This window comes from Martes martes (assembly GCF_963455335.1).
Source record: "Martes martes genome assembly, chromosome: 14".
Classification (NCBI taxonomy): Eukaryota; Metazoa; Chordata; class Mammalia; order Carnivora; family Mustelidae; genus Martes; species Martes martes.
Genome location: NC_137902.1, coordinates 33,324,780 through 33,465,384, shown reverse-complemented (window position 1 = coordinate 33,465,384; position 140,605 = coordinate 33,324,780). Strand labels below are relative to the sequence as shown.

The window sequence follows — 140,605 nt, the reverse complement described above, 5'->3', positions numbered from 1 at the left end:
AAATAAACTTTCTTAGACTCTTCTGATACCTGAGGGCACATCTTGCTAACCATGCACAAAATAAATTGAGACAAAGCACAGCTGTTCCCAGACACAAAGTTTTGACAGACTGATGCCAAGATGCTGAGTGTAGTTTCTGAGGAAGGAACTTGGGCACTCTCACTGCCCAAGGGGCGCATTACCTCTCTAATGGCTTTCTTTCTGTCATTGAACACATTGGTCTTTTGTGAAAGCAAAGTGGCTGTAACAGGAACTTTCAAAAAGCAGGGGATATTTATAACAAAAGGCTGACACCATTGGGACATTTGTTGTTTGTTTAAGAAGAAGTATGGGGGCGCCTGGGTGGCTCAGTGGATTAAGCTGCTGCCTTCGGCTCAGGTCATGATCTCAGGGTCCTGGGATCGATCCCCGCATCAGGCTCTCTGCTCAGCGGGGAGCCTGCTCCCCCCCACTCCCTGCCTGACTCTGCCTACTTGTGATCTCTCTCTCTGTCAAATAAATAAAATCTTAAAAAAAAAAAAAGAAGAAGAAGAAGAAGTATGGAATCAGACGATCCCAGTTTCACAGTGTTAAGGCTCTGGCCTGTCATCTTGATAATTCCTTTGGTCCCAACCTCACGCTCACAAAATGGCTGCTGCAGTTTCAAGCACCACAATCTAGTGAGTAATTTTTTCAAAAACCAAGAAGCAGACAGCTAGCCTGGGTAATGAATAAGTACTCCTATGCGCCTATCCCCTTTTTCCCATCAAACAAGACGTATTGGAAAGGAACCTATCCATCGAGAAACCTGCCCACCTCGCATTGCCTGGCACGGGATTATGTTGTGTGTTAGAATGGGTCGGGCTAAGCTTTGGTGTTTGTTAAATAAACCCTGAAGAAACCTCAGTGGCTCAACACAACACAGGTTTATTTCTTTTTCTCCTCACGACTTTTGTGAGCTGGTGGCCCTCCTTTATCTTGTAGCTCTACCCCTTGGGACCATGAGACCATTAACGTCACCGCAGCAGGGGAAGAGGGAGAAAGGTGAGAGCCCCGGCTCTTGATCGCATAAAACTGTGGCAGACTCTGTTCGCATCCCTGTTGGTTGCACTCAGTCCAGTGGCCCACCTCCCGCAAGGTGGCTGGGATGGACAATCATCCCCACAAAGGACACCACATGAAGAACATACAACACTGTGTCCCACTGAAGGCCGCCCCAGATGTCAGAGAGGGAGGGACTTGGGAACAGCTGCTGGGTGGGAATCTGCCACCAGGTCTCATGTCCATCTGCTCCCTCCCCAGGCCAGGAGGTCTGATTAAAGACACAACAGGGAATGTCCTCTGGGCTTCCAGGATTCTTATACCTCTCTCTTCCATTGTGTTTTTCTCTCGGTGTTATGTTAACCTTTTACTTGGCCTGTCACTCTCTCCCTCCATCCTCCCCACTCCCAACCAACTGTAAGATTCTGGAGGTCGGAGGTTGGGTCCTCTTCCCTTCCCATCACTTGTGCCCAGACTAGGTCTGGCACATAGTAGGTACTCAGTGGATGTTTTTAGAACAAGTGAATTAAAGGTCTTTTAAGAACAACGATATCAACCATTTGACTATCTTTAAGAAACACCTGGCTTATACCTAAACACCTAAGCTTTAGAATTTCCAGGAAATCACAGAGGAACGAGAAGTATGATTCAGCCCTTAAACAAACATGGGTGCGAAAGAGACTGCACAGCAGACTTCAAGAATGTGGCCATAAATCAAGCAAATATTTGATCAATGACATCAACAAATGTAAAACATTTCTTTAAGGAAACTGACTTTTGGAAACTCACTTGGAATGCCTTCAGTCTGACCTTGGCACTTTAACCCTAACTACATCTCCAAGGTTGAAAGTGTTGAAAATCTCTCAAATGCCCAGAGAAGTTGTCACAGGGATGGTGGTCGAGGTGGGGGCTAAAAATAAAAGGTAGTTTGATACATACAATTTAAGAAACTTAATTAAGGAAGCCAGAGAAGTGAGGTCTCATCGTCCCTTCATCAGCAGGGATTATCACCACCATTATGGTTGAAATGTACCAGGACTGTGTGCCACATACTGGGCTCAGGACTTTACTTGCATTATCTGCTCTGATCATGTCAACAGTGCCATAAGGCAAGTCCTGTTATCATGCCCATTTTACTGATTGGTATAATAAGGCTGAGAGAGTTTAATAATTTACCCGAGCTGATGTAGCTGCAGAGAGAGATTGGTGGCAAAAATTGAGAACCAGGCTGTCTGGTTCCAAAAACAACACCTTTTAATTATTAAGCTTTGGACTTGCTCTAGATTCAAGGTACTGGAAGAAAATTTGGCAGGTGTTTTATTCATCCATTATTGTGTGACAACACAGCCCCAAACCTAGGGGCTTAAAACAAAAATGTATTACTACCTCTCCAGGTTTTGTGGATTGACATGGCCAGCTGGGTGGTTCTCTCTTGGAGTCTCTTTTATGATTTCAGATAATCTTGTGGCCAGCTTCAGAAATCACAGTGTCACATCTAGTCGGTCTACCACTTAGAAATGGGACATAGGACCAACCAAGACTTGAGGGGAAAGACCTACCCACTAGGGAACGAAGGCCAGAAGCATCCTTCACTGGGGCCATCTGGTAGACTGACTACCATGGTGGACAAACACCCAAATGTGAACCATTCTGGGCAGCCGTGCAGGAGCTGAATTCTTAGAAAGGACTTTCAAACCCACTTCTTATTTGATCCTTCCTAGCCTAGGAGGCAAGCAGGCCGGGGGCAGGACTAGATTTCTATCTCATAGACGTGGACACTGTCGCTTAGTGAAAGTAAGTAACTTACCAGAAGTCAAACAGCTTCTAAATGCGGAAGTGAACTTTGATCTTCTGAGGTGTCACCAGCAGAAAGTAATCAAGGGGAAGTAATCATGGATCTAAATTCCAAATGAAAAAGGTTTATCAAAATGGTAAGATTTTTTAAAAAGATATTATTTATTTATTTGAGAGAGAGAGCACAAGCAGGGGAAGAGGCCGAGGGAGAAGCAGACTCCCTGTTAAGAAGGGAACCTCGGGAACCTGGGTGGCTCAGTGAGTTAAAGCCTCTGCTTTCGGCTCAGGTCATGATCCCAGGGTCCTGGGATCGAGCCCTGCATCGGGCTCTCTGCTCAACAGGGAGTCTGCTTCCTCCTCTCTCTCTGCCTGCCTCTCTGCCTACTTGTGATCTCTGTCTGTCAAATAAATAAATAAAATCTTAAAAAAAAAAAAAAAAAGAAGGGAACCTCAACATGGACCTCGATCCCAGGATCCTGGGATCATGACCTGAGCCAAAGGCAGACACTTAACCAACTGAGCCACCAAGCACACCTCTAAGTTGTAAGAGTTTTAAAACATGACAACACCTACTCTCATAGCTGTTGCAGGAGTAGATGTGTGTCTCCTCTTCATGGCAGTATAAATGGGGGTAATGCTTTGGATATGCAATAGATACCAAAGCCTTAGAAGTTTACAAAATATTTGAACCAGAAATTCCACATCTGAAAAAATTTCTTAGGAAATAGTCATGAATATGGACAAGTAGTTATTAGGATGTGTCCCATAGTATTTTTGCTAATAGGGAACAATTAGAAATAATCCAAATGGCTAATAAGAGGGGTTTTGTTAAACAATTAGAAATAATCCAAATGGCTAATAAGAGGCATTTCATTAAACAGTGGAAGACTGTTCTGCCATTAAACTGATGTTGTAGGGAAATATTTAATGCCACATAAAATGTGTGGGGAAATTTATGGGAAAAAGCAGATTTCAAAAGAGTATTATGTCACTCCTATTTTAATAAAACGTAGTATGTCCATACACACAGGGAAAAAAAGATATAATACCAAAATATTCATAGTAGTTGTTTAAGGACGGTGGGATTATAAATTATTTTTCCTTTATTTTATTTTTTTCTTCTCTATATTTTAAAATGCTTATAGTATAGGTTACTTTTGTAATGAGTTTTTAAAAAGGAATATATAAAAGGGAGTTAGGAAAATATGGAGGGTTTTAAGCTCATTTTCAATGAACAAATTGGAAGATATACACAGGAATAATATGATCTCTCATAATTAACTTTTCGAAGGGGTTTTCTTTTTTAAAGATTTTATTTATTTATTTGACAGAGAGAGATAAAGCTAGAGAGGGAACACAAACAGGGGGAGTGGGAGAGGGAGAAGCATGCTTCCCGCCGGGTAGGGAGCCAGATGAGGGGCTCGATCCCAGGACCGTGGGATCATGACCTGAGCTGAAGGCAGAGGCTTCACTGACTGAGGGACACGGGATCCCTTCAAAGAGCTTTTTAATTCAAGGTCTAACTTGATATTTACAACAACTCATCAAGGGAGGTTGGACATGCATTATTACTTTTATTTGCAAATAGAAAAGTGAGGCTCTAAATGCTGAAGTTGAAAGGTAACCCAGCTAGTGACCCAGCTAGTGACAAGTAGAGTCCATTTCATGAACTCCATGATGTTATAGTAGCAGATGCCTGCTCACACTTTGTCCCCTGCTGCGGACCCCTGTTGTCCGCCTGCCCAGCATCCCTTCCCCCATCTCTGGTCTCAGCTCTCTGACTCCACTGAGGACTCTCCCCTCCCTCAGTCTCAGTCCAGATCCCAGGGATGGACATGCGACCCCAAACCAGCCCATGACAGTCATCCTTGGGGGTTCTGACAAAAGTGCAAGAAAAGAGTTTGCGGAGTCGGTAGGAAGTAGGAAGGGCCGCTGGGGCGTCTGTGCTCCTGCTAGGGGACTGACCGGCTGCCTAAAATAAGACCAACCAGAAAAACAGAGTCAGGAGGCACAAACAGACGCCCAAACCCATCTGTTGGGTGCCTGGACCCTGGTGTGCCTCAGGCGAGATCTACCTGCTGGACGTCTGCACATCTGAGCCAGGACATTTCTTTTTCCTCTCTTTCTCCCCCTCCACCTCTTCCTGCTTCTCTCCTCCCCCCACCTCCTCCTTACTCTTCTTCTTATGTTCAAACTGAGTGGAATTCCTCAATTCAAGTTTTAGTCGACTTGAGAAGCTTTAGAAGACTCCTGGTGCTCTCCCATCTCAGTTTCCTCACCTGTAAAGTGAAGACACTAACGGTACCGGTCACCTGCCACACGGGATCGCTGTGAGAGTTCCATCAGCGGGTGCCTGTGAATGCTGGTCACACAGGGAGCATCAGCAGATGCTACCTATTTTTTTTTAAGGAGTTAGAAAAAACTGAATCCAGAAAATCTCATCCCCCGTCCCAAAAAGAAAAAAAGAGACCAAGACTGCCCCATGCACAAACCTATAGAGAAAACAGCTGAGAAAAGAGAGTGCGACGTCCTCGGGGAGATGTTCTTTTCTCACTTCTGGTCAGGCAGAGGCTGGGCCAGCAGTGGGGCTTGTCCCCATCTGTCCCACCCATCTCCCTGGGTGGGAACCAGCGGCCCCACCTTCCTCACACGCTCCCTCATACACTCCCTCACACTCCTTCCCTCCCACAGGTCCTCTCATCCATCAGTGCTGTGTGATACTGGGCCCCCTTCTGCTGGCAATTGCTAGAAATAGCAAGCGTTGCCAGAGAGGAGGAGAACGGGGTGGTGAAGTAGTTGGCAAGACAGAAATGGCTGATTTTGCAACATGGCCTGGGGAGAGAGAAAGTAAACTGGGAGAAAGTTAGCCAGGCCTCCTAGCCTCATTCCTGCATTGGTTGTAGGAAGAAAGGGCACGGTGTCTGCCCTCAGAGAATGCTCGGTTAAGGCTCGGTTAAGGCTGCTTGTTTTCCCAGGCGGTTGGGACTCTGATGAAGTCGGGCAAGAGGGCTCTGGGGCTGAGCAAAGTGTTAGCACAAGAGGAGCAACATTCCCACATGAATCCAGTCTGCTGGATTAATCAGCAAAGTATTACGCAGCTCGAGGGGTCTCTGAGGGGAGGGCCAGAGAACAGGTCTCAGAGAGTTCCAGTCTGGAACAATGTCCTCATGATGGGGGCTACTCCAGAGCATGGGCACCATGAATGGCTCACACTGCTGGTAATGGCCACTGGATGCTAGGAACCCCACAACTATGCCCTAAACCCTTATCCCAAAATGGAGTCTGAGCAGCCTCAAGTTCCTCATGTCCTCTTCTGGAGACCAAGCCTGTCATGGTATCTGAATGGCTAGGCCTTGGGTTTATGCCTTGTTGTGAGCCAGCATTAGGCTTTGACCTTGGGGAGGTGGGACTCATAATGTGGGAAACTTCCCAGTCACGGGTGGGGTTTGAAAGGACAACCGTTAGGGATGTGTCCATCACCTCACAGCATTTCTACAGCTGTGTGGGTGCTCATGAGATCCGTAACTCCACCTCCCCTTTCTAACGTGCTTTCATCCTTAACAAAGCATTCAAGCTCCCACCAGCAACAGGGGCCCAGACTGCTCATTTGGGGTCCTTCAGCACCTCCGAGTTCCAAATGCAGCCCCAAGTACCACCTGGTCACCCCTTCTTTCGTGTGGCTCTGCTCCTTCAAGTCATTATTGCCCGCCAGACATGGACACAGACCTCTTTCTACCCCTACCCTCTGATATGGAGAGCTGAAACGTTTTTCAGAGACATACCAGGCCCTTGGGGAAGACCATTTCCCTAATGCAACAGAGCAGTTAGCTCTGACTTGTCACATCCTCCTCCTAGGACTCACCTCTGGTTTTCCCTCTGCAGAAATAAAGGGCTTTGAAAGTGTCTTCAAAACTGAATTCGGCCACCAAACCTAGAATGCAAGGACAGAGTGATGTTTTTTAGACGCTGGGTTTGGTTGGTCCCAGATGAGACCCCATTTGGGGGAACAGAGTTGGAAAATTGCTCTAATAGTTTTCTCCTTTAGGAAAGCCTAGAAAACAGATTAATGGCAGTGTGCCAGAGTGGCCCCCACCTCCCCCATCCAGGTGACCGTGCCTGTCAGGACCCCCACAGACCTCACAAGAGGAGGCAAAACTGGGTAGAGGATCCTTCCTGGGTCTGCTCTTCACCTTCTGGTGATGTTCACATGCTGCCTGCCTTTGCACTTGCCCTACCCCCACCCTGCCCCCCACCCTGGGCACTTCTGTCTGGCACTCAGTGCTTCTCTGTGGAACGACCAACCAGGTCCTCTGTGAATTCTGCTTGAGACCCCAGGAGAGACATCTACTAACCCCAGCTATGTTACCCTAAGAACCCTGTGAGTTACTCGGTTTTATATTTATTCGTGTTTTCTTTTTAGGACAAAGACAATATATCATTTGTTGTGGGGTCCCCAATAACTGGCAGAGTGTTTTTGAGTGGAAAGGAGGAAAAATGGTTGGATAGATGGACGACACACACGGACTGTCAAACCCACACCTGAGTTTTGAGGAGCAGTGGTTGCTGCAGCGAAACGCCACGAGGGGGCAATGTGGAGCAGCTTTTCAAGGTCTCCCGAGACTCTTCACCAGACCCTGACTGGTGAGGTTTCTAGAGCTTATTTGGTTCAGCATTTCCTTTTTTCTTTAAAGACTTTATTTTTTTACTTATTAGACACAGAGAGAGGGAACACGAACAGGGGGAGTGGGAGAGGGAGAAGCAGGCCTCTCACTGAGCAGGAAGCCGATGCAGGGCTCCATCCCAGGACACTGGGATCAGAGCCTGAGCCAAAGGCAGACCCTGAACCGATTGAGCCACCCACGTGCCCATCAACATTTTCATTTGAGAGAGAAGAAGCTGAGGCCTGAGAGGGTGAAGGCTGTGCCCAGGGACACACAGCTCCTGAGCTGGCCTCATGAGTGGGACCAGCATCTTTCCATTATGAAAGCCTGTGCGCCCCGCTCCCTGGGCTCCAACAGCCCGCAGCGGCCAGGCGGACGGCAGCCAGATCCAGTTTCTCTGCAGCCCTTGCCCGAACTGGCTGGCTGCCGGCCGCTGGTGGTGACCCTGTGCCGCACAGAGGAGACAAACCAATTGAGTATGCCATTCGGGGCGGGCCTACGGTGTCCTCCGGCCCCTCCGTGGGGACCCTACTAAACTCCCTCTTTCCTTGACATGTCTCTTCTGTCCTTTTGGGCCTACATCACCTGGGCTTATATTTCCCAAGAAAGGAAGGTCCCCATGCTCAGAACATGTCCTACACCACGCTTCTTTCAAAATGTACTTCTTTTGTGTACCATGTCCTCTAGCCCCACTGCTTAATTCCCTCTGTCTCTTTGGTGGGGGGGGGGGTACAGATGTTTGGAAGAATGCTAGCATGGTGGTGAAGCTCCCTCCCTCCCTCCCTGGCCATCCACACACTGTCGCAGCGGGCTCCTGAGGTCTGAGTTTTACATGGCAGAGGGAGATATCCAGAGTACACACGAAACCTCAAAATTTCCTTTCCATTCATTTGCTCATTCACCTATTTAATTATTCAATTATTAAAAATGTTTTTAAGCATCCGCTATCTGTTAGGTGCTGAAAAGAAATTCAATCTGACATTTATTACGCCCCTGGGCACTTATGTGCCAGGCACTGTGCTGAAGGCTGGACAGTCACTATCTTTACACAAGCCTGTGAGGGTTAGGGTTATTATTCCTGTTTTACAGATGAGGCTACAGAGCTCTAGGGAAATGATGTCACTTGACCAAGTGAACTATAGAACCAGGAGTCAAGCTGGTTGGAGGCTGTCACCTGAAGGGTCAGGCATTTCTGTTGAAGTTCACTGTTGGGCTTGTGGTTGCTCGTGCCCAGAACTCTCCCAGATTCTGCACCCTCCACAGGCAGGTGTGAAGTGGTTAAGCACAGAGCCCCAAGGGATGAGCGAGAGCTGCAGAGACCCGCCCTGGGCCTGGGTCTCCGTTTAGTTAAGTATATTGTAGCTTTCTGTCTCCTAGAGTGGAATTCCAGAATGTTCCATCAAGTTCAATTCTGCAATTGTATATTAATATTCTGTGTGGGACCCAGGATCCCCTCAGAGATGTGGCTCAGAGAAAGGCCCCTCCAGGGTCACTGGGATGGGAGTCAGAAACCTGGGTCTGCTTGACTGGGGCCTACGAAGCCATGTGAGCTGGACCCTCTCCTGCTTCCTTGTAAACTAGGAGACTGTAGTACCCCATGCAAACTCTACCATGTACCTCAGAGCTGTCCTCAAAACAAGATAAGAGCACATGTGTGGAACAAGGTCTTCTCTTGTATGACCCAAGCGTTCTTATCATCTCCTTGAGCTGGGCTGCGGTGCTTTGATTGGACCCCCAGAAACCTAGAGCAGTAGTTCCCGGCCTTATGGACTGCTCAGGTCAGGATATTTTCTTGTTATAAATCTCCACGAGTCCCATAGGATTGTTTCTTTTTAAAAATGGCTGCCACAAACACTCTGTTCTAAAAGAAAAATAAGTTTAACAAAAAAGTAGGCAGCACATAACCTCCAATAAAAAGTGGATGTATTTAGCTTTGCAAAAGAAACTACACAGTCTCTATTTTTCTCATTTCACTTTAGATCAGTGGAAACTGAAGCAAGGACTGGCCCCCGGGAGCCGTTGCTGGAGAGTGTGTGTGGTTTACGGGGTGTCCTTCGACCTCGCGGCCGAGCCTTCCCCGAGCAGTGAGAGGTACACTAACTGCGTCACGGAGCAGTCATGTGCGTTGGGGACCTGAAGGACAGCATAAAAAAATAATGTTCCAGGAAATGTTTTTAATGGGTATTACAGAATAGTGTGTGTGGCAGGACCCCCAACTTGTGACATACCTGATTGCCTACAAGCAGCTTCCAATGCACAGGAAAAGACCTCCAGAAAGCTATACAGCAAAATCCCATGGGGTTGTCTCTGCATGGAAGAAGGACGGCGGGTTTATTTTCTCCAAGTGGTTTCTTGCATTTTCCAAATCTTACTGTTTTGTAATCAGAAACATAGAATGAATAAAGTAGCCAAAGGGGAAAAAGTGGCGCAAGATGAGTTATGCCACACACTGTGTGAGACGCTGGCCTCCCCGGGACCTGGAGAGCTCTGTGAAGCCACATCCTGGACTGCGCTGGGACCACTTACCTCCCGTCTTTGCTTCTCTCGGGCTGGGCCTGGTGTCGGGCTTGTGGGGAGCGTCCTGTCTGTGCAAGCTGAGCGGACTGCTTTCCTTACCAGGCTGACCAGTGTGGCTCCTGGCCAAGAGGGGCCACAGAGACAAGCTGTCACTTAGGTGGAGATGGGCCATTCCTAACCCGTTGTCCTTTCTGATGCAGACATTTCTGTTTGCAGCCTTTGATGGCCTCTCTCCTCGGGATGCTGGAACAAGGCAACCACCAACAGTCCTTTTAGAAGTTTAAGCTCCTGTCTTAGAGGCAATCTGGCCATTAAATGAAGACAGGGTGTGGGGAGGATCTCTTGCCCTCTTCCCCTTGATTAGGCTTCTTGCTGAATCAAGTGACAGGAGTTACTTCTGGCTAATTTGAGCAAGCAAGAAGTGCATTGGAAAGGCTTCTGGTAACTCCCAGTTTAGGCCGGAAGACGAGAGCCCACTGATAAAATGGGCAGGACCCAGGCCAGGAGGACCACTGCTGAGGGCCCTGAGCCTTGTCTCTTATACTCATGATTCTGAGTCCGGACAGGTTCACGGAGAGGGTTCAGAGCACGGGCCCTGGAGCCAGACTGCCTGATTTCAGATCACATTTACCAGGACCTAAAGCAAATTCCGTGACTTTTCTATGCTTCCGTTTCCACATCTGTAAAATAGAGATAAGAACCAGCTGGCATTCATTATCTCTTGCTGTGAAACAAATTACCCCAAACCTAGTGGCTTATAACAACAATAAACATTTATTGCCTCAGTTTCTGTGGTAGGTATTCAAGAGCAGCTTAGCTGGGTGACTCTGTCGCAGATTCTCACGAGGTTCAGTCGCATGTGGGTTGGGACTGTCGTATCTGAAGGCTCAGCTGGGGCTGGAAGATCTGTTTCCAAGGGGGCTCGCTCCTGCGGCTGGCAGGTTGGTGCTAGCTGTCGGCAGGAGACTTTCCTTCCTCCCGAACCTGACTGCTTAAGGACCCTCACAGCATGGTGGGGGCCTCCCCCCAGAGCAAGTGATACTGGAGAGAGAGCTGGACAGAAGGTATGTCCTCTGTATGACCTTGCCTGTGAAGTCATGTCACATCACTTCTGCTCTAGTCACGCATTAGAAGAAAGTGAGTCCAGCCAGTGTGTGAGGGGAAGAAAAGTAGGCTCCACTTTTTGAAGGGAAATGTGTGAGAAAACTTGTAGCGATATTTTCTAACCACATCACAGTACCTCATAGGATTTTTATAAAGATTAAATGAGTTAATATTAGCAAATGTTTAAAACAGTGCCTGGGGGCACCTGGGTGGCTCAGTGGGTTAAGCCTCTGCCTTCGGCTCCGGTCATGATCTCAGGGTCCTGGGATCGAGTCCTGCATCGGGCTCTCTGCTCAGCAGGGAGCCTGCTTCCCCTCTCTCTGCCTACTTGTGATCTCTCTCTCTCTGTGTCAAATAAATAAATAAAATCTTTAAAAAATATAAAGAAAAAACAGTGCCTGGAATATTGTAATTACCACGTAGGTGTTTGATTGCTACTACTACTACTACTACTACTACTACTAGAAAGTACCAGCCCTTTCCCAGGAGTGGCTTGCTCTCGGATGTCTGCCCTGTGCACGGTGCCTTGTCTTCCTGGGAACTCTTGGGCCTCCTGGAAAAAGGGAAGGAAGAGCCTTTCTCAGAAATGATCACCACTGTAAGTCTCTCCCTCCCGCCCACCCCTCATCTACCCCACAGCCTGGCTGAGGCTATCACTCAGCTGTGAATGTTCAGAGCCATTGGGTCCGGGGTGTGGTGGGAACCCTCCTTGGCAGGATGACAACAGAGGCAGGAGGAAGACTTACAACCTCTACTCAGGGATAAGTGCCCTTTGCATTCTTCTGTAGAATTGATCCCAGTTTTGCAGGAGATACGCTGAGCTCGGCAAGGACTTGTGTCTCACACTGGCCAGGTACAGGCAGGTAAACAAGCAGGTGACAGATGGTGGATAGACTACGCACAGGGAGGTTGGCAGAGGAAGCCATGGGCCAGTAAGAATTTTTAGACAAACTTTATAAAATCTTTCCAAAGGAAAATTTAAAAAACCACATGCAGAAAAAGTCCTTTCCTCCTGTCTGGTTAAAAATATAAAATAAACAGGCACAGAAGTCATCCCTCAATGCGGTCTTCCCTTTAGCTCAAAAACTACACTGTTCATATTCACACTTGGCGGATTCTTGAATCCCCTTCTATCATTTTATCTAGAGTGGGAGAAGCAAAGGAGCATGATAATAATAGTATTTTTTAGCTTAATACTAATTTTATTATTTTTTTATTATAGTAACATTGACTTATAACATGTTATTAGTTTCAGGTGTCCAACATAATGATTTGATATTTGCATACTTGGTAAAAATGATCACCACTGTAAGTCTGTTAACATCCATCACCATACAGTTACAGTCTTTTTCTCTTGTGGTGAGAATTTTCAAGTTCTGCTTTCTTAGCAACTCTCAAATATGCAATACAATACTGGTGACTCTAGTCACCAATGTTGTCCATGATATCCCTATGATTTACTTATTTTATAACTGGAAGTTTGTACCTCTTGATTTTCTTCACTCATTTTACCCACCCCACAAACTCCCTTCCATCTGTTCTCTGAGCGTTTTGTTTTGTTCTGCTCATTTGTCTTGTTTTCTAGCTTCCACACGTAAGTGAACTCAGATGGTATTTGTCTTTCTCTGTCTGACTAATTTCACTTAGCGTAATACCCTCAAGGTCCAGCCATGTCCTTGCAGATGGTAAGATTTCATTCTTTATGGCTGAGAAGTACTCTTGGCTATTGTAAATCATGCTGCAGTGAACATAGGGGCGCATATATTTTTACAAATTAGCATTTTAATTTTCTTCAGATAAATCCCCAAATGTGGAATTGCCAGATTATATGGTAGCTAGACTCACTAAGAAAAAGAGAGAGAGGTCTCAAATAAACAAAATCAGAAATGGAAGAGAAGTTACAACTGATATATAAAAAAACAAAGGATCATGGGGGATGACTATAAACAATTATGTCAATGTATTGGACAGTCTAGAAAAAAACGGATAAATTCCTAGAAATACGATTGTCTAAGACTGAATCATGAAGGAGTAGGAAATCTGGACGGATCAATTACTAGTAAGGAGATTGAATCAGTAATTTAAAACCACCTAACGAACAAAAGTCCAGGAGCAGAAATTTCACCGGTGATTTCTACCAAACATTCAAAGATTTAATAGCAATCCTTCTCAAACTCTTCCCAAAAATTGAAGGTGGGGGGGAAGCTTCCGAACTCATTTTACAAGACCAGCGTCATCTTGATACCAAAACCAGAGGACACCACAAAAAGAGAAAATTGCAGGACATTATTCTGATGAACACATATGCAAAAATCCTCAATAAAATATTACCAAACCAAATTCAACAATACATAAAAAGTGGTATTTGTTCCAGGGATACAAGGATGCATCAATATCCATAAATCAATCAATATGACACACCACATTAACAAAATGAAGGATAAAAATGATATGATCCTCTCAATAGTGCAGAAAAAGCACTTGACACAATCCAACATCCTTATGATAAAAAAGAAAAAACTGTCAACAAAGTGGGTATAGAGGGAATGTCCCTCAACATAATAAAAGCCACATATGACAAGCCCACAGCTAACATCATCCTCAATGGTGAAGAGCTGAAATCTTTTCCTGTAATATCGAGAGCAAGACCTCTTTTCTTCAACATAGTATTGGAAGCCCTGGCCAGAAAAAAGGAAATCAAAGGCATCCAAATAGAAAAGGAAGAAGTAAAACTGTTCCTATTTGCAGAAGACATTATTTTATATAAACACTAAAGACTTCACCAAAAATAACTGAGGGAACTAATAAACAAATTCAGTAAAGTTGTAGGATACAAAATCAATATAAAATAATCTCTTGTGTTTTTATGTATTAACAATGAAATATCAGAGAAATTAAGAAAACAATCCCATTAATAGTTGCATCAAAAGAATAAATTATCTAGGCATAACGTTAACCAAGGAGTGGAAAAACCTATACACACTGAAAACTACAAGACATTCATGATGTAAATTGAAGGAGACAGAAATAAATGGAAAGATATCCCGTGTTTGCCATCAAAAGAAATGAAATCCTGCCCGTTTGCAACGACGTAGATAGAACTAGAGGGTATTATACCGAGTGAAATAAGTCAATCAGAGAAAGACAATTATCATATGATCTCTCTGATAGGAGGAATTTGAGAGGCAGGGTGGGGGGTTGTAGGGGTTAGGGAGGGAAAAATGAAACAAGATGGGATCAGGAGGGAGACAAACCATAAGAGACTCTTCATCTCACAAAATAAACTGAGGGTTGCTGGGGGGAGGGGTGGGTCGGGAGGGTGTGGTTGGGTGATGGACATTGGGGAGGGTATGCACTATGGTGAGTGCTGTGAAATGTGTAAGCCTAAGGATTCACAGACCTGTACCCCTGGGGTACATAATAAAAACAAAGGATATTCTGGATTGGAAGATTCTTGATTGGAAGAATTAATATTGTTAAAATGTCCCTATTACTCAAAGGGATCTATATATTCAATACACTCTCTAATAAAATTCCAATGACGAACTACAGAGAAAAAGAATAAATAATCCTAAAATGTGTATGAAACCACAAAGGATCCCAATAGCTAAAGTAATCTTGAGAAAAAAGCTCAAAACTGGGGTCATCACGATTTCAAACTATCTCACCAAGTCATAGTAATAACAGTAACTAACAACCATGAGCAATAAATACCACTCACAACGAGGGCCCAGCTGCAGGCGCTGGCTGTCTTGATTCCCAGGAACTATTGAGGTCAGTCCACCCTGATGACTTCACATCCTGTCCCGTGGACCAAGGATATTTTATAGCTGTGTGCACCTGGGGCGGGAGCCCCAAGCCAGGTCTCACCTGTGGTTTGGTTCAAGGGATTTCAGAGTTTCCGTGAACCCCCTACCAGGAAAATAATACCAGTTCTGGCTGTTGCCACCAGGTGGGACTTTACAACAGATATCAACAGCAAGAGGTCCCTCCTGGTGAGCCAACACCTCTGCTACAGGGGTCTTTAATCTCAACACTACTGGCATTTGGGGGCTGGACGATTCTTTATTGTGGGGCTGTCTGGTGCTTTGGACAAGGTCCAGCAGCAGCTCTGGCCTCTCCCTGACCCACTGAATGCCAGCGGCAACCCCTGAGTTGTGACAACCAAAAAGGTCTCCTGATGTCTCTGCAGCTGCAGGTGTGTGTGTGTGTGTGTGTGTGTGTGTGTGTGTGTGTGTGTGTGTTGGTGGTTAAGAGCAGGGGCCCTGAGGTCAGACCACTTAAATTTAAATCCCAGCTCCGTGGCGACTTGATGAGCACTCCATGATAAACGTAAATGTAGGATGGCCACAGAATGTATCCTCCAAACCAGGGCAATTTGAGAGGAAAAGAATGTTCTAATAATAATTTCATAACCAGAGACTGTCTCAGCAAACAAGGATGTGTGGTCAGTCCTTAAGTCCATAAACGTTGTTGAGCCCTGGATGACTAGTGTGCTAAGTACTTTACGTGTAGGAACTTCATTTAATCCCCTCAAGACCCTAAGAGATCAGTACTTCTTATTATACTCTTTCTAGATATGGAAGACTGAGACACAAGAAGCTAGTGAGTTATATAGTCGGCATTCTTTAAAAAAAAAAAAGTTTTTATTTAATTATTTATTTGAGAGAGAGAGTGAGAGAGGGAGCATGAGCAGGGGGAGGGGGGAAGGGCAGAGGAGGAGGGAGAAGCCAACTCCCCGCTGAGCAGGGAGCCAGACCCCAGGCCTCTGGGATCAGGACCTGAACTGAAGGCAGACGCTTAACCGACTGACTCACCCACGCGCCCCAGTCAGGATTCTGATCTTGGCAGGCGAGTTTCCAAGCCTGTGCTCTTTGCCACATGCCCACGGATGCTTGGGCGCATGCGGAAACACAGGGCTACCCAACATCCACTGGACGCCGCAAGAACTACCAGCTCTAGGTTGTTCATGGTTTCAGCCTGGAGCCCACTTACAAATCCAGTTTTCAGGGGTTACTGTGATAAAAAGCAGACACACGAAAATCACTGTGGAGCAGGAAATGAGAGCAGTGTCCAGTATGATTCCCAGTTCTGTGGCTCTCAACAGGTGCGCCCATCCCATTAGGAAGTCACTATGTGTATTTAAGAATGAAACAGAAAATTATTTTTTCATTCATGTTTATTGTTTTCCCAGATGGCTACTAAGCTCTTAGGACATAAAGTCTCAGTAAGTCTTTTGGACCCAGCTGCTTAGTAAATGAAACTGTCGGGTATTTCTTTTGGCCTGGGGGTACCATGAAGGCAAGGTAAAAGTAGAAAATTCGGGAAACTTTGCACTCACTATTTTGCCATTGGAAGAACCTGGAGGGTAATGATGGAGAAGGCCTTCTGGCCCAGCCATCCCACCCCGGTCGCCCACTCTGGGGAAACCTGCCCTGTCCCTGTGGCACACGAGCCCGCGCTAATGGAATCCACCGCCTGCCCCCACCAACCCTCTCTGTCCTCCTCCCACGCATCCAGCTCTCTTTTCCCTCACACAAAGAAAGAATAGACCCTGACCCCAGACAGTTGCTAAATCCCCTATCCCCTTTCTTTCAATCTCTTGCCCCGTTTCAACAGCGTTAGGAAGCAAACTGGTTGTTTTACAACTTGAATTTCCTCAAGTTTCCAGTTGAACATCTTCCACTGACGTGAAATCTGCTTTCCGGGTCGGAGGTCACACTGTCAGCACAGGACACAGTGATAAGCAGACTGCATCCCCTCCCCAGGCAGCACCTCAGGCTGGTGTGCCAAGTCCTGAATAAATACACAGACCTAAGGTGCCGCTGGGAGAGGCCTGGGAGTATGGCAAAGGGGAGGGGGGTGGTGGGGGAGGTGGCCGGCCAGGGAAGTCGTCACTGGGTCTAGGGCCACAAGCACATTTTTCTTTCTCATACTGCCTAATTGATTGTAACAGAAAACTAGACACTGTGGGGATGGTGGAAAGATGTGGGGTAGAGGATGGCTCTGCTCTTATCACTAACCAGGGGCCGGCTTGGACAAGCAGCTTCTCCCTATGCCTCAGTTTCCTTATCTATAAGGGGACAGGATTGCCCAGTGGTTCTTAAATTGGGGTGTCTCAGACACATTCACAGCCTGTGTGTCGGCCTGAAAAGCGTGGAATGTCTGTCTTTCTGGGGTGCCAAGCTTCTTCAAGATTTTTGGGACCCCACTCTTTTTACGTGAAAGCATTTTTACATCCTTGCTCGTTGCTCAGAATGCAAAATGTACACACATTTTTATTATAGTAACTAATAATTGATGACATTTCAGGAGCAATTACTATGTACCCAGTGTTCATCTCTTTATATGATCCCCGCAATTACCCAATGAGATATTTTATTCCCATTTTATAGATGGGAAAAAATAACCCCTGGGGAAAGGAGAAATAAAATAATCTAGCCAAGGTCACATGTTACTAAGCAGTGATAAAACAAACCATTCATTCCCTCTCCCCCCAGAAGATCTAGGCCCATTGCAAAGTGCTTTGGAATCTACCCCCAATCCCCTAGGTAGGGCTTCTTTGATAAGCCAGAACAACACTGATCTCCCAAATGATCTCCAAAGTCCAGCTCTGACACTCCTAAATCAATTTTGCTTAAATCAATGCATTAAGGGTTTCACACACAGGGTACCCTTGGAGGACGACAGAAGCTGGGGAGGCCCTGCAGGGGCCCCAGGGGTTTCTCCAGGAGGGGTTTCCAGCGCTCCCCCATGAGTCCAAGGGCGTGAGGCCTCCGCACGGGCCACCGCCTAGCCCGGGTGTTTCCAGCGCGAAGCCTGGCACTTCCTCGTTCCCGCGCGCCCCGGGCTCAGTGCGCAACGCCCAGCGCCGGCGCTCCTGCGGCGGGAGGGGGCCAGAGGGGAGATGTCGCAACCGCCTCCCTCCCTCTTTCCCCGCCTTGGCGCTCAGTCGCCTCCCAGATGAGCGCGCTCGCAGACGGCTGCGGGCCGCCCGGGCGCCGGGCATGTCCCCCGAGTGCGCGCAGGCGGCGGGCACCGGATCCCCGCGCAGCCTAGAGCGGGCCAACCGCACCCGCTTTCCATTCTTCTCCGACGTCAAGGGCGACCACCGGCTGGTGCTGACCGCTGTGGAGACGGTCGTGCTGGCGCTCATCTTTGCGGTGTCGCTGTTGGGCAACGTGTGCTCCTTGGTGCTAGTGGCGCGCCGACGGCGCCGCGGCAACACCGCCTGCCTGGTGCTCAACCTTTTCTGCGCCGACCTGCTGTTCACCAGCGCCATCCCGCCCGTGCTGGCCGTGCGATGGACCGAGGCCTGGCTGCTGGGCCCGGTCGCCTGCCACCTGCTCTTCTATGTGATGAGCTTGAGCGGCAGCGTCACCATCCTTACCCTGGCGGCCGTCAGCCTGGAGCGCATGGTGTGCATCGTTCGCCTGCAGCGCGGCATGCGGGGTCTGGGGCGGCGGGCGAGGGCCGCGCTGCTGGTGCTCATCTGGGGCTACTCGGCGCTCGCCGCGCTACCCCTCTGCGTCTTCTTCCGTGTGGTCCCCCAGCGGCCCTCCGGCCAGGACCAGGTGAGCTGCCGGGCGGTGCGCGCCAGGCCGGTGTCAGGGGCGGGCTGGCGAGCACGGATCCCACGGAAGCGATGACCTGGGGCAATGAGTAACCAAAAACAACAGAACAGAACGAGAATAGGCAATTTGTTGCGTTTAATCGTTGTGTCCCTGTGCCCGGTGCTCTGAAGTTTTAGCTCTTGAATTTCACTGCAGCGACTTAGGTCCCATAAAGGCCCTTCAAAGCCTTGTAAATAGAGTCCCCCAAATGCCTGCAAAGTGCACTCTTTATGTTGAGGTTAGTGCAATAGCGGGGAGTGTAGGAGCCAACCAGATGGAACTTCTAGGATCCGGAATGGCTAATGGCACTCGTGTATATTGAAATCTGCTCTCTTGCAGGGTGGGTGGTAGTGTGCTGGGACTAGCACATCCACTTGATGTATGAGGAAGCTGAGGCCCACAGAATGACTTGCTCGGGGCATCTCATCCTGAGTGCGAGGAGGAGCTGAGAGCCTGCTCAGCACATTCAGCCTTGGTTGGGTGAGGGTCCTGCTTTGAGAACCCGGGAGCAGAGCCAGGGAGAAAGGGCAGCAGAGACCCGGGGGCCCTAGACCCGATGCTGCCACTAGGGGTGTTGTAATACTTTCCCGGGGCCTCAGCTTTTCCAACTGCGAGATAGAAGGATTGGACTAGATCACAGGATCTTGCCTGGAGCCTTGCATGGTGGGTGGCTTCAGAGCATTCTAAGCGCCCAAATGTTCAGCAGATTCCGGAGGCTGGGAGATGAGCTTTCTTCTGAGCTGGGTGTTCAGAGTTGTCATTAGGATCTTTGTGGGGGTCCATAACCTTAAAAAAAAAAAAAGTTATCTGGGCAGTTCATGACATTGGCTCGGGTCCACTCGGGTTGGGCAGTCCAGAATCACGGTCCAAAATTGTGGTCCCCATCTGTTCCTGCTGCTGCCCCACTGCGCTGTTGTGGAGTTTGTGTGCCGAGATTCAGTCTGGGATGCGGCACCTCGGGGCCGGCCGGGTGGGCAGTGGCCGGGTGGACAGTGGCCAGGGTTCTGGTTGTCTTCCCAGTGGGCTAGGTTTTCTGTGCCTCATAGGGAGGGACAGAGAAAGAACATAAGTCTGTGCGCCCTTTATAAAGGGAGGTGTGAGTCCTGCTCTGGGCTCAGCCTCTCCAAGGGTTGCTGCTAAGCGGGTTTTCCCATTCCCTGCCTTTCTCTACAACTCACTGGTTTTCTGGCCTGAGCAAAACTGTCACAAACCACAGTTCCAAAGACAGGCCTGCGCAGTGACCAGAAGGAAGTGAGAAGGTAGGAAGGTAGGAAGGGAGGTGAGATATGACCTGGAGGAAGATTTCTTGCTGGGGAGGTGGATGTAGTCTGAGCACAGGATGCCTTCCTGGGTATGTGCTCTGGGGCACCGATGCAGATGTGGGCTTCTCTGGGGGTCTCCCAGACCCGTCTCTTACATAAGCCTTTTAATGGCATGTGAGGAGAAGTCTGCAACCCATGTAAGCGGTCTCTGTCTGTCTCTCTCTCTCTTTTCTCTCTCTTTTTAACACAAATCAGACCTAAAAGTCTCTTTCCTAATTGTTTACTTTTTGCATGGAATACATTGTGGGGTTTTTGTTTGATTGTTTTGTTCTGTTTTAAGGCCTTGAATGACTAATAGGCAGGAACCATGTCAGGCCTGTGGCACTTGATCAAAGAACATGGACGCCTGTGGCCATGCCCCCTCAAGTGGGGGCCAGGATGGCGGGGTTCAGCTGAGCGTGCCCATTGCCAAGCTTGCCCATCAGGGTGCCATCAGCATAGCAGACCAAGGACCCTAACCTAGTGAGCAATCCTGTCCTCCCCAGCCCAGATGTACTCGAGAATCAAAGTGGGTCACTCAGATGCTTCAGAAATAAATGAAAGACCAGGCCTCACCCCAGACCCATTGGATCAGCTGGAGGCTAGGTTTTGCCATCAGTCTTTTGATTTTTTAAGTTATTCTCTCACTGAATAACAGCGTTTCTGTATTTTTCACAGAACTTGAGGGACTTTTCCCCATTTTTTTCTTTCCTTACAGAAAAAAAATGACACTCAGGAAATTAAAGATCAAATAGAATATATCTTCAGGATATCTTAGGTTCCCAGACAAGTACCTTGCGCCCCTCCCTTTTACAACTGTTTTAGGTACCCTTAGACTTAACTGGCAAATGATGGTAAAAAAGTGAGGCTCTTGCCCCCTCCCAGACTAAAACTGCTTGCCTACATGGACACAGGTGGTGGTTTGAGCGAGAAGGCCTTCGCTCAGATGGGGGAGCTGCCCTGTTTTGTGACTCTGTATTTTACCTCTGGTAGGAGACCCCGACGGCACTCCCCGGATGACCAGAACTGAACTGTGAGGGGCTTCCATGGAGACTTATGTCATGGTTCTCCCTTGGAGCAGGCATGCAGACCCCTCTTGTATTAATGCAGAAACACCTTCTTGGTCATAGAGCCTTTGGGGAGAGATTGGGCAAAGCCACGGGGAGAGCACTTTAGAAGCACCTCAGGAGGCTGAGAGCTAGGCGAGTTGGCCGCAATCCCTTGGCCCTGAAATTAGTAGAGATGGAGCAAGGGCGCTTGTCGTGAAAAAACCAGATGGTCCTTTTGAACTCTCCATCCTCTTTGTCTTTTCCCAACACATGCACCTTCCAATAAGTCAAGAAATGGAAAAACTGCCCAGTTCCTCAAGGGCTGTGACCTGAGCATGGAGGAAACAATTCATCTTATAGGTGAGCAAACTGAGGCTCAGGGATTGAAGAAATAAGTTGAAAAGAATGAGAAACAGGGGAAGAAAAAAAAAGAGTGTGGCCATTAAAAAAAGAGAGAGACAGAAGGATCTAGGCTAGACTGAACAGAGTCTCACATTTAAAATTAGCAAATGCTTGTTTTCTTAATCCTCTATTCCCAGCTTCCTGTCTGTAGATTCTGCCCGCCCCTTCCTACTTGGACACTAAATACGGAGGTTTTTGGATGGGGGACACTTTCCGACTCAAACCACCGGCTGAGGGAACTCTCTAACCTCAAGCACACACTGGACGCCTCCTCTTGAGGAGAGTGGGCTAGGGAAACAGTGCCTCACAGAGCTTTCTGCCAGTTTAGTGCCCCAGCTCCCCAAAACGGGAACATGAGTACCTTCGTCCATTTGGGCAGTGGGTGCCTCCCAGTCCAGGGTGACCAACCTCCCTCAAGCTTCCCTGTAGGGAGGATGAAATGATAGACATGCTAAAAATGCTAGCTAATTTCGTATTGAGTGTGGGCTTTGGAGTCCAGCATTCTGAGTCTAAATCCCATCTCTGGCATTTAGGGGCTGTGCGACAGAGGCAAGTGCTCCTCACCTCTGTACCTTCCTTTCCTCATTTGCAGAATGGGCATGATGACAGTAGAACCCTATAGAATTGCCTTGGGGACCAGCGTTCAGTGAGTGGGCCAACGCCTGGCACATGCAGAGTTAAGCACTCAAGAATTGGTAGCTATTATTAGTTTTCTTATCTTTGGTTATAAATATTTTAAACATTCTTTAAATGGTATAATTCTTCTGACTGCCGTAAAATAATAGACTGCCATTTTACGAGGGTGGGCATATTCTAGCAACAGAGACATCTCAGCCAGCTCAACTCGGCCTGTTCCAACAGGATTCCTGCCTCTGTGTGCTGTGGCTCTGCTAGGGCACTGACCCTCATTGGCAGGTTGGGGGGACTGTCCACACTGGCCAGAATGTGCTGCCTATTCACTGCATAAACATTTACCAAGCACCCCTCCCTGCTGCCCGCACCATGAGTCACGTGACCAAGATGGCATCCTGTTCAAGGAGGTCCACGAATCGACAATGTTGGTGGTCTCAGACCCTGGCCCAATTTGGTTCTCACACACACCCTATGAATAGGTGTTGGTATGTTCATTTTCCGAAGAGGGAAATGCCTGAAGTCACAGAGCAGGCCAGAGATAGAACTAGAATTTAGCCCGGGACTGTCTTTCTCCCCATGACTTTTCCCGCAAGTCACACTTCCTTAGGAGCCCTCTGTGTTACAGCTCTGCCTGCCCCAGTTTAATACCAGGCCGGAACACCGTCGCGTCTCTGCTGAGCGTGAAGTGGTTGAGGAGAGAAACACGGTTTGCTTGCCTTTGGTATTATTAGAGGCTACTTTTACGACACAAGAAAGTTCATCTCTTGCATTGATAAATTCTTCCATTTCTGTTGGGAAGCTGGTGGGCAAGGGGATATTCACTGGGTTTCCCACTTCCTTAAAGTGATCTCGAAGTCCTCCGTTTTGTTGGAAGAGGTGGAACGGGGGGGATGATTTACAAAGGGACCCTCAGGCCTCCTCCGAGAAGCATCATTAGAGGAGCTGACAGGAAGCAGCTGGCACCAGGTGGCATTTCAACTAAGTCAGCCAGGGTGCAGAGGGGTCTGCATTTGAGCAGTGCCTAGAGATAGATGCCACACCCACAGGGGAGTCTTCTTAGAAGAGAATGAGTGATATCTTAGCTGCGGTGAAGATGAAAGGCAGTCGGCTATCCCCACGGATGTCGGGAACTGGAGGGACATTGCAGGCATGAGAACCCACGTGCTGGCAAGACATGGTGCTGGAAGGGTGGTGGGGCCAGATGGAGAAGGCCAGGTATGCCTCTTGAGGGAGTTTAGACTTATGAGGTGAGAGACGGCCTGGCCTGCGAGGGGTGCGCCAGTAAGACTGAGATACAGGGGTCTGTTGGACAGCTAGTAGGACAGAACTTAAAGGTTCCCTCTGAGTGGGGAGGGAGGAAGGAGACAACAGAAAGCCCACACTCAGGTTGCTGGCAGCATAGGGAATGGTGACTCCATGCCCCGAGTCAGTGATGGTGGGAGACGGAGCCTTCTGGGGTGGGACATCAGAGCTTGACATGCCTGTGAGGCATCCTTCAGAGATGTCCTCAGGACACAGGGGCCTGTCTGGGGTTCAGGAGAAGACAGGGTGGGAAAAAGTAGTGGCATCTTGGAAAAGAAGCCATGGAAATGGATGAGATTGCCAGGAGGAGGAGGAGGTTGGGCTGGGGATACAAGTCACCCTTAACCACACTTCACCCTTGTATGTGGCCTCTTGCCTTCCTCCCTCCTGGTCCCAATGCTGAGCTCCAGCCTCCTTGTTCTTCTGACTGAAGCCCCATCCCTCCAGGCACAGTGGACACAACCCCTGCGGATTGCTGCTGTCCTCTGTGACTGTGCTCGCCTGTCCCCGGTAGCTCTGGGCACTAGGGCTCGCTGCCCTATACTGAAGTTTCTTCTTCTTTTTTTTTTTTTTTTTTTAAAGATTTTATGTATTTATTTGACAGAGATAGAGCACAAGTAGGCAGAGAGGCAGGCAGAGAGAGAGGGGGAAGCAGGCTCCCTGCTGAGCAGAGAGCCCGATGCGGGGCTCAATCCCAGAACCCTGAGACCATGACCTGAGCCGAAAGCAGAGGCTCAACCCACTGAGCCACCCAGGCGCCCCTTACGCTTCTCTCTCTCCCTGAGCACATCAGGGCCCCCTTGAGGGCGGGGGCCTCACCTTGCCCATTCTCACTGTGGCCTCACAGTGGTGCAGACACCAGGGCTTGAGTCAGGAGTGGTTAAACAAAGCAATTAAAGTACAGCCATTGAGTTGGCTCTCCCTGCTTCTGTAGCTCAGTGACAAAGCAGGCCTCGCCCTTTAGGTTTTCAAATTTCCTTTTTTAAAATCAGGAAGCATTTCAAATGTGCAGGAAAAGTATAGAGAATATTATAAGATTCACGTCTCCACCTTCCAGAGCTGACTTACTGCCACGCTCCCTCCTAAGTTACAGCCCGGGAGAGAATACCTAGGATATTATAAATATCCTAGGTATTTAAATATATATAGGTATTTAAATAAATATAAAATAACATAAGTCAGATTTTCTCACAAAAACAGAATTATAATACCAGGCCAGCTCTCTGACTGTGGGCCTGGTGCCTGTTGTTAGATTTTTTAATGAAAATAAACACTGCACTTCATACCATATAAAGCTTTCTAAAGAGCCTATAAATCCGTCATTCAAGTCCACTCGGGCCAGCCGCACTGTCTCTTCCGTCACGCACGGGGGTGCTGTGCAAAATTCATATCTTACTTCCTTCTCACACTCTGTGCCTGGAGTGAGTTCCACAAAGGTAAAGGAGCATCTTCATCAGTCATGATACTGGGGGAACTTCCTGGATGAGTTCCTTGTTTTTCTTGAAAGAATAGCTGTTTAGGTTTGCTAAACTAGCATGGTAATCTGTGTTTAACGTTTGATCCTCATTTCTTTTAAAAATGGACTTTTACCGCCATTTTTTTTTCCTCTTATAAGTTAATATGGGCACATTCCAGAAAATTCAGATAAGCCAAAAGAGCAAAAATAACGAGTCCCACCTAGAAATGGACACTTAATTTTCCAGAATGTATCCTTTCAGTCTTTTGTCTACGCATACGTGTGTGGGCGTGGGCGGGGATGTGTGCACAGGTGTCTGTCTGTCCATTCACACCTACGCATTTTCCTCAGCAGCTTGGGGCTAATACAGGCAGAGTGTTTGGGGATCCACTTCTTTGTTCCTGTAGTCGGGAGGACATCTGGTTCTATTGTTACACATTCTACAAAATCCTGTTAAACCTGAAGAGATTTCAGCAGACATTTTGAAGAAGGCTTTTGGAGAGAGGTGGAGGACTTTGAGGGTTTTATGAAATGGTTCTGGGGTTTTTCTGCCCTCCCTGTAATTTTCCTAGCTCAAGTATAGAAATCAGAGACTAAGGCGCATTCAGGGCTGGCATCCGTCTCTTCTGATCGCTGCTTCAGTGTATTTGCTGGTCTGTGTTGCCCACCAGCGTAGTAGACTGAGGGCATGGTGGGCAGAGATCATCTCGAGATAATCACCACACTGCCAGTACTCAGAAGTTCCTTGAGAGACACACATTTCTTTCCAGTCACCACAACGGGGAGAGATCTAATGCACTTTGTCCCCTCAGGCGTGGACAGTGGGGATGAAGGAACAAGTTTTTGGAATTACTAGTACATTTTTGAGCCATCTAAACGAGATAGGAAAAGGAAGCAACATTCTCACCCCCTTTCAAGGTACAAATACGATTAAAGCATTCTTCCCTCCTTGACTTGCCTTAAGAGTTTTCTTGGTAGGTCCCTGGATTTCTTTCATAACCACTTAGCTCTCTGGGGAAGATATCATATGGTTAAAAAGAACTACACCTTTAGTGTCTTAGGCTCTTGGTTTAGGAAGAGGTTTCTAAGCCTTAGTTTTCTCCTCTGTGTAATGGGAAAAATAATAACGTGCATTTCAATATGGTTGTTATGAACCTTCAATGAGATAATGTATGTAAAGTACTTCCTAGCATAGAATAAACGCTCAGTGAATATCAGACTTACCATTTTCTGTTAAAACCGAACAGGAAAAGAAGGGCCTCTTCGTTTGTATTTGAGTTTGAGCACCCAGTTATGATGTATGTGACAAAAGTTCTTTGTCCTTGCTCAGCGCTCAATACATGTTGGCTAAATGAATGAGTAGATCCCACGACTACAATTCATTAAGATGTCTTATCCACCAGACGTCAACAATGTGTTCTTTTTACAGAGGATATGCTCTTGAAACCCTGTTCTATGTGTTAGACATGTTTAGAACAACTTGATTTCTATATCGTTTTATTCCTACAGTCAAGCCGACATGCGAAATTTGTGTTTGGGAGGAGAGACAGACAGATCTCTTTTTGTTGACCTATTTATTCTTTGGAGGAAATTGTTGTAGCGGCTCCCGGTAATTATGTAATAAGGTCCCCACATGTTTTGAGGTTGGTAATTAGTGTCAAACCCTTAAATTCACGACATACTGACAGCAGCAAGATCACCAACCAGGACTTTCAGCCCCATTCTGGTAGTTTTCCATCTTGAATGCCAGAGAACTGTGTGGGGCTGTACTGTGCCGCTCTGTTTGGGAGAGACCCATGAGGATAGAGCTTCCAAGTCTGGGCTTCAGTATTGTCTTGGGATGAGCCGCGGCTTTCTTTGATGCAGCTAGACATGTTTTAGACATTTCCACGTCCCTTAAATGAAACTTCGTGCCTTAAAATCGTTTCTGGTGCCTTCGGCAGTCGCAGTGGACTACATTGCAACCTCGTGCCTGTTTCTCTATACTTGTGCGTAGCATGTCACTTCCAATCTATGTAACCTCTTAGGGCTCAGGTTGTGATTTGTAAAATGAGGGACTTGGCAGAGAAGGCTCAAGGGCTCTTGGCCACTTAGTCCAGGCAAGTGGAAAGAGCACTGGGGCTGGAGTCCTGTCCAGGAACTAACTTGAGCTATTACCAGTGTGTGACGCGGGGATCCAGCTGCATCTCCTGGAGAACAGGCATAATGACTGTGGTTATTTTGAGGGTCGGAGAGAAGTGATTCGTAGCTTGTTTGTGTGTGCAGGGGAGGGGATGCTGAGCTGTGCTGTCATCCTAGCTGCAGCGTGCTAACACCAGTGTAATGGTGTCGGGTATTCTCCTACTGGGACTGAGGTAAAACCAAATAAGTAGCCACCATGGAAATGACATTCTTCTCCTTCTTGTGACAGGAGATTTCGATTTGCACACTGGTTTGGCCCAGCATTGCCGGAGAAATCTCCTGGGATGTGTCCTTTGCAACTTTGAACTTCTTGGTGCCAGGATTGCTCATTGTGATCAGCTACTCCAAAATTTTACAGGTATGTGTGCTTTGAGCACCACAGCTGAACTCCACTGAGGCTGGGATGTTTTAGACAGAACCGGCCTGCCAGGTCGGAAGTTACCTTAGGGTTCACGCCAGTCCAGTCCTGGCTCCCTGCCCTGGTCCGCCCCTCTGCAACACCAAACAAGAGTTTGTTTTTTTTTTGTTTTTGGTTTTTTTTAAAGTGATATCTTTGTGACTGCTATTAAGATTTTTATTATTTTGATGACCACTAGAGTAATACAAAGCTCATTATAAAAAATTAAAGACATATAGAGATGTATAATGCAGAAACTAAACATCTACTCCCATTGTTAACAGTTCAAAGTACATTTTTCAGGTTATTTTTCTTACAAACTTACCTATATATATACTTTGATGCCATGTGTGTATATATGTTACATATATATGATAAACCATATAAAATGATCAAATAGCAACCATATGTCATGGTTCAAAACAATGTTTGTTTGTTTCAGATTTGAGATAACACTATTTGTAATTTCCTTTTCCGGCTTAACACCAGATTGCAATATCTGTCCATATTTGTTTTTATATCTCTGCCTCATTATTTTTAATGACTTCATGGTGTTCCACCGTACAGATGTGACATAATTTATTTTATGGGCTTTGGGTTGAGTCCCTTGATATCCCATTACAAACAGCAGTATAGTGATGGAGAATGTACATGTCTAAAAACTTTTCACTGCAGTATAACATATATCCAGGAAAGCAAACCCAGCATATAGGCACAGCCCACAAACTGACCTCACTCCTAGAAGCAGCTCCCAGAAACAAAATGAGAAACAGAACATTACCAGAAACTCCTTCCCAATTGCTACCCCACACTTTCAGAGAAGGCGCTTTTCCAAAGTGCACTGAACCAGGAAGTGATCTCTACCTTTGAAGAGTGAGTATGTCCAGGGACAATGGAGGGGACCCTGCTGGCCTGGCTCCCGCCTCTGGACACAGCCCATTCACACGGCGCAGGCAAACGGCGTGTGTTCGTGCTCATCTCAGAAGGTTTAATGCAAAACCTTGAGTCCTCTTGGAGGTTTATAGTTGTTGAATCTCGGTTTTTATCTCATATTACAGGTTATCTGGCAAATGAACTTATTGAAGTGGGGCCTTGTATACATCTTGTATACAAGATGTATACATCTTGTATACATCTGCTTGCTCTATGGGCACTTTTATGGCTCTTTCTTTGTAGCTGAGGATCTGTAAGCTTCTTAAATGCTCAGAACCCAAAACTAGGCCAAGCTCCATCCAGGTCTGCTGATTCTGGGTCCTGTGGGAGATAGCCTGCCATGCCCTTCTCTAGACTCTTCCCCACCCGTTGACTTGTGACCCGCTTCAGTGACACCGAGCCTGGGGCTTGCTCAAGGGTATGAGGCAGATTCAGGCCTGGAGTTAAGGTCTGTAACATGCTTGCAATGGGGACCCAACATGAGTGAATGCTATGTCAGTACGAACTGTCATTACCTTAAAAGAAAAGGAGTAAGGGGAAGAGGAAGATAGAATTTAGAATGAATTCTTTAAAAATTATTCAACAAATATTTATGAAATATTTACAATGTGTCAGGAACAAATTCATTTAATCCTGTTAAGAATTACAGATGAGGAAACCAGTGCACAGAGAGGCTAAGTAACTTGCCCAAGATCACACAGCGTAAAAGCAGCAGGATCAGGATTTACACTCAAGCAGTCTGACCCCAGGGTCCAATACTTTAATTCCTCAGACGTTTGCTAAGGAGCTGTTCTATTCAGCGTGTTGGTGGGGAGTGGAGATTGGTCAAGAGTGAGCAGGTCACATTCTTGATCCAGAAAGTGCTTTAACCCGGGAAGGGGAGGGGCAGATAGACAATGGCCCTGTTGCTCAATGCAATGAACCCCTGGTACTCTGAAGGGAGTGGTGCTGGGACTCAGCGTGAAAACACACAGCAAACCATTGAGTGCCTCGCAGATGTAGGAAGTGAATGAGGGGAAGGAGAGGGAAGAGCAAAGGGCCACGAAAGGCGGACAGGGAGACAAGAAAGGGTTCTTTTAATACCTGGGTTTTTGAGTCCTTGCTGTGTGGCCTTTGGCAAGATATTTATTTTCTGTGAACCTCAGCTCCCTCATCTGCAGAATGGCGATGCCTCGGACAGTGCAGGATTGTTGGGAGACAGATCAGAGACACTGTTCTTCCTCATACATGCCAACACATGACTGCCTCAGGACCTTTGCACCTGTGATTTCCTCTCTTGGATCTCTATTCCCCCAATTTCTGTGTGGGCCACTCCCCTGCTCCAGAAGGTCTCTGCTCAAAAGGCTCTTCCCCAGAGACCCTCCTCATCACTCTCTAGTCCTTTACTACCTGGATTCATTTCTCTTCAGTGCACTTACAACCCCTGTCATATTCCATTTATGTGTATTTATTTGTAAAATATCCGTTTTGCTCATTAGACTACAACTCCATGAGGACCGAGACTTTGTTTTGTTTCCTGCTGTAGCTCCATGACTAGCACAGAGCCTGGCTTATTCATTGTAGACACTCCATAAACACCTATTGAATGAGGAAGACACAGACTTTGGGTCACACTGAAAGGGCCTATGGTACCGTCTCTTTTTGCGCAGAGGGAAGATCACTGAACGAAAAGTGCTAAGACCCTGATTCTAGTCCAAGCTTTATCAATGTGTGACCTTAGGCAAGTCATTTAACTACTGTGGGCCTCAGTTTTGTCTGGAGCTAGATAGGCCTCAGTGGATTGTTTAACACAATAAAATGAGAGTGTAGATATGATAAAATTTTGAACAGGCTGCTAGCCTTTAATTGGAAAGAGATCTAGCATTGTGATTTTGCAAATCACACCAAGACTTCAAAAAATTTACCTTCCACCCCACCAGCCAAACTTACTATCGCCTGTTTCCCGGGAAGACTGTGCTATTTGTCCCGGCTTTGGACTTGTGGGTTTGCCAGGCAGGGAACTTGGAAGCAGGTAAGCTGCCAGACAGATGGAGAGTCTGCACGGGCTCCCGTCTTTCTCCCGCCGAAGATACTCATAACTCAGACACATCGGATCAGCTTTTCAGCTGAGATTCTTCTGTCAAGATCATAACTCTGTAAAATGAATTGAACATCAGTGTTGATCAACTGTTTCCCTAGAGACACAACTAGCAAATCATCAGAAGCCAGAGGGCATGTAACGCCACCTGCCACCCCTTTCCTTCCTCTGGCCTGTCAGTACGGCCTCTGACTCGGTTTCCATGTATGGGCCTGAGAAGTGCCTCTTTAAAATCACCCTGATCTTTTATTCCTCTAAAGCAGCATCTCCCCGAAAGTTCTCTCTAGAATGCCATGGGCTGCTAGATGTTAAAAAAGGGGCCCATGACCCCATGAGTTTGGGAAATGCTGTTTAATCAGGGCTAAGTGGGTTTCTTCACTGCAGGACTTCTGAGGGGCTCCATGAGGCTCACATTCTTTGAGAGTCTCCAACCCAGGAATAGAGGAGGCAGCGCTGCCAAATCTGACCACGGACCCCCTTTCCCCACAGAGCATCTCTCCGTACTGGTGCCCTGTGGATCTCCTTTGGGGAACACTGCTCTAACGTCCCTGCCCCCGGGGGGCTGCTTCTGCCCGATGCAAGGACCGAGAGCAGGCCTCAGCAGGGCTCTTCCTTCCAGAGCTGCTCCATGAGCTCAGGGCCGTGGTACCCACCCTTCTGCCTTCCCTCCTTCCTCTTTCCTCATGACTCAAGTGTGCTATACACCTTTGGTGGATTTTTCCAATCATTACTTTCCCAGGGTACTAGTCTCCTGGTCACTCCCAAGTGCCTTCAGTGAGGTGCTCCTTGATAGCTCTTGGGGCTTGGTTTACATCGTCCCCCAGCAACCACTGCCATGGCAAGATGAGATGCTTCTAGCCCTGGGCCGTTTGTACAATTCTTGTTCCCCCTCCTCATTCTCCATGTATACTCTAGAATGGAAAGCAGGGTGGACAGGGCTCCCTACTTTCTTGCTGACTGTGCAGCACCTGTAAGAGTACGTGGCACATGGTAGGGACTCAGTGAATGTTTGCCGAGTGAGTGTCTGGCTTGAATGTTTGCCGAGTGAGTGTCTGACTTGAAGCGGACAACCCTCCCCATCTCAGTGCTCACCTGGGAAAGGAACTCCGTTTTAGCTAAACATGAAGGTGTTAGGTTGTGAACATGCAGCCCCTTCTTCACATCCGGCCCTCACAGAGGAGCCCCCAAAGGAGGGCTGACCCCCTGGGCCCGAGCTGTGTTAGTGGGGACCCACCTCTCCCTGCACCCACTTGTGGGCAACCGTCGTGTGGAGGCACGGAGTGGCAGAGATGTGAGGTGGAGAGAAGTTTCCCTTCGGACCCTCACATGGGTGTGAAGGCAGCGTGTCTCAAAAGGACAGTTTACAAAGTGACACTTCAAAGAACTGGGAGAAGATCCCAAATCTGTCGTCCTGAATTGTTTTAGTCAGCAAGGACCACCTGGGAGTTTGTGAGAAGTGCAGTTTTCGGGCCCACTCAGACCCACACAAGTGAGCATCTGACAGGGGCCCAGGCACTTGCCTGGTGACTCGGACATGGTGGCCACGGACCACATTCCTGGGAACACCGTCTCCTCTCCCCGCAGCCCCACAAAGAGCTCAGACACCTCCCCCTGAGGTGTGCTTCCCCTCCGCCCTTGACCATGAGCCCTGAGCAAGTTACCTCACACCTCAGAGCCTCCATTTCTTGTCCCCAAAATGGGGCAATGACAGAACCTACCCCATAGGCCTGTTTTAAGGATTAAAGTCAACCCTCAAGTTAGTCGAGCATTGAATTTCTCCTAAAACACATGAAGCGTTCTGTGCAATGACAAGACATTTTAAAGCCTGGGTAAAAGTTAATTAGTCTTGTCATCAAAAGTGGGGAGGGGAGCAGCAAGGAGCCACACCGGGTTATAATAAGCCCATTTTCTTCTCACTCCCTGAAAGCTGTGGGAATCACAGGCAGAGGAAATGGAAGCATCAGTCAGCGCTAAAAACAGACCCAACCACTTACCCACTCAGACCGTGAGTCAGCCCGTTTCTCCGTCTGCTCGCAGTCACTGTCAGGCACTTGCTGAAGCCCCGGGTCACAGAAGCCCCAGGGCGGTCTAGCTCCCAGGGAGCCTGTAGTCCACTGGTGGTCAGAGGTAGCCATGACGCGGCAGCGTCGACCACATGACACAGGTCACATGGCAAGGGCCACGTGAGTACGTGAAACAAAGCATGGCGGGATGTCACGTGGGAGACGAACCAGGAAGCCTTCTCGGTCTTGCTGGCATTAAAGCTTGGAGCTGTAGGTCAGGCAGGAGGATTTCCATTGGCGGAAATAGTAGAGGGTAGGAAGGAGATAGTTTAAGATTAAGAGCATGGGCTGGAGTCAGACGGCCCAGCTTTGAAACCTAGCTTTGTGACTGCTTAGCTGGGTACGGCTGGGCAGGTTCCTCAACCTCTTTGAGCCTCCGTTTTCTCCTCTGTAAAATCAGGATCATCAAAGCACCTCTGTCACAGAACTGGTATGTACAGGGCCTGGCACATAGTAAGTGCTCGATAAATAGGAATTTACATCAACATCACCCCCCAAAATATGTCTAAGACACTGTATGAGGAACTCTAGTCTTCTTGGCAGAACCATGTGGACAGCACAAACGATGAGGCTGCTGTTGGAATTGTCCCTTATGTGACCACATAAGGGTCAGTGAGGGGACAGTCCCTTTCTGTGGGTCGATCTCCATGTAGCTGGGGGTGGTGCCAACAGATCCCACTGATCAGGTGATCATTCCCAAATGGTCCACATCCCAGGCATCGTTTTCAGGCTGATTCCTGGCCGCAGCTGTCTTAGCAAATGAGCAACCTCCTATCTCCATCAACCTTCCATTGCCCGCACCTCGGGGGCCTGTGGCAAGACTAGGATCCATTTCAATTTTTCCTGTAAAGGAGAGGAACCAAATGTGGGGGTTCAGTGCACACTTTCTGCCCGACTGGCCATACCCTCATGCCATCTCCACTGCCCCTGTGCCACCTGACAACCTGGAGGGGAGGGGAAATGGACAGGGGTGTGTGCTGCCATTTCATCCAGTACCCCTTCCCCTAAAAAAGGCAAAATAAATAAAATGCCCATCAGTAGGGGGCTGGATAAATCCTGGTACAGCCAGACTCTGGAACCTCTGTAACCACTGACAAGATAACAGGAATGAGGGGCCTTCTCTCTGGTTAGATATGGAAGGAGCACCAATACACGCCGATGAGTGAACAAGAAGGGTGAAGAATTGGGTGCATGGCTTGGTCCCAGGAGAGTGCAAAGCAGAAGTGCAGACGTGAGTGTTCCCATCACCAGGCATGTGTGTGAGAGCAGATCACTCCCAGAAGGACATCCAGGACCCTGGTCACCAGTCTTTTCCAGCCAGTGGAAATGAAGGGTACAGGAGGCCACAGACCTAACATTTTTATTTTTATTGTTTTAAAAAGATTTATTTATTTATTTATTTGACAGACAGAGATCACAAGTAGGCAGAGAGGCAGGCAGAGAGGTGGGGGGGGGTGGCGATGGGAAGCAGGCTCCCTGCTGAGCAGAGAGCCTGATGCGGGGCTCGATCCCAGGACCCTGAGATCATGACCTGAGCTGAAAGCAGAGGCTTTAACCCATTGAGCCACCCAGGCGCCCCCAGATCTAACGTTTTTAATTTGACCTGCGTCGGTATCATATTGGTTGAGTTTGTACTGCTTTTGTACATACTGCTTTTATACATTTACTTACTTATCTTTTTCAAAAAGAAAAGAAAAGAAATACGAGGGAAGATGTGCATCTTACTGGTTTGGGCTGCCATCACAAAATACCACGGTGGGGATGCATTCAGACCATAGCAATGTGCTTCTGTTCACTTATTTCCCTTCTAGACCATCCAGTTCAGCCTTTTCACTTCTCTGCATCAACTCTATTTACGATATGGATGACTTTCTGCCTTCTTTCTGGGAGAGGGGAGTCGGCCAGGTCCCCCACTTCCCTAGAGCATCCTGAGCGCAGGCAGCTGCCAGGCTGCTGAGACATGTGCTCCCGACCCAAAGTTCCAAAACCAAATTGTCCCAGGGCAGCAAGGATGGCAGATTCCAAGGATGGATACTTTGCTCCTCCGAAGTCGAACTCCCCAACATCCTGCAGTAAATAGTGGTCTGGCTCTGTTTTGTGTTTCTGCAGATCACGAAGGCATCAAGGAAGAGGCTCACGGTGAACCTAGCTTACTCGGAGAACCACCACATCCGCGTGTCCCAGCAGGACTTCCGGCTCTTCCGTACCCTCTTCCTGCTCATGATCTCCTTCTTCATCATGTGGAGCCCCATCATCATCACCATCCTCCTCATCTTGATCCAGAACTTCAAGCAAGACCTGGTCATCTGGCCTTCCCTCTTCTTCTGGGTGGTGGCCTTCACATTTGCCAACTCAGCCCTGAACCCCATTCTCTATAACATGTCACTGTTTAGGAATGAATGGAGGAGAATTTTTCACTGCTTCTTCTACCCGGAAAAGGGAGCCATGTTTACAGATACGTCTGTCAGAAGAAACGATCTGTCTATTATTTCCAACTAATTAAATTGTCTCCATAGGCAGAGTTGATCACCCTCTGGAAGACCATAATATGTTTTCAAAGGGAGTTAATTTCCAGGACTGTCATATCCATGTAGCCTGCTTCAAGAAAGTGTAACCTATGCAAACACACATTTATAGCACCCGTCAATTAAGGGGTGATCGTTCAGTATAACAGTTTTGCCCTTTATAAAAATGTTTTGCTCTGGGCTCCTTTTAAATAGGAACTTTTTTCAGTATGTTTGTAATATGATTGAGTTTAATGAATTTTTATTTATAACTTCAGCAATCCCATCTCTTACGTGTAAAGCTGGTTTCTGGAATGAGTCTTGGAAATGATCCAGGGACCAGATTTCTCCTTGAAGGGGTCACGGCCACTCTAGGTACTCCCCTCTCCAGACGTGCAAGGCCTCAAGACCATTCAGTAATGTCAAAAGCACTTGAGGAATTTCTAAGGAATAATTAAAGGTGACTTTAGTTTTTCGCTTATAAGAAATGCCACGGACCCCTTTAGGAAAAGCCATGTCATGAAATCAGAGAGGAGATTGGATGATTCAAAACATTGAATGTGAAAGCACAAGAGATTCCCTCCACTAATCCCCCTGCCAGGTCCTCTTAAGCACGTGCTGTGGTCGGACGGCCACGGCCCCTACCCTTACGGAGCTTATTTACCTTCTGTTTGGTGGGGGGAGAAGCCCTAAACAGAAGTCAGTAGATAATATAAATAGAAGTCCATAGAGTGTGGAGTAACATCATGAAGAAAATAGGACGATGATGGCTATTTGGATGGGGTGGGGAGGGGCCTAGGAAGACCTTTCTGGGGGATGATATTTGGGCCAAAAGGTAAACCACAAGAAAGAGCCAACCATCTGAATCCAGGGGAGCGGGGCTTTGTAGACCTCGCAGACACTGGTCCTGGTGCAAAGGGGCTGGTGTACTTGTGGGAGAGAAAGACGTTTGGGGTAGGGGAAGCCAACTCTTGACTGAGCTACAAACTGTCCTTTGTGCCAGGACAGGGGGGTGCCCTGCTGGAGCCCATTGATTAAAACCAGAGAAGGTACAAGGCTGGACCGAGTGGGGTCTGGGAGGCCACATAGGGAGTTTGTTGTGTTCGTGGACAGCCACTGGAAGTCTGCAACTGGAGACTGTTAGGACCCAACCTGTATTTTTAAATGTGACTCTGGCTGCTGTGCAGGAAAGGGACTTTGAGGGGCAAGAATTTAAAAAAAAAAAAAAAAAAAAAAAAAAAAGACCATTTAGGCGGCTGCTGAAGTGGAACAAGAGGGAAGTCGGAGGTGGGGGTGGCCTTTGTGGGCCTTCGCGGGGGTTTGTGAGAAAGGATCTCAGGACTACTTTGGGGAGCAAGCACAATTTACTGATGGACAGGATGTAGAACGTGGGGAAAAGAGAAGATTCGAGGGTGACTCCTGACAGTGGTTGGATGGCAGGCCAGGCCATAAGAATGGGAACGACTAGAAGAATGGCAGGTGGGAGAACCAAGAGTTTTGTTTGGGGCATATAAACTTGAGATCCCAATGAGATGCTAATGGAAAGTAGGCCGTTGGATGCAGGGATGTGGGACTTGGGCCAAAGATACGGTGTTAGAAGTCATCAGGTAGTGTTTCTTTGGTTTTATGAAACATCCCTGAGACGGAGAAACCAGAGCCAAAGAGGAGCTGTCACTTGGAGGCGGGGCAGTGACTGGAAAGTGCAGCAGCTTAGGGCCTGGTACACGGTAGGCGGTCAACGAATCTTCGTTGTAGAGTCAATCAGCGCGGATTGCTGTCACTCACAAAGTTTCCTGAACAGCTTGTTTCTGAAGTAAGATTTATAGGGATCACAAGCTTAAGAACAAGAAGACAGAGATCTTTTGTTCATCTTCAGTGACTAGATTATGGTGAATTAAAGCTGTTTTGTGAAGTGAGGTGTGGCTATGTTAATAGGCATCTGGGATCGTCAAACCGAGGCTGGAGAGTCTGGCCCAGAGAGCCTGCTGTCCAGTGTGAATGGCGGGCAGAGCATTCCCATATCCAGATGCTTGTCTCCCCGCTTTGCTGCTGGGAGAACAAAGCACATCGAAGTGGGGGGACCCAGGGTGCCCTTGGCTCTTTGATATACCAGCTTGCAGGCAGCAGTCTCTCCACGCACGTGCCCTGCCCTGCTTCCCGACACCTTTCATAGCTGTCAGCCTGGCCTCATCGCCAGGGTTGCACGGCCTCTCAGTGCTCTCACCGAACCCTCACCACACCCCATCAGACAGGTACCATTTCCCCATATTTCACAAGAGTGAGGCTCAGAGAAGCCACATAAGCAGCTCCAAATCATACAGCTAATATGTATCTGAGCTGGATTTTGACTTAAAACCAAGACTGGTACCAAAACCTTGATGCCTTTTCCAGATAAAAACCTGAGGCTCCCGGGGACTCCCGAGGAATGAGGGCAAATGGCTCTGTATGCAGTGACATACTGAGTTCATGGTGCCACCGATGGTGTGGACACTGGTGATTCCCCCCAGCCCCGCTACTTCTATCCCCAGCTGGCCTCTTTACTGCACTCCAGTGGGAGGCGCCACGATCTTCCCCCGGATCTGGTTTCCAGGGCCCCGTCTCCTAACTCCTCCGGGGAAGCGCCCAGCCACCTCTCCCTCAACATTTTGGCCACACCTGAACTAAGAAGTGAATTAAGTGCTAGAGACCATGAAGGGCTGGGGGTGAGCTCACCATCCCACTTTCCTCATGGACCTAGGGTAAACTGAGGCCTTGAGCTCACTGGCCTGGCCTAGTCAACACACCCCTCCTATTTTGGCCCCCAGTGTCCTAGCCAGGTTTGTAGTTAAGGCCTTCCTCGGTTAACGGGGAAGCCCCCTTTTTGGGAAGTCAGGAGAAGCCACAGTCATTAATAATGGAGATCAGGCACCAGAACAGGCCAGAAATCATAAAGAGCAGGGAGAGACTTCCTAGTCTATAAAAGCGCACCCCACCCAACCCTCTGTAGGACACAGACTCAGCACAAATAAAAACCCAGGATCACAGGAAATGGGTGACTGTATTTTAATAAATCAAAGTCTGGAATCCTAAGCCTTAAATGATTCCTTAGAAAATTCCAGGAAAGACAGTCATTTGAGCGCAGATTCACTTATCCCCATGTGTACTATTATGCGTGCTGAGGTTCCGTGTTTGTGGAGGGGAAGGGAGCACAGCAGGGCAAGCTAAACTCCTAAGATAAGACCGAGTTGAGGGCGGCGTGAATTAACGGGAACTTCTCCAATGAAACTCCATGTTGCTACAAAATGTTGTGTTCTGATTTGCCGTCGCAGTAACCTGAAATAGAGAAGACAGTCATTGAGGACAGAAAGCTGGCCCCCGTGTTCAGTGTACACAGCGAATATCATGATAGCCTTAGGGCTTGGCTGTGTTCAAATTGTTCGTTGTCAGGTCACAGCTAGAGGTGGCTGTGATTCAGGGGCACCCTCCAGGCTCTTCCCAAACTCTCTGGGAGCTAGAGAGGGGTGGAGAGCATAGGATCTGCTGTCTGAAAGTCTGCCTTTGCCTTGTCTTAAATTCGCCTCACTGTATTTTGAAGGATCAGGGACACATCCTCCTATTTCGGGAAGTGGGGGCCAAATCAGCCTGGCCTCAGCAGCTGTGTGGGTGGCTTTACGGAATGTTCACCGTGTCCTGTGTCAGGTGTCACCAGACAGTGCCACAGGGGGCTTGGGGTCACAGAACAACCTTGGTTTGCATCCAGCTCAGCTGCTTGTGGGAGACCTCGGACAGCCTGTGTGATCTTTCTTTGCCTGTGTTTTCTCATCAGTAGAACGTGGATAATGAGAGTATGTACGTCCCAAGGTGCTCTGAGGGCTGAGGAGTGGTAATGTAGGTAAATGGCATGGCGTGGGGCCTGGCTGTGGTGAGATCCTTCCCCCGCCCTACATTTAGGCTGCGCCCAGGATGAAGCATCAAAAGCTTGCTTTTTAAAATGTTTTTGTTTTGGATTCCTATCTGTTGTGTGTCGTGTGGGTCAGCTAGTTAGATGATCAACAGAAAAGTTCAGTTTTGCTCTTTTTCTGCATTTTAGCAGTACCTATTTGGACTTCGAAACTCAGTTTCCTATGGGAGTGAGGGGGTGTCGTTTCAAAACAGACTGCGCACTCTCCTCCAGAACGTTGTTGGTTTTTAAATCAAGATCCGACAAAGGTAACATCTATAAAAAGATTCAATGATTGTTCCAGGGAATCTCAAAAAACATAAGTGAGGAAGTCCAGTGAGGCAATTTCACAGTAATTTAGTTCCATGTGAGAAAAAGAGCATTTGTTGAAATGGTTCTATTTTGAACTTTGCTATGGTGATGTCTCTCTTTCACTTTTTACGCCAAAGGCCACATTTGCTGCCCGGCCCTTCACTGGCGTCACCAAATCTCTGGACAATACGAATTCAGTCAAATGGTTCTTTGGGGCAGCGGAGCCAGGGATAAAATCAAGTGGCCACAGGTCAGGGCTAGGGGAGCAGATAAAAAGGAAGCGCCTGTCTTCCGAAGCTTTACCTCATTAAAAGTGCCCGGCTTTCCCCCTACCCCTTCTGAAACAGTACCATGAAAAATCTGGTCAAGAAGGACCAAGATGGGACGCCTGGGTGGCTCAGTTGGTTAAGCGTCTGCCTTCGGCTCAGGTCATGATCCTGGAGTCCTGGGATCGAGTCCCACATCGGGCTCCTTGATCAGCAGGAAGCTTCTTCCTCTACCCTGCCCACCACCCGGCTCATGCTCTCTCTCTCAAATAAATAAAACCTTAGAAAATTTTAAAAGAAGGAGCAAGCTAGGCCCCATGGGGTTTCTCAGACTCCCTGTTTTCTCCTGCACGCAGGCCCAAATGCACTGCCCGCTGACACCACAGCAGCGCCCTGCTCCCCGCTGCCCACTCACCGTTGTGGACGATCAGCCGGTACTGTCTGGCCAGGCAGATCTCCTCCTGCCTCTGCCGCACGATCCTCTGCACTTGCGGGGGAAGGCCGTGGGGGTCGCGGGAAAACACGAAGGAGTAGCTGTCAGCACAGGTGCCGTCCAGGTTCAGGAGGCGGCAGGAGTACTGCACGGCGTAGGTATCGTAGTCCGTGTCGATGATCCAGTGGTCATCGTCTGCAAGCCAGAAAGCCACAGATCCAGTGCCTCTCCCCGGGCAGGCTCAGGGGCCAGGGGAATACCCACCTCGAGAAACCGGCGCCTTCCTGAAACTGGTTTCATTTCTTTAGGAAGCAGGAGGCTACAGAGAATTCTGATGGCTTTCACAAAATTGGGAGGACATAGAAAAGAACCCTGGGGTCAGGAGGTGGAGGGGGGGGCCGCTCTTTCACTTAAATGATCATCTCTCACTCTGACAATAAATGTGCTGTATCTGTCCAAAGAACAACTGAGAATGTGAGCCCACTGAAACCGTAAAACAGACCTTCCTACTGAGGTCTTCTCCATCTAGTCTCCAACAACATCTGTGCTTTTGTGGCTGACGTCTGATGGCTGCCAGCTTCTGTCTCGCTGCCCTCCTGCCCCTCCGTCCACGGGAGGACGCATCACAGCTACCCTGCTCCAGCCTAATTCTGTTGGTGACCTCACTCCCTTCTCCACGCTGACAAAAGAGAGTGGTTTTTGTGTCGAGGGTACAAGAGGCCCACCCTCCAACACCACACAGTCTTTCTCAGAGCTTGTACTTTTCGGATCTCCCAAGGTAGAGGCAGAGCTGAGCCCCTGAAGAATTCAGGTTCCATTCATTCCTGAGGCTGGGAGGTAAGCCGGGAAGAAGTGTACGCAAAGGTGGTATAAGCGTCAGCAAAGGCAGGATGAGAAATAATGTTAATAAGAACGTACACTGGAGAGATTCACGCTGGAGAAGCAGCAATGCTCAAGTGTATCCAGACACCTTAGACGTGGTAAAAAGTGGCACATCTCTACTTAATTTAACGTTCTCATTGACACAGAACCACAGCGGGGACTTTCTGAGCTCTTAATTATGTATCAGTCACCATGTAGACAGATTCCGTGTTTTCTCAGTTATCCCTCACGCCTACCCAGAAGTGCACGCTGTTATTTCTATTTTACTGATGGGGAAACTGAGGCACAGAGAAAGTAAGTAAGTTACTCAAGACCACAAAGAGCAGGACAGAACCGGAGCCCACATGCCTAACGTCTCCACCACACTGTCTCCAGGTAAGTTGGAGGGAGAGGGGACAAGACAAAAGAAACAAATGCCTCTATGCTTCTGTCTCATGCCCAGGCCATGAAGCAGGAGATGGTCTCTGCTCTATGTTGGTTCCACTTGGGAGGAATGCAGAGGAACCCGGGTCCCCCAGCATCCAAGACCATAAGGGAGGCCTCTCTTGCCCACCTTACGTCACCTCTTGGCTCTGAGAACCCCTGGAGTGCCAGCTGAGGAGGGGTTGGGCCCGAACTCAGGCCTGCGGGACAGCTGCCCAGGAGTGGGCCCTGGAGCCCCCCGTTTGGGTCCCTCTAGGCTCCCCAGGAGGAAGAATGAGCCACCACTGTACCTCCCTGGCTTTCCCACAGGACAGTGTCAGAGGCCAGAGCTGGGGGGGGGGGGGCTGACACACGACTGCTCTGTTATTCATTGGACGGGTCAAGAACAGAAGCCGAGCCGCCTGCTGGGCCTCACCCTAACCACGGGCTCCCCTCACAGGCTCCTGAGCCTCTGGGCCGTCTTCCTCCTCAGCAAATGAAGTCATTTCTTCCTTGGTGGTGGGGCTCAGTGTGTCGGCCGGAGGCGCCCCAGCAGCCTGCCCCTCAGACACACATGCACTCTTCCTTGAAATGTTACCCCGATTCATGATCGAGGCAGCTATTAGCTCAGCCAATCGGCAGCTTAATTTCCTTTTTCCAAGACTGTTGCCAGGAGTGAATTCTGACATAAGAACTAAGTAACTTTTAATGCTTGGTTTTAAGAAAATGGACTACTGTTCTTCACTTTAAAAGAAAGGCCCAAGTTTGGTTTGGTTTATCTCCAGGCTCTTTTTGGCTAAATAGTTCAAAGACAACGAAGAATTCAAATCCTAACAATCTTTACTAGACTCTCTCTCCTGGCATGGGAGATGAGCTGCCTGAGTGCCCCGTGAAAGAATGAACTTGGTCCTCCCAACCCCAAATTCTTTGGATTGAATTATCTAGAGCAGTTTCTTAAGCTTCATTGTGCAGAAGGAGCATTCCTAAGGACCACAGGAAACCTACAGACTCCGGGGCTCCACCCCCAAGACTTTCCGCTTCAGTAAGCCTGGGTTTGGGCTCACAAATCTACACTTTTCACAAGCAACCAGCTGATCTATCTAGAAGTAGGGATCCCGGCTTCAAGAAACTGCTGTAGACAAGCAGGCCCATGTTATTTAGCCTGCAAAGGTCTCTTTACCAGCAGAGGGACAGGCTTTATCCAGAAAACAAAGGACAGTCTTTGACCAGGTCTTTCAGGAGAGGCCCAAAACAATGATGATCAAAGCTGATATTTTCTGAACACTTATTATGCATCAACCTAAGCGTTTTTCATGCATTACCTTAATGTGTCCTCCCAACAATCTTGGGAAACAGGGGCTATTCTCTATCTCCATTCCACAGATCAGGAAGTCAAAGTTCAGAGAGGCTAGTCAGGGATGAAACCTGTGTTCAACCAAGACTGGTTGACGGCGGCACTCCATAACCCCCGAGATGTCCTGTTTGCTGCTGGTAGAGCAGGGACAGAAGGAGGCCAGTACAGAAAGCGCCCCAGGCTGGGGCAGCAAGCCAGGTCTGAGTCTGCCGACACTGAAATTTATTATTCAACTGCGGAAATCTATTACACTTAATTTTCAAATGATATGACTTAGGGATTTAGATTAAGGGAGCATTTGTGCCCAAGTTATTTTCTCTGTTAAAGCGTACCTCATTTTAAACACACCTGTTTGGTGGAAGGCAGCACACGTAGAAGGCGAGAGACCGAGAATGCAGGCCACTCTCTGAGGCCTCAGGCCCTCCCAACCAAGTCAGGGTTTAATGCCAGACCAAGGTCAAGGGAGAGAAAAATTGGCACAAGGAGAGAAAGCAAGAGTTTGTAGAAGCCCCACCCACACACCCCCAAAGCATGGAAAACACAGAAAGTTTGAAGCATCAAATCATACAGTTTGTGGGCTACTTAGAAAACAGAGGGACGGCTCATGCCCTTTCTCATGCCTTGGGCAAAGAGGTGTCACACAGGGCCACTAAGTAGCCACGTGGCCCTGGGCCAGTCACTTGGCTAACAGAGACATCGGTTTCTTCATTTGGAAAATGAGAGGCTTAAACGGCAGGTCTCTATGGGACCTCTCATCCTGTACCCAGAAGATAAAATATGATTTTTACCCAAAGCCCGGATACTATACACTTACAGAGGACACATGTCTCAGACCCCACTCTGACTCTCTACAGGTTACCTCACTGCATCCACCTAAGGCAGCAACATGAGGCAGGCATTATGATCACCTCCTCTGCAGAGGGGGAGACTGAGGCACAGAGAGGACAAGGAACCCCCGAGTTCTCACAGGTGGCGGGTGGAGTTAGGATCTGCACTCAGGCTGTCTGACTTGAGACCCACGTGCTCGGCCACGCACAGCCCTGCTGCTTTCTGAAAGGGGACCTCGCGAGGAATTAAGTTCTGAGCCTTCCCTGTTGTAGTCGCCCCACTGGATACCTGCAGCCGTCACTTTCCAGATTTCAATAGTTTGGGTTTTTTTTCCCCTCCAAATGAAATCCCGGATTGAATCTCAATCTACCAGAGGTAAGAACAAAACGAATCTGGTTTGGTAGGAAGAGGAGGAGAAAAGAGGCAAACCTCACCTCCTCACTGGGACAACTTCCCACCTTCCCAAATGCATTACCCACGGAACCCTAGTCCTCTCAGGAGTGCATCTTAAAAATGCAAAACAATTATGTGTTTACATTTACTAAAAGTTAATACTCTTATATCCCCAATATTGATTTTTTAAGTTCAGTATCAGAAAAGTGTACCTTTCACACTAAATGAATCATTCTAGCAAGTTTTGCTACATTATTTGAAATGATTTTTACTTCTTACCTGGGAGTTGGAACGAACCCCTGGCTTTTGACACTGGCTCCCACAAACTTGTATGACCATGGGCAGATCACTACTTTCTCTCGGTCTCAGTTTACTCATCTGTATATTGAAGCCCCTTTGTAGGGTTAACTCTCCATCTCTAAGATCCCATGATATGTCCCCCCTGGCCTACCTTATTCTCTAGGTACCAAAGAGATTCCAGATTTGAAACTTAAGAGAAATGGAAAGAAAGTAGAAAGGGCATGCAGATGGTGTGTTCTTAGGATCAGCCCAAATTATAAGATGCCTTTCTGAGCATCTTCAACACCCTGTCCCCCATCTGAGTTTCAGTGCTTAGAAGAAGGGAAGAGGTCAGTACCACCCAGAACGCTATGCCTGGCTCAGTATCTCAGCATCTGTAGGTAGGGCACCCAGGAGTGGGCCAAACCTATGCACAATGCTCCCTACATCCTTGAATGAGGGTCTCCCAGCCTCTGCTGGGGGTCCCGGAGTAATCAAGCTGTCCCAGGGATTCAACCCAATGAAATGGAGGAAATACAAAACCAGGTAGAGGGGTGATGTGGGATGGGTCTTGGGGAGGTGTGATGTCTGAGCATGAAGACACACCTTGGCACAGTGGCTGGACACGAAAAGGGCAGAAGGAGGTCACTGACAAGCCCAAAGTTCCTTCTGAGTGTGGGCCAGGCGTTTGGAGCTGAAGGTGAAAGGTGGGCCGGGAGGGGGTGCCTCACTAGTCCCAGTCTCACCTCCCTGACCTCAGGCCCTGCTGAGGGTTCCTGCCACGTACAGATCATTCTTTTCCAGGCTGCCACTGGAGAAGAATCCCAGCAATTTGGTCAGGTATGACCCCCATCCCCAGAGACGGTTCCATTGAACTGACTACTCACTTCCTTTCTGGAGAAAGGACGCTACGCCCCAATACTTCATCTTGAACTTAGCAGGGTCCTCTGTGTCTGTGAAGGTGCCCACCATGTCTGCGCACACGTCCCAGTTACTGCAAAAGTCACGGAGATCTTAAGCCAGGCCTGCAAAGGGCTTCCTTCCACCATCCCACCCTGAAGGCCCCCTCCCTCCCCAGTCCGGGTTCCGTGCTCAGCCGGGGTGTGGGGGGGTGGAGGGGGTGTGGGGGGGGGGGGCTCTGACTTCAAAAGACGGACTCGGCCCTTGGCCGTGGCGCTCATCTGGCCATTCTCATCCACAGAGAACTGGGCGACGATGTTGTCCTGCAGAAAGAGGCCCTCGGGGTCCTTCTTGGCCATGGCGTACCAGGTCCCGGCGAACTGCGAAAGAGGTGAGCGCAGGGTTTGGTGGCACGGCATGCACGCCCGGCCGCCGGGAAGGGAGAACGCGGGGGACCGGGGACCGCGGCCAAAGGGCCGCCCGGCCGATACCTACGCGAGCCTTGTCGAAGTTCTCCTTGACTCGGAAGCTGCTCACCCGGCAGTCGCGCTCCGCTCGGGCGCTGCCCAGCACCGCCAGCAGCACGAGAGCCCACACCCACGCCATCGTGCCCGGAGTCCTTCCTGCGGAGACCGCGCGCCATGAGCGCCTGGCCGCGGCCCCCGACCCTGTCCGCCCACGCCCGCGCCCCCGCCCCGGACCCGGACCCCGGCATGGCCCCGACCCCGGCCCCCGGCCGCCTGGCCGCCGCTCACCGCCCGGAGCTGCGCGCAAGCCTGGCCGCGGCGTCGGGCGCGCGTGGAGCCAGGGAAGCAAGCGCGCCGCCGGGGGCCGCCGGGCCGCTTTATAGCCGGGGCGGGAGGGGGTCGCGCTTTCGTAACGGCCGGGGTGAAGGACCGAGGGGAGGCGCCGGGTCGGCCGGCCAGCACTTGCATAACGCGCCCTGACTCACCGCCGCCCGGGCGCGGGGAGGGTCCCCTTGGGCGGGAGCCGCATCTCCAGGGCCGCCGCGGGCGGTGCAGGGGCCGCGCGGGGTGGCCTCTGCCGAGCCCAGCTCCCCACGGCGCCGAGCCGCGGGAACAAGCCCTGGCCTGGTCGCCGGGTACCCGTGCCAGCGGCCGCCAACTGCGGCCTGGGGTGGCCTCGGGGGCCCCCGGCGGCTCTGGCGGGAGGCGGGAGTCGGCCTGGCGCGCGCGCCGCGGCCTCCCAGAGAGCCGGGCCCCGTGATGCCGCCCGGTGCCTTAGCGCCCGCGCCCCGGCCCTGCCAGACCGGCCCCCCTGCCCTCTGAGGGCCGGTCGTGCAGGGGGTCGGGAATATTTCGGCCATAGTTTTTCATTTTATAAAGGATGCATTTTACTCTTTCAGGAGAGTTGTGGTACCTTCTGGGTCAATATTTTTCTTTAGTTTCAACATCTTTAGAAGCATTAAAACCTTCCCTGTTAAATATTCTCCAGAAGCGCACCTGGGTCAGGGCAGGAAATGCTTTAGCAGCCTCGGTGGTCGCCTCCTTGCTGTGTGGCACTTTGCTCAAACCACTTGCAAGCGCCCTGACCAATTGTTTATGGTTTGCAAGGCCCTAGTGGAGTTTGTTTTGTTTTCAAAACAGCTAAGGCGAGTTCGCCTGAGGAGCGGACAAAGCGGGGAGGTGAACAAAATTCTGTAGGCAACGGTCAATTGAGTCAAAACGCCGTGAGGGGTTATTTTGCCTGCGTGATGGCACAATTTACTGAGTGTCAGGATTGCAGGTCCTCTAATGGATCAAAGAAGTCACAAGGTGCGGCTTTTGGCTGAGTGACATCCCGTAGTCTAGCAGAGAAACAGGCGCCTTCCTCTAACTCTTGGGACATCTACGTGCCTGGTTCTCTGCTTCTACTTGCCACCTTCCCCTCCGTTCCTGCTTCTCAGTTGAGTGGTTAGGGGTTCCCCGGAATGCCAAGGATGGCGCATTTAACTCCTTTCTGCCCCGTTTCTGGCCAACCAGCTGACTGCTTAGGCCAGTTTTATCCCGGGATGTATAATCCGTAGGGACCACGTGTGGGGATACACCATGGTCGCGTGGGTGCGCTCTCCGTGGGAAGGGACCGTGGGGCATCTTTCTCCGGTCCAGTGCTTGGATCCCCTCCTCGACATCCCATAGTCCAGAAGGTCTTCCAGCTTCTCCTCCAACACATCCAGTGATGGAGGGAGAGCCTGATTGCCTTTGGACAGTTATCACGGCCATATCTCCCAATAGCCCCCTCCCTTTCATCTGTTTCTTCTAGAACATATTCGGGTGGCCTTTGCACATGCTACAGAAATGCTGACGGAATAGAGGGAATTTCAGTGCATTGTTGTATTGATTGTTTTTGCAACATGTTTTTTCATTTACGTGTTAGATGTGTAAGAGGGGCTGTCACTGCTCCTCCTTCTCTCTTTTAATGATAAATCGTGAACCTTGGTGTCCCAGATGCCAGCAAAGAAAAACAGTTTATTTTGGCATTCTCTCTTGAATTTCTTCATGATTACAAATAGGTGAATACAGGTCAACTGATGTTTTTAGCTTCAGTACTTTGAAATTTGTCCTCATAAAATATTTTTTCATATGCGTGTATATGTATAATATAAACAGGAAAAAAATAAGTTCACAGTGACTACCTCCATGCAATAGAATTAAGGACATGCGATTCGTTCTTTTTGTACTTTTCAAATTTTCCTGTGGTGAAACTGTTTAATCAGAAAACAAAACAAATATTCTTATCGCAAACATTTTTCTTTTTCTAAAGATGAGATTTTGTTTTAAATGAAATCTTAATGGATGTAAGTGTAATTGTATATAATATACACAAAAGTTCATTTTCTGCCATACTTCATGAACAGACTGGGATTCATTCATCTTGACATCTGCTCCTACTCCCAACTTTTCCATGACATTTACCTTGACTTGCACTTACTAGATGCTCAACTAATAGATATGGACTTAATTTGTTTTATTGAAATTAATCACATTAGGTAAACTTCATAAAATATTCATTTAAAAAGATTTGGTTGGAGGTCGTTGTTTCTAAAATATAATTTCTCAGAGGGCGCCTGGGTGTCTCAGTTGGTTGAGTATCTGCCTTCAGCTCAGATTATGATCCTGGGGTCCTGGGGTTGAGCCCCATGTTTGGCTCCCTGCTTCTCCCTCTCCCTCTGCCTCTCTCTCCACTCATACTCTCTCTCTCTTGCTTGCTTGCTCTCAAATAAATAAAAAATCTTAAAAAAATAAAATTTCTCGGAATTTACCACTTGTAGCCGAGGTGGCTAGCTAGACTTCCACCAAAAAATTTGCATTCCTCTTCCATGGTGTAGAGTTGTTGGGAAGATACTTCTCTGCCAGATGGAACCTCCCCACTTCCTGTAGCTCTATAAAGCCACATGCCTCAGTGTGGTGGATGGAATGAGGACAAAAGTGCTGTGTGTCACTCCCAGACAGGACTTGTAAAAGTTTCCTGTCCAGTTAGCCTTGCTGTCCCTCTTGTCTCCTCTGCCAGCTGGTGGAGCCTCCATCAGCCTGGGACCCCACCAGCTACTGACTTTCTGTGAATGAAAAATAAACTTCCATTGGATTAAGCTGCTGAGATTTGGGGCAGGGGGTGGGGGGTGGGGGGCACCTGTAATGAAGCTAGTGCCGCCTTACCGAATACAGCAGCAAGCAGGCCACTGGCTCCTGGGAAATAAGGAAATATATGTTACCATAATTGAAAGGAGAGCTGATGCAAGAACTTTACGTCCTCGGCCTCATAAAAATGAAGCATTTCAAACCAAGCTCCATTTTGTGCAAACTGACACTTATATCCACATCCTGACAGAGAGGCCAAGGAAAATGAAAAACAAGGAAATGGGGTAGCATTTATCTTCTGACTACATTTAAAAGATGCCAAAATAATTGGTGGGAAAATGAAAAGATTATTCGGCCAACTTTTCCAGGTACAAAGAGTCAAACTAATTTCTTCAATAAGACTTCCTTCAGTGGTTACAAAGCCATCAGACAGGGTCCTCAATTTAGGGGGAAATCACATGGATCCCACCAAGTGAGTTATTTTGAGACACCACATCATACCCAACAATCAGGTGTGCACAGAGATTCCTGGGAGCAGATGTGCAAGGTGAAAGAGCCCATTTGCACTTGGCTGCTGGGAGAGGCCTGAAATCCCTACCTTTTGCGAGTGCCATTCTGTGATGAGTAACGGTAGGGAACAGAGACTCTGGGTAAGGTGCAGCCGAGAAGTGAACTCAGTGCTGTGGTCTGGAGGACACTGGGTGAATCCAGGACATTGTTAGACTTACACTGGGGCTTCAACCTCAGGCGCACGTGCTTTAGCTATTACATAAGCATTGCTTCCTGTCGAAATGCTTAAGTGCAATGATAGTGTTAGGCGCTACGCGTGTTTATGAGTAGACTATCGAAAAATGTAAACTTGCTAAGCAGAAAGTTTAAGGAAGAAAAATCATTCTTTGGTACATCTGTAGGCTTTTTAAAGAAGATTAATTTCTTTGGGAAAGAGAGAGAGAGAGAGTGCATGGGGAGGGGAGAGGGAGAAAGAAACCCAAGCAGACTCTGGGCTGAGCACAGAGCCTAGAACCCGACGCGGGGCACCATCTCACAACTCTGAGATCGTGACCTGAGCCGAAACCAAGAGTGGGACACCCGAATGACTGTGCCACCCAGGTACTCCTCTGTAGGCTTTTTAAAAGAGTTCTTGGAATTTTTATTTAACTTTTTAAAAATTCGTGTTTAATAACATTTTCTGATATATATCTATCTATCTATCTTTTTCTGATATAAATATATATTTTTTCTGAATATTCACTGTGTGTGTGTGTGTGTGTGTGTGTATAAATAAGTAAAAATAAAGTTCCTTACAGGAAATGTCTTTGTATATTCCCCTAGAGCAGCTATTATGATGTATTGTGCACCTCATGGGTACCCTTTTTAATCTAACCCTATTTAAACTGACAGTTTTGGGATAGGTCGCTATCACTTACTAGCTGTGTGACCTTGAGCTAGTTACTTGATTTCTCTGTGCTTTGATTTCTTGCCTATAAAATAAAGACAATAATAGTACCTACCTCCTTGGGTTATTGGAAGAATTAATATATGTAAGGGTCTTAGAAGAGGACCTGACACAGATTATATAATATAATGTTAGCTATTCTATGATCACTTTTTTTTAAAAGATTTTATTTATTTATTTGACAGAGATCACAAGTAGGCAGAGAAGCAGGCAGCGAGAGAGGAGGAAGCAGGCTCCCCGCTGAGCAGAGAGCCTGATGTGGGGCTCAATCCCACGACCCTGAGATCATGACCTGAGCCAAAGGCAGAGGCTTTAACCCACTGAGCCACCCAGGCACCCCATGATCACTTTTTTATTACCAGTACTTTGTGGCTTATATTTCTAAAAATATTCTGAGTAAATGGAATGGAGTTTTCACATTGACCTGGTTATTGATAATGATAATCAATGTCTGTAATATCTTAGAAATGCCTAAAAATTTAAAAAAGTCAACATGTATTGTATAGCATTAGAAATTCATTCTAAGTGGTCTGTTTGGTAATTCAAAAAAATATATTATTTGTTTCTTACATTTTTTTTTTCAGTGCCTCAGGCTGACCAGCCAGTAAGAGACACAAAGGTCTTGTGAGCTCACTCTTGTGATCCAGGAGGAAGGGCAGTGAAGACAAGGGGATTCAGTCAAAGACAAGAAAAGGAGAGAGAGATTTGTGTTCACGCTACAAGGCAGACTTCCAATATTTCCCTTTAAAAAAGTCTTTGTCTTGGGGCGCCTGGGGGCTCAGTCATTAAGTGTCTGCCTTCAGCTCAGGTCATGATCCCAGAGTCCTGGGATCGAGTTCCCGCATCGGGCTCCCTGCTCAGCGGGGAGTCTGCTTCTCCCTCTCCTAGTCCCCTGCTTGTGTTCCCTCTCTCACTGTGTCTCTCTCTGTCAAATAAAAAAAAATTTTTTTTTTAATCTGTCTTTATAAAATGTCATGCAGTAAGCAAAGTAGTCACCAGTGATCCCTTCGTCTTGCTTGTTTTTTCTAACTAATCAATTGCCTGCTCCTGTCAATTGTTGCCTAGAATTGGGTCTCACACTTGTCTCTTACTTTTTCATTCCCAAGCAACCTCACGCATAGCCTATGAAGATAACCTTAAAAAATTTGTTTATGAATACATGAATTTGTTATGTAAATTATATATGTTCATTATAGATATTTGAGAAAAATCAGATAAACAAAAAAGAAGAAAAAGATTAATGCATTGAATCCCATCACTCGGGAATAATCACTGTTACCATTTGGTACATACACTTGGATGTGTGTGTATTTATGTGGAATTATATTGCACAACTATCTTACAACTTACTGTATATCATAAATGTTTCTTCATATAAATAAGTAGACCTTTACAGTAGGATTATTAATAAATGTGGCTCTCTATTCTGTGAATATAATGCTATTTATTTCCTCAGCCTCCTATTGTTGAAAATCTAGGCTATTTCTGATCTTTTACTTTTATAATTGTACTTTTGATGAACACCCTGCTAACTGCATTAATCACATACAGTCTTCTATTTCTGCAAGATAAAATCTTTTTTTTTTTTTTTTACAGAGAGAGAAATCACAAGTAGGCAGAGAGGCAGGCAGAGAGAGAGGGGGAAGCAGGCTCCCCGCTGAGCAGAGAGCCTGATGCAGGGCTCCATCCCAGGAACCTGAGGTCATGACCTGGGCCGAAGGCAGAGGCTTAACCCACTGAGCCACCCAGGCGCCCTCTGCAAGATAAATTCTTAAAAGCAGAATTGCAGGGTCAAAGTCCATACACATTTTTAGGGTATTTGATAGTGAACCAAATGCAATGTAGCCTCTTAATCTTATCCCTACGTATAATGTTCCTTTTCTCCAACCCATCTTTCTAAGCACTACCAGATTAAGTTTGTAGAAAAGGACACTTACAATGTTTTTCCCTGTCGCCCCCAAACTCTCCAGGGTCCAAAATCCTCAGCCCACCTCCTGAGGCTCCTGTAACCTGAGCCCATTACTCTACACCCCCATGCTATTGCTTCTGCTGTTACTACCGCCTGGAACACACCTCATTCCCACCCCCCATCTCTGCCCATTCTAGATAGGATCCCTTTTCTGCACTCTCATAGCCATGTTTAGGGGTCTCCCTTCTGGCATTTATCATATTCTGTCCCATACTTCATGGATCTTTCTGTACTGCTCTCATCTCCCTTCTCCACCACAAGTGCTTGTGAAACTACAACCAAGGCTTTCTCATCCCCTGCATCCCCGGAGTACAAGTGTCACAGTCAGGATTGACCCAGCTGTGCTGCCAGTAACAGACAGCCCTCATCTCTGAGAGGCTAAAAATGAGAAAGATTTCTTTCTCACTCATGCTACCTGTCCATCTCAGGTCAGCAGGGGGCTCTGTTCCAGGACATCCTCACTTGGAATCAGGAGACCCCTCCATCTGGAACTGATGCGGCAGCGGGGAGCATGGAGAGTTCGGGATCTTATGCTGGCAGGAAATTGTTCTTACCTGGAAGAGACATTTATGACCACAACCCAGAGACAAAGTTTGTCACATGACCTTACCAGGGGAAGAGGGCAGAAAAAAATAATCTTCCCATATAACTGGGATGAGAAGAGGATCAGATGAGGGGGAACATGAAGTCTTTACCACAGAAGCTAATATGGCGGCTTGTTTATAATGGACAATCAATAGATAATGTGTTGAGAGAATGAGCGAACCATGAAGCCACAAGTAGTTACAAAAACAAAAGAATGGTGAACAATAACAGACTATGTTTCATTTTTAAATTAACTTTCATTTTTATAAGTAGAGGAATGTTAACATCTCCGGTTATTTTGTTTTTCCTTTTAAGTGTATATCTGTATATGGAATACAGATACGTGTTTTTTCCTCTCTCTGGGTACGAGGGAAGCGTGGAATTGGGGAATTGTGAGCACACAACATACTTTTGGTAGAAATTGGAACTATGCCATGGTCACACAAAGTAACTGGGTAGAAGTGTCCCAAACTGTGTTAGAATGTGATGGTCCCCTGGGAGGGGTGACTGGGTTGACTCAACTCCTTTCTCTTAGAAGATATATCTCTGCATTATTTTAATTATAGTGAGATGCTAATAGGATGTTACGCAGTTACTAGTACTCTGAGGAGGACCCTCTTGAGACTACACTGAGTGTGACAGAGGAAGACACAAGAAAAGGTTTGCGCTTGGCAGAGTTCTTGAGGCAGCAAGTGAACTCAACTGTAAGAAGCCACACAGCTGGACAAACGCCAGTTTGAGTTCAGTTCCCGTGGGAAAACCGCGTTCCCACCAAGAACCTCTCGTTTACTCACCTAGAACCTGCAACCTCAGTGGATGTCTTTTTCTTTTCTGATAAGACTATTATCACTCTACCAAGGTAAGCTTAAAGTTTAACAAAGTAAATGAAACCCATGGGATTGCTGTCTTTGAAAGGGACTTAAATGTGGGTCTAACACGAACTTTTAGAGTTCCTGTACCGTGTGTGTTCATTTGAGAGCAGAAAGCCACAAAGTTTGCGTTGTTGTATTGAAATGCTAGAAGACCTCGACGAAGTTTGAAATCAGCATTTAAATACTCAAGAAATTGGTTCATGAAATGTGTTGTTTGACTTACTAGTTGTATAATAGTGTTTAAATTTTTGGGAAAGTGTGCTTAATCAATGTAAAAGCTTAATAAACTAAACATTAAACACAACTAAGTAGTGGTAAGTGTTTTTCCATGCCTAACCCCACTGAGACGTTAGAGATCCTAGCAACAGACAAGACAGGTTTTATCCACTAGACTTAACAGACTGTGTCTTGGAACAAAAATGCATGAGGCTGGCCATTACTACTCAAAACAAAATCCCAAACTATGATGTGTGGCAGGAAGACCCAGTTAACAGGTGCATTGATTGCCTTTTACAATCATGTCTTTTGACAAGGATTATTGTTTATGTTGTGGCTTGATTAGGCTTGGATCACGGGCAAATGTTTTGCCATGTTCACCTTTCTAGAACAAGATTAAGGTTTGTTCCTTTAAAACACTCCCAAGGTCAAGCTTTGAAATGAGGGGAATTGAGAGGTGGAGGTTTTAGAAAAAGGCCAGGCAACTTGGATGATCGTAGGACTTTTAAGAGAAGGAAAGATTAATATTCCATTTTATGTTGCATTGATGCTAAACCCTTCTGTCTCCCCCAAAGGTCATTAAAGTTGCCATATAAATAAGCAGACCCTTCCAAGGTGTAATAGTTTCACTTCATATAGCTATCAAGAAAAAATGATTCAAAGTATCAATTGATGCTAATATCCTATCATTAATGGGTACATTGATGATTCTCCCTTCAGTGATTTTTCTGGAATAGTCACCTCGACTTGCCACTTGCCTGGCTGATCTAAGATGTTCTGAGGACTTATGAGCTAAGAATGCTTAGGGATTTCATGTCCTGAAGAACTCTTTAATCCTGTGCTCCCTGAATCCTACTCTAAGCCAGACCTTCTGTCACAGCCCAAGAGCTTCCGGCAGTTTTTTTGAAAGCTCTGCTGAGCAACCATTCTGCTCCATCTTTGGGGGATCCTGTGAGGGGCCCTATAGGGTTTCCTCAGTGACTTCGACCAGGATGTAGTTCCTTCTGGGCACTCCGTCCCAGGGGGTGCTCTGAGGGTCTCCCTCTCTGAGCTAGAGCAGCAAAGCAAACCACACCATGGGTGAGATCAACCAAGAGGCCGTGGAGAAATACCTAGAGGACCACCCCCAGTTTGCCAAGGAGTACCTCGCCCAGAGGCTGGGGGAAGCCCCCGGGGACAGCGGGCCGATGTCATCGGCCGAGGAGTGGGCCCTGTGCTCTGAGCTGATGCTGGCCATGCAGGAGGAGACGGCCAGCCCAGAGCCCACGGTGCACCGGGCCCTGGGGAAGTTGGCACAGCTGCTGCAGGCCGACCGCTGCAGCTTCTTCGCCTGCCGGGCCCGCAACGGCACGCCCGAGGTGGCCTCCAGGCTGCTTGACATCACCCCCACCTCCAGGTTTGAGGACAGCCTGGTGGTCTCCGAAAGAGAAGTTGTGTTTCCGTTGGACATCGGGATAGTGGGTTGGGTTGCTCACACGAAGAAAGCCGTTAATGTCCCAGATGTGCAAAAGGTAGGTGGCTTTGTGACAGTGGGGCCGACGGGATGTCTTGGCAGGGTCAGGGAAGAGCCAGTGGGAAAGAGCTGGGAGCTGGTGGGGGAGAGGGGAGCGGGGGTGGGGCACAGCCTTTGGCATGGGGTTGTCTGTAACCTGAGGGGTAGAGACAGTGGGGAGAGGATCCCCTAGGCGGATGGTTGCCAGAGTTAGCAAATAAAAACACAAGATGCTCAGTTCAAGTTGGATTCGAGATCAACAGTGAGTGAGTTCTTAGCAGGTGTTCCTTACAGTGTCGGGCATTTTCTCGGGCAAACTTAGCGGGGCCAGGGGCATTCCACACCTGCTCCCTTACATATCCTCCCAGCTCTGGAGACTTCATTTCTGGACAGGCGGGCAAAGCGGCCCACGCTGGTGAGATCCTTGAGGTGCCTGACGCTGAGACCTGTGAGCAGCTCCCCACACCTCTCACTCACAACCCTTTCAGGTCCCTCAGTTCTCGGGGATGGACTAGCTCATAAATGGATTCTTTCACTTACAGACCAAATGTGCAAAAGAACAAATAATGCCATCTGAAAGTTCAGGTGTTGACATTTGGATTGTGAAAAATGTAAATTTGGATGATAAGCGCAATTGACCCCCCCCCCCCCCCCCGTAAGTCAGCTCTATCCAGAATCACCTCCAATCACATGGTGTGGTCCTGAGATAGCCTACTGTGCAAACTCAAGGCGTGGGTTGTGCTTTTAAAAACAACAACAACAAATCACTCTTCTTATCACCACAATGCTTGCTCATTAAAAAAAAAAATACAAATAAACAAGAAGGAAGGAATGTAAATCACTCGTGAATGGGGGCAGCTGGCGGCAGGAGGCTAATCCCCCATGTGCCTCCTGAAGCTGATTATAGGAGTAGGGCCTTCCTGCGGTTCCAGAAGGCACAGAAGTCGTCAAACATTAGCAACACTCTGCAAACAAGCCCAGCACAACCCCCCAGTGCAAGGGTTGCCCTCCGCCACGGCGGAGTGCTCAGTCCTTTCTGATCCCTTGCTTCAGGGAGGTCAAGCTGGTTTCAGGTAGCTTCTGATGCTGACTGCCACTGTGCCTGTGACTGGACTGGTTTGTCCCCTTTAGGCAAAATTCTCCAGACACCGATTAGGAGGCTATGCCTACACACCCTGAGGTTTTCTCACGGGGGGAGTATGCTTCCTGCCAGTCCCTGAACGAGCGAGCCCATCTCCAAAGTTACTAGGACTTTAAACTTAAGAAAGTGACATGCAAGTTTTTTTCTGAAAAAAAAAATTGTTTAAAGAGATGGATAAAATAATTTCTGTTGTAATGCATTATCAATGAGCCCAGTTCGCATGTTGAGAAGAGAATGATGGCAGAGAGCTGCTGGGAAGAGCAGGTGGCCTTGGTGTGTTGCTGTCCACGGTGAGCGTCACCGGGTGGACAGAGCAGGAAATGGAGGTGGACGGGGGGCCATGTTGTCCCCTTGCCCTTTTCCCTAAGGACTCCCTGCTGTTCTGGGCAGGATGGAGAAGTGTTGAGTTGAAGACAGACACCTTCTTCAGCTCAGACGAGAGACAAGGGCCTCATTTACTTTCCATTTCTATCACTTGTAAATATTTTTTTCTTATAGAGAGAAGAGTGGTGCTTTTCAACTCCAAATGCACGTTAAAATCGAATCTGGAGCATTTAAAAAAATACTGTCCAAGATGCAATAGGCCAATACACCAGACTCTGAGGGGTTGGGATGCAGGCAATAGCATTTTTAAAAAGCTCTCCAGGTGATTCTAAAATGCAATCAGTATTGAAAACCACTGGTGTGTTGGGTGAACAGAGGGGGGCGGAAATTGGATTTCAGAGCAACCGGGGATCCTCCGTGGCAGGGGCTCCAGGAATCTTGAACTGACTCTTTCCCTGGGGCAGACAGGAAGCTGAGGTCACAGGGGCTGCATCTCACCTAGAGCCCATGGTATGGTCAGTGAGTGAGAAGGGCTGGGCCAGACCAGGCGTCCTCACTCTGCGTCCAACACTCTTTCTACCCTCCACCGACCCCCCACATCCCTGCAACTTGCCAGACTTGAATCGCTATGATAAAATCTGCAAAAAGAAAAAAGATGGAAACCAACGTTTTCGTGAAATTTCTACTCATTCTTACCTTCTCATTGTATTTGACCATTTATAAATTCTTTATCTCCTTTGATTCTGGCAAAGATCCTGTGAGGAACAAGGGACCATATTTTTATTTCCATCCCGTACAAGGAAGAATATTGTCAAGGCCAATCAGGCAGGATGTGGCGGGTCTGGGGCCATAACTTGGGTCTTCTGAGGCCTCCCCCTCTTCTGCCACGCCACTGACCACACGTGGCTTCTCTCTGGTTGGCAATATGGGCATCAGACAGACCTCAGCACAGATGTGGGTTTGAGACTAGGTAACTGTGTGATAGATTGCATTTCTGCACCTGAGGCATGAAGGTAAATAAATATACAGATTAAATGAACATAAAGTGCCTGACTCCTAGTAGGTGCTCAGTAAATGACAACCATGATAATACTGTATTTAGGCCCAGGGGTGTTTGGGGGCTGGGTGTAGGTGCCCCAGAAAAGGGTCACTGATTATCGCCTGTTTTTAAAATAGGTTAAAAGACAGGAAAACTTTTAATAACAGGAAACGGAGAGATATCTTCCTCAGGTTAATTATTTCTTTTTCTATTGGGAAAACTGCTGGTTAATTCTATGGGTGGTTCTCATTCTGACTGTGGTTTAAAAGAAAGCCACGGGGCGCCTGGGTGGCTCAGTGGGTTAAGCCGCTGCCTTCGGCTCAGGTCATGATCTCAGGGTCCTGGGATCGAGTCCCGCATCGGGCTCTTTGCTCAGCGGGGAGCCTGCTTCCCTCTCTCTCTCTCTGCCTGCCTCTCTGCCTACTTGTGATCTCTCTCTGTCAAATAAATAAATAAAATCTTAAAAAAAAAAAAAAAAATCCTTAAAAGAAAGCCACGGAAGAAGTCCTAAGTTTTCAATAATTAACAGAACACCTCTAGCTCCCATTCCTCTCTCCCTTCCCTTCTTTCTTCTGACTCCTGGTCTCGAGGAATAATGATACTTAATCGGAATTTAACAATGCTGAGATTGGATGACGGACCTGGTCAGTCTGCTGCTGGACACAGTGTTTCCCAGATGCCTTCAGTGACTTCTTTGAAGGTCTACCCAGGGGAGTTTGTGAATCTGAGAACTATAGGAATTACTCAAGCAAACTTCACGAGGGATTGTTTGAGCTAGTGAACCCGAAAGCCTCGCCTTGCCTACCTGTCATCTGAGGGATGGTTTTATGTAGGGCTTTCTGATACAATAATAAGCAAGCATTATATTTTGAAATGCATGTCATTTTCTCAAAACAGCCAAATGAACTTAGGAATACTTACTTGTGTTTAGAATCTGGAATCAAATAGCATGGAGCTTTGAAGCTGATGAGTGAAGTGTGTTTGCAAAGAAACACGCCCGCCTGACCATCCCAGGGTGTGGTGCATCTGACCTGGCACTTGATTATTCATTTAGTGGTCAAGATTGCTGTGAAAACGAAGGGGATTGCAACCCATAATGGGTTGTAGGTTAGGAGGAAAATGGAATGCGAGCTGGCTTGGGCAAACAGTGGACGAAGAGAAAGGAGCTAACAAAGTCTGGAGATATCCTGGCCTGAGAGGGAAGATGTTACCAGATGCAGAGAGAATGGCAGATCAGGTGGTTAGGAAAGAAATGTGGCTGTTGAGGGCAGGGAGTGGAGGTAGCAGAGGGGGTGGGGTGGCAGAGACCGGCCCCCAGGCAAACACGTGCTTCCGGGCATAGGGCATAGAAGGCCTACCTCGATAAGAGCATCTATTTTCTTCTGTGGTTAGGATTCGTTATAAAAGCTAGAACTAGAAGCAGAATGGCCCTTGCAAAAGAGAACTTCTTCTCACCCAGGGAGGCCCAATAAAATTCCAGGTGTCTCTTCCCAGTAATTTTTGAGTCCCTGCCATGTGTCAGACACTTTTCTAAGTGCTCTACGCGCACTGTGTTAGCCTACGTGTCAGGGACTCTAGAGTCCACCCCGTCAGCCTTCCTATTTCCACAAGGCTATATAGCATGCCCGGGTTCACTCAGCGGGGGAACCGGGGTCCTGTTTTAGCCGGGGAACTCTGACTCTGGGGCCTTCTTCAACATTAGCTGACGTGGCCTCCTAAGTAAAGAGTTGGTTTGTGTGGGTCCACACTGGGAAATGTAGAAAAGAGATCTGGGATAAGGGCCTGCCTCTGACTCCCTTAGCATCTCACCTCTGCAGAGTGATTCACCCACCAAGAGGACAGATTCCTGGGGAAGACAGATTCTACTCTAGGAGGCCGGGGGCTGGTGGGTCTGCTGGGAGGTCTGCAAATCTGCGTGTGTCTGCAGGGGTCTATGAGGCAGAGCCCGGGTCCACTGCTGAGCTGAAGGTTCTACTGACCAATGAGCCCTGCTCCCTAGGTGAGATTCTGGCCCAGAAGTCACACACCAGAGGACTCCCACATTTTTAATTTTGGAAACTAAACAGAGTCCAGCTCCTAGGGGTTTGTGTTAACCATCAACACAAGGAAATGAAAATAATACAACCTGTGAAACGAAAACCCCGTTCACTTTGGCCAGTGAGTCTCAGAATCAGGCAGAAAGTTTAGTTCCAATGGAAGGAGACTTGGGTTCAAAGATGAGATAGTATGAACCAGGGAAAGCTGTGTCTACACCCATCTAGAGTGGGCGATCCTCTAACTTACAGCCCATAAGAATCGCTGTCCTTGATCCTCTGAAGCTCTTCCTTTTGGGGACATTGCCACACTCATCACTCTGCCCTTTCCATGGTTAGGGTGTTAGAATCATCTCTCCCATCTAGTGCATGAGGCTTGTATCTGGGAAGATCCACTTCCTCTCTCCCACAGACAGAGAGAGAGAGAGAGAGAGAGAGGGAGAGAGAGAGAGAAACACGTATGAAAGACGTTGGCTTGGTAGAACATTAAAAACTGATAAGCATCTGGTGCTGGCAAGAGGGCCCCTTCACCCGTGACCAGTGGAAGTAAGATTTCCCACCTTTTGTAACAGTCATCTGTGTAAATACAAACTGCATATATCTGTGGCTCCAGCGAAAGAGATTTTTCACCTTGGGATCCATTCCATAAAAATGAAAGCAAGGGTGATTAATGCGGCATTGTTTTCAGCGAAGAAAACTACAGAGTCAGTGGAGGCTTCCCACACTGGGCAGTACTGGGTAGGAATCTAGAGGCTGAATTCATACCCATTTGCACAGGTCTGGAGGGAAGTCCGTAAAGTATCATTATAGGTTGCAAGCATGGTGTGAATTAGAAAGGAAACTTTTATAAAAAAGAAAAAACTTTTGTCCAAGAGTTAGAGAAAGGCCTACAAGGAGACATACTGGGGCACCCAGTGGCTCAGTCTGTTAAGTGTCTGCTCTTGGTTTTGGCTCATGTCGTGATCTCAGGGTCCTGGGATGGAGCTTCGGGTTGGGCTCCCTGCTTAGCAAGGAGTCTGCTTGCCTCCCTCTCTCTCTGCCCCTCCCCTCGCCTGCAGTCTCTCTCTCCAGTCAATCAATCAATCTCTAAAAAATAAAGGGAAAAAAAGGACACATACCAAGCTGTTAACACCAGTTCCCTCAAGTCAGCAAGATTAGAAGGAGTTTGAGGAGTCATTCATTTTTTTCTTTATGTTATGGTGTACTGGTTGTCTGGTTTCACGCACATTTTACCCTCACAATTAGAAAGCTGAGCTCCATGGCCCTACACCTGTAATCCCAGCTGTGACTCCTTTCCTGCACACCTTCTGTCCGTTATAACCCTGTTTCCTCTTATCAACCCACTTTCCTCTTGGCCATGACCTCACCTCCTTTCTCCTGGCCCTACCACAGCCTCGCCTAGATAGGCCATAGCTCAGGTGGGAGATGCTTAACCTGAAACATGTGAGTTCACTCTGTGCAATCATAGGATGGGGGTGTGGGCAGGACCGCTGTGCTGGGGCCCTGGTTGCCTGTCCAGACCAGGTTTGGACTAGAGAGAACATTCTGGTGCCATTCTTAGACTTACACTTCATGGTTTTGTACTGCTTTGGCAAACGTGTGAATGTGTCTTTCAGAACAGCCATTTCTCTGACTTCATGGACAAACAAACCGGCTATGTCACAAAGAACCTGCTGGCAACTCCGATCGTGATGGGCAAGGAGGTTCTTGCCGTGGTTATGGCGATTAACAAAGTAAACGCCTCTGAATTTTCCAAACAGGATGAGGAGGTAATGCTACCCTGGGCATCCAGCTGGAGGCTCAGGGAATTTATTTCTTATTTAATGGAGAGAGAGATACCATAGCTAATTTGTTTTTCTCTGCTTCCTGTAGATCTTTTGCAAATACCTCAACTTTGTTTCTGTCATCCTAAAGCTTCATCATACCAACTACCTGTACAGCATTGAATCCCGAAGAAGCCAGGTACTTGGAAGTTGAGCTTCCTCACTCCATGCTTTCCTGTTCTGACAAAGAGACCCAGAGACAACAAGCCCAGACCCCTCCTATCGCTCTTGGGGGTTTAAGCCACGTGGAACTGATTCCAAGACTTCAGTCCTGGCTGTCTTCTCATGTCCGCCCCTGCCTCCCACCCCCACCTCCCTGCTCCTCCATCTGTGTGTACAACTGGCTTCCCTCGTCTTTATCCTGGGTAGCCATGGTTTCTTCTGTGAGATAATTATAGTACCTACCCTATGTGGTTGTTGTGATCATTTGATCATTTGATCATTATATGAATTCATCCACACAAAGCTCTTAGGAGTTCCTGGTCCATATGGAAGCTATTAATTTCAGGAGCAAATCCCTCTTCTGAAGTCTGTTGCCTCCTTGAGCCAGAGGGATATGGAACAACACTGGGAACCAGGGAACCAGGCCATTCTCTGGATGTCAGTTTCTTCATCTGTATAATGGTGGGAGAGGGGTGGGGATAAAGGGCTTCCAACGTCCCCTCCTAGCCAACTGTCCAGATGAGGTTACCTCTGAGTAGCTGAGGACACGTGGAAGGAGGCATATGGATTTCTGCCCCCCAGGGGAGCAGCAGGTGCCAGGGCATCACCAATACTGCACCCTCTGCCTGGAGACTGTCTCTGCTTCCAGTGTGAGGTCACCTGCCCTTTGCCATTGGGGACCAGTCATGGTGTACCACTTTCAGAGACCCTCACCTTTGCACAGGTCTGCTCATCATCCCACTCAGAGAATCTGAGTAGTGGGTCAGACGTGACCAAGTTCAAAAATGAAATTGCATTGTTCGGTGATACATGTTCTTTTATTGGAGGCACCTCCTACTTTCTTTTGGCAAATGCTCTACCTCTTCACCGTGAGTTTTGTTCTAAGTGTTTTCTTTTTATTTCCCCCTTTCAGATCCTCATGTGGTCGGCCAACAAAGTATTTGAAGAGCTCACAGATGTGGAGCGTCAGTTTCACAAAGCACTCTACACAGTTAGAACATATCTGAATTGTGAGCGGTACTCCATCGGACTGCTGGACATGACCAAGGAGAAGGTCCTCGTCACTCCATTACATTTTTGTCTCCTCTGAAATCATCTATACAACACCCACCACATGAAATGTGATCCATTAAAAAATGGATACTATTCACACACAACATATAATGTTCATTTTTCATCTTGTTTCATTAATTTTGTTGGAGCGCTCCTAGCTCAACATAAGTAATGAATACTATATCTTTTACATTCTTATGAATGAATGGAATGAATGAAAGTTATTTTTATCAGAGTAGGTGTTCTAAGTGGATAAACACAGGACCAGGAGTCAGGAGTGCTGGGCTTTGATCCTGGCTCTGGGACTTGGTGGTTGAGTGTATTGGTTGGGGTGCTTTGGGCTGCAAGGAGCATCAGACCCAGTAAGTAACAGCAAGACAGTTATTATCTCATTTAACAAGAAGTCCCAAGGTCAGGCAGTGTAAGGCTGGGTCATTCAGAGCTCAGTACAGTCATCAAGGTCCCAGGGGTCTCCACAGCCTGCAGCATGTTGACGAAGTTTCCCCTTGGGAGTGACAAGTTGGCTGATACAGCTCCAGACGTAGCACACAGAGAAGAAGAAACTGGGAGGTGCCTCCTGCAAATGTCACTTCTATTGCCTTTCATCTGAGGGATGCCCTTCTCGAGAAGGGCTGAGCAGACTTCCCCCTTCTCCGCTGTCCAGGACTGGCTGTGTGCCTGCCCTCCAACTAATCTCAGGCACCTTATAAAAGCCACTCAGGGGCTGTGCAGGCCCCTCTGCCTTGAGAAAATGACCTCCTGATGCCTAAATAAAATGGGGGTCAGTTAGAGAGGAAGAGGGGGAGAATAGATGTTGGGTAAGGCAGCCCGCACTGTTGGTCACCCCGTGTGACCTTGGCCAAGCCTCTTAACCTATTTAGATTTAGTTTAATTATCTATAAAAGAGCTGCTGGCTACTGAGTCCCTTTACCTATGTGTCAGGGTTGGTGCTCTGCATGTATAGCTCATTTAATCCTCACAACCACCCTATAGTATAAATTCTATTATTATCTGTGTTTTACAGAGGAAAAAGGCTAAGAGACTTCACTGTCTCAAGTTCGTAAGCAGTACTGCCGGGAATTATAGGTCTTTTTCAGCTCTAAAATTCCAGAATTCTAAATTAACATAAAATATGCAAAGCCATGAAACTCACAGAAGACATGGTAGGTCATGGAACACTTTGTTTGATAATATTTAAATATAATTGCTTCCAGGAATTCTATGACGAATGGCCAATCAAGCTTGGAGAAGTCGAGCCTTACAAAGGTCCAAAGACCCCGGATGGCCGAGTAAGTGCCAACATCTTCCTCTGTGCTATGTGTGCTTGGTACAGGGCTCCAGAACCAGCAGAGAGGAAAGAGCACTGGTCTGAGAGGCCCTGGGTCCTGGTTCCGTAAGTTTTGGTGGGACCTCGGAGTAGTAGAAAGAGCACTGGACAAGGAGTTTGAGGTCCACATCTCAGCTCTGCCCAAACCAGCTGGGTGGTCCTTGCTTAAACTCATTGTTTACCTCTCAATTTCCTTTTCTGTATAGCTGGGCTTGGTGAATCAGTAGTTCTCAAGAGGGAAGGACACATTAGAGCCACCGGCTTAGTGTTTGAGCACCCATGCCCAGGCTCTCCTTCAAACCCGCTAGATTGGAGACTCCAGGCGAGGGATGGATTGGATTAACTTTGCCCCTTGCCGGCAAGCTTCAGAGGGCAGGAACAATGTCTCACCACCATATTCCCAGCAGAGGAAAGTGAAGGTACTGGGATGGAATGGGTCCCGGCCTCAGGTTCTTCATCTGCCCAAAGTAGAGAGACTAGTTCTCCAGTCCCTCCCAGCTTTGATGAAGCACCCACTGAATCCTGTCCCTGAGGCACCTGCTCCGATCGGCCGGCGCTGGAAGGTGGGAAGCGTTCATTGCACAGTGGAGAAGGGAACAAACACATTGGCCGAGGTTGAGAAATGACATGCTGTGTTCCACTACTAGTTATCAGTCAGGCATTTCTAGATAATAGAAAGGGATCAGTTAAAAGTAAAACAAGAGTCCTTTGAAAGTTGTGTAGATAAACTCAGCTTTTAAAATTTAGCTGCACAGGGGCGCCTGGGTGGCTCAGTGGGTTAAGCCTCTGCTTTTGGCTCAGGTCATTATCTCAGGGTCCTGGGATTGAGCCCCACATCAGGCTCTCCACTCAACAGGGAGCCTGCTTCGCCCTCTCTCTTTCTGCCTGCCTCTCTGCCTACTTGTGATCTCTGTCTGTCCAATAAATAAATAAAATCTTTTTAAAAAATAAAATAAAATTTAGCTGCACAGGCTTGTTTGTGTGGCTAACGAGCCACTAGTATTTCCAGTTGTAGTGTGAGCTTGTAATCAGGATGTGAGCAGTGGCTGCGGTAGTTACCCAAAGCAAGCATAAAATAAGGCACAATTAAATGAGCCTTAAAGTACAAGTTCGCTGATTAAAAGTCTTTTCTTTGGAAAAAAAAAAAAAAAAAAAAAAAGTCTTTTCTTTGGGAAATAAGATTGTCCTCATAATCTCTTTCCTCTTAGGAAGTCATCTTTTATAAAATCATTGATTACATTTTACATGGAAAAGAAGAGATCAAAGTGATTCCGTGAGTACCGTCCCGAGGCAGCAGGAGTTGCCATTTTGGTTTTGTGCATGTTGCGTGTCTCTGTATGGCAATGATTCTCTTTCTTCTAATCTTCCTCAAGGACCCCCCCTGCAGACCACTGGACTCTCGTTAGTGGGTTGCCAACATACGTTGCCGAAAATGGATTTGTAAGTTCCTGAACACATTCAAATCTTGAATAGTATTGGATGAAACTCTTACTAGCTATGGGATGGGAACAGATGTGAAAGTAAGATGCAGGAGGAAGGAATGACATGCCCTCACAGGACGTGGGAGAGAGGACTCTTGGCAGTTGAAAGGAGGTTAACTAGAGACTTCCAACCTTGACACAAAAATATTTAGTCAACATGAGAAAGACCCATCCATCCCCCCAACTTCTTACTCAGTAGTCATGCAAATTTTAGATGTCTTTTGAAGGTCTGTGACTATGATTCGTGTTGGTTTAATTTGATCTCAAGTACAGTTACCTTGGTCAAGACTTTCAAAGCATGGGAAATTACCGACAAAAGACAAAAATGTGTAAATGGAGGACATTGCTACTGACGGCCATGCAAAATGAGTGAGTTAATAAAGGAAGTGAAGAGTTTTACCTTGGTCTGTTAGGTCGGGGTGGGATGGGGTGGACAGATAGCTGGCCAGGTCTGGTGAAGAGAGCTCAGGTGTGGGGAGACAACAAACAAGAGGTCTCTGTAGGTCCCATAAGTCTTAAGGTCAGAGAGCTAGACTCACCACAGCTTTCCCACTCTTCTACCATACTCTCCTTCCTTCCATGGTGGATTTCTCTCCCTTGTTGGGCTTCTCCACCATCTGTGTCTTCTTTTGGCATCAAGATTCCTCCCCGCAAGAGAGTTCGGTGCTTCCAATATTTCTTTATGTTGGCATTTTCCTATCTTCCCCTTCACAAATCCAAGTTTCTGTAATGTATGTATAGTACTTATTTGCATATTTGGTTTTTCTTTAGTGTTGTCCTTGTGTTGTTGGCAGTGTTCATTCATCTTCATTATTTAGTAAATGGGCATGTAAGTTATAGTGACTAATAGAGCCACTCAAGGGTCAGAGGTTAGCTAGGTTAACCTGCTTAGTGTGAATATTGCTGGGTTTGGAACGGTAGCAGAGTAAGGAAAATTCTGGATGTGGCTGAGAGCTCTTCATATGTCAGCGGGCTTTACTTTGGGGTTTCCAGGAGGCCTAAACCCTGGGTTCACTGGTTACGGGACCAGGTGGCCTCAAACAGATGACATGATCCCTTTTTCTAGTGTAGAGACATGCCAAAGGGGAAGAAAAGCAAAAGGAGAGAAAAAACAAGTTTATTTCCTTTAGGAATAAACAGCACTATGTACAAACAAATATCACATTTTCATGTTTGCAAAATGATTGTTTTTTTAAATGTCATTCCTGACTTCATAGTAATGACCAAAGCATTCCAGTTCATTCCCGAGTCCACAGATACCACAACTCTCAGCTTCAATACGTCACCAGATTGCTCAACCCTAGGCCCCGTCCTTGGTTTCCTGGCAGGCCACCTACTAGACCCCTGTTTGGAGTTTTATCAGATTCAATATGGCCAACGCTGGCCATGATCAGTGTGGAGGGATTTATGCCCCGACTTTTAAGCACCTATTCGCTCCTCGGCTGTTTCCTAGGGGAACAGATTTCCCCACCAAAATCCATTTGGATGAAGTGAAGGTGTCAAAAGCCAATTTGTTGAATGGCTAATCTGACAAGTCATCAAACTGCCATATAAGCAACTTGCCAAGAGATGGATTCCCAAAGCGGGGGAGGATTTTCCCCCAGGTTTCGGTTCTAACACAGATCCCCTGCTTACACTGGCCTGCTGCCTTCCACATCTCAGCTCCCACCCTGGGCCCCATCCCTGCTCTGCTGAGCCCAGGACTGGTGGCAAACTCTTGGAAATCTTGTTTAAGGTACTTCTCACCAAATTCCTTCTTAGGCAAATTGCATTCCCAAAGTGGGAATTGGTTTGCAGAGAGGTGAGCTTGAACCATTTCCTGGGACTCCATAATTAGGGTGAGCATACATCCCAGTGAGCCTGGACCAGCTTCCATGGACAGTTGTTGTGCCGGAGTTATTAATGTTCTTCCCTTTCCCTCCCAAAGGTGTCACCCTATACGATGTCCTTACAAGGGGCTGGACTTACTAAAAACACATCTTGTGTTTAGCACAGCATTTTCTCAAACTTAACATTATTGACTTTTGGAGCCAGATGATTCTTTGGGTTGGGCGGAGGGTGGGGAGGAAGCTATGCCGCACATTGTGAGATGTTCAGCGGCATCACTGATCTCTACCCACAGATGCTGCACGCCATCCTGGCTGGGAACCCCTAGTCTAAAGGATGATGTCAAACATTACAGCAGCCTCAGCCAAAGCCATGCCTCCCTGGGGGCCTCTGGTAATATGGTGGCGCACTCTGGCCAAGAGAGCGAGAGGCTATGGCTCAAGAGCCTGGGTGCTTTGACTCAGTCCTGCTTTGGACAAATCCCTTGGCAAATCCTTGACCTTGGACACATCCCCTGATCTCTCTGGACTTTAACACTCACATTTGTAGAATAAGGTTATTGACCTAATTATTTAAGAGATGGGGCGTTTGAGAATTTCTAGATGCTATTTTCTAGATAAAAATGATCTGCAATTTTAATCATAATTATTGGTGCACCTATAAAGTGCTGAAACTTTTCCTTTTAGCTTTTTAAAACATTTCCCTCAATCATTTTGCTGGGTTAGAGAGAGAAAGTAAAGGCACGCTTTAGAGCGAGCTGTCGCGGAAGTCCTGCAGCCCGACCTCTCTGGACGTAGGGGACACACGCACAGAGTTCTCATTAAACAAGTACCTCCCAACTCTGAATGGGACATGACAGGCACCAGTTAAATGATTTCTCAGATATTAAAAATGAGAACTAGGCCAGTTTGTAGCATTGGAGGCACGAAATACAGGATCAAGCCAAGCTGGAATTAAGATGTGGGAACTGAGAGAGAGCAAGGATTTCTGAATACTGAGCTAAAAAGCTTGGCCTCTAGGATCTTGACCCACAGGTAGATGTTCTCCAGGGGCCTTAAAAGTATGGGTGAAAACTGACACTGTTGGTAGAAAGGTCAGAAAAGAGGACTAAGCTACTTCTTGCCTCTTTAAAACATACCCGAAGGATGCTCAGACACGAATTCACTCAGGTTAGACAGTAAAATTAATGAACGGCACCCGTAATTCCTTCGACTCTTTGGCTGTGTATGCTAACAAAACTTTTGGAAGACTTGCACAGTTGCTTCATAAAAGTAGCACAAACCCAGCATGTATGGCTTGACCACGGTTGGTTGCGAGCGCTAACGCTGGGGCAGGGGCGCGGGGGGACCCCCACGAGCCAGGGCAGCGGGGGTAGAAGGCCTTGCTCCCCGCTCACCAGTGTTAGAGTTTCAACAACTTTATGAGCAGGTTGTTAAACTGTTGCCCACGGTGGGAGTATTGGTGCCAGGAAATGGGCAGAACTTACAAGTGAGGGCTGCCCCGCCCCTCCCAAGGAGAGCGGGCCACACCAGCCCCCTCACTCAGACTCCACTTTGAGCTTCCTTCCATGGTACTGAACAATGTCTCTTAACCTCTTTGAGCCTCTGTTTCCTCATCCTTAAAAGAAGAAGCTCAAGCTTAATGATTAAAATTCCTTCCAACTTTAAGATGCTATGATTTTAAGGATCTACTATAGTTTTGGTGGAAAGAAAGTTACAACATTTTACTGAGACCTGTTTGTGGATATGATCTGACATACAGATAATTAAAAATTACCAAGAATGGAATGTTTCTTGTTCTTGTGGTTGAAAGCAGTAGTTTCTGAATTCAGTACTTCACGTGACATCTCAGAGTGACTACTTACCTTGTACCTAAATCTGCCTGGCTGCTTCCTCCTCCCTTAGCCACCTGCTTGCAACTCAGGTCCCACATCAGAAGGAAAGAAAGGAAGAAGGAAAGAAAGAAAGGGAGAGAGAGGAAAGAAGGGAGGGAGGGAGGGAGGGAGAAAGGGAGAGAGAGAGAAAGAAAGGAAAGGAAAGAAAAAGAGAGAAAGAAAGAGAAAGGAAGAAAGAAAGAGACGGAGTGGGAGGAGGGAGGGAGGGAGATAGAGAGGGAGGGAGGGAGGAAAGCAGAGCCTTCTCGGCATCACTACCACACGTGCCCCAGCAGAACAGTCTTCTGCTCAGCTTCCTCCTCTCCTTGGTCTAAACAGCTAGTTGTTTGGAATTTGGAAGAAGAATCCTGAGAGGCTGGGAATAAGAAAGAGCAAAGATTGTGCTAAATGTCATATACTGACTTAATTAGACCCTCAATGTGTTGTTAGTGAGTTTGACCCAGCCAAGGTTGGTGTGAATAATTTACCTGCGAGCCTTGTAGAGCTATGGAGGAAACCCTCCTCCGTTGCATTCTTTCTTACGTCTGCTTTGTGGGTTCATGGTTCTGCCACATGATGTTTTAGGTCTCTCATGTCCTCTTGCTTTACAGATATGTAACATGCTGAATGCCCCTGCAGACGAATACTTCACATTTCAGGTAACTCTGCCCTCAGCTAGGCCTCACCCAGGAGCACTGCTCCCTGCCCCCCATCCCTGGAGTCTGCCTTGGGGTTAGGTGGCCTTCAAGGCTTCTGTCCCATTCACCCTGGCTGGGCCAGTGCCACCAAGTAGCAGGTTCTTCAGGGAAGGGAGAAGAGGTGAGAGAAGGAGGGGGATGAGAGAAGGAGACGGGATGCTCATCCCAGCAACGGGGGTGGGAGAGTGTGGTCTCTGCCACTTCTCCATTCTACTCTCTCCTGGTCGCCTAGGGCTTCGAGCAGTGCCTGGCACATCACAGGCGCTTACTGTTTTTCGGCTGAGTGATTAGCTGTATGCCTACTGCCACCTGGATTCAGCCCTTTGGTGGTTTTCCCAGGCCCTTCCCTGCAGTTTACTGGGAAAGAAAATCTATTTGTTGGGTCCTTGGGGGGTCTCTCCTGCTGTCAGACTCTTGGTTTTATCTTTCCTCCTGCAACATCCAGGGATCCCCCTCCCCACCTGTCCTCTCCAACCCTCCCCACCACTCCGCATCAGCTGGGGAGAAACTGGCATGTGTCCCTGCAGCCTCTCCTTTTCTGCCTTCTGGCCTGTGTTTAGTGTCTTGTTTTAACAAACATCCAGTTAGAGCCTGGGTTCCAGTCAGGAATAGAGACAGCGCTCCCTGTGGGGGCCATGGGTGCTGGTCCTGGCTTCCTGTCTCGCACAGATACACACACAGAGCCCTATCTCCACATGATGGAGATGCCGGCCTCCTGGGGCCTGAGGACTGGATGAGCTGCAGCGTCCCAAGCTCGGCAGGCAAACCTAGGCGCACTTGCCTGGTTTCCTGGAAGGTTTCCCTCCGATCTCCCCACTCATCCCGCTGCTCACCCACATGGAAAACACACAAACACCATATGGCGCATTTGCTCCAGCTCCCCACCCCTCGCAGCCACAGCCTCACGGTGACCACACTGTGCTGGTCCTGACCCTGACCTTTATGGCAGTTGGGTGCCAGAAAAGTGTGCGCAGGAAGGAACAAAAGGGTACAAGCACTTTCTAAAGTGTCTGACCTTCAGCAGCTGTTGTCTGACTGAGCAGGGAAGGGAGTTGACCCAGGGGATCCGGGGCTGTGCTCTGAGGTTTGAGGGCAGCCACACATGGCTCCGATGGCCCTGGCTGCCAGGAGGCTGCAGACCTGCCTGAGTAAACCTCCAGCCCATAGGAATTTCCCAGCTCTCCAAGAAACACGCGTGTGGTGCCCGTGAACATGGGCTTCTTGGGTCTCTGGTGGTGGGAGGGATGACCGTGCAATGGCTGCTGGGCTGGGAAGTCCACAGTCACCAGAGCACAGGGCTGCTTCCCGTGGGCCACTCCAGCCGCTGGATGAGCATGGTGGGGATACTGAGGCAGATGCATTGCTGGGAGACCCCAGCTCCTCCCACCACAACATTGGCTCCAGGAATCCCCCCAACAGCCCTGCGAACTCTGACAACGGCATCTTGGTCTAAGATATTGCTCCCCCCCACCCCACCCGTCCTTATCCCGAGTCAGGACTGAATCTTGATGGTGTTCTCGGCCTCCTCGGGCCTCCTCCCAGCTTCCTCAGGGACATCGCCCCTGGGGATCATTCCACAGAGCAGATTCAGGATAGGGTTGCCACCCTCCCCAGGCCTCCAGCTCTCTCTTCACCTTCCCACTGTCTCTCTATTCTCACTAGTCCCTTTTGTCCCTGGGAAGTTTAATGGAAAAACGACTGATTCCAAGTGAACTATGGTCACAGCAAACCTGCAAAGGCAAAGTTCTCAAACTGTTCCTCAGGGGACCTGGTGGACTAGCTTTCTATTGCTGCTGTAACAAATTACCACTCATGCACAACTACATTATCTTATGGTTCTGGAGTCAGAAGTCCAAGAATGGGTCACGCTGGGCTAAAATCGGGGTTGTTGGTGGTAGGGGAGAACCCATCTCCTCATCTTTTCTAGTTTCTAGAAGCTACCTGCATTCCTTGGCTCATGGCCCCCCGCCATCTTCAAAGCCAACAATGACATCACCCCTGACCTTGCTTCTGTTGTCTTCTTCATTGATTCTAGCTCTCTCTTTTCTACTTTTAAGGATCCTTATAATTACTTTTGGGTCCACCTGGAAAATCCAGGATAACTTCCCTGTCTTAAGGGCAGCTAGTGAGCAGCCCTAATTTCATGTGCTGCTTTAATGCCCCTTTGCCATGGAAAGTAACATATCCACAGGCTCTAGGACTTGGATGTAGACACCTGCAAGGTGTTCCTTGAAGTGGATAAAGGGGTTCTTCCTTTAAGTCAATTGAAGTGATCTTCCATTCACAGGGGGAAAAAAAATAACACATAGAATTTTCTCAGTTTTAAGTTTTCATCCTATTAATTTTTCTTAAATCTTTAGCTCCTTCTAGCACTTTTCTGTCAACAAGCTCTAACTAACTTAGTAACAACAAAACACATGAACATGCCCAGGCAACAAAAGAATATTTACCGAAAACTGAGAAACAGTCACCAAAACTTGTTTTGGAAGCTTTTAAAAATATACAGGGTGCTTACGGTTGTGAAGGTATTTTGTACACAGGTAATATACTCTCCGCAATTGCTTTTGTCCCTAGTCTATCTGGCAGTGTACGTAGAGAAACAGTTCACGGTATTTTCCGAGGATAAAGACTTTGAGAAACACTGTGTGCTGATTTTTTCCCCAAAACTTTGACCACCAAGACACATAAGTTGAGGTTTGATTTCCATCTGCTTTTCATTGCAAGTCCAGAGACGAACCTCTGACTAAAAGCCACTGTTTATCGAGCACCTGTCCCATGCCCTGCCCTGTCCCGTCACTTGTGCAGAGCTCAACAGTGTGTGAGACACTCTTCGGCAGGATTAGACTGTAGCCTCACAGACAAAAATCAACAACTCCGAAGCATGTGGAAATTGTCTAACTGCTAAGTTGTGTGCCCCAGGCACTAAGCGCTGATTGAGTTCTGAAAAAGAGAAGTTCCATATGGGTCAGAAAGGTGAGAGAAGGGGCGCATGGGTGGCTCAGTGGGTTAAAGCCTCTGCCTTCGGCTCAGGTCATGATCCCAGGGTCCTGGGATCAAGCCCTGTATCCGGCTCTCTGCTCAGCAGGGAGCCTGCTTCCTCCTCTCTCTCTGCCTGCCTCTCTGCCTACTTGTAATCTCTGTCTGTCAAATAAATAAATAAAAAAATCTTAAAAAAAAAAAAAGAAAGAAAGAAAGGTGAGAGAAGGTTTCATGGGAGAGGCAAGACAGGCTGAGCTTCGATGGATGTTCACTAAGTGGAGCAGCACCCCGAAGCAGAAGACTGTTTTGAGGGATCAGTCAGGAAAACAGAAACCACACTAGGTATTTCCACAGAGAGAATTTAATATGAGGAATTAGCTAAACAGGTGTTGGGGAACAGAAAAAGTGACCAGGGAACACTGAGGTAACATAGAGGTAAGTGCTGGGGGGCAAAGAAAAGAGGTTAAGGTTGTCACAATGCAGATGCTTGGTTCTAGTACACTGAATCACATGTGGTAGAACATCTTTATGGCATTCTAGTCCTGGCCATGTTCTGATACAGTGTGGAATTGTGCATCTGACAGAGAGAGTAGATTATTCTTTCTTTAAAGGTAGCCTGGGTTGGGAGGATGGTGATGACAGGGTAGCTCAGGAAGACTTGGGGTGCTGTGTTAGTTCTGTATCTCACTTCTGGGCAGGGTGCACATGGTTACACGTGTGATGAATTTGCACAGAAATGCACACACACATACACACGCATGCACAAGTAAGTACACATGCATCTAGCGAAATCTGAGTGAGATCCAGGGCTTGTATCAATCTTTATTTCCTAGATTTGATAGTGCGCTACAGTTACACAAGGTGTTCCCACTGGAGAAACTGGGTGAAGTGTGCATAGCACTTCTCTGTATGTTTCTTTTGCAACATCCTGTGAATCAATAGTTATTTCAAAATTAAAAGTCGAAGCATAATCTGAATATCTTTATTGTTTGTAGAAAGGACCTGTAGATGAAACGGGTTGGGTCATTAAAAATGTCTTATCCCTGCCTATTGTCAACAAGAAAGAAGATATTGTGGGAGTAGCTACATTTTATAACAGAAAAGATGGAAAACCTTTCGATGAGTATGATGAACACATTACTGAGGTAAGTGCAATTATGAAATAATGGAGGTAAATGAAATTCATGAAACAATGGAGGCAGCGTCATTATTTGTTACTCTGGAAGGATGTTGTTGAAGGGCAATTAAGGCATGAGTCACACATGGTTGTGGTCAATATGTGCCCATTGTGTCATTTCCGTTTCCTGACATCTGTAGACTGCAGCATTTTCTTCCCGAGATTGAACTCTGGCTTAATCAAAATTCTTTACGATATGAGGAAATCAGAAAGAAGGTTTCTATCTCCTTTCCCCACCCCTTCTATTCTTTGTCATTCTTGCTATCATCCCCAATCCTCTGAGTTTCAGGCTGTGCTTTATTGTACTATATATTTGAAATTCCTCTCCTCTAGTAAAGTATTCATGGGGCATGGTGCATTTTGAAAAGCAAGGGCTTAGCCAGTTTTATTGTCTGGGGCTGATTATTAGTATGTTTTTTTCTTTGATTGAAATAAGAAGCTGGGTTGTTGATGGTGGGAAGGAGATTGGTTGATAGAAAAGATGCCAATGGTTGCCTCCAAAACAAGTTTTCAGTTGCAGAGAATTGAATCACATTTTATCCATTTCAGACTCTCACACAATTTCTTGGATGGTCTCTTTTAAATACTGACACCTATGATAAAATGAATAAGCTAGAAAACAGAAAGGATATAGCTCAGGAAATGCTCATGAGCCAGACCAAAGCCACTCCCGATGAAATCAAGTCCATTCTGGTAAGTGGGGAATTCGGTTCTGTGGACATTTGGTGACATCTAAGCGCAGCTTCTGGAATTTGTTTAATTACCTAGAGGTCTGACAAATGAGGATAGGTTTAGTCTTGGGCTAAGGAGGATAAGACAAAGAAGGAAGGTTGGGGGAGGACCTGGGTGGCCCAGGGGACATGGAGCCTTATTAGATGTCTCAGCTGCTTGGTTGGAATTGCACTCTGCTTAAAACATTAAAATTAAAAAAAAAAAAAAAACAACAGTTCATGGATTAGTAGGAGCTAGAGGAGTGGCAGCTAGATTCAAGTGTGTTAGTGAGGAAAAAATATTTCCAGGAAGGGAAATGTACCAGTCAGCTATTACCACATAATGCTGCATAACAAACATGTCCGTGGTATATGACAACAAACATCTATTTCCTCCTCAGGCATTGGTGGGTTGACCAGGCTTCAACTGATTCTTAGTTGAGCTTGGCTCTAAGCTGTGAGTTTGGTTTGCTCTATGCATATATCATTCTTCTTGATCAGCAACTACCTGAGAAGTGTTCTTATGGTGATGTCAGAAGTGCGAGAGAGTAAGCCCAAGTGTGCAAGCTCATTTCAAGTCTTCACTCACGTCACATTCACTCAAAGTCTCATTGGCCAAATGTGGCCAAGACCAATATCATGGATGATGGGGAAGCAAATAGATATTTACTAACAATGTTCTAATCACCAGCACATGAAGGGAAGATATCACACACCCACTATCTTTATTCCTTTTATTTCCCTAGTTTTTGGAGTATGTGTAGGTGTAGTTTTCTCGGGGTGGTTTTTTCTTTTTTTCTTTTTTTCTCATTTTGGTTTTGCTGAGTGGTTTGAAAGTTAAGAGAAATTTTAGACAATTTGAGATGTCAAAAATAAGAAAATCTAGGGACGATGAAGGGAAATTATTAACTCATAGAAAACAAAGGAGAAAATAAAAGAACTCATAGAAAAAAAAAATTTTCTCTTTCTTGCCTACATACAAACAACCCACATTTCTCTCTCTGTCTCTAAGACAGTCACTGTTACATTTTACATTTGGGGGGAAGAAAGAAATCAATTATATTAGGGTTTGTTTTGTTTTGTTTTGTTTTGGAGAAAATTCTTCATAATAATGCTATAGGTATTCTTTGTATCCAGAATACATCTTTGCATAGAACATATGACAGCATATTTTAAATACGAAATTAACTTTATAGGAATCTCACACCCCGATTCCTTTTACATTTTAGAAAGTTAAAGAGAAGTTAAATACAGATGTAATTGAAGACTGTGAAGAAAAACAACTTATCACAATTTTGGTAAGTGTTTTTCTTCTATCCTTTACACCTTTTAAATAAAATATAGTAGGATACATGTTCCCATTTCTCAAGTAAGTATTGACTTTCCTCTTCTCTGGCATCTTTAAAGGCTAAAAAGAAAAGAGATTTCTTATAAAGAGTGATCTTCTGGTTCTCTGCATTTCTTCCTCCTTGTCTCCTACAGTCCAATCCACAAAGATAATTTAGAATCAGAAACCAGACTTCTGAGATGTCTGGGTGGCTCAGTTGGTTAAGCAGCTGCCTTCAGCTCAGGTCATGATCCCAGGGTCCTGGGATTGAGTCCCACATCGGGCTCCTTGCTCAATGGGAAGCCTGCTTCTCCCTCTGCTTGTGTTCTCTTTCTCTCTCTCTCTGACAAATAAATAAATAAAATCTTAAAAAAAGAAAGAAAGAAAGAAAGAAACCAGACTTCCACATAAGGGAACACAGGCACAGACTCTAAGGATATCATGACCTTATTTATTTTAATAGTTTTGGATTGCACTGTAATCACCCCAGAAGACATGACAAAATCACAGTAGAATGTAGACCCTCTGAGGCCCAACTGTCTTCTGCCAGGTCTGGTTTCTTCCTTCTGGAACTTGGAGGAATGTGATTCTTTCCTATGGTTGCCATTGGGTCACCCCTATCATTTCCAGTTGGAATAACTTCTCTTCCTGTCATTAATACTATATTTGATTCTAGGTAGTTTTGCCCTAAACTTCTTTGCCATGGACATTTTTGCTGCAAGCATTTCAGGCCAAGCATTTTTGCTGCATAACTGATTGGTTTGTAAGGCAATCTTGCATAAAATAAAAAATAATAGTTCTTATATTATGTAAACCTTAAAGAAATCTTAGTGAAAAAAGAAAGTGTGATGCCAAAGGAGGAGATAAATCAACAATTAAATATACACACACACACACACACACACACACATCTTATATATGCATGTAATATATACATACACACACATACATATTACTCTGAATGAAAGACTTCAAAGACAGGTGCACAGAATAAAATCAGTTATTTGCACCGTGTTGCCATGAATCTACCTTATACATTTTAAATATATTCAAATATTTTTTATTTTGCAGTTAAGTCTCTTTCATTTTGTTATTCATTTTTTGGTGTGTTTCATTACATCCTTTTAAATTAATTTTTAAGTAGGCTCCATGCCTAACGTGGAGCCCAACATGATTCTCGTGATCCTGAGATCAAGACCTGAGCTGAGATCAAGAGTAGGATGCTTAACTGACTAAGGTGTCCCTCATTACACTCTCTTTAATGAATGTCCTTCTCTTATTTTTTGTGATTTTATTTTTTTACGGCAAAAATTGCCTTGTAGCTAATTAGTTATGTGGCAAAAATGTTGGCAATGAAAATGCTTGCAATGAAAATGTAATCATGGTAAGTGGAGATCATAATTTTGAGGTAACCTCTCTGAAATATGTGTTTGAGTTCCTACGTTTTATGCAGTAATGATTTGGGACGAGCCTAGAGCAGATTTTATATTCAAACAGGTGTGTCATCGTAAAGCTACTGGTTCTTTGCCCATTTTATTGCTTCTCCAACGTAAGGTCCTTTGTTCTCTAACTGGAGAACTAGCGACCTTCTACAATGTCATGGATACCAATGGCAGTTTTGCTTTACAAGGAGGACTGAGGTAGCCTGCACCAATGCAGGCAAAGGAGGCAAGGCAAGTCCTCCCCCTGCCTTCCTTCCCTCCTCTCCAGGACACATCAGGAGGCCCTGCACCTCGCAATTACACTGTAGATCCAGAGAGGACTTCCCAGAGAAGGACCTCGGTCACCCATTCTTAATTCTGTGTTTTTCCTTCAGTCAGTAGTCAGCGAGGCGCACTCTACCATCCGGAGCACAAAAGGTAGTATGGTCTGGTCAAGAAGCCATGTTCCTTAAGGATAAAATACAGGCAATCATACTGCCCTGCAGGGACGAGTTTCCAGAGTGTGAGCACCAAAGTCCCAGGGGAGGCCAAGGGCCCGTTTCTACTCGCAGATGATGGCAGAACACAAGATGGGAGCTGTGGCAAGGAGGTTTGAGGGGAAAGCAGGATTTGTCTGGGCAGAGGGTGAAGCTGGGGGCCTGCTCAGGTGCCCAGGGGATCCTTCTGGGAGTAGATGGAGCGAGCCAGCCTTGAAAGGTGCCATCAGAGCTGCTTCATAGACGAGTAGGATGGCAGCTGCTCCCAACTGCCCTCATCCCAGCTTAGTGGGGAGAAGACTGGCCGTTAGGTGCCCAGAGTTCCTACTTATCACACCAACGAAACGCCTTTATTTTTTTATCGACCCTCTGTACCTCATATTGTAAAATAGCTGTTCTTCAAATTCTATAATTTTTGTACTAAACTACTTTGATCGGTTTGCCTGTTACTGCAAATGGGACCTGGGGGTCATTCTTCTGAGAACTTCTTCCTTGGATTCTTGCTAAAATGCACACTTACACTTTAGTGTGACTGAGGCTTTAAAGCATTAAAATCATTTTCACATCCTATCTTCACTCTATAAACTGTAGGGCTGAGACAACCTCCAGCAGGGAATCTGTGTGGCCCGGGGTACTCCCCGCCATACCGCTTTAACCTTCTCCTCCTCTGATTTTTAAAAGATGTGCTTATTGTCTGCCTCTCCCCACGAGAATGCATGTTTCAGGGACAGTGACAGTGTCTGCTTTAGTCATCCAAAATGCTTACAACACAGACAGAAACCGATAAATGTCTATTGAATGAATAAATGATGAATGAATAAGAGGAAAAGAAGAACCTACATGGGCAAGGAACCTGGGAGTGTTTGGACAGAGAAAGAAGGTGACAAGAAGGTAACGAAGGACATAGGCAGGTTCTATGAGAAATGGAGAAAGGGTTTTTGTGAGCTGCATCTCCATTAATGCTCTGTGAGGCAGGCAGATAAGATCAGCATTGCTTTTCAGTTAAGACAGCAAGGACAAAACTGTTACTATCGTTGTTCCTGTTTCACAGATGAGAACACTGAGGCTTGTGCAGTCTGGGAGATGTAGCTAAACTGAACCCAGAACTAAAGGCTAGTCTCTTGGCTCTAAACCATTGCTTTGCAGGGCAAAAAATAAATAAATAAATAAAAATAAAAAATCATGTCTGCCTGACGTAACCAGTCTGAGACTAGCCCGGGTGAGAAGGCATCACAGGGCTCTGGGAGACCTGGGGAAGGGAGGGAAGGGTGAGGGGGAGAGATCAATCCAGACTGAGGGCTTAAGGGATGAGAAACCGTAATTTTACTTAAAACAGCCATCTACCATTTGGTATTGAAATTTGTATAAAATAGAGCATGAACTATTCTCCCCTGGAAACCTTAACTTGCTGAGGGATGTGGCCTTAGCACCGTGTGCAGGACTTAGGACTGGCTCAGTAAATACCCATTGGACCGAATTGCTCCTGCGCGCTTCCGGTGGACCCACATCGCTCTTCCTAGCTTCTTTCTCCCTCCTGGAGCTTTCTCTCCTCCCGTGGGATAGTTTCCTCCCTGCCTTCCACCAAACCAGCCAAGTCCACACATCCTTCCAGAATATCTCTGCCTCTAACTCCCCCTCCAGTCTGCCTTCAATCTCTACCCCCAGCCCTGGGCCCTGGACATTATGCTCTGTGAGTATTCTAAGCTCTCACCTTTCAATGATCTATATTAGAAATATTAGAAATATTTCAATGAGCTAAGTTCCTTGAGGGCAGATCCCTATTTTTATTTCCCTGGCCATGTCAGTCGTCACGGGCCAAGTTCACTGTTTTATCCACAGTCCTTGATCTAACAAGGTGTGGGGTGAATGAGGCATCATTCATCCCACAGACATTTCCCAAGCCCCTCCCTGACACAGGCCTGCGGACACCCAGAGCCGCGGCAAATAAGACACGTGGGATCCCAAGTGATGGAGCCCGCAGTCTGCGAGCAGGTAAAGAGCAGATAAGAATGAATGAAGTGATCACTGTTTGCCAAGTATTTCCGGAAGAGGAGAAGAGAGAAGTCGAATACTGAAAATGGACCAGGCTGCTGCAACAAGACATTTTCTTTAGCATCAGAAAAAGAGAACGGCCACTGGAGATGGATTCGGAATTGAATTTCATCGCTCAGAAAGTTTCTTAATAGAGCCAAGTCTCAGCGTCACCCTCTGGAAACTGAGGACTATGGTGTAGGCTTGTTGGGGGATCACACACAGCCTCTGCATGGCCCTGGGGCCAGGCGCACAGAGGCCCGGGGGGTTGCATGTGGTCCCCTTTGATGGTAATTCTGCTTTACACCCCACGTGAAATAGGGGAGAGCAGGGTGCGGGGGGAGAGGCAGGTAATCCGAAGCAGTCCGCCCTTGTCTCCGCAGAAAGAGGACCTGCCGGACCCGCAGGCTGCGGACCTGTACGAGTTCCGTTTCAGCGACTTACCCATCACAGAGCACGAGCTGATTAAGTGTGGGCTGCGGCTGTTTTTTGAAATCAACGTGGTGGAGAAATTCAAAGTACCCGTCGAGGTCAGATAGCATGTAATTGAAAGTAAGGTGTGATGCCATTGCTGCCCTTGCCTGTGTTTCCCGTGGTTCAAAAGATTAACTTCCGTTTGGGTTTTCAATGATTATTAACTTTGTAAATATATCAGCTTGAGCCCTGCAAACAGGACCAACCTATCTTTTTAGATAAGATGGTCACAGACCTTCTGATCTTTAGAATTCGATTCCAAAGTCTGAACAGAGCTGTCTTGTTTGGGCGGCAGGTTCTGACCAGGTGGATGTACACGGTGAGGAAAGGGTACCGCTCCATCACCTACCACAACTGGCGGCACGGCTTCAATGTGGGGCAGACCATGTTCACTCTGCTCATGGTAGGTACAGAGAGCTGCGAACGGCGGGAAACCTGCACGCTTCCCTCGTGAGCACGATGACAAGCAGCTGTGGTCCATTGTTTTAGATCAGTAATTTTGGGTCCTACAAGCCCCAAACGCCCCTGTAGATGATGCCAGGCAACATGGATATCCCTGGGCATGTGGTTGGATGAGTACCGTGGCATTCGCATACTCATGTCCTTAAAGGAAACAGTCAGGAACCTGCTGAGTTTTGTAATTGCCGGGAATGAGCTGCAGTAAATGGAGATGCAAAGCCGATTTGCTCTACAAACACGGCAGGCCATCTTCTCCTTTGCAGGTAGGCCTCAGTGAGCCCGCTCAGAAGTGTATATGTCTAAGTAAATATATATATGTGTGTGTTTTTAGACAGGAAGACTGAAGAAATACTACACAGATCTTGAAGCCTTTGCCATGCTCGCGGCTGCCTTCTGCCACGACATTGACCACCGAGGCACCAATAATTTGTATCAGATGAAGTAAGTGACAAGTACCGGTGACGTTTGAAGCCGTCTTGGGGGAGAAGAGAACTTGTCTCTTAGCCTGTCAGCTCCTCTCCATCATGTTCAGGAATCTTGGGGCCACGTTCTGTTCCTTCAGAGCCTCAGCCCTCACGATAATGTCTGCTCTTTCTCCCTGGATGCTGGCAGCCCGCAGTCCCCGTCCCCTGTGGTTTTCATCTCCAGACGTGCCCTGCCTTATTCATAAATGCCATCACTCCTCCCCTCTTCAAGTGCTTAGTCAGAGTATGGAATTCGTATATGAAAGTGCACCAGGCTTGGGCTTAACCGCACACACACACTTGTGGAACACCCCCAACCAGAGGGCGTTCCTTCCTGGGCTCACTCCCCTTCCCTCCCTTGGTTCCTCTGCAGCTCCCGAGCTCTCCTGCAGCTGGCTTGGCCCCTTATCCTCGCTGCCACCTTCCCCTCCTACCCCAATCAAGGGCAACAATGAAGGTGCAGTTTCTCAGCTCAGACAGATGTGGGCTCACTGGGTTCACAAGTGATTTACACTTTGTAAGCCTCAACTTCCTCATCTGAAAAGTAAGAATTGTAACAATGGTACCTAACAGGTAAGATCCTTGTAAAGATTAAATGAGATCATGCATATAAAGCATTCCACTCCTGGTAGCCTCTGGACAGTAAATAAACACTAAGTATTATTATGATGTCACTGACACTCTTCAAAATTCATCAGCAATGCCCGTGGCCAGCTGAGCTCCTTGATCATGGCTTTTAAGCTGCTCTGTCTGACTTAGACACACTGTATCCTCATCTCTGACACACTACCTACCCCTCTCCAGAGGCACCAGGCATTTAGAGAGAAGGAGCTTTGAAGTCTCAGTTTGTGGGGTCCAACCACTTCCTGGTTGGGGGAGCTTGGGGACGTCAATTGGTCTATTTGAGATTCCATTTGTGAACCACAGAAGGGGCACGAAATCTACCTCTCAAAGACTGTTATGGGACTCAAATGAAATTACATGTATCTGAAACTACACAGGAGGTGCTCCAAAAAAAATCTATTCAGTGAATGAAAAGCACCTCATGAGTGGTGACATCAGTCTCATCTTCAGCAACTCCAGCTGTGGGGCTTTGTCTTGAAAAGAGGATTGGCTCTGTGGCTTCGGGCAAGGGACGGATTCCCCTCCAGAGATCCCTGTGCACGTGGGCCCTTCTGCACTCCTGCATCCCAGTGTCCTGACAGTGGCTGGGTTCCCTTCCTCTCCTCTGACCACTGGTGCGGTAGCCACCTCAGATCTACTGAGTAGCCATGGTGTGCTGCCCCGCACCGAGAACTTGGCACTCATCGCCTCTTTGAATTCTGCTAGCGCTCCTACATGGGAGCTCCTATCACCTCCCTCTTTTACTGAGGAAGAAACAAGCTCAGAAAGGCAAAGTCCATCTTGCCAAATTGGATGTGGCATCTGGCCTCCAGGAAGGATGCAGCCACCCCTGAGGTCTCTGCTTTGGCCGGGCGTGGGGTCTGTGTGGGTGCCCCCATCCATCTGCTGGGGGGCACGCTGAATGTCTCCCACCATTTCTTTCTGTCGACTGGACAGCAGGAATATGAGGCGGTGGAAGGACTGAGATCCGTGTACGGGCTTCCTCGCTGCGGGCACCTTAGCATGGGTGTCCTTGGTCCTGGCAGCTCTGCTATGCCACCATGATCAAACACAGCCTTGCCGCATGCTGCCCTTCAATCGTGATGCTCGCTGAGGCTCTTCATATCCCTATTGTTCTAGAAGAATTGCTTAGGAGTCCACAGAGCTATGGAGACATGATGTTGGCATGTTCTTGAGAAGGTGGAATGAAAACACGATTATTACTCTCACATTGATGATGACAAATCAGGTCGCCATGGAGGGTGACATGAAGCAGCAGGGATCACAGATGACTCTGCTTCTTGGCTGGACCTTGTGCCCATGGTCTGATTTCTCATCTCCAGAATGTCTGGCCCCCTTGGTTCTGGTTTCCACCCTCATCTATTAGCCTTGTAGACTACCCTCTGACAATGCCTTAAAAACCTTGCCATTTTCAGATTTCTGTCATTACCTCCAGTTCTCCTACTCCCTTCAGTCCGTTCACTTTTCCGGCCGGTTTGTTTTCTGCTTCACTAGTCTCTAAGCTTACTGATTTCTTTATTCCTTTCACCCCTTTTCCTTGTTTAGTTTTTCTGCCGTCTTGTCTTTCTGCCTCTTTTCTATCCTCCATCTTCTCCCTGAAGAAATGCAGTTACTGAGACAAAATATGAGGAATGTTAAAATTTATCTTATCCCCCATCCAACACAGGCCTCTCCTCGACTGCCTTTCTCCCAATGTCCTCGAGTCCATATCTGGCTTTCCCCATAATGGCCCACAGGACACACCGTTCTACTCTTAGATGATTCTGATGGTTGGATGTTCTTCATGATACTGAACTGAAATTGGTCTCCCAATCACATCTGTTTTTCCTGTTCAGGTTTCTCTCTGAAGCTGCTAGAATATGTATAATTTCTGTACCACAGACCATTCCTTCACATAAAAGAGAATTATCACTTCCCCCTCCTCTTTTCCTGGTTGAACACACCCAGCCGTTTAAACCATTGCATATATAAAGTTTCCACACACGTCATTTTTTTGGCTATTCTTCTGTGAACCCAGTCTAGTGTTTTTATGTCATTCTTTAAATGCAGGTCTTGGAGTTTAACACAGTAATCCAGACAGGATCTGAAGTGTTTTACATTTAAACTTAATTAAATTTCATCTTCTTGATTCTTCATTGCACTCTTAATTGAAATCGCCTTTGCCATACTCTGTCAGCCAATGGATTCATTTTTTTCCCAGTTTTTTATCATTGGAAAATTAGTCATGATTTCCATTAATATTCTTTCAAGTCACTGGTAAAATTATGCATCAGGACAAGAGCAAGGACAAAGTTTTGGGGCCCAGGACTGGAAAACTGTTCTCACAGTTGAAGACAGTCCATTAAGCCCACTCATTGGGCTCTGCTGCCCAGCTGTGTGAGTGGATACACTCACTGTTCCAGGACCTACTGCGGATATCCCGAGGCGCCCTGTCAACTGCCTTGCTGAAATCCAGACACAGGGGGTCTGCGGCCTTCTGCCCCCACAAACCCTGTCACAGAAGGGTCCATAACATCAACCTGGCCTCATGTATTCCTTCTAAACCTGCTTTGGGATTTCCCAATGATTATTCTGTAAGTGCTTGCAAACTCTGAAATAGTTTAAATTGTTTCAGAGATAAAGGCCAACCTTCCTGTTCTGTCATCTCCAGATTGTGTCATTTTCTGCTTCTTAAATTTTAGGATAAAATTTACTTGTATCCAGTCTTCAATCATCTCCTCACCACCTCAGATTTCTCTAGGGAATACTGACGGTGGTGTCCCTCCCCCCAACAACAGATTTCTTCAGGAAGTTGGGATATTACTCGTCTACCTTAAAAGAACCCCTTAGCACTTTCTTAACAACACTGTCCCTGGCTGGAGTCTTAATTTTCAAAAATCATTCTTGAAAAGTTCAGGAAAACTGGTAGGTTGGCCAGTCAAGTCACACCATGATCTCCTGCTTGAGTTTCTCTACTTTCGTTATTTTCTCCCTGGACAGTAGCACAGTCTAAACTAGCTATTTTCCATCCTTCAAGCTTACTATTGGCAGACTTCCAAAATACAGAGAATTATTGATGGATGGTATGATTTAAAAAAATATTTTTTTCTTGGTATCCCATGGAAACTTTTAATGACATCTCTGAAATTTACTTTAAAAATATATTTTGCTAAATTAATTTTCTCTCCAAATATGTATATATATATGTGTGTGTCTGTGTATATATATAAATTAATTCTTCTTCTTTTTACTGAACCATCTGTGAGTTGCAGACATCATGACATTTTACCCCAAAATGTTTCAGCACATATCTCCTAAGAATAAGGGAGACATTTGCCCGTAGAGACAAAACATGATGATCATGCTGAAGAAATGTTACATTGGTACACTACTATTATCCAATATAGAATGTTTATTCAAATGATTCCAATTTTCCCAATAATGTCCTTCATAGCTTTTTTTTTTCCTTTTGATTCAGGATCTAATCAAGGATCACCCCTTGTGTTTGGTTGTCCAGTATTTTTAATCTGTAATAACTCCTCAACCTTCTTGTATCTTTCTGAATATGGCCATTTTTTAGTCTAGGCCAGTTCTTGTGCAGAGAAAGCCCTCAATTTGGATTTTCCCATTGGTTTCCTGCTTACCAGATTCAGGGTAAACATTTTTGGTGGGATTTCTACATGGATGGTACCCTTCTCAGTGCATTAGGAGGCCCATAGTAGCAATTTGCCCCATTATTTATGAGGTATAGTTAAATTATTTATGGGCAATATCCAGGAGCTCTCTTTAAGTAAAGGTACATTTTCTCTTTTGTATTAATAAATAATCTGGGAGGTATTATTCTGAGATTGGGTGTATCTCTAAATCCCCAGAAATCTTTCTTGACTGATGCTTTTAAACCTAAAGGAATTAAAGACACCATTGTTTTCTGACCGGAATCAAGCTTTAATTAATTTTTTAAAATCTCCTGTGCTAACACAGAGGAGGTATTTAAATATGTCCTAAAATTATGATCAATTATCATAATGTTCAGACACTGTTCCCTAACTAGAGTATGTGGGTTACCAGACTTGTTAGTGACCTGTTACTATCTCTTCCACTCCCTAAAGTTCTGTTCTTTCTCAAATAAGATGAAACTTCTCTACTAAGGCTGCCACTCCTATCTCTGATTTCTTCCTTTCTTAAAATTATTTATTCATTCCGTACTTCTTATAACAAATTCTTCGTACTACCTGTGTGGGCCTTTGACCTCAGCCTCTCTCTATCACTTCCTCTCTCTACCTTTTATTTTTGAGGGCTTCCCCTTCTCAAACAGAAAGACTGAAGGAAGACAGGACACCCAAGACGGCAGTCCCCACTTATAGAAAGCTGTGACCTAACAGTTAACAAATGGGAAGTTTAACTTAAAATTGATGTCCCTGTCTTAGAGGAGAAAAAAAAAATGATCACTTTATAATCATTTTTATTTTGGTTCCTGGAAATTCTTTTTCTTTTGTCTTAAGATTTTATTTATTTATTTGAGAGAGAAAGAGAAAGAGAGCATGAGAGTGGGGTGTGGGGCAGAGGGAGAAGCAGACTCCCTGCTGAGAAGGGAGCCCAAAACAGGGCTCGATCCCAGAACCCTGGGATCATGACCTGAGCTGAAGGCAGATGCTGAACTGACTGAGCCACCCAGGTGCCCCACTTTCTGGAAATTCTTAATAAACATTTTCCATGTAAATGATCTGTGGGCCTTCAACATGTTTGTTCCATGTTCCGGGAGTCACAGGCCAGTGCCATAAGCTCCAGGGAACCTCAAGATTTTAAACTTAAAGATGCAGGGGATGAACCAAACTTCCTAATTTAAATAATTCAGTCATTTTATGCATTCAACAAATTGCCTTTCTCAAAGAATTTTTTAAAGAGTGTATTCTCATGTTCTAAATAAAAAAAAATTGGTCCCAATGTGTTCCTTTCGATCATTTCACAGGTATTAGAGGAGAGGGAGAAAGAAGAAATGGAAAACATCCTCAGAGAATAAAGACTTTATACTGTATGGACTTAGGTGTATTCTCTAAGCTGCTGAACTTACGGCATATCCTCTTCCTCCTAGATCCACATCTCCATTAGCAAAACTTCACGGATCTTCCATTTTGGAGAGGCATCACCTGGAGTACAGTAAGACTCTCCTGCAGGACGAGGTACATGAGCCCTTCTCCAGCTCAGAAGCTCTGGATCAAAGCACTATCCCACAGAAAATGCCTAGAAAGAGGATGGCCTTGAGTTATGGCACTTGGCAGCCTATACCCTTATTGCAGTCAATTGCTAGAAATGCCTATTTTGCAAGAGTTTTGAACAACCAGGCTGGAAGGAGCTGAGATAGAAAAGAACCATAGAAAGCCACAAAATCTCTGTGGGTCTGTGGAGAAAGAAGAAAAATCTATGGTGGATGTGAGAGGGCCCTGTTTCCCTAAGGGATATATATATGGAAAGAGGAAAGTAGGCTACATAGCCAATGATTTTCTTATTCACGGGGCATGCCCTGTGAGGCTTTGTCTGTATTGTTGAGGAAGTCAAGATTTGGTAGTGGAGGTAAGCATGAAATCACGATATAAAACAGAAAGAGACAACTGCGGTCAGAAAGGCACTGGTAATGCTGAGATTCTAGAAGGAGATGCCACATTCAAGAGTGGGTAGGGCATAGGGGAGCAGAGGGATGGGGTCAGTGACAGCTTTGTGCAGGAAGCTTGATCTTGAATTCACTTTGATTTGCACATGTCACGTATTACTAACATTCCATAGGAGGCTGTCATTCTTCTTTTTATCAATTTTATTTAAGGGGTATATAGACTTGGGGGAAAGTGGATATATATTCTAGTTATACTTAACAAAAAAAACCTCTTGAGAAATTCCAAGCTAAAGCTGATTAAAACGAGTCATTATTAGATGGAGGGAAACATTTTGTCATAGCAGAGAACATGTTGGGAATCACACGTGCTCAGTCGGGAGAAATAAGCCCTTTGGGAGGGGATGGAGCTTTTCTCAGTTTCTGTAACAATCTTTTATTAAAGGCTCAGGGGAGGAGCATACAGAAATATGCCTAAGCCCAGAGATAACACTAAATTCTCCCAAGTAATGTAAAGCAAGGGGGAAACTTGTAAGGTAGATTGACCAGGCAGAAAGGTGGAAAAGAAAAAAAAAATAGTTGAGTGTTTTTAATAGCCTGTGATTGAGGCCACGCCCAGACAGGGGGACCCAGACCCAGTGCATCAGAATTCACAGGGTGGAATTCACACGGAATTCACGAATTCATCAGAATTCACGCAGGTTTTTAAAAAGTTCCTGGGCTTCATTTTGGACTTCCTGATGGGGTTTTCTGGGATTCTGGCCCAGGAATTTGCATTTTTAGTTTTTTTAAAGATATTATTTATTTATTTGAGAGAAAGAGAGAGTGAGAGAGAGCATGTGTGGGCGAGGGTGGGGGAGCCATGGAGGGAAAGGGAGAAGCAGACTCCCCGCTGAACAGGGAGCTGGAAACCATGCGAGGTTCAATCCCAGGACCCCTGGGGATCATGACCGGAGCTGAAAGCAGACAACCAATTAAGCCACCCAGGCGTCTCATACATTTTTAGTGAGAATGATAATTCTAGTGTACAACCAGAACCTATCCCTGCAGTAGGGTTATAACATAAAAATGATGATATTATCTGTTCTATTAAAGTTAAAAGGAGTGGAATTGAAAGTAATTCAGGAAGACAAGAGTAAATTCCTGTTACTAATCTGTTATGAGTCTTTGTTGGGACAATCTTACATTTTTGAGTAAGAATTTTCCCTACTTTTTATAATCAGTAGTGTCACTGATTATGTTACACCACAAGCTGGTAGTGTCGAATATAATTTATTTTTTAATTTTACATGTCCCTACAAAGCAAAATATATTTTAAGAACTTCAACCAAGGGGCGCAGGGATGGCTCAGTCGGTTAAGCCTCTGCCTTTGGCTCAGGTCCCTGCTCAGCGGGGAGCCTGCTTCTCCCTCTGACTACCGCTCCTCCTGCTTATACTCATAAATAAGCAAAATTTAAAAAAAAAAACAACTTCAACTTAGTATTTAAATGCTTAACATTGGAGGTTGCGGGGAGGGGTGCAGTGGAGGTGGGGCTGGGGGCAGTCTTCCTATCTCCCATGGTTTTCCTTTCTGGAATTTAAAGGTTTATAATAGACTTGTGATTTTCCATCTTAATTTTTTTTAAAATTTTATTTACACTGGAGTCTGAAATTGGTTTTGACGGCTATATAAAGGCTTATTATTCTTTCTAAAAAGTCATACTGCATCTGGGTAATACATACCACCTTGGCACGGACCTGTCTACAATGCTTTCCAACCTGCTAATTGAAAACTTACAGGGCCTGTAAATAGAGTCGCTAGGCAATGCAATCACAGAGCTTTTTATGAGCAGGCAAATGGAACACTAAAAAAAAAAAAAAAAGAAATTTTTAGCCATCAGTTGTTCTTTTTACACTTTTGGGAGACAATGTTGTTCTTCCAATTGTTTTTTTGTATAAAGAAAATATTTGCATTAAAAGCATTTAAATAAGATAAATCCTCACGATTTATATAACAATTTTGGCATTTTGTGGTCATTACTCATTTTATTTTGCATATTAGTGAGGCTTTGAATTAAAATGTCCTTATGGTCTAGTAGAGTGGGATTCACTGTTCTGAGGATTAAGAACCACCTGTATTCTAAACCAGACCGAAGTCCACTCTTTCACCTGAGTCAACAGGTGGAAAAATGCTGGTCAAATTTGTAAAAGTATAAATTTTAACGCCATCATGTATTGTAGAAACAACAAAATGAATTTCTCAGCTTAACTAACAGGAACCCTGTTATTATTCAAAACACTTCTTTACAGAGTTTATAATTCTACTTATGCTTTCTCATACCAAGCCCATCATATACAAAGGAGCGAAGAAGCAGTGAAATATCCTGTGTTCGGTCCCAGTGAGCCAGGAACATGTTAGCAATCTCTCCTGATGGGTGTTGCAGGTACCACACTGAAGGCTAGAGCAGCCTGTACTCTCTCCTGCCTCACCTCATCTGAAAGCCCTACTCGGGATGAAATGGAGTCACTCCTACTTATTTTGGTGGACCACTCAGAACTGATATACTTACTGCCATTTTAATAGTCGGGGAGAACAAACAGACTCTCTGTGGGCTAGTGAGAGCCGCTGTGCACACCAGGGCCCACAGGATTCAGCTGGGAAACAGGCCTCCTCTCTTGCTCTGGTGCACCTGTTCCCACCTCAGGTTTTCAGCACAGTCCTCGGGGAAACAAATGGAATATTACATACGTACATGTTTTTAAAATCAATGACCTCATAGTAGTTGTAAAAATTATACTTGCCAATATAAAAACTCAATGACAGGCAAAAATTAAAAAACAAATATTAAAAAAATTATTTCAAATCCTATCACTCAGAAAATAGCTGTTTCGTTACCACCTGATGAACTTCATTGTGGCCACCCTGTGAGTATACAGGCAGGATGGAAACAATTTTAGAAAAACGGGTTATACTATCCAAGCTTTTTTTAAAGTCAAGAGTTACATTTTTAAAATCAGCTTCATTGAAGTATAATATGTGTACAATAAACTCTACCCCCTCAATGTGTACAGTTTTATGAATTTATATAATTTTATACACCTAAGAAACCACTGCCACAATCAAGATATAGAACACTTCTGTCACCCCAAACCATTCCTCATTCCCCTTTGCAGTGCATGCTGTTCTCTGCTCCCAGCCTAGACAACCGTTGAAACACTTTCAGTCACTATAAATTAGTTTAGATTTTTGTAGATTTTATATAAATAAAATTATACAAGTAAATTATACAAGTAATTTTTTGTGCTGGCTTCTTGCACACAAAGCAATAATCTTGAGATATGTCTGCATTGTATATATCAGTAATTCATTCCTTTTCATTGCTGACTAGTTTTCCATTTATCTTTATTTAATTCTATTTGAATTTAATGGAAGAAACATTTTGGAAATGGAAGGAATTGCAGAACTTTGGACACTGTGTCTTTAAACAAGAGATACTAGCTCTTAAAGAGCCCTCTACAATGAACAAATTTCTCACAGTGAGAAATTGTGAGAAACTGTGAAATTGTGACAAACTAGAGCTCAACTTTTAGAATTTTGATATTTTTTGATCTATATATATTAACTTTATACTATCTATTAACTCACCGCAATGAAACATGAAGCAATTAAGATGCTTCTACTTCTTCCCAGATCTTCACTTCTGTTTTGTAAGGTGTTTATTATCATTACTATTTCTTTTATCATTATCAGTATTTATAAAATTCACATGTTGCTTGATAATTTCCAGAATTGTTTACCCTTTTTAAAAGGATAATTTTACTTAAATTCCAGTTAGGTCACACACAGTGAAATATTTGTTTCAGATGTACTATGTAGTGATTCTACACTTACATACAAGGGTGCTCATCAGAACAAGTGCCCTCCTAAATCCCCATCCTCCATTTCTCCCCGTGCCCCTACCACTTCCCCTCTGGTAACCATCAGTTTGCTCTCTGTAGTTAAGTCTGTTTCTTGGTTTGCCTCTCTCTCTCATTTGCCCCCCCCCCATGATCATTTGTTTTATTTCTTAAATTCCACATGTGAGCGAAATATAGTATTTGTCTTTCTCTGACTGACTTCTTTCACTTCGCATAATATCCTCTAGCTTCAACACAATTGTTTATGCTTTTTTCTTTTTTAATTTCATTTATTCACCTGACAGAGAGAGATCACAAGCAGGCAGAGAGGCAGGCGGAGAGAGAGATGGAAGCAGGATCCCCGCTGAGCAGAGAGCCCGATGCAGGGTTCAATCCCAGGACCCTAAGATCATGACCGGAACCGAAGGCAGAGGCTTAACCCACTGAGCCACCCACGTGCCCCACTGTTGTTTATTCTTAATTCTACTTTTAAATGGGCTCTGTACTTAAAATCAATCCTTTTATTATGGCTTCTCCATTCCTCTGTATTTTATTTTGACTCACACCTTGATTGGCTAGGTTTTTGTCAAATGGCAGTTTTTCTAAGAGAGGCTAATCTAAGAACATGTTTAAGAATACCTGTTTGTTACATTTGTTTTTGAAGATCAGTTTGGCAGGACATAAAGGTCTTGCATCACACTTCTCAGAAATTGAAGAACATTGCTTCACTGTCTTTTAGCGTTGCAGTGTTGTCCTGAAGAGCTGTATATGGCCAATCTTTTTGTCTTACACGTGACTTGCTTTTTCTGCATAGGTGTTCATCTGATACTTAATTCTTCATATTTTAGTAATGTCATCTGGATGTCTTGGTATTGATCATCTTGTATTAATTTTTTCCTGCTCTAATCACTGACTCTGCCTTATCTAACTAAAAAAAAAAAAAAAAAAAAAAGGAAAGAAAAGAGAAGAAAGAAATAGTAAAGGCCCCAAATGTCTACAGTGAGAGGTGTAAGACATGGGCCCCAAATTTGGTAAAGGGTTTTCTAGCCACTAATATAAAATAGAAGCAGGATCTTTTATATAAATCTATATCCATAGGTTATAAAGAAACCACTTAGAAGATCTTTTTAAAAGATCCTTAGATATGAAAGAATAGAGAAAATAAAAAGAATATAGAATTAAGGCAGGGTTTTTCAATTAGGAGACTTTCCCATATTTTTAGATGAAAGTGAAAAATGAGAGAGAAGGGGCACCTGGATGGCTCAGTCAGTTAAGCGTCTGCCTTCAGCTCAGGTCATGATCCCAGGGTCCTGGGATCAAGGCCCATGCTGGAGGGCTCTCTGCTCAGCAGGGAGCCTACTTCTCCCTCTCCCTCTGCCTGCTACTCCTCCTGATTGTGTCTCTCTCTATCAAATAAATAAAATCTTTAAAAAGAAAATGAGTGAGAAAAAAGATAAAAATATGATTCAGGTCTATATGCCTATTTCATAACCATCAACTTCATTTGGCAAAGCCATTATCCATCTGTCCTTAGGCCTGTATTCCTAAAATGATCGATTTGGAATATGAAAGCTTTTACAAAATGATATATATTGTTACAATACTATTAACTAGATGTAGTTTGTTGTTTAAAACGATGTAATCATCAAAATGATACATTTTGGAATACAAGAGCTTTTAAAAACCACTCCCAAATTTGCTCTCATTTTCCAGAACCCTATGAAGCTGATCCATTTATGAGGAGATAATTAGTGGGAAGCTCTTTGAAGAAAGGTCTAGTTAAGTTGTAAAACATAATTTCAGGAAAACATTTTAAGAACAACTTGGAGAGGATTTTTCCCCCCAGTAAATATATGAGTACTAGTATAACTTGTAGTTTCTGAAAGTTTTCCAACAACTTCTATGATTACTCTAAAATTATCTGGTGGATAATTCAGCATATCTAACAATTGGCTGTACTAGATATTCTTTATTAAAGCTCCTCAATTAAACAAGCAAAATTTAAATCTATTATACTTATAATTGATTCTGGGAAAAAGCACTATTATTTGCTTCCCAAACTTATACACTGATTACATGAGTGTTTGCTAATATCTATTTTTATACTTTAAATTACCTTACTCAATGTAGAGGGGTAACAGTCCAAGGGAGAAAGCTGAAAGAAAAAAAGTGAAAAACCTAGCTTTTCTTCTATGCTAATTATCTTTATTTTGTTAGGCATAGTTTTGTTGGTTTGTTGAATCAAAGGCAAATTAATGATTGTACTTTATTGTGATTTTTTAAAACTAATAGACCCGTTTATGTGAATTTTTATCTTACAGAGTTTGAATATCTTCCAGAACCTAAATAAACGCCAGTTTGAAACAGTTATTCATTTGTTTGAAGTTGCAATAATAGCAACTGACCTGGCTTTATATTTTAAGTAAGTACAAACTTCCTTATACTCTGTGTGCTTCTGCCTTACATAAATGACCCATTGCATTCAAGTTAAAAGGCATTTCTTCACACACACATTTATTCACTTTCCTTTGGGATCACCAGTAGAATACCCTCCAAGTACCTCATAATTTACTAGACATCTGAAAACATATTTTAGAAAACTAACCCCCTGATGTCAATGGTTTGTTATCTGAAGAAATTTGAATTGAAGAATGTACAGCAAGGTTGGTGCACTGTCAGAAGAGTGATGCCACAAAGCCTTGTGAGGTGATGCTTGTCCCGGTGGGTTCATCATGGTCCAGGGGCTGATATTTAAAGTTGCAGGATCAGACATTTGATTCTGCTGCAATTTGGGAGCTAAAAAATCTTGGTGATACTAATGCACATTAACAAAACTCAGATAATTCTGAGTCACATACAGCAGAGTACTAGCCTATTTATAGTAATAATAACCAAGGAGACCAGACACTCCAAGCTTCTGCCCATTTTCTTGTCAGTGAACTATAAAGTTGTTAGTGAAAATGGATTAGAACAAGGTGAATTAGTTATAGTATCTAACTCTTTAATGACTTAGATGTGTAGTGTCAAATTGTGGCTCTCTGATCCTTCTTAACTAAAAATTTAGTTATTAGTTCGAAGATGAAGACAGATACTTAGAATAATAAATATACAAATAACCATAACCCAGATTCAGCAAATACTAAGATTTTTCCACACCCATCTGAGATCTTTTTTTGTGGAAAAAAAAAGTCATGCACTCAAGGCATCCCATCCCACCATGAAAAGCCCCTACCATCTCCCTCACAGATACCATCATTCTGATGTGTACTCGTCCTTTCCATGTTTTTATATTGTTAATTGTGTTTTAAAATTGTCCATAAATGGTATCTTACTGGACACACTTTTCTACAACTTGCTTTTTCATGTAACATTATGTTTTAAAGATTTACTTCCGTGGTAAACGAAGATCCAGTTTATTAGTTTCAACTGTATATTCAACTTTATGAAGATCTCATAATGAATTCAGCCATTCTTCTACACACGGATATTTAGATCATTCCCAACATTTCATTATTGTTGGCAATGCTGTATTGTATATCCTTGTATGCATGTGAGTTTCTCTAATGTACATACTTAGAACTGAGATTGCTGTAGAGTTTGCAAATCTTCAGTCTTAATACTACACTGCAAAACTGCACTCCTGAGTAGTTTACCCAATTTAAATTCCCACCAGCAGTGTGCAAGAGTTCCTGTTATCCTATATCTGGACTACCTTTGATCTGGTCACACTCACATCTATTCACTTATTTATCTTGTCAGTTTGAGTGTGAGATGGCATCTTACTGCTGTTCAAATTTGTATTTCCTTTTTTTTACCAGTGAGGCTGAGCATCTTTTCATGTATTTTAGGTTCTTTGTTGGTTTTATGAATTTTTTATCATCATATTATCTCAACACAGCCTCTGGCCTTTATGTTTATGTTATGATCTCCTTTGTTGCTAATGTATTCAAACTTACCAGTGTTGTGGGTTTTTTTTTTCCCTTTTTGTGGCTTGTGGTTTTTCTCTCTTAAACTCTTTCTATGCCAAGGTTAATAGCCATTCCCTGTTCTCTTCTCCCCGACCCCTTAGATCCACTATGTGGACATCTGATAGAAAGTGGGAACATGAAATCTGAAAAGCACATATTAAAGATACTTTTTATCTCTGGTCTTATATGCTAAGATTGTTGTACAGCTGTATCTTTTTTAGGAAGAGAACCATGTTTCAAAAAATTGTTGATGCCTGTGAAAAAATGGAAACTGAAGAAGAGGCCATTAAATATGTAACCATTGATCCAACCAAAAAAGAGGTTATCATGTGAGTAGTCAGAATTTTATTCCTTTTTGCACTCAAAGGCATCTCATCTAACCATGACGGGTTTTTTTTTTTTTTGCAAAAACAAAACAAAACAAAAAACCACTTATTTCGTGTATCTTTCTATTTTAACAATTGTTGTTTTCTCCCAAGGGCAATGATGATGACTGCATGTGACTTGTCAGCTATAACCAAACCCTGGGAGGTACAAAGTCAGGCGAGTACGGTTATGTCTCCTCTTCCATCACATGCACAGATGCTATCTAGATCACATGTAAGAGAGAACAGGAATATTCTGGCAATCTTGGAATTTTGCTATAGGTAGCAATTATGTGACTATATATTTTGTAAGCGATTACCTTTCATTATCCTGGAAAAAACAATTGGTTTATATTTAAAAAGATAAAAGAAAATTAGGAAGTTAGGACAAAAATAAAATGTTCCCTGTTGGATTTCTGCTAATGAAGGCAGACAACTAGCTTTCAAGAATTCACAAGTGTCAGTAAGACAATAGGTCATTTGGTTAGGCCCCAAGGCAAAGAGAAGGGACCTTAGAAAGAAAATGCTTTCTGCAAAGAATTCCTTATCATTGAACAGACTGCAAAAACTTTATATACAATTATTTAGGGAATGTCTGAGTTTTTAATAGAGGAGATAAATTGGCACAAGAAGAAAAGAATCATAGTGCTTTCCTCTATCAAGGGTGGTTTTGCTCCTGCAACCTCTTCTTGTGTTGTCTGTAATTAAAAGGCACTGTCTATAGTAAGTTCATGTTTAAGGGTACCTTCCCCAGTTCTTTGCCAACCTCGGGGAATGAGAGTCAGGAGTCACTAGTTTATTACTTGATTTCTTACTAACTGGATGAAAGAAACTTCTCTTTTTCCCTCAGTGACTTCTAGGAAAAACCCTAGGGGGAAGAGAGGCCAGAATTCACTGGGTTCAACTGTAGTTGTGGGTTATATGAATAAAGATAGAGTAATTGGAACCGTCAAATTCCAAAACCAAACACTTGTGCTCCTTCCACCCTGATGTGCCTGTTCTTCCTTCTTTATTTACTCTTTATTCTTTATCTGCACAATCACCCAGGCCAGAAACCTAGGGCCTTGCATGAAGTTCCCTTCCCCATTCCTGTCTGTCGTGCTGGCTACAGCCTCAGGTCAGACTTCTACCCTCTTTCATCAGCAAGATGGTGTGGTGGGATCCTCCTAAGTGATCCTTCCTCCTCCTTCACTACTCAGCCCTCCTCCGAGCTGCTGCTGGGATTATTTATACTGAGACCTCTGCTCAGCCACTCCTCTACTTAAAAGCCTTCTAAACTCCCCCCCCCCCCCCAGCAGAGGTATTCAAGCTTTCTTATTAAAAAGAAGTAAAGGGGCCTGGTGGCTTAGTGGGTTAAACCTCTGCCTTTGGTTCAGGTCATGATCTCAGGGTTCTGGGATTGAGCCCCACATCGGGCTCTCTGCTCAGGGGGGAGCCTGCTGCTCTACTTGTGATGGATCTTTCTCTCCCTCTCTCTCTGTCAAATAAATAAAAATAAATCTTTGAAAAAAACAAATAAATAATAAAAAAGAAGTAAAGTCCTTCCTCCCCAACCCCCCACAAAAAGTTGTACAAAATCACTTTATATAAAAGAAAAAAGCAAGATTACTTTAGCTGAAATCTCTTTTGGCCCCTACCTGCTGGGGCTGCTAGTGCTCTTTGGTGCACTAGGGCTCCAAGAATAAGAATCACTGGTCTAGGGGCGCCTGAGTGGCTCAGTGGGTTAAGCCTCTGCCTTCGGCTCATGTCAAGACCTCAGGGTCCTGGGATCAAGCCCTGCATCAGGCTCTTTGCTCAGCGGGGAACCTGCTTCTCTCTCTCTCTCTGCCTGCCTCTCTGCCTACTTGTGATCTCTCTCTCTGTCAAATAAATAAATAAATAAAAGCTTTAAAAAAAAAAAAAAGAATCGCGGGTCTAGAGAATCAAACTTCCTAGCAAAGCTTACGTGGTCTGTCAGTCACTACCTGTCCTTAACTCACACTCATCAGATTATTTCCTGGCACTCTCTCCCATTCACTGTCTCTCACTCTAAGCTCTGGATGCTCAATTTTATCTCTGCAGATAGCCTTCCCCTCCTCTTTATCTGAAAAACTACTATTCATCCTTGATACAACATAAATGCAAGCTCCTTTATGAAACTCATCTTTACTTCTTTCTCCTGATTCCCAACACTTCATACTACTATTGTTATAGCCCTTACCCACATGGTTTACATGACTGTCTCTATGAGACTAGAAGCATCTTAAAGAAACAGGTCACATCTGATTCCTCCTGGCAAGCCTGGTTCATGCCAATATAAGGAAGCTAGCAGGTGTTCATTAAACTTGGTATCAGGTTTTAAAAAGCTATATAAATTTACCCTCAAATATCCTCACCTTGTTATCAAGTAAATCTGGGTGCTCATCTGCATGCATGTGTGTACACCCAGATATATGCTAGAAGCTAACAGATAAGCAGGACAAGAGGACGACGTGTGGGAAGCTGCAGAGCTTGAAGCAAAATGTAATGGAATTAAATATCCTCCCATCTTCCCTTTTTATTGTTGAGATGTAGTGGCAATAGCAACTGGAGATAGGTATTCCCAGAATGGGCCTAGAGTGCTGAAGTGACAAGAGAAATTTCCCCTTCCCATTTCAATATACTCTGTAGATGACATCTTTTTATCTTTTATTTTTCTTTTTTTAAGATTTATTTATTTGAGACAGAAAGCGCACACATGAGCAGGGGGAGGGGCAGAGGAAGAGAAAGAGGGAGAGAGAGAATCTCAAGCCAACTTCCTGCTGAGTGTGGAGCCCAACACGGGGCTTGATCCCATGACCGAGATCATGACCTGAGCCGAAATCGAGAATCTGGACGTTTAACTAACTGAGCCAACCAGACGCCATCTTTCTAAAACCAAAGAGTATATGATGTGACAATGCCTCAAGCATTAATATAAATGCTACCCTTGAATGTCACTCATACTAATAAAATGCAAATTCTCTATGAATGACTCAGTTTCACGAATCAAGTCTTATTCATATTTGCAGGTGGCACTTCTGGTTGCAAATGAATTTTGGGAACAAGGAGATCTGGAGAGGACTGTGCTGCAGCAACAACCTATTGTAAAGACCTTGACATAAAAATGCACTTTTATTACAAATTATCGATACAAATCAGTCTCTTTTGTACACAGAGTCTTAGAAAACTATCCTTAAAGAATTTATTTCTCTTTCCAGCCTATGATGGACAGAAACAAAAAAGATGAACTACCCAAACTTCAAGTTGGATTTATTGATTTTGTCTGTACTTTTGTATATAAGGTAAGTAAACAAATTGAGTGAAATATATAATCATCTGGGGATGAAGATTTTTCTTTCAAAGCGTTACCAAAATCAAAAGTCACTCACATGGAAAGCCATTAGGGGTATCCTTGTTTCTCCAAAGTAGCTTGAGGAATTACCCTAATCTCGTTTAGGGGTGGAAGAAAAACTAGAACTCAGGAGCACACTGAACAGACCAGACGCACTTAGAAAACAGCATCTGTCTTCCCTGTTTCCACAGCACTGAGTTAAACTCATCCTAGCAGCTCTGAGCACTGATACAACTCCTTATAGCTCCTTCTCTGCATGTGAAAAGTACTGAAAATCAACTACATGATTTAAATAGTTTCTGACCTAAAATTCTCTCTAGGAGTTCTCACGGTTTCATAAAGAAATCACACCAATGCTGAATGGTCTTCAGAACAACAGAGTAGAGTGGAAATCCCTAGCTGATGAGTATGATGCAAAGATGAAGGTGCTTGAAGAGGAGATGAAAAAGCAAGAAGAAGGAAACACGACCACAAAAGGTTAGATGGAATCTGTTTTTGCTTGTTGTAGAGTAACCAGGAGTCAGGCTGAGCTTAATCTCACCTGACAAAACCATAAAAAGTAAATGCAAACAGGAAACTTGCTTTTCAAGTAATTATATATAATAAATTGATTAGTGCTTTTCGGATTACACCCCCCCACACACAAGATCTTATAATTCCAGGAGGAATTGACTGAAGTAGGGGTTGTAGCTGAAGTAGGGGTTGGGGCTAGACTTCATCCACTCTGGTATGTGGCTCCTAATCACCTCTACAGAATACTGAGATTTTAGAAATATGAAAGCCATAGAATCAGTGGGATCAGGGTTAGGTGAGAAAACAAATTTAGTCCTAACATTACATGTTAGCTGTTACTTTGGGCAACTTGCTTAACCTCTGAGCTCAGTATTCTTCTCTATATGAGATTTTACAGCCTCCCTTCTAGACTTAAGGAAGCCCCCACATGAAAGCAGAGCTGGCCGGCTGAATGGGATGACTTGGCAGGTATTTCAAGACTGGCTGTGCCTCAAATGTCCCCAGATAGTGGTTTTTCCTGATGAAACTTCTACTCCTGAAATTATTCTGTTGGGATCAACTATGAGTTTATCAGATGACTCAAATGTCATCTTGAAATGGGAATGCTAATGTCACGACTTTGCATTTTGTCTTGAGGGTTCAGCACTTCAAAGGTTTTGTAGGAAATTTTTATCGTGTAATCAAGAAATCATTTCTGTCTGGAAGAGCTTTGTAAAACAACAAAAATACAACATTCCTTTTAGATGGTTCTAGTGTTTACTGGTATTTAAAAAAAAATCATGGAGGGAGAAAGTATTTTGCTTAAAAGGTTAAGGATGTCTTTCAACAGAATAAAAGTAGGAGTTTGACTTCTTGATACCCATTCACCAATGTATTTATTGGGGGTCTATTCTGTACAAGGCCCTGGGTTACGCAGGGTCTGGGGAAAGTTGGGGTCCTTATTGCACAGAGCTTACCCTGTGGTCGGGGAGGTAGAACTTAAACCAATAAATGAATTGATTATCTATCATCATGAACAATTGATTATAACTATCAGAGGAAGCATGGGGGAAGACTTTCCTGAAGAAGAATGCTTATGCTAAACTCTAAAGACTGGAGGATTTGGCTAAGCCAAGAAAGGGGGAGGGGTTAGGGAAGAAGCAAAGGAACAGAATATGCACGAAGGCCTTGAAGTGGAAGTAAGCTTGCTGCCACTGAAGAATCTAAAAGCTGGTAGCCAGAGTCTAGAGAGCAAGCTGGGTTAAGTACCAGGTAGAGCTGGTAAGGCAGTTGGGCAGGACAGTGCTGCCTTAAAGGCCTTGCTTGAGGATTTGTCCTCGAGAGGAGCAAAGGGAAGTTTTTAAAGGGATTTAGATGGGAAAGCAAGAACCTGATTTTCACTTCAAAAAGATAACAAAAGTGGCAAAGTCTACTATGCAAGTGGAAAGCAAAGGTATTTCTTAGTACAATTAAATTTAATCCCTATCTCAATTTTATGATGAACAGGCTATCAGATTCTTTAAGTGGCTCCTGACATTTTCTGTTAGTATTCAGTATATCGGATATAGATCTTCTATCTTTATTTGCATAAAAAATTACTTCTGAACTTTCTTCCTGCTACCCTGGGAAGTCTCTGTGAAGTAAAAACATTGTTTTGTATCTTCGGCAACAAGCTTTGTGCCTGGCACAAAGCAACAACTCAGGTTCCCAGATTGTGCAGTTCAGTGGTTTGCTTGAGAAACAGATGTTAATTGGTTAATCATTTATAAGATTCTGTTTTTCAGATGGGTCAACTCTGAACATGAATTCAAGTTTTTTAAATGGTCAAACCCTTAGTACTTGTTGTAAGTTAACAACTATTAACTAGCTATGAAGTTGATACTAACATCATCAGAGTTTTAGAATAAACACTGTGTGCCCATGGATTCCCAATGCTACCGCTTTTTCTCATTTTTACTAGCCACAGAAGATGTAGGAGGTGGCGGTGATGACAAAAAGTCCAAAACATGCCTCATGTTATAATATAATCCGACTGGTCAAAATTTCAAATATTGTTTCTACTTTTGAAGAAAAACTGAAGAAACAAACTTCATGCAGCACACCATCAACTAACAGAATACCAGGATCTTCAGATACGCTACCCTTGCAGCCACCAAAAGGAAATATATTGCTAGCCTGAAAACCCTGAGGGTAAAATAAAGTTCAACAAAAGTGCAAAATAGAAGATGAAAATGAGCGCATTCTTGGTGCCAATTTGTTTTAAATTAAAAATATATAATCCTGAAACCAGTCACCAATTCTTTTTTTAAAGGTTCTTATTAACAGTATTCATTTGCTAGTACTACCATAACAAAATACGAGCCTGTGTGGCATAAACCACAGAAATTTATTTTCTTACGGTTCTGGAGGCTAGGAGTCCAAGATCAAGGTGTTGTCAGGGTTGGTTTCTTATGAGGCTTCTCCCCCTGGCTTGTAGATGGTCTTCTTTTCTCCTTCTACCCTCACATAGTCTTTCCTTTTGTGTGTCTATGTCCTAATCTCCTCTTCTTATAAGGACACAATCATATTGGATTAGGGCCCATTCGTATGATCTCATTTTGCTCTAATTAACTCTTTAAATACCCTACCTCCAAATATAGTCATATTCTGAGGTCCTAGGGGCTTGATTTCAACATGAATTTGGGGGGGGGCACAATTCAGCGCACAACATGAATAATTGTGATTCATATCTCAAATTCCTTCCTAAACTAAAAATCTCTCATCTATGCATCTTAAGAGCAAATACAATATAGAATTTATAACATTGGTAAGTACTATACACAAAACAAGTAATAGGATGTCAAATGTTATTCCATCTGAAATGCTTATCATCTTTCCTCTACTTTTTAACCTTGATAATGGAAGGGTGAAGACCACACTGCTTTTGGCAGTTTATATGTCTTTGCCCTATGCCCATCCCTCTCCCCAAGTCTGAAAGCAATTATTTTATGTACAACTAAGAATATTTTTTAATATTCTATTCTTCTCATTGAAAGAATAATCAGCTTATAAGATACTCCCTGGATAATCCTAATGTAAATTAAATCAGCTAATAAATGTTATGCATTATTAAGAAGCATGTGATTTGATTATGCAAGAACTTTACTATCAAAAGCAGTTTAGCGGCACTTCAACAGAGGTTATTAAAAAAAAAAAAATAAAGATTACTAAAACCATCTACCAAGCATTCTAAATACTCTTTTGTCAAGAGAAACTAAGGACAATCAACTACTACTACTACATGGTGCATGTTTAGACATCAGAGAAATTTAGGATTTCTTCCTTTACTTATCTACAATCATAGACCAAATAAAAATTATGCCATAAATTCTGCCACAGATTTTTCTTACCAAAAGTTATCTAAATTTTAATGAATCAAATTGATAGACTATGAACCTCCAATGTTTTGTTATACAGAAAATATTTTTCAATGTTAAGGCCAAGGGGGGAAAAAATCACCATTTGTTGTACATTTACAAGTAAAAATTATAAGATTTAGAATCATAGGATTGCTACTTCACATTAGAATGTAAGGTCTGTGAGAGGAAAGATTTTTGTCTATTTTCTTCTGTTTTGTTCCTAACTCTATCCTGGTACCTAGAGAGAGAGTAGTGCCTGGTACAAGGTAGGTTCTCAGTGAATACAAATGAATGATATTTTGAATAAATGTCATAACAAACAGGTATAAATGAAGAGTGCCTGTAAGTTTATAAAGTATCTTTAGGGCGAAAAAACTCATTTAATATATACACTTGCATGAGTGTTCTATAGACAATAAGTCAACACCTTGAGTAAGTGATAACATGTACACCTTACTTTCATTACTAAAAATAATTTTGAAATTCTACTTTTAGGATTATTTTAGAAACTGCCTAAGAAACTCTTCCTTTAGGGGCACCTGGCTGGCTCAGTTGGTTAAGTGTCTGCCTTCAGTTCAAGTCATCATCTCAGAAAGCCCCCACTTTGCCCTGCCTGGCGGGGAGCCTGTTTCTCCCTCTGTCCCTTCCCCTGCTCATGTTCTAATACATAAATAAAATCTTAAAAAAAAAAAAAAAAAGGAACTCTTTCTTTAGTTTTATGTAATTTTGGACCCCAAATTATCAGCTCAAACAACATCCCCTCCTCATTCACCAGAAAGCAAGTTAAGGAGCAGAGATGTACTGCCATTGAAGGTCTGCAAAAATAGGAACTTTGCTTAAGAGCAAGTAGAAGAAGGCATTAACTTCATATCCCAAACAGTGGTCCACTGAACACTACTGACTGCACTATAGCCAAATATGAGAGAGGTCTGTCAGAGAATTAATCTTTAAACTCATCTTGTGGCCTTTTCAAAGACTCCTTAAAAATATGACATGGAGAAAAATAAAAAACAAAACAAAACAAAACAAAATATATGACTTCGATTATGTATGAATGGATTAAGTGTTGTGATTATATATAATGATCTAAAATTTACTAGTGAACCTAATGTCTATAAACCATACTTATAACACCAAATACATGAATGTATTTTGAGAGTCTAGTTTTCCTACTTATCATTTATAGGAATTTTATTTTCTGATGATCACTAAACTATGAATTTTTTTTAATCATAAACATGTTTTAGCTACATATATACTAATATCAGTTTGCTGTCGGACATTTCAACACTTAGAAACCAAGATTCCTTTTTATTCACTGTAAGTAATGAGATTTAAAAAAAAAATACAATTTCTTTAAGAAAATAAGGGGATTAAAAAACAATGTTCAACCTTAACAAACCGATACTGATTTACTGTTTTTGATGGCTTAGAAATGACTGTGTAATTATTTCCTAGATAGTTCCTTTGTAGCAACATCTAGCATAGTGCCTCACATATAACAGAAACCTGATAAATATTTGAATTAATGAATAACAACTATTGAATAAAAGGAAAATCAGATCCTAACCACTTAAAAATAAGACACTAACCTACTTATTCTGCAATTTAATGCCAATCATTCCATGTTTAAATGTCATTTAAAATACTTATATTAACAAAATAATTGAAATGCTGTGATTGCTTTCTACAGGTCCTCTCTTCACTAAATCATGCATCTTCCTATCCATCTCTCTGCACTTTACAAAAATGGGTTAAAACCTTTTTTTAAAAAACCAATACATTTGAAAATTTGATGAAAATTTGATGAAAACTATGGACTTTTTCCCCCCATAAATACACATAATCACAGAAGTTTACACTCAGATTCTAGGAGTGCTTAGATCTCTTAAACCACATTCATCGACTCTAAGGGGGATGATCAGCAAATTAAGAAGTTCCATTTTATACTATATCCTGGCATATAAGTATATCCGTATTTGTGTGACTACATCTGAGATAAGCTCCAGCATATACTATTATTAGTTAAATTATCTTATTATAGAATCTCTCTGTTGGAGAGTCAACTTTTGTTAACCTAATCTCCTGTTGTAGACTTCTGTGACCTCATTTGCTGTTCCTGCTGTTCCTGTATTAATTTACTTTATAATAAACTACTCACACACTGGGAAGTCAAATCTGATAATAACAAACTCCCTTAAGTAGTATAGGTGAGAAGGAAGCAAGAGAAAAGTAAGGGGAAAAAAAAAAGGCAGCTAGAAACAGGTGGTAATGGGAAAGTAGATGCTTAAAAGGAGGGGTACCCGTGTATCAAAGGAAAGAAGGTGAAGACATATTTACTCTATTTTATAATTTTTGTGAGACACCAATAATTCTAATAATTTAAATTAATTCAGGCAAGGGAAGATAAATATGAATGAATAAAAACAACAACAAAACCCCTACAAAATACAGGAACAATGAACTCTCCGTACAGTGTACTAGCTTTATCCTCTAGCAGCTACAGATGGAGCGGTTGTAAATAAGCATCTGAAAAGATATATAAGGGATGAGGAAACATGTCTCCAATAGAACTGAAAAACTTCCAAAGCAGCTGACATCTTGAGAGTAGTTGGATTTTTATTTCTGAAGATAAACCACTCAAGCTGCAACTTGTAGATAAAATTTTTGTGAAGAGTTTCAAAGTGTACTTTCACAGTAAGGAATGTGGGCTTCTCTCTTCCATCTCACAGAAATAAATCTTGGAAATAGTCATCAAATTCTTCTTCTCTATTTAAAGGAAAAAGTATATGTATTGATTAAGATCAACAATTACAGAAAAAAATTACTAGGTGACACAGTATAGGTGATTAATGAAAATAAAATATTTTAACTCATCTGCCGATTTTTCTATATATTGATATATTTCATGATTCAGCCATCAAATAATCCTCAGCTTTTGGAATAATCATAAGTATACCCAGATTGATTAAATGTTTTATATGTTGCCCCCATACCCTAAATGTATTTATTACCTAAGATTTTACTTTAAAGTAAAATGTTACTTTATTTGTGAAGAGTTATGCTTCATAACTGTTATGAAATGTTACTACTTCTCTTTACTCTTTTGGTTGACAGAATTCTCTGTTCTTTCTCATTTCAAATTATAGTCTGATCAAGAAATGAATGAAAAAGAAAACTATTTTGAGGAAAAATACAAGTCTTACTCCTAGGAATGGGGAAAATCTGCTTAGGCTGTATTTATTGCTATGGGAATAGTAAACATATATTTGTAGCAGTAAATATCATGTGTAAAACAATGAATCAAAATCTGAAAGAAGATATTAAATTGTATTATAATATGGTAAAATAAAATGAAAACTGTCAAGTACTAAGTAAATATTAGCACTTGGAACCAGAGTGATACAGGAAAATACCACAGGATTTCAAGTCAGACAATGTTTAAGTTCTAGCTCTGTCACTTATTAGCTTATATTAGCAGGTTACTTAACTTCTCTGGGCTCAGTCTCCTTATTTGTACAAAGGAGAACACTGTATTTCCTCACAGAGGTGCTGTGAGGATTAAATGATTATACACACACACACACACACACACACACACACACACACACACAGAGTTGCCTTTCTCCCTTCTGGGACAGGGAATCAAGCTGGAAAGTAAAATCCAGTCTACCAATCTCTTCAGGAAAAGTTCTTGTAGATCAGGGATTCACAATGGGACTCCATTATTTGGTTTTAAATAACTGTGAATGCATGAAGCCATTATACCCATGTTCAAATTTTTAAAAAATTACTACAGAATCAGATAAAGTTGATTTAAGAATTATCTGTAATTTGATATCCCCCATGCTCTTCCTCCCACATGCTAGCAATATACAGTAAAATTTTTTAAATTGTAGTAAGAATTTAAATATAGGAAATTAACTGAATCTCTGTGTAGGCTTAGGGGCTCAGTACTTGATCACTGTCAAGTACTTATAAGGTCACAAAAAGCTCTGGATGATGAGAGTCTTCTTAGGATTTACTCAAGTACCTTCACTGCCTAAAAAGGTGAGCCAATCTGTCAATTTCAGCTATAAAGCTCTTCAGTGGGAAGTTATACCATTAGAAGTTTAGTCCATAGTTTAACTAGGATAGCAGTATTTTATTTACAGTAATAGCTTTCTTATAATCTGATCTATATTGACCATATATTTAGGAATTCTTTACTTGGCTAGGAAAAAAAAAGTTAAGTTCACAGAAAAAAAGTGATCTTATTTAAAAAACCTCTTTCTAAAACACCTGAATTCTACTACACTGAGAACATATAATTAGCAAGATGTCTCATAAGCAGCTTAAATTAGTGAATTATGATTGATTCGACAGGTATCTTTCATTATGAGCCAATATGCCTAAAGACTAACAAAATGAGACTAAAATTTATTAAGCACTTATATTTATAGGTATTGTACCAAGTGCTTTAGAAATTTTTATTTCATTAACTCTTCACAATAAACTCTGCAGTAGGTATTATTTTATCATCTTATTACAGATAAAGCTCAAGTGCTGAACATCCCAGTATATGACAAGAGCTGATAAAATTCCAGCCCACATCCAGATGGCTCTTCCAACTCAAGACAGATAACAATGTACACACTGAGTTATCCTGTCTTCGGAAGGCTAAGGTAGTTGTTGGCAAGTAAACTTTTACCCATACACAGACAGCTTCAAGGGGCTCCCTGTACACATTTATGATAATCAGAATATCAAGAATAAGCTGCTGTGGAACTAGGGAACAGCCCTTCTCTAAAGGATCCTAAGTAAAGACTGGACGGTCATTTGGCAAGGAAAGCTGAAGTAAGATTTACTCACTGAGAGGAAGCTGGATGAGTTAGCAGTTTGTGGCCACAAACAATGACTAGGAATAAACTCTGATCTTACCAGGCTAAGTAGTCCTTGGCATTAAACAGACATTCTTGATGAAAAGATTTTTCATTAATTGTTATCAAGAATGGCTGTGGTTGTAGCTTCCTTACTGATGCAAAAGGTAGGCATTATCTAGTAATATCAGGACTCACTGTGATTTTTCATCTGTTTCTGGTAGGGGGCCCTTCCAAAGTTCAGATTCTGAAGTACCTTCTTCTTCATCAGAATTTCCTATTCATTTAAGAGAGATTTTTAAAAATGTGTTATATTTAAAACATATTTTGAATTACCCACCAATGCAATTAAATTAACTTCAGTTTAGTTTCACTTTTATGGCTCTGAAAATGTAATTCACTCTTTCAGACCAATAAATTCTTCTTAAAAATAAATAAATAAGCTGAGATATACCAAAGAGTCTCAGCAAAAAGACCAGGGAAGTCTCATGGGAAAGTTCCCTAAGTTATACTGAGGGAACTTCAGTGGCACTTCCACTTTCACTGTGGCACTTCCAGTACTAACTCATGAAGGAATGATCTCTTGCAATATAACTGCCTTTGATTTAGTTTTTTCTTTCTGTTGGTATATAAAAGACATGTAGGTTAAGGTTTTTGTAGAGTATATTTACATTAGGATCAAGAATTCAAGAACTGAACTAGTACACAGAACTAGTTAGTTAAATTATGAAAAAATATTATCAGATGCTTTCAAAATCTGATGCTGATTAAATTAATTAGAAGAAGCTGGTTTCAATAAAGAAATAGACATATTCATACTTGTTAGGAGTAAAAATTCTGTAAACTTTATTCTTGAGGAAAATCTAGCAATACAGATCAGTTTAAAATTTACATATCCTTTGACCAGCAATGCTGCTTTTAAGAATTTAATTATTTACTTAGAATAAATAAGCACTTGAGATACATGTACAAAGATGTTCATTACATAACAACAACAACAAAAGAAAACCTATATCCCTACCAATTAGGGATCAAGGATTGGTTAAATTAATATAATATAGCTATTAAAAAACCCTTAGCATATCTATAGTATTACCATGGAAAAATGTCTGTGCTGTTTCAAAATTTTTAGAATTACAGAAAGTATGCATGGTATAATTTCATTTATGATTACATATGTGTATATATACTGTAAGTTTGTAAGGACAAACAAAACTGAACAGTAATTATATTACCTGTGGCCTGGGATACTTTCACTTTCTATGTAAAACATTTCCAAATGTTTTGTATTTTAAACAATGATCAAGTATTGCTTTTAAAAATCAGCCAAAACAATAAAGAAATTTCTATTTTTAAAATATAACAAAATCAACATGTTTCAAAAATCACCCTATATTAGTGAACTAAAAATTATCAAATACTGAGAAATATAAGGCAATAAAAGTATGCCATAAAGTAATTATATTAGCAAATAGTTCCTCTCTAATAAGTTAGTCTCAAAAAGAAGTGAAACAAATTCAGCCTATCAATACAGAATGTCCCTTAGTTAAACACACACAAAAATAAAACAGCATTGATTTGCCCACAGTGCTTTTAGCCTTTTACCTGTTGGACTTTGAACCTTCAATCAATATGCACGTCTGAACTTTGGTCCTAACTGTGTCTATTCTGGCACAAATTTTAACAAAAATGGCAGGGGGAAAAAAAAAGGAGAGGGGTTATATTTGGGTGGGGGGGGGGCAGAGGGAGAGGGGGAGAAACTTAAACAGGCTCCATGCCCAGTGCAGAGCCTGACACGGGGCTTGATCTCACAACCCTGAGATCATGACCTGAGCTGAAATCAAGAGTTGACACAACCAAGTGAGCCACCCAGGCGCCTCAGGGGTTGTATTTGTAACGATCTACATACAAAGACAATAAAAGATGATAAAATTATAAAGCCTCGGGAACCAGATTTCCACTCAATGACAACCAGCACGGAAACTGCCAGTGTCTCAAACTGAATGTGTGAGAAGAGAAAATAAAAGTGTTCTACTCTTACTTTTATGAAAACTCACTAACATGAGATCAAGAAACCATGGAAAAAACTAATTAGGCCTAACAGTTAACATTATGGTGTTACCCTATTAATGGTGTCAAAGAACAAAACTTACAAGATCTTTGAAAGTGGGCAGCTAATTTTAAAAGGCCTTATAAACACCTGCCCTCTCCCCTTTCAAGAGTACTTCCCACATGCCAGCTTTCCTACACCAGTTTTCTGATACTAGACAAGTGAGTTTAACTAAAAGGTCAAATCAGTTTAGAATATTATAAAGTAACCTTCTTTCAAAGATCATATGCTTAAAAATCAGCCAAATATTGTTTGAGAATCAAATCTAGAAGACTAGACTACATGACCTTTAAGTTCAACTCTGAATCTGTACCATTCTAGTTCCCTGAGAACAGCAGTAACTAGAAACCATTCCTATGGTAACTGTCACAACGGGCCTGAGACGGGAGGGGCACTGCTAAGGAAAACACAGTGAGAAGAATAGGTAATACAAATGGGTGCACTGCTAAGGAAAACACAGTGAGAAGAATAGGCAATACAAATGGGTGCTCTGGTATCAGTGTCAAAACTACACAGCAGTTACTAGCAACTGGGGATCAGAATGTACATCACTGACTCTCTGTGGGATCTTGCAGGTCTTTGATCTAGCCCTTATCCAATGACTGAATCTCTTACTGCAACATCTCCCTTGACAAGTGGCTGTCCAATCTATGCTTAACACTTCACTACTTCATGAAGTAGCCCAGTCCTCTGTTCCTTTCTTTAGATAGTTCTAATCGACAAGTTTTTCCTTAAATTAAGGCAAAAATCTGTCTCTGGGCAATTTTTATCCAGAGACTCTCATTCTGCCAAATAGTCATAAAAAATAAGTCTCCTACACAAAAGCAGTCTTACAAACATCTACAGTTTCCATGTCTACCTCCTTACCCCTTCCCTCTTATCCCTTCACTTTTTTCCAAACTAAACATCTATTATTTCCTTCAACCTTCTTCCTATGACACAATTTCAAATTCTGTCAATGCCTTGGTTATTCCATTCTTAATCTGCTTTTAAGTTTTCAATGTTCCTTTTATAATGCAAATTCTAAAATGCAAACTGTGTATAATTTTCCCCATACATTTGAATAATGAAAGCAGATATGTCATCTTGGTTTTTCTAGATATTATATGATGCCGAAATAACTTGGGCTTACTGAAGAAGTGGCAAGTCTCCAATTATGATAACAAATGGACAGGTCAAACTTAAACAGACATAATTTTTGATCTGACCAATTCTAGAGAACAAAACACAGAATCTGTTTAATGGCTTTTTTTTTCCCTTTCTGTAACAATAATAATAGCTACAGGTTAACAAGAACTTACTTTGTGTTGGACACATGCTTTACATATATATTGTCTCATTTGGCTCTGACAATAATAAAACAAAGTTAAGTCTCTTTATACCTATTTTACATATAGAGCTGAGATGCAGAAAGATCAAATCATTTAATGTAGATTTATACAATGTCTCTGCCAAAACTGGGGTTTGAAGAGTGGACTTACATTTGACTCACTAAACAGTTATTGATGATATAGGTAAGGAGCACAAACATTGTGGAGTTATAAATCTGTGTTTCATCCCAGCTCTGCTATTAACCAACTAAAAGAACTTTGGTAATTTATGTAAATTCTCTTGGTCTTGGTTCTCCTGTCTGCAAAATGGGATATTATATGCCCATTACTAAGATTAAATGAAGTAGGGGCGCCTGGGTGGCTCAGTGGGTTAGGGCCTCTGCCTTGGGCTCGGGTCATGATCCCGGGGTCCTGGGGTCGAGCCCGCATCGGGCTCTCTGCTCGGCGGGGAGCCTGCTTCTCCCTCTCTGCCTGCCTCCTCTCTGCCTACTTGTGATCTCTGTCTGTCAAATAAATAAATTAAAAAAAAAAAAAGATTAAATGAGGTAATACAAGTAAATCACTGCCGTTTTGGCTGATAGAGTAGATAATCAACAAATCCAAGTTAAAGTTCTTTTTCCTCGCAGAAACTGGGTTTTTCTTCATAGATTTGGTTTTAGTAATCCAATGTTAAATGGTGGTAAAAGGGTAACTGAACATTATCCAGGTGCAAATGAAAGATAGTATATATATACTACTTCAGCCCAGATAGCCTGAGTCTATTAGTCTCACGCCCAGCTATGTCCTAGAAACTGTCACTACACTTCACCTAATTTAGGAAAAAGACCTATAGATCAATTAGGATTCATAAGGGAAGAAACAAAGTAACAGTGCTTAGGACACTTCAAATATGCTGAAAATAAAACTGGTATGAGCAAAATAATTCATAAGGAATATGTTGTATTCCTAAACTAGAGGAATGCCTCCACTGACAACTCCCTCTCCATTAAATCTTTAAACAAAAATATTTTAAAACTTCTGTTTTTCTATTTTTTCATAGTGCAAAATTTCCGATTAGTGACACTTAAAAATTCTCCTTAAGAATTATATTAAAATGCTAACTGGGGCGCCTGGGTGGCTCAGTGTGTTAAAGCCTCTGCTTTTGGCTCAGGTCATGATCCCAGAGCCCTGGGATCAAGCCCTGCATCAGGCTCTCTTCTCAGCAGGGAGCCTGCTTCCTTTCCTCTCTCTCTGCCTGCCTCTCTGCCTGCTTGTGATCTCTGTCAAATAAATAACATCTTTAAAAAAAAATAAATAAATAAAATGCTAATAATGTTTCTCTTTGAATGGTGGGATTTGGAGTAATTACTAATTTTTTTTTCTTGAGTTTGCCAGAGTAAATATATATTACTTTATATCAGGAAAAAAATTAATTTTTAAGTTTACAAATTTCCAAGCCTAGAAATGTTATAAAATAAGTCCAGATATTATAAAATGAATTAGACAGGCTACTGAGTCACACTTCATTGTTAGCCCTAACCCTACTGCAAGGTCTTTAAGAAATCTGACACTGTGTTACTATTGAGATGCAAGGCTACTGTTTGTTGTATCACAGGTGGATGTCCCTTTTATGAACACACAGGAGACTCTGCTCTCAGAACTCCGCCTGGAAAAGAGATGAATACCCTGCATATGGTCTTATGGGTACAATTAAAATTTCTGCTGGTGGTTTCCCTTGGTTTGGTTGTTTAGAAGAACAGTGACAAATGTATGAAGAACAGTGACAAATGTATGATCTGCCTTTGTAATTACGCAGGACTTTTTAGTAAACGTCTGTGTTAATTTTACTTCAAGCCTTACTTTGCTCTTCTTTTTCCATTATCCTGATTTTACTTTTAAAAACCTTATGTTATTGTATCTATAAGTCATTTGAATGTTTTTTGGAATGTTGCAGGAAAAAAATGATAAAATCTATGGCAAATATTCAATAAAATCTAAACTGACTTGATATAATCTGGTGAAAACCACAGTACTTATTAAAAAACTAACCACTAGTAACCAGTTGCCAACATCTTACTTTCCATATACAAACCACGTATTTCATTTGATCAGTCAAAATCACCAAATAACAGAGATTACTAAATATACAATACAAGAAACATTTCTTAAATCTTAATCCACTTCCCCAATTCTTTTTCCATTCCAACCTCATCCTTCTGCTTTTCTTCCTTCATATTCTAAAAAGTGAAATTTAACTGTGTATCCATTGTATTTACTGAAGAAGAAAATTTTACGCTCTTCTATTTTAAAATAAGAAAGTTTAAAATGTTCAAAATTGGGGAAGAAATCGTACACTTTTGCTATTTTTTTCTATGATTTTTCTACATGGTACAAAACCAAAAAATGATATATCAGAGCAAGTCACAATTGACGGGAAACCCAAACTGTGAATAACTTTAATCTATGCATTTTTATTAAATAAAGAAATACTAGATACTTACTGTTTACAGAATTTTCTGATTTCTTTGAGGATGAATGCCCTGAAAAGAAAACAGCATTGTTTTGTTAAAAATCATTTTGCAATCTTTTAACAGTTCTAGCTGTAACCAGAATTCTTCCTAAGACTTCCTAAGTGTCTAGTTTACTAAATAGTCTTACAGAAAAACACCTCACTGTCTTCTAATCTTTCAAGTTCCTCAGACTTATCTCTCTAATTAAAATGTTAGGTTCTTCAAGGCAGAGGTTATTTTATGCCTGGAATACATAGCACAAAGCTTAAAAAATATGAACGCCTATTAAAAAAAAGAAAAAAAAATCTCAGGTTGCTTAAAAAAACTCATAGATTAGCTGCAATATAACCATATTTTATCTATAGGTGTTCAACATCAGAAAGCAGTTTATAAATAAATACTCATTTTTCACAATACTTTTTCAAATACAGATGAGAATTCTTAGTAACTAAAATTCACACAAAATATTACTTCCTAAAACAAAGTTTCAGTTCTACAAGATATCCAGAGAAACAGAAAGAAAAAAGTACTAAAAATCTACTAACGTAATTTTTTAAAAATCATCACTCTACAGGGTCTCCCGTAATAAGACTACAAGGGAAATAATTTCGAAGACTGATAAATCGAAAAAAAAATTACAGCTAACAGAGGGAGATTAACAATTCCTCTCCTTGGGTAGGAGCTCTCATAAACCAAAGCTGAGGCTAACTTAGTTTAAGATACCTGCTAGCAATTACAACTAACTGAAAAGTAAAAGAATATTTTGGATGGAAGTAAGTTCCTCTTCCCTGGAGGTGCTGAAGCAAAAGCAGAACAAGTACCCAATATAGAGCAGTACATTTCAAACTTTACGATGCTGATGCGTATGAATCATCCTGACTTAAAGTGCAATTGGGGAAGGGTCTGAGATTGTATATTTCAAACACATTCCCAAGTGATGAGAATGCCAGGGACTATACTTTGAAAAGCAAAGTCACAGAATATCTTTTTAGTCATGATCCTAGGATGGATCTCTGATGTTCCTTTCAATGTTGAGAAACCACTGTTCCACTGATTCACCCACTCATCACACATCTATGGAATGCCTACTATGTGGAGAAAGCATGGTGCTTAGAAACTGGAGATAAAGAATTAATTAAATCACACAGTCCCTCCCTTAATAGAAAATAAACAAACTATTCCAAGGGTGATTGATATGTATCTCTAAAGGAGAAGTGCAGAGTGCTACTGGAATATGTAATAGGGACCTAACTTTGCCTGGAGGAATTGGGTGAAGGGTGTCAGGAAAAGCCTTCCCAAGGAAGCGAGCTTGGGGATGCTTTAGTAGTGGTGGGAGGGATAAGATCTTCAACTTTTTGCCAAGACGCTCTACCGAAGTACGTTGTTCTGCTCAGACCTGCCAAAGCAGACTGGTCCTCAAAGTCAAGCTATTGGTCTTTCTTACATTTTCTCTCTATCCATTCATTCGGCCATTTAGCTATCCAATTATTCATCCACCCACCCACTTAAACTTTTTATTTGTTTGTAAACTGACACCATAGGAGTAGGTGGGGTCATATAGGGAGAAGAGAGAGAATGAAGAGAAGTTCAATAAGAGCCTTGGGCAACTCCAACATTTAAGGGTAAGACTGAGGAAGACCTATAACCAAGAGGCAGAGGAAAGGCCAGAGAAATAGGAAGGAAATCAAGAAAGTAGATTGTTTTGAAAAGTTCTGTCAACAGTTGAAATGCAGATAAAATATTAAGTATTTATTAATAATTATTATTCAAGTTTGGGACAAATTAAGGTGGCCTGACTATAGAGAATCACATCAAAATCAAGTTAGTTCCAGATGATCCCAGATACAAATATATTACAGAGCTAAAATGTTGTCATTTTCTGCTTTACACCATTTATGCTTTACGCCATAGAAGCTGAAAAAAAGAACTTTATCCGGTACTCTCTGCTATTAAAGGTACTCTAAATAAAGAATAAATGAGAAACAGTTATCTCCATTCCACTCTGCTTTGTCTCTATCCCTGAAGTCCTGAAACAATCTTCAAAGTCTTTCATTTCTTCATTCTTTAGTGCTTATACCTTACATGTGCTAGTGGGGTGCTGGGAATACTAAATTAGAATTACTAATTTAAATTCATGGTCAGGGATGGAATCAAGAAAGGATCAGAAATATTTAAACTTAGGGGTGCCTGGGTGGCTCAGTGGGTTAAGCCTCTGCCTTCAGCTCAGGTCATGATCTCAGGGTCCTGGGATCGAGCCCCGCATCAGGCTCTCTGCTCAGCAGGGAGCCTGCTTCCCCCTCTCTCTCTGCCTGCCTTTCTGCCTACTTGTGATCTCTCTGTGCCAAATAAATAAATAAAGTCTAAAAAAAAAAAGATTTATTTATATTTAAACTTAGACCTGGAGGATGAGTTACAATGGGAACTGGCAGTGGGGGGAGGAGGTTAGAAAGAGAGGAAGTAGCATCTACATAGTACCTAAATGGGAAGAAGTTTGACATTTTCTAAAAACTGAAAGGCTGTGAGCATGGAGTATGAAAGTGAAGTGGAGCGTGGTCAGAAACAAGTGTTGTATGAAGGATCGTATAGAGCACCTGGGCTTTGTGCAGATTTCAGTAATATCCTAAGAACAACGAGCAAGTAGTCCTTTATTGAAAATGCATTAAGGGAAGGATAGGTGTGATGACAAGACAGTGGCAGAACTAGTAAGGAGAACACAGCAGTAGTCTAGAAAACATGAGAAACATGAGAAAACATAGTGGTTTGAATGAGGGTGGAGAGCACTCGAGAAATATATACTCTGAGGGTAAAACTGACATGATTTGGTGACAAATTAAACATAAATAATGAGAAATAAGAAGACATCAAGGATAATTTCCAGGTATCTGATTAGTTCTTAGCTTGACAGAGGTGTCATCTACTGTAGTGTTCACAGGGCAAACATCTGTAAGGAAGATCACATGCGTATGTATGCATAATCTGAGGGTTCCAACCCCATACCAGATCCTGAATATCCAGCTACCTGCCTGCTTTGAAGGTGCTAAACAAGCCTTTACAATGTAGGAATTATTCTTTAATTTGGAATATGTAGTGATTAATATGGTACCATACTATGATTTATACAATATTACATAATATAATAATGAATACAACAAAACTCAAGTATGATACATCAAACATTTTTAAACAAAAATTTTTTCAAACTCAAATGGAATTTTCACATTAATTAACATTTATTTTGGAGTTGGGAAATGATTTAGACACAATAAAGTATTCTACTTCAAATATCATTTCTCAAATACCATTATAAACAAGAATAATATTTTCCTCTCACCGTCTATCAGTTTTACCAAGTTGAAAACTTGTTGATACTATATGCTTGAATATATTATGATTCACCAGAAAAAAGTACATGTAAGAATGAAACCTAGCTAATAATCTTCACAGCTGGAGCAAGGGAGCCCTCTCCTGTCCAAGTACTGTGTTAACATGTGGCTGACTCTAATGTAATCTATCATTATCAACATAAATTAAATTCAATTCACTCTAAGTTATAGCCAATTTGACTCTATTACGGACTGAAAAAGAAACTAGCAATAACCTTCATAATAGCTAACTATGCACCAAGCACCGTGCAAACTGTTTATATCTATTATCTCCTTTTACCTTCTGAACAATCCTATGAGCTAAGAACTATTAGCTTAACCATTTTACACATGAAGAGATTACAGCTTAGTTTAAGCACTACTGAGGAAGAAGTAAGTAACTGACTGATGGATTTGAATTTAACAATTATTTACTAAGTGTACGTGCACAGGACCACGATGGGTTCTGAGGACATATATATACCAAGCTCCATGATTTCAAGAAGCTCATAAGCTGGGGCGCCTGGGTGGCTCAGTGGTTTAGGCCTCTGCCTTCGGCTCGGGTCATGATCTCGGGGTCCTGGGATCGAGCCCCGCATCGAGCCCCGCATCGGGCTCGCTGCTCAGCGGAAGCCTGCTTCCCCATCTCTCTGTCTGCCTCTCTGCCTAGCTCTGATTTCTCTCTGTCAAATAAATAAAATTAAAAAAAAAAAAAAAAGCTCATAAGCTAATGAGAAAATCACATAGGCCATGGTAATGAAATCCCACTGTTATAAGTTTACTCTGACTTATAGATTATGTACTGTTTAACAGTGTTCAAAATGCTTTTCACATTCTTATTTGGTTCTCCACAATAAGCTCAAACAGTACAGAAGCCAGATATTCACAACCCCCTATTTATATGAGGGATGTAAAACTGAAGAAGTTCAGGGACTTGCTCAAGGTAATGAGTGTTATTTGCAATATTATTACCACCTGCCCAAAATGCATTAAAATCAACATTGTTCTTGAAACTCTTGAGTTGCTATAAATTCGTATCTAAATTCCCCAATCAAGGGGCACCTGGGTGACTCAGTCTTTTAAACATCCAACTCTTGATTTTTGGCTCAGGTCAGGATCTCGGAATCCTGAGATCAAGCCCAGAGTCACGCTCTGTCCTAGGCTCCAGAGCCTGCTCAAGATTCTCTCTCTCTTCCTTCCTCTGCCCCTGCCCCCTTCTCTTAAAAAAAAATCTTATAAATTCCCCAACCAGTTTCAACTATAAGGCTTATTTATTTTTTTATTTGAGAGAGAGAGAGAAAAAGCAAGCAGGATGTGGGGGGCAGAGGGAGAGGAGAGAGAAAATCTTAAGCAGGCTCCATGCCCAGCACAGAGCCTGGCTTGGGGCTCAATCTCACAACCCCAAGACCATGACCTGAGCCAAAATCAAAAGTTGTATGCTTAAGCAACTGAGCCACCCAGGCGTCTCCCTTTCAACTAGTATAAAACAGAAATCTGGGGCGCCTGGGTGGTTCAGTGGGTTAAAGCCTCTGCCTTCGGCTCAGGTCATGATCCCAGGGTCATGGGATCGAGCCCCGCATTGGGCTCTCTGCTCAGCAGGGAGCCTGCTTCCCTTCCTCTCTCTCTGCCTGCCTCTCTGCCTACTTGTGATCTCTGTCTGTCAAATAAATAAATAAAATCTTTAAAAAAAAAAAACAAAAAACCCCAGAAATCTAAATGTACTCACCAATTAAATTCTACATTTGACACATACAGCGGATTACACTGCATGTTAAAAGATGTGAGTAGATATATTTTAATTCCCTCGTACCTTTTTCCTTTTTCTTGGAGGTCTCTTCTGCAGAAGATAATCTGGATTTTTTACGTGATGACTCTTCACAATCTTTTTTGGTTTTATCCTTTCTTTTTTTTGACTTGACTTCTTTTCTCCTTTATGTTAAACAATATAAAATTAAAGTTAACTTTTCCAACTGACCTTTATGAAAAATAAGAACCAATGAGCAAAAGTCAAATCAGGTAAAGTAACTTATTTTTACAATGTAATTAACATAAGGAAGCCTTAAATAAGTCTGTAAATATCTTAGGTTAGTATATTAATTAAAGACAATTCTGTAAGATAATGAAGCCTAAAACTGAGAGAAATCATTTTTTATAAGTTCCATACACAAACCTTAGTAAATATAAATCATAGTTTTACTCATTTCCTTTTTATTTTCTATCATTTAGCCACCTTTTTTTAAATTACAAAAACAAACATCATTTCTCTCCATTTAAATTCATAGTTACCTATACTTTGAAAAAAAAAACATACTTTGAAAATAAGAAGAAACGCTGTAACAGCTCTAAACCACCACTAAGTAGAAAATTCTTCTGTTAAGAATAAAAGAATACAGTAAAGGCATGAAGGAAAGGGGATAGAGGGGCTTACTTAAATGTCTACTTTAGACCATTTGTCCTTTTACTGCTGTAGCTTTATCTCTTTTAGGCCAGGTTTATAAGACTGCCAGTACCATGGTTGGCAAACAATTGATTTTAACTGGTTAAGAAAGGAAATACTAGATAGGAAAAGGTGATAATGCTGAAACTAGGACCATGAAGGAGAATGAAGAGACAACAAAGAGTCTGAGTTTCAAGAAACTTCCTCATCAGACCTTCTAAATTAAGGTACTTATAACAAATGTTGTAAGACTATTTAAGGCAGTAACCACTTTCTGCCTCTCATAAGAATCAATTCAATTTTGAAGCAGAGCTCGAAAGTCAAGGTCAAAAAAAACTCTCTGGTACCTTTCAGGATCACTGATGGAGATGGGAAATGAAAGTTAGGCTATTCAAGTAATCTTTAAAATTCTGCTAATTTTAAGAATTAAAAAAATATTCATTACTTAATATTTATTTTTAATAACTAAAATACTAGATAAAGCACATTTATAACATAGCTGATTTTAAAATTAATATACTGACATATATATTTTATAAAGTTGCAGAATCTCACTGTTAGACTTTCAACTGTTATTCAGGCCTTGAAACCAGACCATCACAACAACGGCAGGTCACAGATTTTGTCTGAACATCTTCAATCCAGGGACCCCATTATGCTTAACTTCCCATATGCCAGGCACTACATCAAGCACTTTACATGCACTTTCATTAATCCCCATGATAACCTCAACATCCTCAATTTTAGAGGTGATAAAATTGAGTCTCACAGAGGTTAAGTACCTTGCCCAAAGAAGACAACTAGTGAGTGGAAAAGCTGAGAGGAATACACAGGGTCTTGTTTCAAAGGCCATTATCTTATTTATATATAGTGCATATTGCAGAATACTGATATTCCTCCCCCACCCAAAATGAAAGACACATCCTAGTTCACTTGACAGGGGCCTGATTTTAACATCTGAAATGAGAATAAAGGTATATAATACTTTGTAAGAATGACAAACTCCAAAGAAAACACTGTTTAAATGAGATATAAGTGATACTTTATATGGAAAACCCAAAAGATTCCATCCCAAAATTGCTAGAACTCATACAGGAATTCAGTAAGTGGCAGGATATAAAATCAATGCACAGAAATCAGTTGAATTTCTATATATCAACAGCAAGAAAGAGGAAAGAGAAATTAAGGAGTCAATCCCATTTATAATTGCGACCAACCCCACGAGATACTTAGGAATAAATCTAGTCAAAGAGGCAAAGAATCTGTACTTGGAAAACTATATAGTACTCATGAAAGAAATTAAGGGAGGCACAAAGAAATGGAAAAGTGTTCCATACTCATGGACTGGAAGAATAAATATTGTGAAAATGTCTATGCTACCTAGAGCAATCTACACATTCAATGCAATCTCTATCAAAATACCATCAACTTTTTTCACAGAACTGGAACATAATCCTAAAATTTATATGGAACCAGAAAAGACCCCAAAGAGCCAAAGGAATGTTGAAAAAGAAAACCAGGGGCGCCTGGGTGGCTCAGTGGGTTAGAGCCTCGGCCTTATGCTCAGGTCATGATCTCAGGGTCCTGGGATCGAGTCCCACATCAGGCTCTCTGCTCAGCAGGGAGCCTGCTTCCCACTCTCTCTCTGCCTGCCTCTCTGCCTACTTGTGATCTCTCTCTCTGTGTCAAATAAATAAATAAAATCTTAAAAAAAAAAAAAGAAAAAGAAAAAGAAAACCAAAGCTGGTGGCATCACAACTCCGGACTTCAAGCTCTATTAAAAGCTATGATCATCAGGACAGTATGGTACTGGCACAAAAACAGACACATAGATCAATGGTACAGAATAGAGAGCCCAAAAATGGACCCTCAATTCTATCTATGGTCAACTAATCTTCAAAAAAGCAGGAAAGAATATCTAGTGAAAAAAAAAAAAAGACACTCTCTTCAACAAATGGTGTTAGGAAAATAGGAACCACATGGAGAAGAATGAAACTGGACCATTACCTTACACCATACACAAAAACAGACTCAAAACAGATGAAAGACCTAAATGTGAGACAGGAATCCATCAAAATCCTTGATGAGAACACAGCCAGCAACCTCTTTGACCTCAGCCACAGCAACTTCTTGCTAGACACGTTTCCAAAGGCAAGGGAAAGAAAAGCAAAAATGAACTATTGGGACTTCATCAAGATAAAATGCTTTTGCACAGCAAAGGAAACAGTCAACAAAACCAAAAAAGACCTGACAGAATGGGAGAAGATATTTGCAAATGACATATCAGGAAAAGGGCTAGTATTCAAAATCCATACAGAACTTCTCAAACTCAACACCCAGAGAACAAATAATCCAATCAAGACATGGACAGAAGACATGAACAGACATTTCTGTAAAGAAGACATCCAAATGGCCAAGAGACACATGAAAAAGTGCTCAACATCACTTGCAATCAGGGAAATACAAATCAAAAGCAAAATGAGACACCACCTCACACCAGACAGAATGGCTAAAATTAACAAGTCATTAAACCACAGATGTTGGTGAGGATACGGAGAAAGGGGAACCCTCCTACACTGTTGGTGGGAATGCAAGCTGATGCAGCCACTCTGGAAAACAGCATGGAGGTTCCTCAAAAAGTTGAAGATAGAGCTACCCTATAACCCACCAAATGCACTACTGGGTATTTACCCCAAAGATACAAATGTAGTGATCTGAAGGGCCACCTGTACCCCAATGTTTACAGCAGCAATGTCCACAATAGTGAAACTATGGGAAGAGCCCAGATGTCCATCGACAGATGAACGGATAACGATATGATATATATATATAATGGAATATTACACAGCCATCAAAAAAATGAAATCTTGCCATTTGCAAGGACATGGATGGAACTAGAGGATATTATGCTAAGCGAATAAGTCAATCAGAGAAAATTATCATATGATCTCACTCATATGTGGAATTTAAGAAACAAGGCAGAGGAGCATAGGGTTAAGAGAGGAAAAAATGAAACAAGATGAAAGCCAAGAGGGAGACAAACCATAAGAGACTCTTAGTCTTGGGAAACAAACTAAGGGTTGCTGGAGAGGAGGGGCGTGGGGTAACTGGGTGATGGACACCGGGGAGAGTATGTGTTGTAATTAGCACTGGGTATTATTATAAGACTGATGAATCACAGACCTGTACCCTGAAACAAATAATATATTATATGTTAATTAACTGCATTTAAATTTAAATAATTTAAAGAAAAAAAATTAATGAGACACTAAGAAACACTTTATGAAATCTGCTTTACAATACAGTTTCCAAGAATATTATGGCTTCTGAACGTTGACTCCAGACTAAAAATTCTAGCATCTATCTACCACCCTGCACAGGTCTTCATGTTTAAAACTGCCTGGCTAGAGTAAGGCATAGCAAATTTCCAGTTTCCTGGTATATGTGTTTGGTGTATCACACAGTAATGCCAGATATTCCATACAAACAATAAATTAAACCATCAACCTCTTAAGGCCACATTTAGACATTCAGTGCAGGTAAGTGACTATGTCCAAGACTACTAAACATTAACAACAGCATTTTACAGGATAATATTACCTGTGATGAAAATTTAATTTAAAGGAACATTCTTGGCATAATCCTAAAAAAAAAAAAAAAAAAAAAAAAAAGTGACACCACTGAAAGGCTGAATTTGAATTATACTGATACTCTACCTTTAATATCATACATTCTCATTATTCCTTATATCCCTTTTACAGATTATCTGAAAAAACAATCCAAAAAAGCAATCTGATTCTCTCCACCTCGACAAATACATATGCATAATAAAAAGGCTAGCAGAATGCTTGAAGAATTGAAAATATTCTAGCATTACTTTAGAAAAAAGTGCTGTCAATTTATTCTAAAAGCAAATTCTGTTTCATATATAGGATTAATGTGTGTCTCACATCAAAGATATCTAATAACAACAGTGTGGCTATAGTTACTTCCTCTGAATGCTTTCAGAGTTTTCAAATAGAAAAAAACTTTTCAAAAGGTTCCACGATTATGGCCTCTTCTTTTGCCTTAATCTCAGTTCACAGCAGTTGAGTTTCCTATCATGAACACTTCCAGGAGGAACCTCTACATTGGTGTGCATTAAGTAGTAGCACATGAGGAAATTCTTGACTCCTATAGAGAGTAGGCAGAAAACTCTGAAGCACATTTATGTAGGACCCAGAGAAGGTTGCTAACGTGATGGCCTGAAGAAGCTGACACATAAGACTAGTTTAATTTATGGCGGGGGGGGGGGGAGGAAAGAAGGAACAACAGATTCTAATACATTCATATCAAGAGAAGCTGCTGTACTCTGGGTTATAAACCTTACTAAGCTTTTAAGACTGACATCAAGAACAATTACGCCATCCTAAAACTTGTTCTTTATTGACACGAAGAATGTACTTATTGTCCACAACACAACAATATGGCTACCAGGTAACATGAGATTTTACATTGCCTTTTCTGATACTCTGCATCTTATTCTGCACTGATGATATTCTCATCAATATTCCTTAACAGGAAGAGGTCATCGCTTTACAAATTATAGGTTTATATTTGGCATTAGAACTGTTTCACCTAAATGTCACCATAATGCTGAGAGTAAAAAAACTGAAGTCTCAAAAGATATTTCTCACTTTGGGAAACTCAGAAAAAAGAGCACTTCCAGAAAGACACATCAAATTTTTTAAATTAAATTTTAAATTAGTCTATATATTTTTAAATCTAAATTACTAGATAAACTTTGAAGAAATCAATTATATTCCACCTGAAGTCAACTTACTTAATTTAACAAGTGCATTTCTCTTTTCACCATGCTCAATATAACCAAAATTAACTTCCCAACTCTTCAAGTCATCTTTTTTATCACAACATTTATTTCCACAGAAAAACTGGCCTGCAATAAAGAAAGGAATATTAGCTATGACAGTTGGTGACAAATGTTTATCTGTACTATCTGGAATTACTCCTAAAATTTGCTCTTTACATACATAATTCTTACTTCTAGGTAGTCAGGATTAAAAAAATAACTGAGCATAATAACTATAGTATACTTAACAAATGTATATACAGGTATTAGATCAAAGAGGTGAAGAAAAGGTTATTAAAAAAATCAATTATAGAATTCTTGCTCAAGAGATTGATACACTGTATAGATCAAGGTTTCAGCAACTCCCTGATTAGGAAATCTTACACTTTGGAAAATGGAAATACTAAAAAAAAACGCAATAATACCCTAAAAGAATAAATACATTTCCATAGTACACGTATTTACACCTGGGTGAATCCTTTTTAATATTTAATAATAATTTTTAAATTGATTAAAATTCTTATTTTAAGTATTAACTTCATGGCTTCTATTTTAAGTACCAGCATAAAATGGCACTTAAAGCATATTTTAAAATGGTAGCACTCTGAGATGAAGTAGACTAAGTAATCAAACCCAATGCTCTAAGTTTAAGAGTTACCTGACACTATAATCAACCGCACATTATCATGTTCACTGTATTTTTATTAAACCATTCTGTAAAAAAGGACTAACACTGATGATCCTTAAAAAAAAAAACAAACTATTCAACAACTATTTACTTTCACAGAAGATGAAACTTGTATTTATTTGCACAAACAGAAACAAATCTAAAGTTTTTATCAAAAAGAAATTATCAAAATGAATTCTGAAAATTATTAGTTCAAACAGCCTATAACTTTTCTAAATTGGCATTTTTTTACTCATTCCAAATGTATAGTTCATGAAATCTGTGCATGTTCAGTAACAACAGCAACGAAACTATAATTCTAAATCAGAGCAATAGCTTTCTCTTACCAACTCATCTTTTTTTTCAGTTATAGTAACTTAAAGAATGCTCATCAATTTTTTCAAAGGCAGCATTACTTACCATCACCTGAAAATTCCATTTTAATGTAAGTACAAAATTTTAAAACTGTGAGACATTTTGTAATTTTTCATTGTTTGGATAAAAACACAAACTAAACTGTAATACTAAGAAAAGTTAAAACTAGCTTTATTTTTTTTTAAATTTTAAAAAGATTTTACTTATTTATTTGACAGAGAAAGAGAGAGAGTGAGAGAGGAAATACAAGCAGGGGGAAGTGGGAAAGGGAGAAGGGGCTTCCTGCTGAACAGAGAGCTGGACGCAGGACTTGATCCCAGGACCCTGAGATCATGACCTGAGTTGAAGGCAGACGCTTAATGACTGAGGCACCCAGGCGCCCTTAAAACTAGCTTTAAATTTGTTCTTTTTCCTTCTCCTTTAGAGTATCTTCAGGGCTGATCCTTCATCTAAAAAAAAATAAATTCCTACTCCTTAATTTTTTTTTAATTGCAGATCCAGTTTTATACTTCACACATACACCCAATTTATGGAAGATGTAAATGATCCACACATCCCAAACTAAGAACTAGCCTGTTCAAAAATTCTATTAGTTCAAAGTGATACTTAATCTCTACATTCAAAATGTGATTCGACTGAATACGATAATACCTACTCACTATCTCAAAAGTTGATAAAAGAAAAAACTCAAGTATTCATCCTTTACTAGTTTCCTTTAACTCTTTAAACATTTTCTACTTAATCTCCATTGAATGTTCTAAAAGCAAAAATTTAAAGGTAAAAATCACTAAAGCATTATATTCTGACCTTTGCTAGTCATATATCATGAATATATTGTCTCTAATTTTACTTTTATAACCATTTATTATATACATGAGAAATAATCTTAACTCAATGACTTCAATTCAATAATAACAAAAAACCTTATCTTATAAAAAAGTAAAACTTTAAGATTTCATTTATTTATTTATTTATTTATTTGACAGAGAGAGAGAGAGAGAGAGATCACAAGAGAGGCAGGCAGAGAGAGAAGGGGAAGCAGGCTCCCTGCCTAGCAGAGAGTCCAATGTGGGCTTGATCCCAGGACCCTGAGACCATGACCTGAGTCAAAGGCAGAGGCTTAACCCACTGAGCCACCCAGGGGCCCAAAAAGTAAAACTTTAAAAAAAGAATTACCTTTTCCTGAAATTACTTCTTTTTCTACTCGCCACCTAAATCCAAACTATGAGAAAAAAATTACATTTATACCAGCATAAATTTAAACACTATTGAAATTGTATATACATCTAAACATAGAGGACACTGGGGCCACTCTTGGACAAAAGACAGGGCAAACACCCCATGGATACACAGCATAGAAACAGTGATCTGAAGAGTGCGTGGGGAACACGATGCAGAAATTAGCTGCTCATCTCTGAGCATGTCCCAGAAAGGCAGTGTTCACAGACAGACCCCTCTGGGGATAAAGAAACTGGCCAGCACCATTTCCCTCCCCTGCCCCTCAGCATAAACACAGGGCCACCTGTGGAAACCAGCACAGGGCTGACACTCACTACCTAACTTGCTCACACTAAACCCTGCTGGCCCCCATGCTCCAGAGAAGCCCTGCTTCCCAGACACATTTGCCTCAGTCCCAGCACAGTGGGCCCTCTCCCCCGAGACAACTAGCCCAAATCCCTTCCACACCATGTCTCCCTACCCAGGAGTCTTGCAAGCCTGGGTTCTAGTAGTGGCAGTGACAGGTATCATTTCACAAGCAGACCAGAGCACACCTAGTTAAAACACTGCCTGTGACAGGCAAAGAGATGACTGCCCCGAAGGACAAAGTGGTCAGGACACAAAAGCAGAATGCATGTAGTATACATTGGAGACACTCCCAGAAGCACCAAGGCCTGGAGAACAGGTGACACTATACTGCAGGGCACTACAGGACCTCTACTTCATAAAATGGAGTATTATTTAGCTATAAAAAATGAAATCTTGCCATTTGCAACAACATGGAAGGAGCTAGAGTATAACGCTAAGTGAAATAAGTCAGTCAAAGAAAGAAAAATAACGTATGATTTCCCTCGCATGTGGAATTTAAGAATCAAAACAGATGAATAAAGGAAAAAAAAGAGAAAGACAAACTAAAAAACAGACTCTTAACTATAGAGAACTGGTAGTTACCAGCAGGGTAAACTTGATTACAGTGAAACAGTATTAAGAGGTACCACTTCTAATTCTAAACACCTTCTAAAACACCAGCAGGGAGGTGGGGGGCGGGGGTGGAGATGGTGAAACAGGTGATGCAGATTAGAACTGCATGTGTGATGAACACCGGGTGATTAAAATAAAAAGTTAAAATAAAAAAAAAGAAGCAAACATAATTCTCATTGTGAGAGGTTTTTTTCTCCTTATAGGATTCCAGGTGTTTAAAAAAACATTTGAATAATTACCAACTTATCTGTTAAGGAATTAATCTTCTTTACTTTTAAACTACCTATTAAAAGGTACAGGTGCTAGGCCACAAGATACCTAAATTAATAAAAAGTATCTTGTTTTATGACACTGACAGAAAAAAAAAGAGGATATGGTACAGCAAAGAGGCAATATACTATAGTCCAAAAGAGTTGGATTGTCTGGGTTTACATCTTAGCTGCACCACTTAACGGCTTTATAACACTGGATGAGGTATTTAATGTTCTTGTGCCTCAGCTTGTAGAGAAAATACAATACCTACTTCTTTGGATTAAGAAGTTTGAACGGGATAATATGCACAAAGTATTTAGAATAGTACCTGGTACATAGTATCCTAGGGGTTAGCAAACTATGGCCTGCTGCCTTTTTTATGACATTTTATTGGAAAACAACCACAATCATTCATTCATGTATGGCTCTTTCCCCACTGGCAAAGTAATGAACAGAAAAGAGAAAAGGGACCCTTTGGAGCCCTAAACTTTCTTCCGGATTCCTAAACATAACTGTTCTTTTGGCTAAAAATAATTTTTCTTCACTGCCTTTTTGAGATCATTCATATTCATGGGCTAATTTTCTGTACTTTTAATAAATGATTTCATTTTGTATTCAGTTTACTATAATGGTTAAAAGCTCAGTTCTAGAATCATGCAGACCCAACAGAAGCTCTACCATTCATTAACTAGCTCTGTGGCCTTGAAAAGTCTCTTAACTTCTCAGTCTTTCTTTTTATACATAAAAACCCCAGTCCAATAGGTTGTTGTATTATGAGAGATAATTCAGATGAACTGTTCAATGCCTGGTTAACTTTGTCTATTTTTATCACTTATTATTTGAATTAGGCAATTTTGTAGTTTAAATGCAACTAGGGGCTCAAATATTTGAAAATACTCTGATTAAAATCCAATAAAAATAACCTCCCTCCCCAGTCTAGGAAAAAATAAAACGTTCAAAATAACTCTGTTTTATTCTACTTTTAAGCCCATTTATGTAGGTTAAGATTGCCTGCCATCCAACATATATATTGGGATGCCCACTGAAGCACAGACAAATGTGTACATCAATAGTTTCTCAACTTTTCCTTCCACTCATTAATCTATTCAACAAATAATTATTAAGCAACTACTTACTGGGCTTGGCACTCTGCTGAAGATATAAGATGATTATTAAAATAGTGTCTATTATCAGGAAAGTTATAATCTTACAGGGGGATAAGAAACATAATAAACAAACATAGTATGACCTATTAGTTAAAGATTGTATAGAGGTTTTGCCTCAATGTGTTTTTATATTCTTGCCCGACATACATTTTCCTGCTGATAGGCTGAATTAAACACTGGAATTATGCAGGATTTGGTGCTAAGCCTCCTTCTCTTACTCTACCGCTAGCACAGAGAGATCACACATGCAAGCAGTAAGACAGATGGATCCTAACTTCCTGAAAACACGAAGCTCCACGACCATATACTTGGACTTCTATGCAGAAGAAAAATAAACTTCTAGCTCATTTAAGTCAGTTACTTAGGAGTGCTTCAGTCCTTGCAGCAGGTTCTAATCCTAACTGATTCAACAATCCAACCAAATTCTCAATGATGAAAGGGAAGAAGTAGTAAGGAAGGGAACAGGTGTGTGGGACAGAGGCTGGAATTCACTAAAAATGCCCCAAGTAATAGGCACTGAGCGAGGAGCTGATTAACTACAAGTGAATAAAACACTGTCTTTGTATAAATAAAATTATGAGAAAATGCATCCTTGCAAGGAAATCAAAGGCACTATTCTTAACTGAAACATGGTGTGCCAAAAAAATAGTCATCTTTTTCCCTTAGAAAAGATACCCCTCATATATATGCGGTAAGGGGCATACGGGAAATCTTTGTATCCTCCCCTCAATTTCGCTGTGAGCTTGAAAACTACCCCTAAAAATCGGGCCTTAAAAAAAAAAAAATCTGCCTCACTCCACATTTCCTATTTCTGATTTCTTACTTAGATTTACCCTCATATCTAACTACTCCTCATGTTCTAATAGGAAAATGTAATTTGTTTCAAAATTATCCTCTTTAAAGTATGATTTCCAATAATATATGTTTTTCAAATAGAGAATATAAATACTTAGTTATTGTCTTATGTATACTTCCTCCCCTCAACTAAATTATAGGGATTTTTTTGAAGGGCAGTCATGTTTTAATTCACAGTGCCCTGCCCAGTCCTTAATAAATACTGAACAGCAATCAACAAATGAGCTAGCATGGAAAAAACTGCTTTATTATACGTTCCTAGACAGATTTGTATTTCATACTTGACTTGCAGTGTAGTAACTTCAAGTAACTCCAATTGCTGTGGTGCCTTTTGGATTTATTGTGATCAATAACTAGTACAGAGAGGAGAGATAGCTCCTAAGAAACCAAGGAAGTCTTTGGGATGGGTTTGTAAACAAGGTTGTAAAACTGGACACTCTTATCTATAAGAATATTGTGAAGCAACCCACATATTAAAGGCACTATGGAAAAAATATTAAACCAACCATGGTTCGAGATTTAACTAATTAAATGAAAAAGAAATTCTTATAATAAATAAATCTAAAATAACTTTTTAAATAGATTATCTGTCTTAATACAAATGTACATTATCCAAAACATAGATTTATACAGCATTCCCTCCCCTATTTCAAACTGAGATCATCTGTTCAGGTTACTTTCTCTAGCTGCGAATGTGAAATTTTAGATAGAAATAAAAATCACTTTACTATCAACTAAAGTAACTAATGTAAAGTAACTAATGTAAAGCAGGAATGGAAATCTGCCATTATAAAATAGCACTGATAAGAGTTAATTCTACTAGCACAGACATTGGTATAAAAGAAGATGTACATCTGTCTCTTTATAGATGGTAATTTATTTGGGAAAAAAAAAAAGCCTATCAATTTCAAACATCATCTGTGAAACAAGACGTCATTCTGCAGTGTCAAATCATTCATTATAATCAGTAGAGGCCCTAAGCCAGAGTTAGGATGAAACAGGATCCAGTAGCCACTTGTGTTTAATTTTAGACTATTCATGCCTCAGCTCACAAAGCACCCTTGACTAAGGGGCCCTTTGTAAATTTCTTGCTGCAGAAGTTAAATTGTCCAAATGACACTTCATAGATGCAGGGCAACCTACCTCATTTAGCACCTTTAGAAGAATAATATGGGGTGTGATAGTATAATAAAAAGTAATATGGTACTTAAATAAGAACTTTCTATAAATATTTGGAAGGCATACCTTATTTTCTTTGTATCTACTGAGATCTGCTATGCAGTATTCCTTGAATAATTTATCATAGTATTTCTTTGCAAGTTTCTTCTCCCTAGATCCATAAAAAAACATAAATCTTTCACATTTAGAAATTCAACCACAGTTTGCCACGTGAAAGCAATGTCAAATAAACAACACATATGATATAAATATCAATGTTTTAAAAGAGGCCTATTACTTACATGTGTACAGAATACCTGAATATTAACTATTAATAGTGGCTCTCTCAGGGAGGGAAACTGGAAGATTGACAGAGGAGAGGAGCCTTACTCCTTTTCATGTTTCGCAATATTTACATTTTTAAAACCACTTTCAGGTATTACTTTTTCCCAAAATATTTAAAAAATTTTTTAAAAACCATATTACAGGACAACAAACAATACGGTAAAAGTGTAATATATTTTCTTTTCAAGACAAAGTCAAGCAATGAGAAGTCAGTTAAAACTGCTAAAAATGACCAAAAGAACCACATCAGACTCAATACTAGGCATGTTTTTATGTCTTCCATTCAGAACTCCTCCATGCCGGGGCTGAATGTAAGACACGGAAACAGCAGGAGAGACAGGACTAAAGCAATTCATGCATTACATCTCAGACGGCAAAAATTACCAATTCATGTCCATTTCATCCTCCTCATTCCATAGAAATCTATGATTTTCTCGTATCACATCCATGTCTGTCTTGTCATTTTCCCTGGAAAATAAAACTATTCCAATTACACACAAACATAAAATTAGTCAAATTTAGGAGGTTAAACAGTTCTGTGAGATTTTTTTAGCACTTGAGAAAAAATACATGAAGATAAAGATAGTTTTATGTGGGAATGTACATATACTTATAAAAACAATTTCCATATTGGGGCACCTGGGTGGCTGGGTCAGTTAAGCATCTGCCTTCTGCTCAGGTCATGGTCCCAGCGTCCTGAGATTGAGCCCTGCATCAGGCTCCCTGCTTCTTCTCCTCCCTGCTCCTGCTCTCTCTCCCTCTCTCTCTCACTATGTCTCAAATAAAATAAATATCTTAAAAAAAGAAAAAAAAATCCGTATTTTCAAAAGACACTTATAAAGAATGCTGCTCCAGAAGCAAGTTAAATGGATAAGGCATCCATTCACCTATGGTGATGGCTTCAATTATACAGATGGTGTTAAATCACCAAAGCCAGGAGGAGGAACTTGAATAAACTTGAATAAACACTAAGTGGATAGGGGAAAATAACAAAAGCAAGTTTTATCTAAAAAAGTCAATAACCCCACTGACATATTTAAAAACTGTGTGAAGAGTTTTCTATACCTCATTTTACTATAGCTTCCTAGAGAGACTGAGTAAGGGCAGAAGAGAATGGGGGGAGGTAATGATATTTTAAGATGCTAACAGTTTGGGGGAAGAACAAGGGATTGCTGGGGAAAACAGGCTAAATTGAGAGGGGGAGACAAATCTGGGGCAGATGAGATCATACAAAGTTTCTTAAGGCTCTACCAAACTCAGAAAATTATTAAGTCAGGGGAAAAAACCCCACATACAACCAAGAGGCTCTGATAGAAGAGCCTCAAATATAGGAAGGAGTTGGTTTTTTTCCTGTTTGCCCTACCTTTTAAAAAGCAATCCCAAACACTGAGGTCTAAAAAATAAATTATTTCAAAGATCCTTGTTCAAAAATTTTTTAAAAAATTTACTGCATAATCAGGCACATGAGTATTCATCACATAACCTGTTATCACCAAGTGCAGATCTGGCTCAGCAGGCTACCTGAGGCCAAATGCCAGAGAAATGGGGTTCATGATGAGATACTTAGCAAGAAGTTATGGATACCTTCTCCACTTCAGGATATTACATGGAAACTGGAGTGGAAAGCTGGAGAGAAGGACAGAATCTGAAGACACAGTAGCTGTGAGTCTTTAAAGACATCCATACTTTCCTCCCGTTCTATGTGAACTTCATGACACTTACCCCAATCGCCTGAAGTCTTCTTTTTTGCCACCATAGTATAAAATATAGTCATTTACAAATTTTGTGTGCCTTTGATACTGAAATGCAAAAAATTAAGGATTTGATTTGCTTAGGAGTTGTTCTGTGTCTATGATAAATGAGTAAGTAAAGAAAAACAGTATAAATCTACTTAGTTTTCTTAATATGCAAAACCTACTATATATGCTTATGAATTAAAAAAATATCTAAAAGGGGGCACCTGAGTGGCTCAATCAGTTGAACATCCAATTCCTGGTTTCAGTTCAGATCACAATCTCAGTGTCCTGGGACTGAGCCCCATGAGGGGCTCCATGCCCACTGTAGAGTTTGCTTGTCTCCCTCTCTTGCTTTGCCCCTCCCCCCACTCACATGCTCTCTCTTTCTCTGAAATAAACAAATCTTTCAAAAAAATATATCTAAAAGGGTAAATATTAACTGTTGGGAGTCAATACTGTAGAGCAGAGGGGCTTTCACCTTCTACTTAATACTGTTCCTATTGTTTTTAACATTTTTCAAGCATATGCTACTCTTGTGATAAAATATAGTTCTACCTGGGGAGAAAGAGAGCTTCTTATTCTATTGCTGAAATACACACAGCCTCACACCAGTATTCACTTTAATCATAATACAAAAAGTTATAGTGTCTAAAATTTAAAGGAGTATAATTTGGGACACCCAAGTGGCTCAGTTGGTTAAGCTGCTGCCTTCAGCTCAGGTCATGATCCTAGTGTCCTGGGATCAAGTCCCACATGGGGCTCCTTGCTCAGGGGGGAGACTGCTTCTTTCTCTGCCTCTGCCTGCCACTCTGCCTGCTTGTGCTCTCTCTCTCTAACTCTGAAAAATAAATAAATAAAATCTTTAAAAAATAAAGGAGTATAACTTACCTTTTATTACCTTAACATATAATTTAATTATTCCAGTAATGATAAAGCCTCTAAAATAGAAGATACAACTTTTATAATATTAAATCCTAACATTAGGCTTTCAAAAACCTATGAATATAAGAACTCAGATGTTCTTTTTTAATACTTTCTTTTAGTATTTAAGAATTCAGTCATGTTTATTTTTAATGCAATATAACAGGATATATGAGCATCTTACTTTTTGTTTTGAAAAGCTCAACAGTATTCTCTCCAGAGCTGGACATGCAAATAACAGAACTGACCTCATCCATAGTACTGCCTGACTACACCCTACTGTATCAAAGATAAATAATGACTTAATTCATCACAGTATGTTCTAACAGAATATTGAACCATAATATGATACTTCCAAAACTGGCAACAAACCAGTAAACCTTTCAGAAAAGGAAAAAAGAGAAAAGCTAGATATCCAGAGATTTGCATTCTTTCTAGCTCTTGGTCTATCTCTAACTGGTCATATGACCATGGCAAGTCACTTCAATCTTTTAGATTAACAAATTCTTTCCGTCAGTAGTCAATATGCAGGCAATATGGTACCTGTCACAACAGCTTAGCTCTGTCATTTTAGCATGAAAAGTAGGCACAGATAACACCTCAATGAATAAGCACAGTTATGTGCCAATAAAGCTTTATTTACAAAAATAGGTGCCGAATGGGACCTTGCTTCCAGGAAACTAGAGTAGACAATGATGTACTTCTCCCTGTTCTTCCCACTAAGAACAATTAAAAACCTTGGAAATTGTATCTAAAACAAATATACAAAGATTCTGAAAGGTGAGGAGATGAAGGCATAACAGCTAGGGAGCTCAAGACCCATGGTAACACATGGTGGTTAGCTCCCCAGGTTTTCTTTTTGACTCATAAATTCAGACTTGAAAATGAAGAAGCTGGCAAGCTAAAAATGCAAACAAGCACAGACAAGAAAAGTCCCAACAAAGTCTGCTCTCTCTAACTGAATAACCAAGACAGAGGGCACCCCAACAAGACAGGTAACTTAGAGACAATACCTTCTCTACTCCAGCGAAAAATTCTAGAAATAACCGTGGCCCCACCTCCACCCATGCCAGAAAAGGGGACCTACACTTTCACCCTCATCAGTCTGTAACTAGATACCCCAACACCCCCAAATGAGTGGTGTCATAGAAGGCACAATAGATGTTGAAATGCCACAGGAACAAGTGACAGATGAGATCCATGGGAAAGTTAAGCTATTGAGTTAGAAGATAAGAAGAATAAATTGGTGGTAAGAGAATTTCTATAACTTAAAGCAAAGGATTAGGAAATAGTAACAAAGTAAAACAGATGTCAATAGGTAGGGGATGTATCTAACTGCCATTGTCCCCTTCTCTTAATCCTGACTATAGTAATAAATACCCAGAAACATGTCAGGTCTTGCTCGTCTTCTCTTTCATTCTCCAATATTCCCAACAGTAATATGGATGGCCAGTGGCAGCAGTTAGTGTAACGAGCCACAGCCTTACCAAAAAGTTGAGATGAGACGGGGCTATAACAGAGAAGTAAGATATAGCTTAACGACAGCCCCAAGTCATGCCTGAAAGATGAAGCCTCAACAGGCCTGAGGACAGACCACAGACACATCTACTTCTAGATACAGGTTTTACAAAGACCTTAAACAGCCAAGAACCAGGTAGTAAAAGAATAAGAGTTAAAATGAGACTAAAGATAAGACCAGTATTAAAATGAGAAATGTTGAGAGCTTGGCAAAAATAAGTTGGAAAAACATCTGCAGGTTCATGGAGTTTGTATACCTATTCATAGATCATTAGTAATATGTTTTATTATTTTTGTTTCTGAGTTCTCCTTATGTATTAAAAAAAGAGAATTGTACTCAAAAGTATAAATGACAAGATTGCATATCAATTAACATTTACCTTTAAAAATATAATACAGGTCTACCTGACTTCACAAGATTTTATGAAATAAAAAAGTAGATTTTAAAATATTTTATTATTTAGAAAAATCTAGAGATATAAAAAGGATACAGCATCCATAGCTATAAGGTGAAACCTTCTATTTCTTGCTTCTTCCCTGTAAAAAGATAAATTTTAAGCAAATTCAAATGTCTATATTCTAATTAATAAAATTAAATCCCCAACTCCCTGAGTTTATAAAAACATCTTAAACTGAAAAAAAGTAATTTACACTGAAGTACATACCTATCCAGCAATTCTGCTGCAACTTGTTTATGGGCCACTTTTCCATGTTTTTCTTTCTGAAATGGCTTTTTGAGCAGTAAATCATCTTCAATTGTCCTGGTTTGTGAAGAAGAAAAATTATTAAAAGAGCTCATTTTTCCTCAAAGGATGTTTCCTGTTTCTTCATATTTTCATAATAGGAACATGTTTTTAAAAATTCAAGTCTTAACTTTAAAAAGACTCACTGATCTTTAATGAGACAAAGTCACTTAATTACTATCTTAACTTTATTATTTATAAAATGGAGAAAGTGAAACTAACAAATGAAGGGATTCTGGTGTCAGATCACCCATGTTCTGGCATCCAAACCTGGGTTCTGCCATGCACTATCTTAACCTTAAGTAAATTTAAGTTACTTAATCTCTTCGAGCCACAATTTTCCTGTTTGTAAAGTAGAGATATTGAAGCTTTTGGTAATCAATAATATAAAAAAAATAAGGGTGGATTATAAGTGAGACAGACTACAGATAATCAGCCGTAGTTATGAAGATAGGTAGAACCCTAGAGTAGAAACTATTCAACTAGATTTGCTCAAATTCTAGTCTGACAATGTAATATTTTTGAATGAAAAATCTTGAAAATGTAAAGAACCATACAATATAATTTATTGTCATTATTTCTGTTCTTTTGGTCATCCATGAAGACTGAGTACCGAACAAAAATGTTCAGTCCCATTTAGTATACCTAATATATTGCTCTCAGTGTGAAATAATAAAGCAATTTTTCTAAGTTTGGTTAATATGAGTCAGTTAACCACTCCTAAGTTAACAGATAAAATCAGTTTCTAAACACTAAAAGCTGAAAAAAATGTCCCTTCACATAGCAACATCACCAAGGTGCGACCTCCTTATAAGGCCCAGGCTTTATTTGCTGACAGTTCTTGTCCCTTCTAATTCAATAAAAATTTCCATGAGCTCCTTCCTTTGAGCACTTAGTCTGCTCATTTACAAAATCATAAAAATGCACCATATCATGATCTCACTCTCCATGTTAACCTCACTTTGAAGTCACATACTTGCAAAGGGACCACCAACCAAGCCCCTTCTCTTCACTATGACGTTCGCAAGTAAAATCCTTAATAGCTGAATGAAAAATAGATGCAAGAGAGAAATTCAAGAGTTTTCATTGATTCCCTTTTTCCCCCACTTCCCTTCCCATAAATCCCTTCACAGCATAAACACTATTTTCTTATTTTTCACCTAAATGTTCTCAAATTCTCAAGTCAATTCATTCGAGTTTAATAAACGAAAATTCATTCAGTAGAGCATTGTTGTCTTCACATGCAAACACAATCCAAAAACTTTCAGTATTATTTATTTATACCTCATTGCAATCTAGAAAGGATATGAAACACAGATCAATAAAAAATTACTTACCTTTTTTTCCTTTTGTTAGATTCTCCACCATGTTCATCATCACTAAAATCAGAGTCATAGCCTCCGTGACCATGCATCTGTAAAGGAGTATAAAGTCAGTTACTTAGAACTTAAGTTGCCCATAGTTCAGGAAACAGAATCGTTCAAAAATAAGTTGTCTTTAAAAGCCATAATAATTGTAAAGGATCATGGTGGGTATATCACCGTTCATGGGCTATCCAGCCACCTAAAACTTTCACTCACTTTGAAATAACAGACTAAACTTTCAGAAATGAATCAACACTTTACACCTTAATTACCAGGAGGCTACTCTCTGACATTCTCATTGAAGATGCAATCTAGAAGCTGCTGTGTGACTGCACACAAGGTTCAGCAATGCTTCACTTTTGACTCGGAGTACTAACAGTTGCTGTGTATTTATCATCAACTTTGTCCCAGATGTTACAGCAGGTCCTTAACAAACACTGCTTCCACTTCTGCAAGTTAGGAACTATGATCTCCATTTTACAGATGAAGAAATCAAGGACAAACAAAGTTAAGTAAATCAACTCTTGAGCAAATAAATGGCTAAACTGAACTACTTGATTCTTAAGCTCACAATTTCAACTACTCTAAACTGCCTTTGGAATATGTTAACAGGATTATATTCCATTAGATTCACTGTATTTGTGAACTGTCACTATCAAGTCATTAAAACTTTCCTATCTTTTTTTCAACATATGTTGAGATTTCCTTTTTCTTTTAAACCTAGTTTCCACAAGGTAAACTACCTTGCCCTTTGGCCTAGTTAACTTTATCTTCTTACAGCTCATATTTTTAACTGAAATTCTTAGAAATACTGAAAGAGCTCAGTTGTCACTCAGCTGTGTTGGAAGCCTCTGGCTGCAGCATTATATTGAATTTGAGACACACATTAATGGGGAACCAGAGGATGATTTGACTTTTGATGTCATACTCAATTCATATGGCTACAAGGAACTAGTCCCGGTCAAACGACCTATCAAAAATTTTAAACTGTAATATTTACAAGTGCAGCAGGAAAATGAGGAAAGAACTCCCTAAACTTTAATGCACCGGACCTAAGACAAGATTCGATGGCCTTAGTCCTGGCTACCCTGAATAAAGTCTGTGAACTTTTTCAAACTTAGGTGTTGGGGGTACACCCTCTTCCCTGTCCCCCAGAATTCCAGAGAGGAAGGTCCTAGCCCAGGTTAGAGATAAAGGTTAGAAGGCCACAGTTCCAACTCTACCCTCCCTTACATCTGTCAACACCTGCAGATCTCACACCCTTTATCATGTCAACTCCTTGCTCCAGCTGTCTTATCCCATCTGTTCAAGCCATACCAGCTTCTCACCCTTTATGTAATTTTCTTTACATCTTGATGGGAGTCAACCATTGCGTGGAGCTTAGAGATATACTCTGGCATCAGCCTACCAGAGTACAAATCCTGGCTCTGAAATTTTCATTTGTCTTTCGTTGTGCACGTTCCTTAACCTTTCTGAGCCTCAGTTTTCCCTTCTATACAATGAGGCTAATAAGAGTACTGTCTCATAGGACTAGACGTTAAATAAGTTACAGCATATGAAGAGTTTTAGAACAGAGTCCAGTACGGTAAAATCCTGTAAATGCTGACTACTACTAACGTCATGTTGTTCCCATAACCCGCGACACGACCTCCTATCCTTGCTCCCCCTCGCCCTTTTTCTCTGGTATCTTCATTCATCCCATACCCATCAAAAATCAGGGACTGCACTAAGAAGCTCTCACTCACTTCGGGCTACGAATCGACTGACAAGGGCCGAGAGAAATTCGAGAAGAGACGCCGGGTGTCTCTAGAACCTACCAAAAAAAAAAAAAAAAAAAAAAAAAAGTAATCAACTAACAGCAAAAGAGGAACAAGTTTGGAGGTCCTTCTCCCCAACCCCGACTACACTCAAGGTCCTCATCACACACCCCTTCCCTCCTCCCTGCTCTGCCAAGTACGCCCTGCAGAGTCCTCTCCCTTTTTCCCGGAGGCTGCAGCGACGACCCCGGCCTCAGTGAGCCGCTGCAGGGCCCGTCCGGTTCGCGCCGGCCCCGAAGCCTCGCCACAGAGACAGCCGCCGCAGCGGGCTCCACGCCTCTTCCTACGGATCCCGACTGGGCGCTGCTTCCGGTCCGGCTCGGCCGCGTGTCACATTTAAATAACACCGTACTCGGGCGCGGCGACCTTGTGCTACTGCTAGAACCAGCCCGGGAAACAAAGGCGACGGAAAACAGGTCCGGGAGGGGAAGCAGAGGCTTCCTGCTATCTCAAGTCGCAGCCCTCAATTTTTTCCTTCCCTTCGGGAGCCCGTCATCTACTGTCGTGTGGCACTGCTCACACTACGCCCACGCCCGTCGTTTGAAAATGTTTTGTTTTAGAAAAAACCCTGCCTGAATATCACCTGCCGTCCTCTTTCTAGTAACCTTAGTAACGCCTCTTCGGAGCATCCTCGTTGTGTGTCTCTGATCTGCCTCTCCTCCCCCACTCCATAAAACAGTTCTCATAATTAGAACAAAAATAACTTTCCATCGTTTCACCACCCACACAATAGATACCATTCCAAATGCAGTGCTGGTGGCAGAAGAGCTCATGGAATATGGGAGGAAAGGAAGAAGAGGGAATAGGAGATTTCACAGGGTCGCAGATTGTCTGCAGACAGCCACCTGGCACATGTGAAAACGGATCCAAAAGACTTCTTTTAAAAAAAGAAGAAAAAGGAAAAAAAAAAAGTAAGCAGGAAATTTTAAT

General features: G+C 43.0%; 4 protein-coding genes across 14 annotated transcripts; 2 read left to right on the top strand and 2 right to left on the bottom strand.

Annotated features, from left to right (window-relative positions):
• Nucleotides 1-18,103: 18,103 nt before the first annotated feature.
• Nucleotides 18,104-35,002, top strand: FFAR4 (free fatty acid receptor 4; the record flags this gene model as incomplete). Its single annotated transcript, XM_080823673.1, has 3 exons — nucleotides 18,104-18,670; nucleotides 27,263-27,391; nucleotides 34,613-35,002. The coding sequence occupies 3 exons, from the start codon at nucleotides 18,104-18,106 to the stop codon at nucleotides 35,000-35,002; spliced, it is 1,086 nt and encodes a 361-aa protein (XP_080679799.1).
• Nucleotides 35,003-38,035: 3,033 nt separating this feature from the next.
• RBP4 (retinol binding protein 4) lies at nucleotides 38,036-45,871 on the bottom strand. The gene is made up of 6 exons (XM_080822743.1): nucleotides 45,731-45,871; nucleotides 45,471-45,598; nucleotides 45,219-45,355; nucleotides 44,963-45,069; nucleotides 39,920-40,132; nucleotides 38,036-38,319 (listed from the first exon to the last, which is right to left on the bottom strand). Exons 2-6 carry the CDS (start codon nucleotides 45,579-45,581, stop codon nucleotides 38,282-38,284), a joined length of 606 nt encoding a protein of 201 aa, XP_080678869.1. The 5' UTR covers nucleotides 45,582-45,598; nucleotides 45,731-45,871; the 3' UTR covers nucleotides 38,036-38,281.
• An 8,856-nt stretch (nucleotides 45,872-54,727) lies between these two features.
• Nucleotides 54,728-101,939, top strand: PDE6C (phosphodiesterase 6C; the record flags this gene model as incomplete). The annotated part of the gene is made up of 22 exons (XM_080823297.1): nucleotides 54,728-55,162; nucleotides 61,297-61,449; nucleotides 61,553-61,642; nucleotides 62,579-62,719; nucleotides 63,933-64,007; nucleotides 65,254-65,318; nucleotides 65,419-65,485; nucleotides 69,838-69,885; nucleotides 73,899-74,048; nucleotides 74,630-74,773; nucleotides 76,020-76,088; nucleotides 80,450-80,596; nucleotides 80,836-80,943; nucleotides 81,331-81,440; nucleotides 87,159-87,246; nucleotides 93,869-93,969; nucleotides 95,737-95,844; nucleotides 95,995-96,058; nucleotides 98,910-98,984; nucleotides 99,099-99,182; nucleotides 99,553-99,709; nucleotides 101,685-101,939. 22 exons carry the CDS (start codon nucleotides 54,728-54,730, stop codon nucleotides 101,744-101,746), a joined length of 2,541 nt encoding a protein of 846 aa, XP_080679423.1. The 3' UTR covers nucleotides 101,747-101,939.
• Nucleotides 69,821-139,991, bottom strand: LOC308355226 (protein FRA10AC1). Of its 11 annotated transcripts, XM_080823299.1 has the most exons (20): nucleotides 139,786-139,969; nucleotides 139,604-139,671; nucleotides 137,832-137,908; nucleotides 136,417-136,512; nucleotides 136,243-136,288; nucleotides 133,299-133,375; nucleotides 131,961-132,044; nucleotides 131,319-131,403; nucleotides 126,778-126,823; nucleotides 124,533-124,646; nucleotides 123,311-123,353; nucleotides 119,084-119,202; nucleotides 113,903-113,941; nucleotides 108,180-108,258; nucleotides 102,123-105,891; nucleotides 90,221-90,370; nucleotides 89,449-89,515; nucleotides 87,138-87,307; nucleotides 76,143-76,198; nucleotides 73,334-75,611 (listed from the first exon to the last, which is right to left on the bottom strand). In XM_080823299.1, exons 3-15 carry the CDS (start codon nucleotides 137,906-137,908, stop codon nucleotides 105,849-105,851), a joined length of 948 nt encoding a protein of 315 aa, XP_080679425.1. In that variant the 5' UTR covers nucleotides 139,604-139,671; nucleotides 139,786-139,969; the 3' UTR covers nucleotides 73,334-75,611; nucleotides 76,143-76,198; nucleotides 87,138-87,307; nucleotides 89,449-89,515; nucleotides 90,221-90,370; nucleotides 102,123-105,848. The 11 variants fall into 11 exon arrangements, with proteins under 11 accessions (XP_080679434.1, XP_080679425.1, XP_080679433.1 ...); XM_080823307.1 differs by lacking the exon at nucleotides 89,449-89,515; XM_080823305.1 differs by lacking the exons at nucleotides 73,334-75,611; nucleotides 76,143-76,198 and adding an exon at nucleotides 76,547-83,699.
• Nucleotides 139,992-140,605: the final 614 nt, after the last annotated feature.

What these genes read in the sequence shown, in the direction of transcription:
- RBP4 (XM_080822743.1), bottom strand. Translation starts at nt 45,581, where the DNA reads ATGGCGTGGGTGTGGGCTCTCGTGCTGCTGGCGGTGCTGGGCAGCGCC. An exon ending in GGCCGAGTCCGTCTTTTGAA is followed by an intron (nt 45,070 to 45,218) that starts GTCAGAGCCCCC and finishes TGACTTTTGCAG; the next exon opens with TAACTGGGACGTGTGCGCAG. An exon ending in GTCCTTTCTCCAGAAAGGAA is followed by an intron (nt 40,133 to 44,962) that starts GTGAGTAGTCAG and finishes TCTGGCTTGCAG; the next exon opens with ACGATGACCACTGGATCATC.
- LOC308355226 (XM_080823301.1), bottom strand. Translation starts at nt 137,908, where the DNA reads ATGCATGGTCACGGAGGCTATGACTCTGATTTTAGTGATGATGAACAT. An exon ending in ACCTTATAGCTATGGATGCT is followed by an intron (nt 133,376 to 136,242) that starts GTATCCTTTTTA and finishes TTTGCATTTCAG; the next exon opens with TATCAAAGGCACACAAAATT. An exon ending in GAAGACTTCAGGCGATTGGG is followed by an intron (nt 132,045 to 133,298) that starts GTAAGTGTCATG and finishes TTTATTTTCCAG; the next exon opens with GGAAAATGACAAGACAGACA.